Genomic DNA, 144,179 nt, shown 5'->3' on the forward strand with positions numbered 1-144,179 from the left:
ACTATAAGTGTGTCCTTTTTACAGTCTATTTAGTGCCAAGGTTTTTGCATTTTGTGCCTTTTTGTTGATGATTTTACTGTTTTAAATGGCCCCAGGCATTTTTAACAGTGTAAAAGTGCTATCTAGTGTCCCTAAGCACGAAAAGACCGTGATATACCTTACGGATAACATGTAGGTGTTGGGTGAGTTCACTCAGACATGGGTTACAGTGCTCTTGGCTATGAGTTCAATGTGAATGAGATCAACAATATGGATTAAATAAGTTGCCTTTAAACAGAGGCACACAAGGAACAAGGTTATGTATTGATCAGCTGACAATTATGGTGTAACCAGAGGCTTGCAGGAACCTAACCCTAGGAGCGATGGGTCAGTGTTGAGTAATTCAGGGACTGTGTGAAGACTTCACAGAACACAACTGAGGTGAATAACGAGAATCAACTGTGTCTGTCCCCTCTGGGCTAATAATACAGTTAATTAATGCATACTATGTCAGACATTATGCTAGGTGGGAGGAATTCAGGGATGAGAAAGACAGAAACAAACACGGTCTTTTCTCTCAAGTTTACCCTTCATGGGAAATGTGGGTTTGAATCTACTCTTTGCAAGAGCAATGGGCATGCAACGCTGCACACATGGGCAGAACCTAGTCTCCAGGTAAGTCCTCTGACTCTCCCACGCAGGGTGCACTTAATCTGCCCCAGGCTCCCTTTTCCCACTCCACACAACTGCCTCAGGGGGTGGGCAGGGCCGGGAGGCCGCTAGGCAGACATGGTGAGTTGTCTCACTGCTAAAGGAATCCCGATATTACCGAGAGTCCCTGTAAATACCACAGTAGACATGTTCAAAAACGTTGAGAGCCACTACCCAGGAAGACAGACACGGAGGACGAAGGCATGCCATGCTGCCAATCAGTGAGATGCGGTCAGTTTTTCAAGCGTTGCATAATTCACAATTTTCGAGGAGAAATCTGCTCCATGAAGGAAGGTAGTTCTATGCAAATCCAATCTGGTCCCTACAAGACAGAATTTCATAGAGAAACATCTTGCCCTCTGTCTTGTTCCCCTTACCTGGCCCTATTGCTTTCTTCCAGGGACCACATTTCCTCACCTGAGCTGCATCCACTTTTATGATTAAGTCCAGGGTGGATATTCGCTACTTGCCAACAGTAAGAAAATAGATCTCACTCTTTGTAGAGATCTACCATATTTTTCATTTTATAAGATGCACCTTTTCCCCCAAAAAAAGTAGAGAGGAAAATGCCCATGCATCTTATGGAGCGAAAATATGGTATTTTATTAAATATTTTAACATACCATTTGGTTCAGAATATTATTTTTCTTATTTTCCTCCTTAAAACCCTAGGTGCATCTTATGGTCAGGTGTGTCTTATGGAGCAAAAAATACGGTACTTTGCTTCCAGTAATGGGTAACAGTTCCACAGGGATCTGGGTGGCACAGACACAAGAAACAGAGAGACCCACAGGGAAATACGTGTTCATTGTTTTCATAAACACAACCACGCCGCCTGTCTGGCCCTGGGCTTACAGGAAGTGACACCTCCCACTGACAAGGTAAAGGCGCAAGAGGAGGAGGAAATGAGAAGGTCCCCTGGGGAACAGGCCTGCAGTGGGGGAAGGGAGGGCCACCTGTCGGGAGAGACCTCAGCGAACAGCTGGAGAAAGCAGCCCCGTTTCCAGACCAAGTGGGACCACTTCTGGGCCTTTCAAGATGGCAGAGACTCAGTTTACCTCTTTCAGCAGCATGAGGTCCCGCTCTGCGTTTTGTGTTTCAGAAATCTCTTGTCTACATTGTGGTCCTGAAGACCCTTGAGTAGCCATCCGTCCAGTGTCATTCCCCCTCACAGCACAGCTGTCCCTGCAGCGAGAGGGGGGGGGAGGGGGGAGTGGTCAACCATACATGTCTGCATGGGAAACAGACCCTTGGAAAAGGAAATTATTTTTCTAGGGCTCTTTGGCCAGTAAGTCTGGCCAGCTGTGTCCTAAAGCCCGTAACCAGCAGAGGCCACAGGGCAGCCAGGAAACACAGGCCAGAAAATGCCCTTCTCTGAACACTAACTTCCAAAGCCAGCATGTGCTAAGGGCTCAGTCAGTCACCTTTATTTAAAACCTAGATGATCACATCCAGAGGACGGGCACAGCAAACAAAAATAATGTCTGGATTCAAATGCAGAAGTGAACTATTTGATTTTAAAAAAACCCTTCTGGGCCCTGGCTGGTTGGCTCAGTGGTAGAGCATCAGCCCAGCTTGTGGAAGTCCTGGGTCGATTCCTGGCCAGGGCACACAGGAGAAGCACCCATCTGCTTCTCCACCTTTTCCCTTCTCCTTCCTCTCTAACTCTCTCTTCCCCTCCCACAGCCAAGGCTCCACTGGAGCAAAGTTGGCCCAGGTGCTGAAGACGGCTCCATGGCCTCTGCCTCAGGCACTAGAATGGCTCCAGCTGCAATGGAGCAACATCCAAGATGGGCAGAGCATCGCCTCCTGGTGGACATGCCGGGTGGATCCCGGTTGGGCACATGTGGGACTCTGTCTGACTGCCTCCCCACTTCTAACTTTGGAAAAATACAAAAAAACAAAAACAAAACAACAAAATAAACCCCTTATGCCTCAGACAAGGATTTTATATGAAAATATAGCTGAGCCTGAATTTCTGTTTTAAAATTGGACATTGGCAAATGGGGACACATTTGTGGAAGATCTGTCGCAAATGACCGTTGTTGTTCAAACGAGAAGAGGTGGTTTCAGTGTAGGGTATCCAGACAATGCAAGATGCCCAGATGCCCAGTTAAACTTGAATTTCAGATAAACAACACATGATTTTTCTTTTTTTTTTTTTAGGATGTGTCAAGTATTGCATGGGCCATATTTATACTAAAATGATTGTTATTGTTTATCTGACATTTGAGTTTAATTTAGGGTCCTGTGTTTTTATTTATTAAATCTGACAACCCTAATCCTGTGACTTCAAAATCAATAGCCAGTCCTGGATATCAAAAGTATTCACAGTGGCTTCTCAAAATATATGCTCAATACATCATCACTTAAGCCAAATCAAGCAGCACAGAGGTTTTTTTAATATATATATAGGAAATATGTCCCATTTTCGCAGAAACTCTACTATGTAGATATTTTTACTCTCTTTACCACATGAGGAAAAAAAGTTTGGAGGATTTCCCTAAGTTTTTAAGGGTGACCCAGTTTGTAGGTGGCACCAATGACATAATCACCAGTGGTCTTTCTGTCTAAAAAACTCACAAGGGACCCTGGCTGGTGGCTCAGTGGTAGAGCATCGGCCTGGTGTGTGGAAGTTCCGAGTTTGATTCCCGATCAGGGCACGCAGGAGAAGCATCCATCTGCTTCTCTACCCTTCCCCCTCTCCTTTCTCTCTATCTCTCTCTTCCCCTCCCGCAGCCAAGGCTCCATTGGAGCAAAGTTGGCCCGGGCACTGAGGATGGCTCCATGGCCTCTGCCTCAGGCGCTAGAATGGCTCTGGCCTCATTGGAGCAATGGCCCAGATGGGCAGAGCATCGCCCCCTGGTGGGCATGCCGAGTGGATCCCGGTTGGGCGCATGCGGAAGTCTGTCTGTCCGCCTTCCCGCTTCTCACTTTGGAAAACAAATAAACAAACTAACAAACAAACAAAAACTCATGAGGCCAGGGACGTCCGGGGTTAGATCCCTAGTCAGGGCACACATGAGAAGCGACCATCTGCTTCTCTTCCCCTTTCTCTCCCCCTTTTCTCTCTCTCTTCCCCTCTCGCAGCCTGTGGCTGAGTGTTGGCCCCAGACGGGGGTTGCCAGGTGGATTTCCCCAGTCAGGGCGCATGCAGGAGTCTGTCTCTCTATCTCCCCTCTTCTTACTTAAAAAATAAAGAAATAATTTAAAAACAAACTCACAGTCTTCCAATTTTGAGATATCTCATCCTCGTAAGGGGAAACAGTTTTCAGTTACCAAATCATCTTTGCAGGAGGGATTGAAAAGAAAGCCCTGGGCCAGCTGCAATGTCTCCCTGGAGACTCAGGCCACATTGCTCACTTGAGTAGCTGCACCATGGAAACCTGGAGGCAATGCTCAGAGGGACAGCGCTGCCCAAACTCGAGTTTGCAGACAATGGAAATTCAATGGAGGGAGCCCCTCCTTTCTCCAGATAAAAAAAATTCGAGTAAAATATGCCAAGGAAAAGGTCGCTACACTTTCTCAGCTCCAGAGGAGAAACCCACAGGCAGCAGAAATAGAGAGTCTCAGGGTCGAGGAGAGAGGGATAGTCTGAAACGAATATAATATTATTTGGCAACTGTACTGAAATTTAAAAACATGATTAAGAGAAGCAGACTTGGGTTTTGTTTTGTCGCTTTCTGCATCTGTCATTCTCTGCGACACATTCTTTGCTCAGACCACTTACACCAACCACTGGATTGCATCCTCCCATCACATACCTCTCCACTCCTTTACACACAGGTGTGCACTAGTGTAATTGTGGTGTGGGCTAGCAGAGGTATTCGGAGGCACCGCCAAGCACAGAGCAGAAGTTCATGTTCCAGCTAATCCACACTTTCTGTCAACACATGGAAAAATGTCAGGTCCCTGATCCATTTGCAACAATGTTCTTCCGCTGAAACCAATTTAACCGAACTTACAGAAAGCTCAATATTCTTCTGATTCTCTGTCAGTAATGGAAGACAGAGGCATTTACGACACATTTTATCCCACTGGGAAGCTTCAGACAAGGGACCCAGTGAGAGCAATTTCTTTGCTTGGGTAGCTACCACACAGATTGAATTATTGTCACAGCCAGGTGACACACAGGGGGGCAGACATTCTGTCCCAGGAAGGAAAAATAAATAGGTGTTAAAGAACACTGGGACCCAATTACCGCAGCCGGAGGTGGCTCACGGAGGGGGCACGTTTCTTTCCCCTCTTAAGAGCAATTTTATCCTTTCCTCCAAGATTTCCTCATCTTCTCGGGGCCTTGGGAAAACGTGTCTGCCCGGTAGCTTACAGAAGCTTTTCGGCCAATAACACACACACGCCATTCACAAAGTGTCTTACCGTTGACAAAGCCATTTTCCATACACTAGAGGGTCACAGGATTCCTGAGAGTGAGATGTGTGTCACTGCTACCCGGGCAGGATCCTGACTTTCAAAAAGGCCCATTGACATTCCTCAAAGTCAGACAGCCCTTTGAGTGTCAGGGCGCAGGTTCAGGCCAGGAGGTTGTGTGAGTCCAGACCCAGCGTCCTCTCAGTCAGATGCTGGGACTCAGTGAATGACAAATGGAATGTCCGAAGCCACCTGCCTGTAGGTGACAGCTTTTCTGGAAGCCCTCATCTCCACCTAGGACAGAGGGGACAGAAAACTGTCTTTGGGGGCCATTCCATGGATTTCGCCCTCTAGATTTCACTAGGTTCTAGTCGGGCCTCCTGAGTTCTGGTCTTGACTTCTCGACTGTGTTTGAAGTCTTGGGCAATTTATTGAATCTCTCTGACCTCAGTTTCTCTATTCATTAAATAAACTTAATAAGTAATTACTGGCATCAGAGCTGTTGTGAGAACACAGTAACTAATTAACAGAAAGAGGAAAGCGCAGTATGAAAGGGAGAAAAGTGTTTTCTTTTTTCTCTATGCTAATGTGATAAACAGCAGGTCGAGCTGGGGTTTCAGCTCTATCTGACACCAGGGAAGTCCCTGGAGCTGACAGGTAATCCACACACTTATTTTTCTGATGTGACAAAAAACACTGAGAGATCTCAACATCAAAATCACCCATACTTCTCACTCTGAACACTGATACGGAGTAAGAAATCCAAGGGTGCCTCCCTCCCGTCCACCTCACCTTCCCCGCCACCAGGCCCCCTCCCCAACTCAGGCTCCCACAGCGAATCCCTGCGGACAACCTGCTTCTCTCCCTTTGCTCCCTGCAGTTTCATGAAACACGCCACCCTGAGCAATGATGTCCCTGTGCAGATAATGGCCACACCTCAGAGTCACACCAGGCTTTACAGTTTATGGAACACGGTCAAGTCTCTCAGCAGCCCCTGAGGAGTGTTGGCTGCGGCTCTGTCTTGCGGTGGAGACCAGCTCTGAGCCCGATCGTGGGCAGGCCATGGGGACGAGAGCCACCGGCCCCGTGGAAACCATAGTCTCATGAGGGAAACAGAAACGCTTATCTCTCTACTTTCCATACTATAAACCTGCTCCAACGACAGAGAGACCACAGAAGAAAGAGTGGGCTAATTTTGTCCAGGCCTGGTGGAAAAGCTACAGGAACATTCTGTACTGGCGATTTCAATAAAGCACGACTGTGAAGGCTGTTACCAACCGGAGAGGCAGTGCTTCCCCAAGGTCAAACCACTAAAAGTGACGCACACTCTAATTCTGTGGCCCCAAGGCCAGGGTTCTTTCCCCCACCCTCCTCTGTGCAGTGTACGGCGTGCCCACTCCAAGGGGCAGGTGCTCGGTAATGTTTAACCAAAGTGAAAAGAGTTTCCTGGCCTCAGAGACATTTGGTCCCGTCGAAGGAGAAATGTGATTGCCTGAATGGATGCTAAAGTTCACGGGCCTACCGATTACTGTGAGAACAACCTTGACTTCTCACGGTGTGTGAGGGAAGTACGTAAAATATAGCTTTTGCGGTATTTCCCCCCAAGCCTTCCAAGGCGGCCTCTGGCCCCGCGGTAACCCACGCAGGGCTCCCTGGGAAGCAATGAAATTACCCACCAACCCAGACCAGCCAGTACCGTGTGACCACGCTCATGAGGCTACGGCGGAATCCGACAGATGTTACCACAGGATAGATGATCAATACTTAATCACTGCTTGGGGTGATTTAGCATAGTGAATGCGTAGCCCACTTTAGCACAGGAATGACAGAGAATCCGGTTCCTCAGCTCAAAGCAACGTCTTTCTCCAGGTGCAACTGGAAATGCTGCGTGGCCCGAGGGAGGAAACCCATTTAACCCGAGGACTTGCGATTAGCTGTGGGGGATGAGAAACCGTCCTCTCTGTGAACACGGGGTGTGGGATCTCCCGACAGCAGAAGTGACTCCAGCTGCGCTTAGCTTACCCGTGTGTTTTCTGTGGTGGGGGTACTGGTGAGAACAGAGGGGTGGTGACTGTTTTATTCTGAGACAAGGACAACACATGGGGTGTTCAGCCCGGAGGGGCCTGTTCCCCCTGGGCCTCGTGTCTTCCAGTCCCTGCGGCAGGCGGGAAGGAGCCTGCTGAGGCTGCGTGCTTTGGCAGGGCCACCTCCGTTTCCTGTTCTTGGGGTGGCCACAGTAGCAGGGGGCAGGTGGCAGGGGGTGAGGTGGGGGAGAAGCACAGGCTGCCAGAGGAAGTGTCACTTAACGAAGTCAGCAAGTATCTAGAAGTCAGGAGAAAAGAAGCCAGCCCTAAATATGTCCTACTTATTTCAGTGAACAAGCACTATTATCTGGACTACCAGAGCTCAAAGGCCCTTCCCAGGAGAGCCCCCAGTGACGCGGTGACTGTGGGGAGCACTGTGGTGGCTGGCAGTGTTCGCTGAGAGAGTTTGGCCTGTCTGTGCCTGTTGCCATGACACCCCTCTTATTTCCAAGTGACACCCCTTCATGTTTTCCTGGTGACATGCCAGGTTCGCCTGTGTGTTTACCCCTCTGCTGCAGCATTCAGCACAGTGCCCAACACAGAACAGAAAATCCGTCAACACAGTTGATGACCTTCGTGACCATCTACTGGAGGGGAAGTCCTCTTGAACCATTTCCTGCTCTACTTTCTAAAATCACTCAGACTGGGCCCTGGCTGGTTGACTCAGTGGACAGTGACAAGAAATGTGTCAAGGACATGAAATGGAAGAAGATGGGTAGAGAAAATGGATGGGGGGATGGTACAGGGGAAGAGACAGCAAGGCAGCAAGGGAGAGGGCTGGAACCAGAGGCCTGTAGCCAGTGGGGAGAGCAGGGGAGGCACTGGCCTCCCAGGACTGGCTATGGGGCTCCTTGTGCGGACCCGGGGCCTCCCGCCGCTCAGACCTGTCGACCCAGCTCCTGGCTGGTCCTCAGCCAGCTCTGCTCTGCCTTCCCGCCCCAGACCCCAGGCGTCTGGCTGACGTCTCATCTTCCCTGCCGCCCCTCTTTGTCCTTCTTCCTGGGGCTCTGAAGCCTTCAGGACTGGACAGGTTTAGGATGAAGCTTTCTCAGCCACTTTCCAGCCCCTCGCCTTTTAAAAAACTCATTCAATTTGAGGAAATGAGGGAGAATCATTCATTCGTTTGTTTATTTACTTGCAGGTACAGCCCGTCAAATTTAACATTGAAGAAGATCCTTCCCTGGGCACACAGGGCAGAACATAGGTCCTGACTCAGCCTCCACCTTCTCTCCCACCACGCAGCCTTCTGCTAACTCCGTGCTGGGGCTCTGGCTGCTTTGGGAACACAACAAGCATCCCCCTCCTGCATTTGGCCTTCACATTAGCTGTTCTTTAATCCCAGAATGCTCTTGGGGTGGATGTTTACCCAACTCTGTCCTTCAGTTCGTTCAGACCCAAATGTGACCTTCTTCTAAGAAGCCTTCCCTAGGAGCCATGGTGACAATAGCCTCCTTTATCAACCTTCCTGGCCATACTTTCATTTTTTGCTTCTGTATCTACTACCTAATTTCATTCATCCGTCTATTCATTCATTTATATATGTGTTTGTCACTAGAATATAAGATTCACGTGATGAGAGACATTTCTCCATGAGTCTCTCATGTTTCTGCACATCCAGACTGTTGTTTCCAGTATATTTATTTGTAGAGCAAACATTCTGGAAGATGGAGACAGTGTTTCCCTCTGGAGGAAAGATCAGAACAGCTTGCTGCCCATTACAAAAGATTTGGGTTCCGTAAGCTCAAGGTGTCCCTTCTGCAAGGCAGCCCACTGCACGTGGGACTGCAGCCTGGTCCCCCAAATCTGCAGTGACACAAAAGCAAGAAAGTACTGATACTCCTGTACCCATACAAATGTGGCAGGCCAAATTTTAGCTTGCAAATAGGGTCAAGGGCTTTCCTTAGGTAAGCTCTTTCAGAGAGCTGACACTGAGCTCTTTGCTTCTTTCTAAGTGCAGAGTCGACCCTGGCCCTCCCATGTACACCACTGGGGTCCTGTTTCTCTGTTAGGCACTTGTCAGGGTCTAGGGAACAATGGATGGGAACCTACCCTGGGCAGAGCATCCCGAGTCCTAACTGGGACTCACTCATCTGTCATGGCTTAGGGACATTCCCTCCCAGAGGGGCTCATCTCCCAGTTCCCAGTTCCCCGGTTCTGCACACGGAAAGTCAGTTCAGGTAATCCCCGGACTTTTGCCCAAGTTTTGTTCTATGTGTGAGGGTTATTTATGGAGTTTTCGCAGTGTACAGACAAGGCTGAGAATTTACAAGGTTGTTTGGCTGTCCCTCTGACCCTCAGCTGTCTTGAGGGTGTTTGATTCCTAGGGCTGTGCATGACTAAAGCTGGGGGATCATCAGTCTGAGAGCCTGGATTGCTATTCTGCCTGAATAAACTGAAGTCTGTTTTTAAAGAGATAAAATTATTCATCTGCATCTGTAATAAAGGCAAATGCACCAAGTACCATTCCTGAAGGCTTTTCAGAACTGAATTTTGATAGCTCAAATCGTATTTTCGCATTCAATTACATTATAATTTTAGAAATGAGAGTATTTTCATTGATCTACCATTGGTCTACCATTGGGAGTGATTTCTGCCTATTTTTTTTCTTTTTTTTATTGACTGATTTTTAGAGTCACAGAGAGAGGAACAGGAAGAGGGAGGGAAGGAGAGAGGGAGAGGCAGAGATAGATAGATAGATAGATAGATAGATAGATAGATAGATAGATAGAAGCATTCATTTGTTGCTCCCCTTATGTGCCCTGACCAGGGATCGAACCCGCAACCTTGTTGTTTCAGGATGATGCTCTAACCAACTGAACTAACCAGCCAGGGGCCTACTGCCTGCATTTTCATTCTCCAAATGTTTATTGAGCACCTCTCCTGTCCAAAGGATAGTGTAAGGCTTGCAATAAAATAGGCAAACAAGTGTATCCTAATGACTTTAGAACATAATACATGTGTTAAGTATAAACAAGGTTATGTGTTGGAATAAACAAAATGCAGTGAAGGTTTCAGAAAACAGCGTGGTCCTGGGTGTGTTCAGTTCCGACAGCCCCAAGTGCAGGGCCTGATTTAGAGACAGCCCTCTGTAAGTGTTTGCTAAACTGAATACAGAAAAAGAGAGTGTGTCTTGTTGCGAAATGTTATTTCATATAATCTCGGGAAGCAGGCTAATGTAAAATCTCTGGGCAAGAATCCAACACTTCAGCAAATGCAGATGAAGGTGGTGAGATGGACTCCTCTGCCGTTGATCCCTTTATAGTAATTTTTTGTGACTTGATTCTCTCCTTCTGTGCTTTATTACTACTGAAGAGTACCAGTCATTATATCCACAATGGTTACTCAGAGTAATAATTACTAAGTGAGGTTTCTTTATCAGAACATGTGACTCATTGTTGTTTTCTCCATTCCAAAGAAATCATTTTCAGGATAACTAAAGTCTTTTTTTTTCTCAACATTTTCAAAGAAAGTTGAACACCAAGGCCACTCTGGATAAAGCCATGAAGCAGGGTGAGGCTGTCAGTGGCCGGGTTTCCCTCAGCAACACTTACAACCTGGGACGCTACACATGCAACAGTGTAGATCGCTGGCTTGTGGGCCTCCACTCTTGAAGCATCCGCTGCCTGCTAATCCATAGCTAATGTCCTTGATAAACCAATGGCCAAAAAGTTACATTGTAATGAGTTGCTTTTTAATTTCTTTCTAGTGTTACGTGTTTGAAGACGGCAGCCCAGGGCCAGCCTGAAACTCATAGCCTTAGGTGATTCACACAGTGGGAATTTTGTCCCCCACGAAAAGCTGGCTGTTGCAATCTATTCTGCTCCATGCTACCCTTCCTTACTGTCTCCTTTATGGAGTCACAGAGTATTAACATTGAAAAGTACTTTGGAAGTCAGCTAGCCTGATGCTCTCACTTTCAAAGAAGGAGACTGAGGCTTGGAGAGGTGAAAACCAAACATTAAGCAAGGCAACTAAGCAAATACAATTTATCCAAGGTCATGAATCAAGTCAGAGGCATGCTCTCAGCACCAAGCCACATGGGACTAAATTCAGGTCTTCTGGATGTATAAGCCGGAGTTCTGAGCCATTTTAAAAAGCATCACTTATCTCGTGTTCTAAAATAGCTTACTCTCTAATTAAAAACTGGTGTCAAACTGATCGTTAATGGGTTTCCTTTTATGAAAAACAATCCGGAATATTAATTACAAGCCAATTATACAGTATAATTTTCTCTCAAGTGACATCAAAGAGAAAGTGATTTCCCTTCTCCAGAACAGAGTAACTAGGGTTACCGTGACTGATCTCAGGGTCACGCAAAGCACCCAAGGTTCAGCTGGGATTGAACTCAGATTACTGGCCTTCTCCTTGAAGTCATCATCTTGAGCCCCAGAACTTATTAATGGGCACGTACTTCGAACAATATTCTCCCGTGTGTAAGTCCGAAACTAGTGCATTAATCCATGCTCTAGTATTCATGGGTGTCCCCAGGGTAACTGTCATCTGAGATACAAAGAAGCAGGTGTCTATCACCGAGCAGTTTCTATCTGGCTGGGACGCCTCAGGGGGTTTGCCCAAGAACAAGGGGGCTCGATGACCACATGATCTGTAAGTTTCTGCAAGAGTTTATGAGCTGGGTCAGAACACCTTGGAGCAAATAATAATAACAGTAAAATAAACAAACCGCAGCTAAGCTTTGTGACCCAAGGCCCTAGATGCTCACCGGTTTCCTGCCTGCCATTTTACCCCTCGCAAACCACACAGCAAGGACGCTGACCTTTTTGGTAATCCGAGTCTCACAACGGCACAGCAGCAGCCGAGCTCGGAGGCTGGCAGCCCGCGGTGTGCCAGCCAAGGAAGTCATTACTGCTTTAAACCAAAGAACGGCGTGTGCCTCTGGAGCAGGCAAATTCCGTGCTAAACAGGAACACCTCCTCCCTGCCCACACCGCACCCCGCACCTTCCTGTGGGTTTTCTTCCTGGAGCTCAGCCAAACCAGCTGCCCGCTTGGGCCTCCGGGCATCACAGGCACATTGGTAGCCATTCCGTTCCGTCAGCGAGTCTTAGGCATGGGAGAGGCCTTCCCAATCCTCTCCTTGAACTTCCTGCCTTTAAATAGGAGGGACCTGGGGAAAGGGGCCCCCAGCCCACTTAAGACACTTCCAGTGACAGGGAGTTCAATCCTCGGATCAGTCAAGTGAGGATGTCACCCATCTACACGGGGGCAGGGCACCTGAGACAACTGTGGGTGAGTAGATCATAGGATCACAGCATCGTCCTCCCCTTGTCCTCTGCTCTTCCTTCTCTCTCCCTCATTCTCTTCAGAGTCTTTCTCTAAGTTCCAGTGTTTTCTGAGGGTCCACTGAGTACCCAGTGGACTGGCTCTCACTTAAACGAAGGATCATATAAAAATGTGTTTTGGCTACTGAGCCAGCAGGCCATACTTATGGATAAGAAGAAAAAGCACAAGTGGAAGTGTTTTTTTGGTTTTTTTTTTTTTTGTTTTGGCTTAGAAAGTACAAGCAAAATCAGTTTGCAGACGGCTAATTGAATTCTCTGTCTGGCATTTCTTACTGCCTTGTGGCATCTTATTTTTTCTTGAAGAATTACATTAGGCTGGAAAATTTTAGCCTTTGGTTGGTGACCAGATTCATTTCCTGTCCCTCATGCATTCTATCGGCAAGTTGGCATTTAAACAAGGTGGGGGGTGGGACCTCTCTTTCTCACACTACAAGCCAAGACTTTAAGCTGTTTTGCAAACATCACGGACTTGTCTAACAACACAATTCACTTCTTGAGCATCACCCTGGACCGCCCCAAAAAGGTGACACATCCCCAGAGCAAAGCCTCCTGAACTTCCTCATCCCTGGTCCATTTCTCCCGGGTCGCCACTAACCTGCATAGCAGCTTCATGCGACCTGGTGAAATACCCTAGCTTTGGGTTGATGCAGCTCACAGTCAGAGAGCGTGGCCAGCAGCAGGGGGCTCTGTGAGGAGCAAAGGGCACACCTTCTTCTGAACAGAAGCTGCCCCGTGCCAGGCCTGGCTCTGGCTTTGCTCAGGAAGCATGGATATGGCAGTGAGGCTGACACCTGCTGCTACAGCAACCAAGCTAAACTGTCCCTAGAAGTGTGCCTCTAGTTCACCTGACAGTCACCGGTCAGCCTCCAACAGGCAGGACGGAGAAGTCCACCTGCTTCTTCACCTCTCCAGCCGACAGACCAACGCACCTCCCTTTGGCTCATGCTTCCCTGACATGGACCAGTCACTTAGTGACACGTAGGTCACAGGGGAAGGAGTTGGGAAGTATGATTTATCTCTGAGTGGCCGCTTTTCAGACACAAAGAGATTTCTGTGCCTGATGACCTCATAACATACATTTTGAGCAAGTCAAGTCGCCTTTTAATTCCATTGTGGTCATCTTGGAGACCATCGAAATGTTGGTCCCAGTTCTTCACGTCCACTAGGCACCCACTTGCCACGTCTCAGCCCCACCACGTCATGGATGGTAATGCAAGAGTCTGTGAAAAGGTTTGGCATCCAGCCAGGCACTCTGCCACATGGTCAGTCATTTATTTATTGTCCTAGGCCCTAGGGCATGAAGATGAATGAAGCTCAGTCCATCTCTGCAAGGACTTTGTAGAGTAACGGGGAGACAGACACCTAACGTATGCCACAGGCATAACAGGAAGGGGCAGACAGTGGGGCTCACAGAGGAGGCAGTGGCTGCTGGGACCCACCCGGGAGAGAGTCAAGAAAGCCTTCATGAAATGAGGTCTTTAAGGGTGAATGAAGTTAGACAAGCAGAAGAGGGGGAAGGGCACAGGTTCATTCGCAGGGGTGACAGGGTAGTGCTGCCGATGCCAAAAGGACCCGTCCTGGGGCTGAGGCCACAAAAGCCACCAAGCACCCATCATGAAGGCCACATGAGCCAGGCCGAGTAGCTCGGTGGCATCTGGCTGATAGGGAGGAGCCACTGGAGGCTTTCAGCAGTAACAGTCACTCCAAAACCACTCCTGTCAGCATCTCAGCCATGGCTGACAGTGGAGGCCACCCCTCTGGCATCCAGGTGACGGAGTCCCCTCCTGTTGGGCATTTCCCATTCAGACAGCTTGTCCACTGGCCTGTGGGCTGCCCACATGACACGGACTATCAACTTCCTAAGCCTCGCCCTTTCAAAGCTGCTTCAGGGGGCTTCATGCTTATGCCTCATGCCTCCAGGAGCAACGACACCTAGCTCCTGGGCTCACGGCAGCACACTCGTAAATGCCATTGTTCCAGTTTCCCGACAAAACCGTCAGAACCACTGAACACATCAACGCTCCTCGTGGCCCTCATGTTTTTATCATTTATTTCTTCGATCTTTAACAGTGCACTGATGAACAAGCCTAATTGACTAACTTGTTCTAAGGAATTGATGATTAATCATGATTGGAAATGCCAACTCCCCACACACAATCTGTTTGCCTGTTTGCTGGTCTCTTCAATTTTCAACTCAAAGCAATCCTTCATGTGGGCAGATCAGCCACTTACAGGTCAGCGCATAAGGTACCCACAGCTGGACTTTCCATCACGTTCCTCCAATCTCTCCACGCTCCGCTTATGGTCAGAGTGAGAGGGTCTGAGTCACCTCTGTCAGGGTCCTTGACCACTTCTGCGGGGGCTCACGGCCGCCATCTGCCACAGAGGATACGGACTTTCTGCAGAGGGCTGCAATCAAGCCCATCTTGGCTCTACTGCACTGACCATGTTCGTGGACTTGTTCTCACAACTGTGGCTAAGCATGTCTGCCCCTGGGGTTCCTGAGACACAAGGTCACACTCACTCCTAGGCTCATCCTCTGATGTGAGCTTTCCCTGCCCAGAGTGACCGTGAAATGACTTCAGAAGAGGGGTGCTTGTCCTTGCTACAGGTGGCCCGGCCAGTCAGGGAGGATGATAGGATGTGTCTCAGTCCATTCCAGGGGCTATACCAAAATAACACAGACTAGGAGACCGGGAACCAACAGAATTGTACTCACAGTTCTGGGTGCTAGTGTGGTTTGGTGAGGGTCCGCTTTCTGGCGGCAAGCTCCGGGACCCTGAGACATGACATTTCTGTTGGTCAAGTCACCCTGTGTGTGGCACTTTGTGACAACTGCCCTAGAAAAGGACACAGCAGGTGAGTGTGGCCCCTGGACCCGGTGTGCCCGGCTAAGGACACACAGAGGCAGGGACCACCATCTCCTGGTCTCCAGGTCTCCAGGGAGCAGCCGGCTGAGCTCCGCGCTGTGGGACCTCCCACTGGGTCACTGAAGGCAAAGGCTTCTCGTCTGAGCTGTGGGCATCCCGTTCTGCACCTCATCTGAGGGTGCATTTGTCTGTTGCCATGCCAACAGGGGAGGTCATAACATTCAGGTGCTCTCCTTCTTCTGCCAAAGGGCCGCCAGCCAGGTAGGCTCTTTAACCATCACGTATTATGACTAAGCTAGCGTTCTTAGAATTACCATTCCAAAGTGCATAAGTCATAACTTCCTCCTTACCCCCGATTTCAAGGTTATGATCTATTTCTATTAGCAGGAACGCCTCTCTATGTATCGTGAAAAATCCATCATGACGTGTTAGGGCAAGCTCGCTAACCAAAGTGCTTTGTTTTTCTGTTGTGCACAGGGAGATGACACCTCAGGCTTGGCGTCAGTAATTGCATTTCTTTCCCTCCCTGATCTCTCTCTCTCTCTCTCTGTTTCCCTCTCTCTCTCTCACTCTCTCTAATTCTCTCCCGCCCATTCCACACACCCCCCCCCCCCCCATCACCAGCCACACCATCGCAGGTATGCCCATGGGAGCTCGGGTGTCAGACCTCACAATGCTCATTTCACCTCTGTGATGATGACAGGGCCATCGCTATGTCTAGCTGCTTGGACAAAGGGAACAGACAAAGCATACACTTTGTCCTTGTGTCCATAAAGCACAGAAACAGACATCACAGAGGTCATGACTGAGACCTTCCAACAGCCCCTTACCTACCAGATGCCTCGCTTCCAGGAGAGGAAGTCATATTTATGATCTGATGACACTCATGGACGCCGTGACTATGAACACAGGTCCTGTTGATAGAGCTCTCAAAGAAGGAAGCATTTAGAATATACCACATGACCCAGCAATCCCATTTCTGGGTACCTCTCTGAAGAAATCCAAAATACTAAGACATAGGCACCCCTATGTTCATGTTCATTACAGCATTATAGACAAGAGCCAAGACATGAGAGCAACCACCTAAGTGTCCACTGACAGGTGAATGGATAAAGGAGAGGTGGTGCCTCTGTACAGTGAAACAGACTCGGCCACGAGCAAGAGTGACGTCTTGCCATTTGTGACAACATGGGTGGACCTAGATAGAGGATCTTATACTAAACGAAATGTCAGACAGAGAAAGACAAATGCACATGACTCCACTTCTATGTAGAATCTAAAAATAAAGAAAACAAATAAACTCAAAGTAACAGAGAATATTTTGATGATTGCCAAATGGGCGGGAGTTAGGTGACTGAGTGACAGAAGGGGAAGAGATTAAGAAGTACAGAATGCCGGTTATAAAAACAGTTGTAGGGGTGTAAGGAACGGCATAGAGAACATAGTAATATTGTGATAACAATGTACGGTGCCAGGTGGGTACTAACTAGATTTATCAAGGCGGTCGCTTTGTAAGCTATGTAAATGTCTCAGCACTGTGTTGTCCACCTGAGACTAATATAATATCGTGTGTCAACTATAATTGAAAAATTAAAAAAAAAATTTTTTTTTAGAAATATTTATTGACTGAGAAAGGAATACTGTGAGGTACGCTGGCACCTGAGGTTTTTGTAAAAGGATCGCCATTTTGGCAGGGGGACCCAGACAATGTACAACGCACACAACCAGCAAGTCAGTTAACACGTGCACGCGTCAACAGTGCACTGTCTGAGAAGAACAGCAGGGCCAGTGAGGAGGCATCAAGGGGTCGGGCGGGCGCTGGGAGGAAAAGGGGGTCACACCAGGGTTCACTGAGCAGATAAACAGAAGTGAATTCCATTGAAACAGGATTTGGTTTGAATGCTTTTCAAAGGGAGACGACATCCTATTATCCCTGAGTATCTCTCCCACCCACAACAGCCCCTACCTACGGGTGAGAATGCCGCGTTGATGTGCTTCGGGCGGCTTTCGTCTGCCTTGTTTGGTCTTTTACTGTGCACCCTGTTGACTTTTCACGCGGAGGACCACCCGGATAGCCCTCATGCACTCACACACTCTCATGTCACTCCTGACTTTAAACTCGTAGCACATGGGGATAGATAGAGCCCTTTAAAACAGCGAGGGACAATGCATGCTCATACGCCCACTCAAGTCTCACTCCCTCTACCAGTTCCTGTCACTTAGGTTGGTGAAGAGCCTCAGATCAATTGTACCTCCCTCTATATTTTTACCACTAAAAAAAATTTAAGAGCTCACCCTTAGGAAAAGAGCGACAGATGCTAAAATCCCTTATAGAGAGAAGTGTATGTTAGCAAAGAGGATAAAGAACAATGAAAAAGAAGTGACTGAATCACTGGTTCTGGAATCCACGGTGCCCTTTCAGAGGCAAAGAAAGACCCTTTTCAAGAAATGCCCCGCATTAATTAACCCGAGCAACAACCCAGTGCTCTATGAACTTACCTGACTAGATGTCATCCCCATGAATAAATATGTTTTAGGCCCCCCCCCCAATAAATATATTTATTTGTAATACACTCACTTGTACTAATATATTAGGTATCATAAAGTATACAGAAGCTAAATGTGAGTTAATGTAAACAGCATCCTTACCACTACCACCCCCACTCCCTAACGGGTCATCTTTACCCCTGGACGCCGGGTGAAGATGAGAGACCGTGAACACAGCAGCAAGGGTTGGAGGAGCCTTCCAACGAGAGGCAGCCTCTCTGTCTCGGCCCCTGTTGTGTTTCAGCCCCAGATTGCTACTGTGCCCCTCCAAGTACAAAACCACTGCTGTCTGCTCCCGTCCCAGTGGCCTGAGAGTGACCACTGCAAGTGGTCTGTCTGAGACAGGAGACAGGGAGGCGTCACATCAGTTTGACAGATTGGAAGGGGATAAATGTCCCAGTCCCAGCAGCTCCTGCCAAGTTCAGAATACTCCAAGCCCTTTGTGGGCCTTTGAATGATGTGAATGAGTACCCATCCTGCCAACCCATTGCACAAATTGCCCCTTCTCAGAAGCAATGCTTTGATGTTTGCACAAGGCCCTCTCTCTCCCAGGCAGGCACTTCCCCTGGGCCTCCTGCCAGCCCCTGGCAACCCCGTGACTGGCTGTGTGCACGTTTGGGTCCACGGTGCTGCGTTTCTCGCCACGGGTTCCTCACGGAGCATTTGCTCTCTCTTCTCCTGGGGAGCAAGTGTGCGTGTTTCCACCCGTATGTGCCCACAGGCGTTCATGCTGTTCAGGGGAAACTGTCGCAACTCAGAGATGGGCACAATGATGTCTTTATTTTAAACCCGTGAACAGGCTAGAAAAGTGGAGACGGAATGAATCACTGAACTCCCCCTTTCTCAGATGCACACAGACACCAAGCTGCCATCAAGGCAGTGTGCCCCTGATCACAGGACAGGGTCCTGGTTGTCATTTGTTTTGCCCATTTTAATGGTCTGGGTGGGAGAGGACAGACCCGGCCAGCTGAGCTGAAAGCACCTGGTCGCAGGACCAAAGAGCACAGAAACGAACCGCTGTGGAGGGTTTGGTCCCATGTGAAGTAAGCAGAGCCCCTTAAAGAGGACCACTCCAGGCCACGAAGTGGGGTCTTGCTTGCACTTGACTCCAAAGGGCAATCACATGTTGGCTTAAGCGAGTCCTTGAACTATTACCAGGTTTCTGCAAAGCAAAATGTGTCCTCACTACCTGCGATGGAGTTTTTGATAAAAATCACACACACTCCTGAAACACTGTTGTTCTAAAGCCATGACTGCTTGTTTTCTATCCCAAAAGAGCATTTCAGGAAATTGCCATTATTCACAACATAAATATTAAAACTGTAGTTTAAAAATATTTAAATTATTTTTTCCTTGACAAAAGCTTTTAGGCAGTTTTTACTTTTTATTTTTTTTGTCAATTACAGATTCAATTAGAGCATCTTCCCAAGATAAGTACAGAAGGAATTTTTTTTTTAATTATTAAGTTAGAAAAATTAGACTTGACTCCCTATGTTGGCACAGAAGGGTGTTCTGGATGCTTAGTTGAGAATCCTGGCATATACAGACATGTATTATGTACTATTTAGTCTGAGTACCATACATGTGTTTAAATCTACAGGGTCCGTGTTGTAGATCTGTGAGGTTTGACTGTCACACATATTCACACTGCTGGCCCAACTCAAGAACACGGAGAGGTAAGAGAGATGAAGGTCCTCACATCTCCATCTCCAATTCCCTTGAAGACTATGGAGATGTTGAAGAGCATAGAAACGGCTTCACAGACCTTTCGCATTTAAACAGAACTTCAGCACCACCTACGCTGACCTGCTTCCTTTACGGCTGAGGAAGCGGAGGCTGTTCCACCACTCACAGCTGGGCAGCAGCTGAGCTGGGGCCAGGAGAGAAGGGCTGACTCCTTGCAGCTCTCTCTAGTCTTTATCCGGGAAAGAACTGAACCACAACTGCTTTCAAGTAAGCAACAAAGGAGGAAAGTTTCAAGTTTAATTAAAGTTATAGATATGTTGAGATTTCCTTGGTAGAGGTGATCACCACTAGTGGGTATGCAAGTGCACGAGAGAAAGCCAGACAGCGGTTCATTACACGGACAACGTGGTCGCTTATTGGGCTTATATTTGAAGAGTACAGATGTTCTTCCCGGTAGCACATTCCCAGTCGTGCGTCCCCTATAGCGAGCTACAGGAAGTACAAATCGGACCGCCTGTTCCCCTGATTTCAGTACTTCAGCGGACGTCCCTTGTCTACCCAGGTCAGAGCCTGTGCAGCCCTGCCCCCAGCTCAGTCTTGTCTCTGCGCCGTCTGCCTGTCCCTATCTCCAGCATCACCTAGCTGGCTACGGCTTCCGTGCATCTCAGGGGGCTCACATCGCCTGTGCAGTAGTTCTCCCCCGCCCCCGTCCTCCCCCCCCCCCCGGCGCCCCTTGAACTGTCCTCCTCAGCCACTCTCCACTCCACTGGCTCAGGCTCGAGACTCAGCACTTAGGTGACACCGCCCTCCTCAGGTGGCTCTCTCACCCGGACGTCACGCCCATCCCTTATCCCTTAGATTAGGAACCCTTCCTCCACAGCTCTGTACTTCTCTCTGCAGACTGAATCCCCGTGTTCAGACAGATCATTTTAACTCATCACCTTCTGTCTCTGTTTCACCCAATTTACTGTGACTTTCTGGAGGGAAGGACTCTTTGACAGCAGACATAGGATTGGACGCAGGGCGAGGGCTCGGTACACGCTCAGCGAACGCTATCGGGCTGATTACATGGTTAAGCATTCAGGGCACTGACACGTATGCAGTGCACAGAGCAGTGTTGGGCACACGGAACACGAATAATGCCCAGAAATGAATGACAGAATAAACCATATGGTCTGCCTCGATCCTGTGTTCTGCTGACTGCTGAACACCGTGCTTCACAGGAGTCAGACGGTAGGTGGATGGTCGTGGACATCTGCCAGAGGAACCCGGGAAAACTCTGATGTGGGTGACTCCTATGAGGGGCCTTCCAGGGTGGGTGTGTTCCACAGCAGCCCTGCAGAAAGCATTAAGCATGAACCGCAGAACAATCAGACGCTCCACTGAGTAGCTGCGTGAAAGGCTCTCAGCACACAGAGGAATGACGTCGGTGCTGCTATGAGGGGGCTCTCCTGTCCCACTCCTGGGTCCTTACAGCCGTCCTTCAGCTTAGGACTTAGATCGTATGCCCGCTTGATCCACTAGGGGTCAAACTTTTATACACAGAGTAGCTCACTGCAATAGTATTGGGGGCCTGGGGTGGGAGTGGGGGTTCACTTCCTTCTTAGCTGGTGTAAAAATTGCTGTTCTGTGTGTGTGGGTAGCAGAGTCAACCATCTTCCTATCATAATTTCAGGAATAGGAATAAATGAAGCTTTTTTTAAAATTGATTTTTGAAGAGAGAGGAGAGAGAGAGAAAGGGGAAAAAAAAGAAAGAAAAAGGGGGAGAGAGAGAAAGAGGGGAGAGAAGCAGGAAGCATCTACCCATAGTAGTTGCTTCCTATAGGTGCCTTGACCAGGCAAGCGCAGGGATTCGAATGGGCAACCTCAGCGTTCCAGGTCGACTCTTTATCCATTGTGCCCCTACAGGCCAGGTAGATGAAGCTTTTTAAAAAGAGTGGTTTTTCTTCTGTCCTATGTCCTGCTTCCACTGTCACCAGACGAGGGTGACCGGAGCACTAGCCACCTAAAGCCCATACCCTTTGTGGGATGGTTTCGGTAGACTGCCGCCGGGGCCAGCAGGGAGACTCACACCTCTCTATGGCTGACTTCATTACTTTTCTAGCTTATTTTTGCTCTACATTATTGTATGCTGTAAGTACTGGGTATTCGTGAAGCTTCATACCCCCTTAAGATTCACTGAATTATTTATGAAAATTAGAGTTAACATTTTCAGTCTTTTATAGCTGACAAAGTTAGGGGGAAAGAAAAAGATGTCAATTCTCTTCAAACTGGTGTATAGATTCCACGGGATGCTGGGAATCCCAGAGGTAATTCTACAGCAGGGGTCGGGAACCTATGGCTCGCGAGCCAGATGTGGCTCTTTTGATGGCTATATCTGGCTCACAGACAAATCTTTAATAAAAAATAATAATAATGTTAAAAATATGAAACATTCTCATGTTTATGATCCATTCATTCCCTACTGCTCATGTTCATGATTGTGGGTGGCTGGAGCCAATCACAGCTGTCCTCCGGGACAATACCAAATTTTTACTGGATAATGCGTAATGTACACGGGTCATTGTATGGCTCTCACAGAATTATATTTTAAAATATGTGGTCTTCATGGCTCTCTCAGCCAAAAAGGTTCCTGACCCCTGTTCTACAGGAATTGTCAGGCTGAGTTTAAAATATACACGAACATTTAAAGGACCTAGAATAGCCAATACAATTTTGGAAACAATGGACAACTTTGGAGAAGATGACTGATACTACTTGATATTAAGACATTATAAAGCCACAGTTGTCAAGACAAAGTCGTGCTGATGAAAAGACAAACAGATCAATATAACATAGTCCAGAAATAAATCCATATATATGTGATCAATTGATTCATGACAGAATTGTAAAAGAATTCAATGGAAAAAGGTAATCTCTTCTATAAACTGTGCAGAACAATAGGCTATCCAATGTTAATGAACTTCAATCCATATCTCATAGCACATACAAAAAATTGAGTCAAAGTACATTATAGAACTAAATGTAAAGTTAATCTATAAGTTAATTTCTATAAGAAAATAAGAGAAAAATCTTTGTAAACTTGCATTAGGCAAATATTTCATAGTGAAGACACCAAGTACACAGTTCATAGAAGAAAACAATGACTTGGACTTCATGAAAATGAAAAACTTACTTTCTTTTAATAGTGAAAGACACTATTAAAGAAAATAAAGAGGAGCCGCATTCTGAGAGAAAAACATTTGCAAATAAAATATTGGATAATGGTTTTGCATTCAGAACATATAAAGAAATCTCAAAACCCAGTAAAAACAAGGAAAATGAGAAGCACAAGGAAAATAAGAAGCATAAGAAAAGTCTTGAACAAAATTTCATCACAAAAGACATGTGGGTGGCAAATAAGCCCATGAAAGGTGTTCAGCATCATTAGCCATTTTGGAATTACGAATTATAACCAGAGGAACATCCTATGGCACATCTATTAGAATGGCTACAGTATTTAAAAATTACCTGTATTATGTACTCATGAGAAGTAGAAGAACAAAAATATGGCTGATGGAAATATAAAATGTTACAGCCACTTGGGGAAAAAAATGGCAGTTTCATAAAAAGTTAAACATATGCTTACTAACTAGATATATATGTTTTTTTACACCCAAAGACTTGGACAGGAATATATCCAGAGCAGCTTTATTTGTAATAACGTCAAGCCAAAAAAAATTAAGCCAAATGTCTTTCAACAGGGGAAGAGATAAATTGTGGTATATCCACACAATGGAATGATATTCAGCCACAAAAAGGAATGAATTATTGATATGTGCAAGGGATGAATCTGAAAATAATTATGCTAAGTTAATGAAGCCAGATTCCCCCAAAAGAGTGCTCATGGTATGACCCTATTTACATAAAAGTCTGCAAAATGCAAACTAATTTCCAGTGACAGAGAGCAGGTTGGCGTTGGCCTGAGTAGGGTGGGGTGCGGGAAGAGGCCGCAGGGGGAAATGACATAGAACTCGAGTGACTGATGGTTATGTCCACCAACACGGTCATCTTGCTTGTGGTGATGGTTTCAGGGATGTAGGTATAAGCCTAAATTGATCAGATTGTACATTTTAAGTGTCTACAACTCATTGTAAATCAAATATACCTCCACAAAGCTAATAAAGACAAAATGTTATAAGGGTAAGCGGTGACAAACAGAAAAAAAGACAACGATCACCCAAAACTTGCTGGAGGCAGATGTTGAAAGAGCCACAAAAAGGTGCCTGGGTCCCCCCAGGGCACCTGTTCTCTCCATGGTGACAGAAGTGCCTCCCCCCCAGTGTGCTCTGGGTCCCCCCCTCTGATCTCCATCAGAACATGGCCTCTTCGCTCCCCTCTCCCTCCTCTCACTGTCCTTTGGTTACTTCCACCAGAAGACAAGTGTGCTCTTGTTATCCTTTACTTTACAAACAAAACAAAAGCCTTTCAATTCTATTTATTATTATTATTTTTTTGTGACAGAGACAGTGAGAGACAGAAAGGAAGAGAGAAAGATGAAAAGCATCAATTCTTCGTTGCGGCACCTTAGTTGTTCATTGATTGATTTCTCACATGTGCCTTGATGGGGGGCTACAGCAGAGCAAGTGACCCCTTGCTCAAGCCAGTGACTTTGGGCTCAAGCTGGTGAGTCTTACGCAAACCAGATAAGCCTGTGCTCAAACTGGGTGACCATGGGGTTTTGAACCTGGTTCCTCCACATCCCAGTCTGATGCTCTATCCACTGTGCCACCACCTGGTCAGGCAAAATAAAAGCCTTTTTAAACTAAACATATCCCTGTAGACATACACGTGCGCGCACACATACACACAGTCTCACATACACACCCATGTACTTACACAGTTTCCCAAATCGAATCACAACACTCTTTATGATTTCCCCCAACGTTGTGAATTTGTACCAGCTATCTCTGCCACGCCACTCATTAAACTGATGCGGGGAGGTGGGAGTGAATACAAAATGGTCCCTCTGTTCGTACACAGCTGACTTGGATGGAGAAACCAAGGACCCCGTTTTGGACTCCGGCGCTGCTGCGGCCTAACAATACTGCGGCTCAGAGGAGGCTCTTGAACTTTCCTAAGAGAGTTCCGTCCCCGCAGTATGTGCTCCTGGTGCCTGTCTGACCTGCTCAGAGCTGATGGGAGGACCAAGTGACCTCGGGTTTCTGCCCGCGCCATCACCCTGCCAGGACACAGGACACTACATCCCCAACTGCTACACTTCCAGCAGCCTTGGCTTCAGAGATGCAACCTGCCTCCAGCCTCTCTCTTCTCCTTCCCCCTTCCCAAGGCAGTTAATCTGTTTCGAGGTGGGGTGAGTCAGTGAGAGCTCACTTCGTTTTCCTGCATCCCCCCCTCCCCCAGCACGGGCTGCCCCACATCCACCAGAAAGCATGCGCCGGGCACCCAGCATGGCGCTCTGCTCACTCAGGCCCTTCTGCGCTCTCATTCCCATGCTCTACTGAATGGTCATGTTCCCCCAGATATTGATTTCTTCAGAGCAACTTAATCTCTATGCATTAAAAACAAACAAGCAAACAGAAAAACCACCTTCCCTGCAGCCCATGGATGCATTAATAACACAAAGTATAAATTAAAATTAGAGCTCTGCTCCCTATAGTACTTCTGCACACCTCCCAGCCGGGCTACTCTGGAGGTGCTCTCTGGAGTACCTCATTGGTTTTGTTTGTATTCCCTCAAGCGACATAATCCTCTAGTGCACCAGATCAGCTTTCTCTTTTTTAATTATGTAAAGTATGTAACATAGTGCTCAAGTGATTTATATTCATTTACTCAATTTGAATCTTATCGACTGGAAGGTGATAATACCCAAGTACTTCCTCTTCCCCCCACCTCCACCATTTCTTTACTTTAGATTTCTTCTCTGTCTGGAAATCCTTTTGTTTCCACCCCTATTCCAGATGGGAGAGGCTCAGCTTGGATCTCACCTTCTCCATGAAACTTTCTTTTACTGCTTTGGGGTCCGTCACCCACTCCCTCCTGCCCTGAGCTGGGGTTTAAGAGTCCTGTACCCTGGCCAGTTGGCTCAGTGGTAGAGCATCAGCCCAGCATGTAGAAGTCCTGGGTTCAATTCCCAGTCAGGCACACAGGCGACCATCTGCTTCTCCCCCCCCCCCCATCTCTCTCTCTCTCTCCCCTTTCCATAGTCATGGCTTGAATGATTCAAGTAAAGTTGGCCCCAGGTGCTGAGGATGGCTACATGGCCTGGCCTCAGGTGCTAAAATAGCTCAGTTGTTGAGCAACAAGCAATGGCCCTGATGGGCAGAGCATCGCCCTCTGGTGGGCATGCTGGGTGGATCCTGGTCGAGCACATGCAGGATTCTGTCTCTGCCTCCCTGCCTCTCACTTAATAAAAAAAAAGAGAGGGAAAGACCCGTACACCAATTACCAGCTGTGGGAAAAAGGGCAAGAGATTTCCTCCCTCGGAACTTTGGTTACCTAGACCTCTAAAACGAGAATAATCACACCCATCTCCTAGAGCCCCTGAGGGAATCAAATGAGATCATGTATGTGGAATGCCTTCGTACACTGAACTTGGATAAGCCAACGAAAGGCATAATTATCTCTGTTCTGGCATCTTATCTTGGCCTGCTGTGTATATGCAGTTCCTGGTCAGAGGACCTGTCTCCGGAACTGTCACGAGAAATCCTGGGAGAGCAAAGACTGTTCAACTGGTATGTGTGACTCCCACTGGGCTGTGCACGCTTGGAATGTGTGAGCTTAAATGTACATCCAAACCCTCCTTTCCACCCAGAAGCACATGCTCATCACAGCATTTCCAATTCTATAGATAGCTCCCCACCAAAAAATCCCAAACACATTTGCATTTTTTTTTATGCACTGTAAGATGATTTTCCAAGGAGAAAGAGGGAGATATTTTTCCCCTGATGAGTGACACATGGTGAAAGCCTGCTGAACAAGTCACCAGTGCACCTCATCAAATGAGGGTACAGGGATTCGGGAAACAGCAAGTCCTAATTAAACCAGCCCAACTCTGACACAAGATGCACCCTGCTTCCAGGCTACGATCCTGTATTTCATTATCCCACAGGGTTCCGGAGTTAGGACCTGTAGCAGAGGGACCGGGCTGGGAGCAAAGATGGGGTGACCGTCCAGTTCTCACCAAGGAGGCTAAACTGGAGTTTATATTCAACGTCAGGGACATCTTTCAACCAAGGAGGGGAAGGTGCTCTTAACTGACCAAGTGATTTTCTGGATCCAAGATGGAGAAATAATGCTGAGAATTTTGTTACAAGCATTCCCCTTTGAGATCACTTCATTAGGAGGTCTTGTCTGACCCTCCGGGTAGAGCTAGGTCCTTCCTCTCTGTGTACCCATCACTCCACCTCACCTCTGCCTAGCACATAGCACATTGCTTGGGGACAAGGATGTTCAACTGGTCCAGGACACTCAGACTTTCAGTGAGGCTCTGAACATAATGCCTGAATCAGTCAGACGGTGTTAACTTGAAACCCCCAGAATCCTTCCAAGAGGAAATGTTGACAAGACTGCTGGGTGTGACTTTGGAGCCCTGAACAGAACTGTGGGCTAAAAAATACACAGTTGTGAGTCATCACCATGTAGATGGCTAGCCATGCGATGAAATCATTCAGGGTACGAGATTATGGGGAGGGGAGGAGAGAAGAGAGGTGGGAGAGGAGGGGAGATGAGGAGGGTTCAGGACTCAGATTTGCCACTTATTTATTCACTTGGCGCAGGACTTGGATCATCCTGAGTGACAATTTTACTTACTCTAAAAAATATATTCACTTGACCTGGCTGGTTGGCTGAGCGTCAGCCCAGCGTGTGGATATCCCAGGTTCAGTTCCCGGTCAGGGCACACAGAAGCACCCATCTGCTTCTCTACCCCTCTCCCTCACCCTTCTCTCTCTCTCCCCCCCACCCAACCATGGCTCAATTGGTTTGAGCACATCAGCCTCTGGTGCTGAGGATGGCTCTATGAAGCATCCGCCTCAGGTGCTTAAAATAGCTCAGTTACGAGCATGGCTCCAGATGGGCAGAGCATTGGCCCCAGATGGCAGTTGCCAGGTGAGTCCCGGTCAGGGTGCATGTGGGAGTCTGTCTATCTCCCTTCCTATCACTTGGAAAAGAAGAAAAAAAATAAAAAATAAGTTCATCCATTTACTCATTTATAGTTGACAAATAATTGTTAAAATGTTTATAATAAGCCAGGTACTGAGCAAGATGTTAGTGACACAATGATGATGCAGGCTTCATCTTAAAATGTGTGTCTAATCCAGTGTGAGACGGAGATAAATGAATGCTGAGACTGGAGATGGCCAGAACGGTTTTGGTGTCCTGGCCACCAGGAGGGACCCACTCTACTCCTGAGGGCTCAGGAGAGGTTTCTGGAAGAGTGACCTCTAAGAGGGCACTTGAGGAATAACTGAGTGGCTGTCCTGGGGAAGGGTAGGAGGTGGGGGACGTGGAGTGGACTGAGAGGATACCAAGTGCAAAGGCCCACCGACACACAGGCAGGGCGGGACTCGAGCCGCCGGCCTTCGGGGTGATCTGGAGAAAGGGTCTGCAACAAGGGCAGATGAGTCAGGTGGGGTCCAGATCCTGAAGCATCTCGTAGTCTGGTTGTAGGAAGCTGACTTTCATCTGAAAGAAAGGGAAAGGCTATGGAGGGGTTTGAACCACAGAGATTCTTTTAACAGAATTCTGCTTGAGCACCAGAATTTTTGCTTCGGTGTGCAAACAGGATCACAAACAGGGAGGTCGGTTGGGAGGTGGTTTAAATAGTCTAGAGAAGGGATGAGGATGCCCTCAATCAAGATGGTGGTTGTAGAGATGAAAAGAAGTTTGAATGCCAGAGGTGACGAGAAGGTAGGGCACAGTGGAGCTGGTGTTCCTGGAATGAGCAGAAGTCACTTGAGGGCCTGACCTGTGGTGGCGCAGTGGATAAAGTGTCGACCTGGAACACTGAGGTCGCCAGTTCAAAACCCTGGGCTTGCCTGGTCAAGGCATATATGGGAGTTGATGCTTTCTGCTCCTCCCCCCTTCTCTCTCTCTCTCTCTCTCTCTCTCTCTCTTTCTCTCTCTCTCTCAATAAATAAATAAATAAAAAGATACTGAACTTGAGTCATCAGATGGCATTTTGCTATTAGTTAAGAAATGAGGAGCTAACCCAACCACCAGATTGATCTCTGACTTCTGTAAAGTGTGTATTTGCCTTAAGAAACCATCAACCAGAAGGCCCTCCACTTTTAACCACGAAGACTGCGAACTTTCATCAGCCTCTCAGCTTGCTTCCTTCCCTTCAGCAGGAAGAGGAGCTGCCCTCCCTAACCCCGGCCCCTCTATCTACTTCCAACCCTTCCTCTTCCTCTTCTTTGGAACAGGGTCCCCTTCTGTCTCTTGCATATTCAAGACTTTCTCTTTAGGCAGAACAGTGTCACATGCCTATTCTTAAGTATCCCAGGATCGCTGAATTACCCCAATTGGATTACCCATCAGGTCCGTCTCCTGAAGCACACGCGTGCGTGCTTGACCTGAGGCTAACTGACCTGCTACCGAGGATTTTGGCAGGAAACACTCTGGGGAAGCACATGTCCCAGGAAGCCTTTCTCTTAAGCCCCACCTGCCCCTCACCTTCCCCTCGTGTCTCACAGGGCAGCAGGGGGTGACATGCCTGCTCTGAGATGCTACAACACCGGAAATAGACACCACAATCACTCCTGGATTAAAATGCATGCCTCTCTTCTTTCTGCTGGCCTGGGGACCAGGGTGAGTGTCTTATTGTCACTATACCTCAGTTTACTTCTCTGTCAAATAGAAGTCACGTCGTAGTGTGCATTGTAGCTGCCTGTGAAGGTCAAATGAAACGAGGTGGGAAGAAATGACACACTGTTACACTAGGGTCCCACGGAGGGAACTTCCTTTCTTGTTTGCCCACTCTTTCCTATGTCCTCTCACCCTCTAGCCTCCACCTATATTTCCAGAACGAAGAGAATCAGACAGCACGAGAGGTAGTATCAATATATTTTCCTGTGGTTGACTTTAAAATTATTTTTAATTTTTTGGACACGTTTACTAGACGAAATAAAGAAACGTTAGCCTCATCATTTTGCTCCGTATTTGAGCCTGTATAACCCTGGTCTGCCTGGTTCCGGAGCTCACAGATCTGATGCCCTACTTCTGGCTCCCGAGTCTGTCTTAACCGGGGTCAGAGAAAAGCTGCCAATCTATTGGTCAGTTCCCACGACCTATTTGAAGGTCATGAGACGCTCTCACTTCTGTAGCTTGGCTGGGTCTTTAGACCCATGTTCAGGTTGTAATTCCAGGTAGATATGTTCAGCAAGAGGACACGGGCTTTACTAACACATCATCAAAGCTAAAACCGAGGCAGTGAAGGCTTGATGGGAGCGTTGACTTCCAAACCAGGTTTGGAATGATGGGTCAGAGGCTTGTCAGTAGGAGGAAGGGAAGGGTGACATTCTGGGCAGAGGAAGCGACGTGGGTCAAACTTTGGAGGGAAAGGAGAACACTGCGCGTTTACCCGAAGACGAGGATGTCCACGCTGGCGAAGGTTGGCCAGAGCCGCGGCTGGAACAGCAGAGCGCAAATGTTAGAGGCCCTTTGGTGCGACAACATTTGCACTTTATTCTGCCAACTATGCAAAAACCCCCAGGGCTTTCATCCGGGAGAGGCATGAGCATACTTTAGTAGGATAATTTTCATGGGGGATCAAATTAGGATTTGGGGTGATTTCTTTCTATATTGGTGGACACATTCCCCTAATTTAGAATTCAGAAGAATTAAAATGGCCTTTTATTTTTTGTTAGAAATTTTCACTAGACTATGTCTTTTATTTTATTTTATTTTTTCTATCTTTCAATTTACCATCCAAAAAACATTTTAAGTAAATTCATTAGCCAAGGTTTTCCCTGGCAGTAGACAGGGTAGCTTACTCTTGGGGAGTTATGCTTGCTGAAGTCTCCAAAGTCCTTCTCATTTTTCAGACTCCCATCTTTCCTCATCATGGAAATGAGTCAGCTTTTCAGTCCCTTGTTGGAAAACTTAATGGGAGACAACCTTCCGCCATGGGAATTGCTGGTAACGGTTTTTGGGGAGCATCCATAGTTTCACAACGTCGCCCTTGAGTGCCTTACAAATTCTTGGGTAAATCTCATTGAGGATTAGCGATTTATTAACATGAGTTTTGACAACTTGATCAAGGAAATCTTGTTTATTCCCAGTCCTTTTATAACTAAGAACCAAATGGTACATAGATTATCTTTCCTTTCATGCTTGAGATTAATGAATACCATTTGGCCGGTGAAATAGAGAAGCCGGGATCTCATTAATCTGGGCTCAGTGCATCACGGAAGCAGGACACACAGTGTTTGAACCTTGACCGCCCTGCAATGAGTCCCTGGCTCAACTGCTGGCTGATACACCACAGGGACAAGGAGAGGAACGTCAGATCACCAACAGCGAGGTGACCCGATCAGGCTGATGGCTCACCTGTGTTTGGTCATTGACATGACTACACTGAACGTGACACGACACAGTCACTTCTCAGTTGAAAGCTTAAAGGATGCCTGAAGTTTGTTAACCTAAAGACTTGGATCAGACTTGATGTAGCACTCACTGTGTGTCAAATTTTAGATTAAGTTAATAAAGGGACATATGTGGGAGGTCACCTATGTATGCAAATTCCTTTCCTCCATTTATTTATTCACTCATCCACTTCTTTATTTTATTTACTCGGTCATACACTGCCACACAGCATGTCAAACATGAAGAATATAAACTCGCACATAACCCTGTCTCTGGAGAGAAACTTAAATATGTTACGTTAAGTGTCATGTTGAACTTGGTAAAGATGTGAGTACAGAGAAAGAATGTTGCTAAGGAGCAACATCTAAAGCACACTAAAGGGGCCTTGGTCAGTTGGCTTAGTGGTAGAGCGTCGGCCCGGCGTGTGGAAGTCCCAGGTTTGATTCTCGGTCAGGGCACACAGGAGAAGCACCCTTCCCCCTCTCCTTTCTCTCTATCTCTCTCTTCCCCTCCCACAGCCAAGGCTCCACTGGAGCAAAGTTGGTCCAGGCATTGAGGATGGCTCCATGGCCTCCACCTCAAGCACTAGAATGGCTTGGACCACAACAGAGCAACGGCCCAGATGGGCAGAGCATCGCCCCCTGGTGGACATGCCAGGTGGATCTCTGTCGGGCTCATGTGGGTGTCTGTCTGTCTGCCTCCCCACTTCTCACTTCAGAAAAATACAAAGAAAAGAAAAAAAAAAGCAGACTAAGGGGCTGGGAAATGTTTCCCAGAGAAAGTAATGATTATATTTATTTTTAAAGGACTTGTAGGAGATCGCTTGATTAAGACCGTGTTGAAACAGAGCAAGAGGAAATTGTGGCAGGGGAATATTTTGATGGCAGTCATATTTCCCAGGGACAGAAGTCAAGGAAGACAAAAAATCCAGAACGGTATAGAGTAATGCAATTTAGAGATGAATAAAGAAGAGGAAATTGACACCTTGGCTTTGATTTTCCTATGTGAAGTAAGATACAAGGTAATTTGCTAGAAGTGAGGCGTAGCGGGAGGTATTTAGGATTTGAGAGGAATACATGTTACAAGTGTTGTCGAAGAAACATCCGAGACTGCAGCGTGGATGGACCGGGGGACTTCTCCTGGGCTGCAGGAGGGCTGGCGGCATGGGTTCTGGGGTTTACTGGGGAGGAGGGAGCCCCGAGTATGGAAGGGAAGACATTGAAATGTCTTCAATAAATGTGTTCCACGTGCTCCAGGATGTGAAGACCCGGAAGACACGATGTTGAAATCAGCTTAGAATCTAGGGGAGGAAGACTGGGAGAGGAAACAGGAATCAGGGAAAGAAAATTGTAAACCAGACACTAAAGGAAGGACAGCATGGGCCCTGGCCGGATTGCTCAGTTGGTTAGAGTGTTGTCCCAACACACCAAGGTTGCAGGTTCAATCCCTGGTCAGGGCACATACAAGAATCAACCAATAAATGTATAAATAAGTAGAACAACAAATCAAAGTTTCTCTCTCTCTCTCTTTCTCTCTCTTCCTACTCCCCCCAAATTAAAAATAATAAATAAGTAAACAAAGGAAGATAGAGTGTCCTGGAGGCAGAGAGACATATCAAAGAGAAATGGAGCATTATTGGAAGTGCATTCTTCATTTTTCAAAAGATACAACAGGGTGGCAGAGTCAATCTTAACCCTGCTCCTGGTCCTGGGGAGGAAGGGTTTGAGAAAAGGGTGCGCTTGTGGGAAGAGAGAGGGAAGTTCCGTGTCACCGGGAAGTCTGGTGTTCTTGAGAGGAATGAGGCTGAAGAAAGTATACGAAGGTAATAGTGAGGACTGCTTCTGCGTCCACCCATGAGAGGGAAGCCAACGTGACCCACGGCCAGGAGCAAACTCAGCTGATAGAGAGAGAACCAGGCACGGTGGAGACGAAGATATGGGTGAATGAGGACATTGAAATGTCTTCAATAAATGTGTTCCATGTGCTCAAGGATGTGAAGAACATGCAAGCCCGGCAAGGAGACAAGTTGAAGATACCAAAAAAGAACCAAATGGAACTGGTAGAGATGAAAAACGCAGTCTCAAAATGGACACAGAACTGAGAGGGGTTATGAGTGGGCTAGACCCTGGGGCTCGACAGGGCAGAGATGGGATCCGAGGGGCAGACAAGGGACAAGAGCCCGTCCCTCCGGTGCACGGTGGCTGTGGCCCTTCATTTATGTATCTTCAGAATGTTTACCAAATCATGCTAACCTTTATTGAGTGCTTCCGAAACACAGAGCCACGAGACACAATGTATCATCTACACAGGGAGGCAGGCGCTAAGTGGACAGAAGGCTAAGTTCTAGGTGCAGGTGTGGACGGGTGAGGCGGCCGCTCCTTCTCAGGGTCGCGCAAGGGCAGAGTTGGCACGTTGCTGCCTCTTACACTCTGCACCCGAGAGGCCTCTCGTGGGTGACCTGGACAGGACACGTTAAGGACAGTGGGAAGAAGTACTGGGTTTCAGACTGAGCTGCCTCAGTGTCCACTGCTCTTCCCACGTCAGCCACTGCCCACACGGCAGGCTTGGCATCAGCGGGGAGCCTGAGTCTTTGGGGGCCGGTGGGCAGCTCACGTTGGCAGCCACAACGCTAGAGGCCTCCTTCCCTAACCCACACCACCACGGACAACAAGCACAAGCCAGTGAAACGGGAAATTTAGCTTCCGGCCTCCTCCTCCGCGTCCAGTGTGCTCTTTACCAACCTCCATCTCCTCGCCAGTGACGCTGTAGTGGTCGCCGTGGTCAACGGGAGGACCAGGGCTATCTTATTCATTCTCTCTCTCTCTCTCTCTCTCTCTCTCTCTCTCTCTCTTTTGTAAAGCATTTTTGTGTTTGCAGCAAACTTTTCCGTGTTTGTCACCTGCGCCCTGTTGGGCAACCATCACCGGTATCTACTTCTGAAATGTCTCACTCATTGTCTGCGGCTTTACCGCACCAGTGCGATTTTAATCACTATTTACTGAAGGAGTTGTTGAATTGAACCATGAACAGATCCAACAGAGCTTGACTGCCAATGCCGGGCAAGTAAGATCTCCTCTGCTGTTAGGCAAAAAAAAAAAAAGAGAATGTGCACAGAGGCGGTAACATTCAGACACTGTCGTAGGTAGTAGATGTGGCTACATCAAAGGAGATATCTTTAGAAAGGGACCCTGGCATGCTTCAGTTGAGGAAGCTACATGACAGAACTCAAGACTGCCCCAAGCAGGTGACAGATTCCCTTTTTCAAAGGAGGCGGGTCCGCTGACTTTTGGCAGTTTGGTTTGACCCCCGAAGGTGTTCAGGAAGTACTCAAAAGATGTTTTAATGCTTAATAACAGCTCTCCCTACTCCTGTCCTCTCTAGGTGGTCCTATTAGCGGCTCTAGACCTGAACAATAAACTGACAAGAATATCTCTTCTCTGTGCTTTACCAACACATGTGCTTCAGGGCACCAGGCACAGAATAATAGTTCACAGTGACATGGTGACAGGGTAGTTCTGTCTTTAGGTGGGGACAGGGAGGGGAGGGGTGGGGAGAATGGCAAACAGAAATCTTAGGTCATATAGAAACATCAACAAAGGCTCCTTTTATTCTCCTGAAACTTTTCCAAACAGTGCTGTCTGATCTGTGAGCACCTCCCGGCTTCACCCTGTGCTATGAGGAACTACAATACTTATCTGACTATGCTGTCTGTCAATCAGGAGTGCCTGGCGTGGCCTGGCCAGAGGCTGAAAGGAAACAATGACCCAGGATGTTCTTGCCGATGGGGCACAGTAGAAAGAAAGGGTCAGAGGCACAGTTGTGAGGCTCATCTCAGACTCTCACTGGCTCCAGGACCCTTTTTTATGTTTGTGTATTTATGGAACTGTTACGATCATGACTATAACACAGCGCCATATATTAGTGGATAACTTTTCTCCCGGTTGTCCACTCCCAACCTCCAAACAAATCTGGAAAGAGCCTATGCCACCTCCATGCACGGGCATGAAGGTGAGATCTGGTGTCGGAATGAGATTCACACTGAACGTCATCCCCTTCGAAGGCTCCTCCCACAGTGGCAAGGAAAAATACCCAAGTTTTCACCCACTATGTTCCCAATGACTAGGATCGCTGCCCCGTGGGAAACACGCTGCAGTTGCAGTGGCGGCCGTCAGGGGATGGTCATTGGGCGAAAAGAAGCAAGCTGTGTGCTCCGTCCAGCACCCCAGCGTGTTAAATAGGAGAAAGCAAAACCACCTATCCCCTCCAACCTGGGCCCAGGAGGTGTTTTTAGAGAAGCTTCACCCTTCCATGGATCGCTCCCCTCTGCTACTCCCTCGCTTTTCCTGCAGCTAACTCAGCACTGTAGTGCAGAGAATCTGGGCCAGCGAGCCAGACAGAGCACAGACACAAAGCACCAGCCGGAAGTTACCAAACAGACAACTTTATAAAGGAAACTGTTGTCAGGGCTGTTGTTACAAAGGGCTCTATCAATGTTGCTCATAAATGTAAAATTCAGTGTCTTACACACAAAGACAATGTATCATTTCTGTAGCCCTAAATGACTGTGGTCCCTAAAAGACCCCCAGAGGAAGACAGAGGGATACTTACCAGCAGAATCAGCCTAAGGCCAGGAGTGACTTGAAGTACGCAGAGAGAGAGGGGAAGGGGAGATTTTAGGGAGCTCCCTTTGAAAGCCTTATCCTTTCTTTGGCTCTTTTTAAAATACGAATATTTTATCTGAGAAAGTCAACTGATTGATTCATTATTACTAATCCTTAGCACAGATTCTTTGCCTCCATTGATTTGAGAGAGAGAGAGAAAGAAAGAGAGGCATCAACTCGTGTCATTTAGTTGTGCACTCATTGATTACTTCTCGTACTTGCCATGACCGGGGGTTGAACCCACGACCTCCAGCATGCCAGGACAATGCTCTACCCACTGAACAACCCAGCCAGGGCCACAGATTCTTTTTTTTTTCTTCTTCAGTAGAGTAAAAAGGGTGGGTGAAGGTCACACATCAGGCATCTTTTGGAGGCAGGCATCATGAGAAGGTTCTGGGCCAAGGTGGACAGGCCGGGGTAGCACCGGGAAGGGATGGCCAGTTTGAGAGCAGAGAGGCTAAAGAGAAATGAGGGGTCCCAAATCAACTCTGGCCCTGAACTGGCTCTCCTCTTCCCACCTCTCTGGCTGCCCAGAGCCCCTCCCTTGGGGCTCCCTTGCTCTAGCTCCTGTCTGAGCTGCGCCTGCTCAGTGTCAGGCCCTCAGTGACCACGGCTTGGGTCACCGTCCGGCCAGCGGACGTTCTTGCGGACCCTGTCTCTCTCTCTCTCTTCAGAAGAGTGTGAGTTGAAGAAAGCAAAGCAGGATATAAAATGTGACTCTATTTGGAACAAGCCATTTTACCTGCAGCTAGGAGGGAAAGAAACCGCATTCCCAGGGGTGAGGAGGGGAGCAGGGGAGGGTTTGTGTGGGGCAGTGGAGAAAACGGACCTCCCGTGAGTGTGGACGTTTGTCTCTCCATGAGGAGTGTGTGGAGTCCCGGCTGCGGCCTGTCCGTGTCTCCTGAGGCTCTTTCTCGCTCTGATGCCTTCAGGAAATCCGTAGACCAAGTGTTTCTTCATTAATTTGATGCCGTCACCAACCCACTGTGCATCCCTAGGGGAGACAGACAACTTCCTACAGAGCCACCTTGCAAACAGCTCCTAGGGAGGCCGACAGCACAGGTGGCCCGGGCTGTTTCTGAGGCTCTGCTCACTCACTTGTTTAATTGATTGATTTTAGAGAGGGGGGGGGGGGAGGAAGGGAGAAGGGAGAAGGAAAAGGGAAGGAGACAGAGGGAAGGATGGAGGGAGAGGGAGTGAGGGAAGCATCCATTTGTCATTCTGCTTAGTTGTGCATTCATTGGTTGTTTCCCATATGTGCCCTGACCGGGGATTGAACCCGTGTCACCTTGGCGTTTCAGGATGACACTCAAACCAACTGAGCCAACCGGCAAGGGCTGTTTAACCCCACAACTTAGGTTACAGCTCTGGTGGATGCATGGCTGATGAGTTTGCTCAGAACTCAAAGTCTATGCTCTAAAATTTCTCAACCCTGACAACAGTTTCATGGCCACATCCCAGACGCTTTGGGGCTGCCTCTGGTCAGTCAGCCCCACCTCTTTGCAGACTTCATCAAACTAATTAAGTGGGTTTGGATCCATTGTCTAAATGGAAATCCCATGAACAAGAATAAATTCTAATTCATATCCTGGGGCAATAATCTAGATAGAAACTCAACACTTTTCCTGTGAAAGGCCACAGAGTAGATATTTTAAGAGCTCGAGCCAACAGGTCTCTGTTGCAAGAACTCAACCTTGCCCTTGGAGTGAGAAAGCAGCTGTTGCCGGGGAGTAATGAACGTGGGCGGCGGCGCCCCAGGAAGCCTTCCCTCTCAGAAACCACGCAGGCAGGGTGTGTGCTGACCCCCCAATCCGCAAGGCTCTTTGAAACACCCCCTATCTTTTATTCTCATGTGTTTCCTGTTACCATTGCCCAAGAGTTACGGAAGCCCCTAAATGTAAATAAACTACACTCACGTACTTTTCAATATTCTTTGAATCCTAACATTACAGATAAAGACCACAATAAACTTCATCTGGCTAACCTCCAGTTCTTTCTCTGCAAACGTGAGCCTATTTTTTATGCAGTTGTCCCGAGTGTCTGGAGTGCATTTTTCTCTTTTGTGATGTACAGTCCACACTCTTTTCTAGCGCCATTGCTATAGCTCAGCATTTTCTGCTTACATATTTTTTAAAGACGATGCCATAAGTATTTTATTATACTTATAAAACTGGCTTGCTAAAAAAACTCTCCTATTGTTAAATATTTGGATTTTTCCCCATTTTTCCCCCATGAGCTAAAGAAGGCTGTTATTAAAATCTTCATGCAGCCCTGGCCGGTTGGCTCAGCAGTAGAGCGTCGGCCTAGCGTGCGGAGGACCCGGGTTCGATTCCCGGCCAGGGCACATAGGAGAAGCGCCCATTTGCTTCTCCACCCCTCCGCCGCGCTTTCCTCTCTGTCTCTCTCTTCCCCTCCCGCAGCCAAGGCTCCATTGGAGCAAAGATGGCCCGGGCGCTGGGGATGGCTCCTCGGCCTCTGCCCCAGGCGCTAGAGTGGCTCTGGTCGCAATATGGCGACGCCCAGGATGGGCAGAGCATCGCCCCCTGGTGGGCAGAGCGCCGCCCCATGGTGGGCGTGCCGGGTGGATCCCGGTAGGGCGCATGCGGGAGTCTGTCTGACTGTCTCTCCCTGTTTCCAGCTTCAGAAAAATGGAAAAAAAAAAAAAAAAAAATCTTCATGCAAGTGACATGCAAGAAAGTTAAAAACCAAATGTAAAATCCATGTGACTTCAGCTAGGTCTACTGATTATTAGGCTTGAAACATGGTAACGTTATGCACTCAAAAACACAGCCAGGTAATTATTATTATTATTTTTTGAAGTCACAAGAATGTCAATTCATTGACTTGCCTATCATGTTGAATGAGCTATCGGAGGACTATCCTCAACAACTTTTTCTAAGAAATGCGGTTGGATCTTAAAGGCTGTCTTCTGCAGCTGTCTACAGCCATCACACATTCCTTCACAGATGTGATGATGTATTTCACTACTGCCCGAGCTCACCTGTGCCCATGGCTTAACAATTTCAATCCCTGTTCATATACTATATTTTAGTACATGTATTTTAATAAGACAATCTCATTAACGTTGTCAACTGTGGAAAAGATTTTTTTTTTTTTTATACAAGATGCTATAAGCATAAACTAAGGTAGAAGATTGTTTGGTCTGACTACATCTACATTAAAGATGTCTCTTCAACAAGGCATAGTAGACAGTGGTAACAGATGTGTACCATCCTAAGAGCAGACTTTTGCAAAGTTTAAAATCAATGGGATTGCCTGACCAGGCGGTGGCGCAGTGGATAGAGCGTTGGACTGGGATGCCAAGGACCCAGGTTCGAGACCCCGAGGTCACCAGCTTGAGCGCAGGCTCATCTGGTTTGAGCAAAAGCTTACCAGCCTGGGTCCAAGGTCGCTGGCTCGAGCAAGGGTTTACTAGGTCTGCTGAAGGCCCATGGTTAAGGCACATATGAGAAAGCAATCAATGAACAACTAAGGTGTTGCAATGCGCAACAAAAAATAATGATTGATGCTTCTCATCTCTCCATTCCTGTCTGTCTGTCCCTGTCTATCCTTCTCTCTGACTCTCTCTGTAAAAAAATTAATTAATTAATTAAAATCAATGGGATTGATACTTAGATGATAAAAGGAATGCCTATAAGTCATGGAAAAATAGATAAATAAGGAAAAGATATGCAGAGTCAATGCACAAAATGAGAAACCTCAGTGGTGGAAGTTAGAGATATTCAACTTTACCCATCATGACAGACATAAAAATCAAGGTGACAGAATTAGGCCACAACCGTAATTCCCCACCAATTGGCAAGCATGTCACAATTAGAGGACTCCAAGTCACCACACTGTCAGTGGGATTGTCAACTAGTACAGCTACTACAGAGAACAGTAGAGAGGTTCCTCAAAAATTAAAAATAGAGCTGCCATATGACCCAGCAATTCCACATCTGAGTATTTATCCAAAGGAAAATACCCACTAATTTGGAAAAATATGTGCACCCCTTTGTTCACTGCAACATTACTAGTAACAGACAAGATCTGGAAGCAACCTAGAGGTTCATCAATAGATGAATGGATACAAATATGTACATGTGTATGAAATATATGGAATGGAATACGACTCAGTGGTAAAAAGGAATGGAACCTGGCCATTTGCAACAACATGGACGGACCTGGAGGGTTTTTGCAACGTGAAACAAGTCAGACATAGAAAGACAAACACCATATGATTTCACTCATATGTGGAATCTAAAACACACACACACACACACACACACACACACACACAAAACAAACAAGTACACAAAACAGAAACAGATGGTTGCCAAAGGGAGGATGAGGGGATGGGAATTTAAAAAAGAAAATGGGAGAGAAAACTCAAATATAACAAGAAAGGTACCTTGTAGGGGGTCAAACATAATTCTATGCCATAAATTGAAAAGAGGAATTTGATTAAACCAAAGCTCTGCATCTAAAATCCAAAAAGTTAAAAAAAAAAAAAAAAGCATACATGACATGGAACAGAAAGTTACTGCAAGCAACGAGGGGCCCAGTAGATGCTTTCCCTGAGCACATGGCAACTGGTGAGTTCCGCAGGACCGAAAATGTCAATGGAGACTGCTCCTAAATTCACAACCTCTTGAAGCTCTTTTCCCTTCTGCATGACTCGTGGTGATGAACCCACCGGGGAGGGAAGCCATGGTTCCTCCGCCCTGAGGAGCCTGTGACAAGGCTTCTTCCTGGCACAGTATCCTAGCAACGTGCTGTTGAGCAGTATTTTCCATGTTTCTCATCCATGCTGGCAGTAACGCATGTCTCTGCCATGGCTGCCGTCCAGAGAATCTGAAGCCAGAGCTTTGCTCCGGGAGATTTTCCAGGAGAGTCATTTAGATTCCACAGCCAAAAGGCCCCAGACTTTAAGGAGGACCCAGAGGCAACCCAGAGGTGTCCCTGACTGCCTTCTGAAGCCTTCATGAATTGCAGAGGGAAAGAGGCTGGAAGTCCCCAGTTGTTCCCAAGTCCGGGCGCTGGCCTTACATTTGTTCTCATTCTGGAATGCCCAGATGTTTGCAAGGATTGGAGAGCAAGAGGTGAAGCATTGCCCAGGATAGGTGTTTTAGCCTTTCTAGAGTGGGAGAAACACCATTCATGGGGGACACTATTCATGGGGGACAAAGCCAGCAGGCTCCCCCATCAGGTGGTCAGGAGGCCTTCCCGTCTCACACAATGGAAGTGCCATTATTCTTGTTAATGGTAAAAGCTGCCACATCCAATATCCATGGTGTTGTAAGCTGTTTATAAATAAGATCTTGTTTCATAAGTTTAATAAAACTAAGTAGCTGTTAGCGTTCCCAGTTTACAAGTGAAGAAGGGTGTCAGAGAGGTTCTTGCCTTGCCCAGGGGACAGCTAGACTTCGGCACATCCAGCCAGGTCCTCATGGGTCTGCGTATATAGCCTTCCACCAGCTCAGTGTTGGGATTATATGTTCCTGCTAAGAGACAGAGTGAACAGGCCTCAGTTCTCGGGGTTCATCCTGGTTATGCTCTTCACTTCTGAGGACTGTAGGATATGTTATCTATAAAACACATCTTCGTTCCACAGCTCATGAAGCTTTTCAGGCTCCATCACACCCTGGAACACAGGGAGAGTTCCACCCTAATAACCTGAGCCCCAGATCATGCTAAGGCTAGACAGAAACAGACAGTCAGAGAGAGAGATGGATAGGGACAGACAGACAGGAAGGGAGAGAGATGAGAAGCATCAGTTCTTCATTGAGGCATCTTAGTTGTTCATTGATTGCTTCTTCATTGATTGCTTTCTCATATGTGCCTTGACCGGGGGTTACAGCAGAGCGAGTGATCCCTTGCTCAAGCCAGTGACCTTGGGCTTCAAGCCAGCGACCTTTGGGCTCAAGCCAGCAACCATGGGGTCATGTTTATGATCCCACGCTCAAGCTAGTGACCTCATGCTCAAGCTGGTGAGCCTTCACCCAAGCCGGCAACCTTGGGGTTTCAAACCTGAGTCCTCCGCATCCCAGTCTGACACTCTATCCACTGCGCCACCACCTGATCAGACTACCTTGCTGGTTTTATTGTCTCTTATTCCTTGCTCATACTCTTGGCATTTCTTTTACATATTTTTAAACAAATTGAATATACTCATTTCATATACGGCACTGTATAAATCTAATATCTGAAATCCCTGTAGGTCTGATTCCAACATGTGCTGGTTTCTGCTGGCTCTCACTCACCGTACTGTCTCCCCATACTTCTACACTGAATTCCTGTTCGGTTTAATTTATGGGGAATAGGGTCCTAGCAAAAGTGTATTCTTCCATAAAGCATTTGTGTTCGCTTTAGCCAGATGTCAGGGAGCACTATTGTACTGTCATCTAAAAATAAAATTTCAACTTGCAGGTTTTTGGGTTTTTTAATATATATTAAGTAGGTAATATGAATTTGGTATGCAACCCCCAAGAGGGCCAATATTCAGTTAAAAATTCTCAGGGAATAATATTTTTTCTCTCTGCACCAACGGCCAAGTTTTAAGGCAGGCAATTTTCCTCATGGACCCTCTTTGTGGAGTTTTCTTTTGTCTCGTCCTTTTAATCTCGTCCAATCTTTGTGGAGAACAGACGATGCTTTAGCGATCTAGCTTTCCTTACCTCCCTCTCTTGTTTGCGTGGGTCTCTACCATATGGGTGGTCACCAAAGTCACCAGGAATTAGCTGATTTATCCAGGGTAGCTGGGCGTTTAAAGGCTGACTCTCCTTGTGGGTTCCTGTGTGGACTCATTTTCACCAAGTTGAAACCGCTTATAAAACAGAAAGGAGCAGACGGCCGTGGTGGTGCCCGTCCGCCTCTTCCTAGGTTTGAACCCCGTCTGTTGTCTTTGTCACTGTGCAATCCTGAGTTATCCATTAGCTTTTCTGAATGTTTTGTCGTTTGTGAAACATAACCGTGCAATAATACTTACCTACATATTTGACTCATAAAGACGCAAGATGAGGAAGGTGAAGAGCCTAGAACCAAGAGACCTCACCTGGCGCTTAACCAGTGGCAGCTATTACAAGTTTTGTTGGTAGGTTTTCTTGAGATAAGTGTCCTGAAATCTTTAAAAACTAAAAACTGGCCATTTTCAGGAAGGCCCAGGGCGACTGTCACAGAGAAGATACCTGGTCTGGAGTCCATGGGACTATTACAGCACAGGGAAGGTGCCCGAAAAGGGAATTTCTCCACCTGTGGGTCACTCTGTGTCTCCACCAGAAGCGACAGTGGCGCGAATGACACTTTCTCTGATATATGAATGATTGCCCTCTGGAAAGGAAACAGTAAATACGGTAGGGAGGGTCTCACCACGAGACCCAGCGCTGTCGTGATAGAGAATCCTGGAGAAATGTGGGCTGTGAGACAAGCATTCTCTACCTGCCGAGGGGATGTTTCGGATGATGACAGCCACAACAGCCACAGGGTAACTTCATTACATAGTCCTGATCTGCCTACACTAACGTCATTCGTACCTGGCCTGACAGGTACCGCGCTCTGCTCAGACAGCCCTCTCTCCCTGTGGTTAATCTGGACAGATGGAAATGAATGAGAATGCAGTGTCCACTTGAAAGCTCCTAGGTCTGTTGTATTTTACATGTGATGAAGCATCGCTACCTTTAAAGGATTTTTCAAGTTTCTTGACCGATGGTTGTGTGACTGTGGTCATGCTGGACATCATTTTGCTTGCTGTCCTCGGCAGCTGGCCCTGTGGAAGGCCCTGGAGTGGAAGAAAGCTCTTCAGAGTTGTCCCAAATTAAGGCAAGGGGCCTATTCTTTGTTCCACTATCACAACCCAGTCACTGGGCTGCAAATATAAAGGGGACAAGACTGTGGGCAAGGAGCTTCCTCCTACCATGGGCAAAGGCACTTCGCGGTGACCCAACAGCACTAAACTTTCTCAGGAGCTGGGGGGGGAGTGCATGCCTCCTCCAGGCAGGACCTGGGCAATGCACCACAGCCCCTCCTGTCCTGGGGCTACATCCATGAGCAAAATCAAATACAGTCCCATTGTTCATGGAGCTTAGAGTGAGGTAGATAGCCACTGCGCTTCACCGCTTCCCTGGTCTTGACCCTACATCACCACCATACCCTCATCCTGTCTCTGTGGCCCAGTCCCTGCTTTGCCTTCATCTGCCTGTTCCTTTCCCTCAAAGCCTGTGAAGACAATTAGAATCACAGTGATGAACATTCAGGTCAGCCCCGGGCACCTTCCTGTTTAAGAGTTCTGTGAGCTCCATGGTGTGTTTCCAGGCGTTTATTATTCCTCAGGAGCCTTGAGCGCTTCTGCAATTTGCGATTAATGTCATCAGCGACCTTGATGGAGTGTTTCAGCCGCACAACTCAGGGCTCGGGAGGCCCAACTCTGAGACGCACAGCAAGAACCAGGCACCAGCTCCACCGCCTCGCTCACAGATGACTCAGAGCTCCCTGGGCTCCCGTGGCCCATTTGCGCCTTGGGAGTGATGCTCGTACAGCCCCAATGCCAATGAACAAACACTCTCTCTCTCATACCTGGCTCTTGTTAGATGCTCAGTACATCTAACCAGCAGAATAAGGACACAATCAGCGTGGTCGCCATGAAAAGCAGGGGAAATGGACTAGAGAGAGGCACACAGATGCCACGAGTGGGAAGCAGGGGGTGCAGAATGGTGGAGAACGAGCCCACAGGCATGTACTCCAGACAGATGGCCACGCTGCCACGGAGGAGCGTCCGTCCGTCAGTCAGTCAGCTCTCCGGGGGCCTCCGCCTTAGAACCACATTTCCACGGGAAGAATTTTTTAACTTTGCGCTCATATGGCTCAGGGGTGTGGGTGATAATTTCATTCATGCCACAGATATTTTTACTGCCTGCCATGTGCAAAGTTTTCAAAATAAAGGAACTGCCACATTGTGCCCGGGGTGGCACACAGAAAGTCTTGCTTGCCCACCGAGGGGAATTATGCGGGACCGGGTGGGGCGGGGGGCAGGGAGGGGGGGTAAATCTGACAAGAAGGCAGGTTGTCCTGAAAGTTCTCTATGGTTCTTTCCACATTCTCCCTGCTCCCTCTCCTCCCAGGGGCTCCTGGGGTCCGGACATCAATCAGAACTCCTCTGCCCTGGCTCTTCCTGTCTGTGGTTTCCTCAACGCCCCAGGGAGTCATGAGCGATGAAACAGGGAGACCACAGTTCACATTACATGATGAGTATCATCCCATGAAAGCCTTCCCCATTCCAGAAATAATTCAGTATAAAGAGGGACCACTTAGAGACTGAACCCCTTGGCCCTACGACCTGAATCTAATAAGATTTCAGATGTGTCAACAGGAGAATGAAATATATACCGATATTTTTGCTTCCACATTTTTTTGCCAAAATATGGAAGGAAGGATGGATAAAATTTACAGAAGGGGGGGGCTAGATGTTGACTTAGGCTTTGGAAATATGTAAATGAATAAGACAATCTGAACAAGCACTCAAGTAGGAAAAAGGACGGTGATTTGGAAGGTGCAAAACCCAATTCTTTTTCCTCCAAGTGGAGATTTTAGCCATGCTATGATGGTGACATTTCCTCAACATCTCTCCTCTCTGTTGAATGCTGTCCCCTCTCACCACCCACCTGACTTGTCTCCTGTTTGACCTGTCGCCTCCATCCTTGAAATACTTCAGTTCACTCAACCTATTTGTGACAACTCTGTTAAGTGATCAATCCTTAAGTTCGTTTTCCGGACACTCCAAACCAGTGGGCACTGGAGGACGGATGGTTCCTTAAACACCTCGGGCCAATGAGCGCTCACAGGTGACCATTAGCTCTTATCCACATGTGATTATCTGTTTATATTCAGTCTTAGGTCAAGATAGTTTTTTTTTCCTGGGGAAATCCCTTTGAAATCGTAATGCAAATAGTGAGTTTGGGTCATTTGGAAAATTTAATTATATTTACAAATATACGAAAAGGAACTTAAAGTTTATACTTTGACATGGTTGGATTAAATTTTTATAATGCTATACTGGGCTAAAAATCAAGACATACCATAGTTTTTTTTAAAACCTGATACTCTCTGTACTATTGAATTTAAAGTAGTGTCTTTGAAGGCAGAAAGTTGACTCCCTGTTGATATGACTTCATAGTGGAAAGGGTCCTTCAGAACAGGGACCCATGGTCTGTGGATGGATTCCAGGTGTTCAAAAAGTCCCTAAAAGTGTATGTTAGAAGTCTAATGTTTGCACTTTGTTCTGGACAGATCTATGGATTTTTTAGATTCTCAAAGTTGTCTATGATCTTTGGAATTATCATGGATCACTTGGAGAGAAGCTGTACCAATTGCCTAGCTGGGCAACTGCCCAGCCCTCTCAAACTTGAGCATGTTACTAGCTGGGCAAACTGCCCACCCCTCTCAAACTTGAACAGTTAGGCAACATGCCTGACATTCCCCCTGAGTACAAGGCAGATCCCAGGCATGGACAAACTGTGGGCTTCCAGGAATACAAGAACTAGGACCAGCCCCATCAACACCAATATGTACTGGACCCTTTGGGCCAACAACAGATACTACATGAAGTCTTTAAAAGTATCGTTCTTCACCATGACATGTAAACAGCTCATTAGCATCACTGGGGAGCTGGGACTGCGACAGTAAGACACTGCAGAACTTAGGTCTACCATCACCCTGTTCGACGCCAACCTAGGACTGGGGCTACGCACAGGCTCCGGTAAACACCCCTCCCTCCCTCTCTCTTGCACTGTCTGCTGCTCGCAAGTCCGGTGCCCATGTAGGTATTTGGCTTCCTTTGACGAAGCCCTGGAGTTGGGGAGTCACTGTCTGCTTTTGTTTCATGGAAGAGGCCCCTGCTCTCTAGCCCTGATGTCTGAAACCTCATAGCACTGTACTCATCCAACACATCTTTCAGGTGCAAGGCCTTCGTTATCCTGGACAATCCAGAGAAAATCAAGTTTCACAGGTAAGGAGGAAGTGGTGTGAGAGGAAACTTGCCCAGATTCAATGTCCCTTCCAGTCTCACCTCATTTACCTCATCCCCATCCCTCTCCAAGTCTGGCCATGGGACGCTTGTCTGCATGGGTGCTACAAACTGTAGAGAGTTCAAACTGTTGAGTCCGTAAGTAATAGTTGTGAGCGATCCACCAACCAACACTTAACTCTACACACACAATGTGCAAATAGCTTCGTCTCTGGCTGAGTGGGAGGAAATAAAGTTGGATTTGTTGAAGGCTGACACTGTCAGCGGTCCAGAGACCTTGACTCCAATTTCTAGCAAACCCGGGGGGAAATGACCCAATTCATTTCACCTCTGTCCTCTCCAACTTAGTTAATATCATTCACTATAGGAGCTAAGTCCCTTCATTCAACGTAGAAAGGTTTCCCTCCATGATTTTCTTTTTGTAAAGCAGAAATTTTACTCGCAAGACCATATCACGTCTCGCTCTCAACCACCACCCTGGCCACCCCTGTCAGGGTGGCTGCTTTAGTTGTTGTTAGGGGGACCGAGCACCTCTCTTCCTCGCTGTCATGTTTGGAAGACACAAGTATATGACTTGTGAAGAATACATACTGTCAAAATGAATACTTTTTCCAAGTCCAGGTGTAACATTCATACAACTCCAATTTAAGTGGCAAAAGGATTACTGATAAACAATCTCACAAAATCATTCTAGTCATCAGTGACACAGATGTTTGAATCATTCGTGGTAGTTGTCTATTCCAGCATTTTTCAACCCTTTTTCATTTCATGGCACACATAAACTAATTACTAAAATTCTGTGGCACACCAAAAAAAATCTATATCTTTTGATGATCTGGCAAAAAAAAAAAAAGTATAATTTTCACTCATTCACATGAGTGAAATGATGACTTATTGTCTTTTTCTTTTCCTTTTTTTTTTTTTAATTTTTGACCATCTGAGGGAAAAGAGGTCAGTGCCCCAGACTAAATAGATACAGCATGTTTTTAAAATTCTTATAGCATACCAGTTGGAAATTGCTGCTGTATTTCTTCTCCACTCTAGACAGAAAGGTAGATCGGAAGAGATAGGAACCTTTTCCCTAAAACACGAGGCATTCCATATGTTATATTCCATTTAAAGTGAATATGAGTGCATTTTTGGAACACATCTCCCAGAGGAAGTGTGCCTGCCCTTTGGAGTGTCTGTCCATCTGGCTGCGAGCTGATTTGAAGGTAAGCCTCATGAGGTCATCTTCCACAAAAGAAGGGCAGCAAAACAGGGCAATTGTACCTGACTCAGCCTTCTGTTCCGGCCCTTGAAAGTCCTTACTGTGTTGTGCGCCCCTCTGCCTTCCAGCTGCAGTAAGAATTCATGCTTACATAGCGTTCGTGCCAGGAGCTGCAAGGGACTCACTAACATCGCGGTGCAGGGTCCTTTCTGATCAGCCCTGGGAAAATGTCAGTTCTGTCTGCTCAGAAAAATCACCACCCTTCTTCCCAGTACCCCACAGCCCAAGTCACCGTGCCCAGGCCAGGAGAGGGCTTCCTGCACCAGGAGGGCACACTGAGGCTGGGAGGTGGCCGTGTCTACAGAGGGCTCCAGCTACCCCACCCCCGTGCGTGGTGCTGGGGAAGTCCTGCTGTGGGAAGGGCCTCACCGGCCACACTGCTGTTCCTGGCTTGCTGCACCGGACTGCCATGTTGTCATCTGTCACCATGGCTTCCTGTGAGCCGACCTGGGATGAGTCATGAGTTCTATGTCAGAAGAGCTGTATGTATGCGCATAAATGTGTGTATGAATGTGTCTGTGTGTGTTTGTGTGTAATGGGACAAGTCAGTGGACAAGGGCCGCAGAGTATGGGACACCCCCCTATCAGAACCATGCAGCCTCCCATGTAATGAGAGGAAGTGGATTGCTTCCATGGGGAAATCCACACTGTGTACTCCACCTTTCTGTACCCCATTTCATGGACGTCAGCCTATTTCAACTCACTCGTGCAAGAAAATGTTGATTCCGCACCTACAATCAATGTACCCGTCCCTGTGTTGGGCTCTGGGGACACACAGGCGCACTGACTGCTTTTGGATGGTGAATCGTCCCGGTCACCAGATAGCAGCTGCTTGGAGATCCCGGGGTCATGGGTCAAGCAGCGGTAAGTCAGAAAGCCCACGCCTTCTGAGCCTCTTCTCTATCTAAGTTTGATGGCCTGGGAGGCAGCAGTCAGCAGACTCCACCCCTTGCTCAACAGAAGGGGAATTAGAAGGACCTGGGGCTCACCACCTTCCAGCTCTAAGAACGTGAGCCCACAGAGTCCCAGACCAGTCTCCCCATCTGTGAGAGACAAGCTCATGACAAGCTCACCGACATCTATTACGAGGCTGCGAGAAAGAGAATAATAGGGTGACCTGGTGGGACGTGCATTGTGAATGGTGAATGCGTTCCACTTAACATCCTTAATGTCTGCTCTGGGGAGCCGTTCCTTGTGGAGGCCTCTGGCAACTTGCGGTAAGGCCTCAGCAGTCTCTGGAACCCCTGAGACGTGCCAGGGGTTAGCATGCTTTCAGCTCTAAGTCCCAGAACCCTACACCCAAATGGGCTAAAACCAGCAAGACGCCTATTCCTGCACATTGCAGGGTGTCCAGCCATGGGAGCACGGAGCCGTAAGATAAGATGCCGGCAGAGAACGGGAACTGCTGGGAAGTGAATGCACAGCGCAGACGGTGCCTATGCTCGTTGGCATTGTCTCTTGGAGCTCTTTAAGGTTTGAAATTGCTCATAAGGGCCTACCCGGGATGCAGACTACAACCCGTGAGCATCCGGATGATCCCTTTTAAAACCTCTGGAGGACTGGTTCTCGGCCTGGGCTGCCCACGGGAACCCCACAGGAAGGTTTCAAGGGCACTCCGTCTGAGCCCTGTGCCACAGCCTCTCATCTCCGCATCTGACAGGTCTGGGGTGAGGCTCAGACAAAGGTGTTTCCCAAGGCTCCCAGATAATTCTGGAGTACCAGCAGGGTTAACAATGATGGTGGCAACATGTTCTAAATAAAAATGGTCCATTGCCTTGAGCTTGGAGGATTCTGGCCGGCCACCAGCGCTGGGGAGTTACTTAGAGACAGACGTTATAGGAGAAAACAAAATGGATCCTCATTGATCCGTTCAGCCTAGAGTTAGCTCTTCCTCTCCCTTTGGTAACCATGATCAGCATGCCCAACACACACACACACACACACACACACACACACACACACACACACACTCTCTCTCTCTCTCTCTCTCTCTCTCTCTCTCTCTCATGTGACTCTTTCTCCTTCAAGCTTACCTTTATGTTTAATCTAGCCTGAATGCCATCCAGTGAATGTGTTGTAGGTTGGGCAAAGGATGGGAATTCATAGGGTGATTCCCCCCCCTCCCCATGGCTCCATATTCCCTTTGAAAATTGGCTCTTAAATTCTAGGGTGAGCAAGAATCAGAAGCAAAACCTTTTTATTTATTTTTTTATTATAGATACCCGGGCAATCCCTCCAAGGTTATGACTTAGTACATCTGGAGTGAAGCCCAGGAGTCAGCATTTTAACCAGCTTCCCAGGAGCTGAAGAGATCATTGATCGACAACCACATTATTAATAGATTTCCTCAAGAACAATCCTGGAGGAAAATGGGAACAACTTTGTACTTAGGAGACGCCCAAAGAACCCAAAAGGTTTGAACAGCCAAGCCACCAAAAAAGACATCGAGATGACAAAAAAAACCCCAAAAAACCACACATAAAATGATGCTCAAAATTATTAGTCAGTATGGAAATGCAAATCAAAACCTCATTGAAATATCCCTAGAAGCCAATTAACCTATTGCCATGGCTAAAAGTTAAAAAGAGATGGCAATTACAGTAGAGAAACACAATGGTTCAGCCACTGTAGATTTCAGACAGTTCCTTAGAAAGTTAAACGTACACTTACTTACGACCCAGCTATTCTGCTCCCAGGTATTTGCCCACATGAAATAAGAATCTATTCACACAATAGCCAGTCCATGTCCCTCTAATTACCCCTCTCCCCCACCCTCTGCTTCTGGCAACCACGAGTCGGCCCTCTTTTTCAGATTCTGGCAGTCAAAGGGTTGCAAACTTCCAGGTAAAACAGACAATAAGGAAGTCCTAGGGATATGACGCCCAGTGTGGTGACTACAGCTGACACTGCTGTGTGACACCCAGGAAAGCTGGGAAGAGAGTTGATCCTAAGCATTCTCATCAGAGGCAGGGATGTTTTCCCCCTTTCCCTCTTTCTTTCCTTTTTATTGTACCTAAGTGAGACGATGGATGTTAGCCAAACCTGCTGTGGTAACCATTTCACAAAACGTAAAAAGTCAAACCATCATGCCATACACCAGGGGTCCCCAAACTTTTTACATAGGGGGCCAGTTCTCTGTCTCTCAGACCGTTGGAGGGCCGGAGTATTAAAAAAACTATGAACAAATCCCTATGCACACTGCACATATCTTATTTTTAAGTAAAAAAACAAAACAGGAACAAATACAATATTTAAAATAAAGAACAAGTAAATTTAAATCAACAAACTGACCAGTATTTCAATGGGAACTATGCTCCTCTCACTGACCACCAATGAAACAGGTGCCCCTTCCAGAAGTGCGGTGGGGGCCGGATAAATGGCCTCAGGGGGCCGCATGTGGCCCGCGGGCTGTAGTTTGGGGACCCCTGCCATACACCTTCAACTCACATAGTAGTAATAGGTGTCCATGATGTCTCAATAACACTGAAAAAGTATATGAAGTATGAAAGAAACCTGTCCACGGGTCTTTCTAGAAGTCTTATCTAAAATATCCTGAAACTGGAAAAAACAGACATGTCCTTCGAGCGGCAAATGCACAAACACCTGTGATGCAACCACGCCATACAACACACTCAATGCGGGGAAGGGACGAAGAGCTGACCGCAACCACGCGGGCGAATCTCAAAGGCGTGATTCTGGTGCGAGAGGAACCAGACACAGAAGACTACATCATGTCCAATTCCGTTCACTTGGCATTCCGGAAAAGGCAAGACTGTCACTACAGGAAGTAGATGAGGAGTTATAGGGGCTGGGCACGGGGGATGATTTGACCACCAAGGGGCATAACGGGGCTTGGGTGGGGGCGTCAATGGAACTGTTCTCTGCCTTCACTATGGTGCTGGTTAAATGACTGTATGCTAACTATTTTGAAAGATGAATTTCATTCTATGTAAATCATACCTCAATAAAAAAAAAAAAAGCTCAATGTGAAGGGAAAAAACAGAAAAGGATAAAAAGGGTCTTCATTCAGGTTAAACTCATGTCAGGACGTATAGGAGAGCAGAGCACAGTTCCTAGGGTAGCCGGGTCCAGTTTCAGGAGCATGGAAGGATGCTCATGTTGAGAGAGAATGCTCACTCGGCCTCCCGTGGGCCCACAGTCCCTCTGAATAGGACCGAAGATGGCGGGGAGCAGCTCTGCGCACCAGGACACCACGCCCACGCCCAGGTTGACGATGTCGGGCTGAGAACTTGGAAGAGACCAGGCCTCCAGCCTCACCCAAGTCGGCATGGCTCTGTCCTTCCCTCCTATTATCCTGGTGTTTGGAATTACTGTGGATATCTGTACGGTCCTGGAAGGCTTGTTCAAAGAACAAATACAGGGATTTGCCCGTGGGGTGGGAGAAAGAGAGCTGAGGTTCCAGGAGAAGGGGGACAGAGGTGCGGCTTTGCAGGTGTTCCTAAGGAGTGTGAAGGCTCTTGCTTTTACGATCCAGCTGCAAAGCTGTTCTTCCTCCAGGGAGTTCCTTCCATGTGCTTGTTCCTGACATTTTCCTAGAATTCCACCTTAAAACGAGCTGGATGTACTCACGGCCAGTGTCTCCGCGCAGAGACGTTGCGCTTACACCATGACACACTGCAGAGCTGGAGCCTGCTCCCCGACATCTGGAGGCCACATGTCAGGAGCAGCTGTATAAAACGGCCCGCCCAGCCGACCGAGAGTGACACTGCTTACCAGACGCCCGGGCAGCATGAACCTCAGTCTTCTGTGGGTGTTTCTGCCGCTGGTCACCGTGGCCTGGGGCCAGTACGGCGACTACGGGTACCCGTACCAACAGTACCATGACTACAGTGACGACGGGTGGGTGAACCTGAACCGGCAGGGCTTCAGCTACCAGTGTCCCCACGGGCAGGTGGTGGTGGCCGTGAGGAGCATCTTCAGCAAGAAGGAAGGCTCAGACCGGCAGTGGAACTATGCCTGCATGCCCACGCCCCAGAGCCTGGGAGAGCCCACGGAGTGCTGGTGGGAGGAGATCAACAGGGCCGGCATGCAATGGTAGGTGCCTGCAGGGGGCGCCGATGCACTTGGGGGAGGGACACCTGATGCACTTGGGGGAGGGACACCTGATGCACTTGGGGGAGGGTCACCTGATGCACTTGGGGGAGGGACACCTGATGCACTTGGCTTGGGATGTCACAGCATCTCCCTCTCCTGTCACAGCAGCTCTCTCTCTCTGGGGACTGCTTGAGCCTCAGGGAACAGCACCCACTAAAGCTGGGAAAATCCTGCCAGGAACCTTGCCACTGTGGCTCTGCACGGGGCAGGGCTGGGGCTGAGCTCAGGACAGTTGCAGGACAAAACCCCAGGATGGGGAGTGTCCGAGGCAGAGGGCTCCTCTGTGGTTCTGTGCCTGCCGGAAGCAGCTCGACCCTCAACTCGGTCCAGGCACAAGTGTGGGTCTGAGAAATGTTAACCAGCCCACAAAAGACAAGTACAGAGAGTGAAAGTATTTAAAAAAATAAAAGAACACAAAAAAATTATTGCCTTTTAACATTGTTGTGACATCCAAATGGCATTTTCATTTTGGAGTGATTTATTATTGCTGTTTTACGAAAGGATTGGCTCATCACAGTTGTTGGGAAATAGATGGCCAGACCCTCACCACAGACAGCGGGAGAAACACTGCATTAGAGCAAGGAGGGGGAGAGAGAGGACCAGAAACATAAGCACAGAGAACTGAAATGAAATAAGCTCCCTGCTGCCCCAAGGAAATGAGCTCTCTGTTTCTAGCGCGAGGGCCTTCTCTCTGTCCATCGCCGGACAACAGTTCATCAGAGGCTTTCAGGGAGAAGAGGGGCTCTCACTTCACTGGGCTCTGCTGTCGTCAGCAGCATGGACACGGTCCCAGCCTGGACCTTGCTGTGGGGTGAGACTGTCCCAACCCCACAGCTGGTGAGGAGCCCATCCCAGTGGTGACAGACTGTGAGGCTGGGTATTCGCGGCAGCCTGGATGGAGGGAGGCCCATCTGGGTGCGGGGCAGACCCTGTCCAGGGAGAAGGGGTAGTGGGTTTGGAGGTGGTCAAGCACTAAACCCCGGGGGTCACACTCCCAGCAGACAGAGCAATGATGGGTCATGGGCGGGGAGAGACAGTGACGGGTGGAGGAACCCAGCCAGAGGGGGCCTCCGAGCCCTGACAACAGCTGCCGTGTTACACATGCTTCCCCTGCACACGCACCATGCTGAGGGCTTCACATGGACCACCTCCACACTCGGAACAGACCTCTAAGTCACACTACAGGCAGACAAAGCACGCAAAGTCTGGAAAGTGGTAGAGCCAGGATTGGGTCCGGCGAGTCTTAAATCTGAAGCATTGGTTCTTAACCACGGGCGGTGGGCTCCCAAGAGCCTGCTACCTCTACCCAGCGTGGGCTCTGTCATCAGAGCCAGAGCCACAGGGAAGGGTCAGGGCCACAGAACGGGACTCAGGGCAGTCTTTGTTCTAGGGAGGACCGGGATCTGCAAGGTCACACCTAAGCCCAGTTCTGGAGGGTTGGGGACCAGCTTGGTTATCATGACTCAGGAGGGGCTCAGGGTAGAGAGAGGGTCACATAGGCAGCGGGAGGTGGGGGAGGGTCCCTTTCCTGGGCCTTCCTCGTCGTCCACCTCCACTGCTGTCGCGCGTGTGGACTTAATTATCCAAAACCCCTTTGGACAGCTGCCTGGCTCAGAGACTAGCCTTGCCTCTGTGACGGACAGTCATCAGTGACTCCCCGAAGCGGGGCCCATCGCCTGGCGTGGGGCTTGGGGATGACCTAAACCAGGGGTGGTCAACCTTTCTATACCCACCGCCCACTTTTGTATCTCCATTAGTAGTAAAATCTTCTAACTGCCCACCAGTTCCACAGTAATAGTGATTTATAAAGTAGGAAAGTAACTTTACTTTATAAAATTTATAAAGCAGAGTTACAGCAAGTTAAAGCATATAATAATAATTACTTACCAAGTACTTTATGTCGGATTTTCACTAAGTTTGGCAGAATAAATCTTTATAAAACAACTTACTATAGTTAAATCTATCTTTTTATTTATACTTTGGTTGCTCCGCTACCACCCACCATGAAAGCTGGAACGCCCACTAGTGGGCGGAAGGGACCAGGTTGACTACCACTGACCTAAACTGTCCCTCTAGTCCTCCCCCTCCCCCAATCTGGGGGATCTTTTATGGGTGGGGCCCTTTATAGAGCCCCAGGAAAGCAGCGCTCAGAGATGGTGCCTCCGCCCCCAAAGGGAGAGCCCTGGGTGCTGAGTCAGGAGGCCTGGGTTTGGAAACTCGTTCTGAAGACAACCTGCCATGTGGCCTTGGACCTGGGGCTCAGCTCCCGGAGCTCCCAGCCTGCTTGGAAAACGAACAGCCAGATGGTGTGGTCTCAGAGGGCAAGCCTCCGTGCTCCATGCTCTGCTTGGCCCTGAAAATGAACTCAGATTTCTCTTGCACTCGGTTGTTCTTTCTGTTTAACCTTCTGTTTAGAGAAAGCAAATGATGTTTACTTTTAAACTTGACAACTTGTGATCGGTTTGTTCATGAACTCCCAGATGACTTAAAGACAAGCAACAGAGAAAGGGAGTGGGAATGATATCACTTTGTTTGGCCGAGTGAGATGCTGACAAGTGAGATGTCTCTTCCGCCCCCTCTTTCCCCACAGTGTGAATTTGCAGAGTTAAAGGACACCCCCCCCCCCATTCTTTCCTATGTAACATCCTTTTCCCCCTCCACTAATCACAGTACACAACACACAAACATGACAAACAGCTTCTTCACCACAGGACTCAGCCGCCCCAGGACTGACACCAATGACCGCAGAAGCATTTATATATGTAGTTATTGCTTTGAGTTTAGACTCCAGTCTCAGTGAAAAGTCTGGAAGGGAAGAAATTGATCATCAGCTGACAAGCAATGGCATTGTCCCATCCAGGCTCATAATTTGTTCTGGGGGAAGAGTCGGTGGTTTTGTGCAATTCAGTCACTTTGTGTAACTAAATGAGCCTGCAGATTTTTTTTTTTTTTTTTGTATTTTTCTGAAGCTGGAAACAGGGAGAGACAGTCAGACAGACTCCCGCATGCGCCCGACCGGGATCCACCTGGCACGCCCACCAGGGGCGACGCTCTGCCCACCAGGGGGCGATGCTCTGCCCCTCCGGGGCGTCGCTCTGCCTCGACCAGAGCCACTCTAGCGCCTGGGGCAGAGGCCAAGAAGCCATCCCCAGCGCCCGGGCCATCTTTGCTCCAATGGAGCCTTGGCTGCGGGAGGGGAAGAGAGAGACAGAGAGGAAGGGTGGGGGTGGAGAAGCAAATGGGCGCTTCTCCTATGTGCCCTGGCCGGGAATCGAACCCGAGTCCCCCGCACGCCAGGCCGACGCTCTACCGCTGAGCCAACCGGCCAGGGCGCCTGCAGATTTGATGTTAAGAGCAGGGAGGAGTCTTGAACTCCTGCTAGAAAAGTCCAAGCGCATTTCCAGGGCCAAGCAGAGCATAGAGCAGGGGAGGCATCGAGCCTTCTGGAGTCACACAATCTGGTTCCTCCTTTTCCAAGACTTGACAACAGTATTAGTGTTGGCTGAAGACACTCGCCAATGGGAACCCAGTCTCTTAAAGGTGCTTGCATCACAGCTCAGTGTAATTTCCGCCTTAGCGGTCCCCCAAATATTTCTCCTACTTTCACTGGTCCTCCAGTGTGTGAAAAGGTTGAAACCCGCTGATCTAGCACCATGTCCTTACTCCACAGATTTAGGAATTAGGGCCAAGAGAGCAAAGCAATTGAAAAATCAGTGGCATATTTCGTGAAATCAGGTCCTATCACCCTAGCCCTAATCCATGCGCTGCATCAGAGTTTATAAACGTTCCTCCTTCCCATGTTCCTTTGCCCATTCGTTCACTACCAAATGCTCATGGTCACAAACCTCCAGCCTCCAGCAACGTGCAGATGGATGATACGCATGCATGCGTGCATGTGTGTGTGTGCTTCTTTGAGGTACCCTGAAATAGAGAGATGATAAATTTTGGAGTCGAACAGAACAATTCCCAGAAGGCAACCCACTACCACTTTTCGGCAAGTCATGTCCACTGTCTAAGCATCAGTTTCTACCACCACAAAGACATATCCCCCAGGACTGCAGAAATGAAATGCAGTCATAGAGGACGCATTCCCGGCTCCTTCAGGGAATTACTTAACCTCACCAAACCTGCGCTTCCTTATATCGCAAAGGGTGATGGTGGTTGAGAATGAGTTATCAGAGCCTGTTTTGCAGGCTTGTTTTGTTGATTAAAATAATTGGCGTATGGAGAGTGCTTTAGCACAGTGCCTGGCACATGGTCAGGCCTGGATAACAGTGGCTGATCCTCACGAGTGTGACTGCTCTGTGACATCCAAAGAGATAACCAGCCCAACAATGGGTGGGTTATATAAAGCTGGAGTCTGAAATACAACCTGCTCAATTGTCCAGGCCCCCAGTACGCAGTGTTATGTTTGGGAAAATATAATTCAGTGACGATCTAGAAATATAAAGTGTACGTCATATCATCAGTGTCCCGTCTGTCGTCCAATATTTTCAGATAGACCCTGAGGGGGCGTTAGATCTCCTGGTTAACAAATATCAGAATAATTGCTGCTCATGAGCGCCTGAGGTCCAGCTTGTGATCCTGCACGGCCTGGCACTGCTGTCAGGCCATAACCGATGCCGGGGCATAAACCCATCTCCTGCGATAATCTGCCCAATGGGTGGGCCGCAAGCAGGACAGCCTCAGAGTGACCCCATGCGCTTCCTGACAGCGCATGGCCCCGGACAAATCTGAGTTTGGATCCTGGCTCTTCCGGTCTTGGCCAAGGGCCATGCAGCCATGACTTCATTTAATTCTCGGAGTGTCTCACATGAGACCCCACACAGCACGTTAAGGTCATGGCTAGGACAGAGTCGTGTCTGCTGACTCCTCAACAGGGAGCTGAGCCCCAGGTCCAAGGCCCTTTTTAAAACTTGGATTTGAATCGCTCTGGCAATGCAATCCCTGTCCAGCTACAGGCTGCCTTCAGCTCTCTCTCACCTGTGTTTGCAATTCTGCAGCTCGTGGCCAAATATTTAGGTGAGTCTTGTTAAATAAGATGTGCCTTTTTAAAAATAAAATAAAATAAAAAAGGGAGGGGAGCAGAGGAGAGGGCTGGCTAAAGCGACATGCATTTTGCAGCCTCGTCCCTGAGCAGGTTTCGTTCCTGAGGGAGAAGGTGGAGGTGGAAGATGGACTGCTTGCCGATCCCCTGGAAACTACCTGCAGCAAGTTGCAGGGCCCCTCGTGGAGCTGAGTGATGGGCTCGTACAAGTCCACTCCGCCTCTGACAATGGCCGATGCCCGATCCTCCGTTTGTTCGTTCACTCTTCCATTAGATGTGTGCTGGGCCCCAGCACCAGGCACTGCGGGGAACACAAACTGAAGATGAAATGGTCTTCCCCTCCCGGGTTTCACCATCTCCTGGGGGCCTTAAGTCATGCTGGAATAGCTATGTGACAAAGAAGGTGTGCGTCAGCCACTGAGGCAGACGGCCGACTCTGACAGCTTGGTTTTAGGGGCCATCTCTCAGGAAATGCACGTTAGCCCACGGCTTCCCACTGACTGGGGGCTGGGGGCCGAGGGCCAAGGGTAGCTTTCGCAGCATCTACTCACAATTGTGTGTGGACCCAATGGAAGTATGGTGGCGATAATAAACAACTTGTTAAGCCTTAAAAGACACTGTCTCCAGAGCTGTACACGCATCGCTTTATACGGTCTTCACAATGACTTTAATGCATCTGTGCTATTACTACGCCCATTTTACAGATGTGAAACCGAGGCCATTAGAGGGCATGATGCCTGCCTGAGGTGACCCAGCCAGGAGTGGTTTCAGCGCCAGTGCAGCAGCCTAGTCCACGCTCTTAACCACTGTGCTACACTGCTCCCCACATGAGTGTGGAAACAGACACCCCCCTCCCCCCCCGTCCCCAAAGGTCCACTTTTGGAAGGAAAAGTTCCATTGTGTTGGCCACGTGCACGACCAAATTCCAGAGCGGGCTCATCTACCACCGTTCGAGGACAGTGGGCCACAGGCCGGGGTGGGGCGTCCTGCTTGGTTACCTAGGTTTCCCCACCCGTCCCTAGGCCTTGAGCCTGTAGCGTCCAAACAACCCTCACAGGGCAGCGCTATCTGAGGTGCTGTGTGAGCGAGTAACACACATGCCTTCCACACAGGACAGGACTGTGGGGTCAGACGCCTGGTTGACAGCTGGCAAGGAATTCATGGAACTTCAATGGCCTTCAGCCTGGGTACCCCTGCATGAAGCAGGTCAGCTTATCTCGCTCCATTTATTTTTACTTAGGGAACTTCCCACCCCGGGAAGGCTGTTCCCTGTAGTGCTCCAAGGACACAGGTCAAACCCAAACAACAGACCTGGGGAAACCACACATGCCCATTCTGAACGGGCTGCTCTCAATGACCAGGACCGCAGCCTTGCAGGGACGGTCAGGAGGAAGGCCACAGAGAGCCCCTCGTGAGCTGCACCCTCTCTCCTGACACACGTGAGCTAGCATGATGGGTCTTGGGGCTTCCTATTGGCACCGGCTCTCACTTGCTGCGAGAAATGGGAGAGGACAGACCGTCAGCGTCCTGCTGTCCCAGGCCCTGGTGGTCACCCAGACTTCCTGATACGTGCTGGGTGGTGATGGTCTTGATGGGGTGTGAGCAATGGCCGCACCAAGAAGATTAGACCACTGAAGGGCAGAGGTCTCAGTTCTCTCCCATCGCTGAGCTCCCCAACGTCCATTAGGACTTCCTACAAGTCCTGGGAACAGGGAGTTCAGGCTCCTCTGTACGGCCAACCGAGGACCAAGCCTGTCCCTCAACTCTCCTCTCAACACGGAAGCACAGCGACTGGTCCAGAGGAGCAGCTAAGGACAAGTCTGTTGAAGAATGAATACAGAAAGCACTATATGCCTACTCACATGTGCACAAGTGAATAAGAGAATGGGAAGTACATAGCGTACCGGCCAGAGATGTGAACTCCACCTAATGTCTCATTTGGTCAGAGCCATAGCCGTTTTCCAGTAACTGAAAATGAAAGCCGGTCACCGACGGTTTTACAGTTTGTCACGTCAGCAAGGCCCCTCTCACCTGTCAGCACAGGGCCTTTCTCCTCACTTTATCTACGATACTTTCTGGAAACTTATCTTTACTTGGGAAACAGGGCTGCATTCCAGCGGGTGTCAGGCCAGGGCACGTTGACAGCTGCCTGCTCTGCTCGCGTGTAAGAGGGACCGTGGTCCGTGGCCGGTGGTGGTGGTGGTGGTGGGGGCTAAGGGCCGGAGAGTGCTGAAGACCTGTTCTGGAGGGGCTGTGAGAGACCCCACTCTGTGTCGGGTGGGAGCCCACTGTGGCCACGTGGAGAGCAGCACCCTCCTTGGCACAGGAAAGGTAGCAAGCCTCGAGGTACCAGTGGGAAGTGGGGCAGGAGAGAGAGACAGCAGTCAGTCCTGGAGACAGACCAAAGGAAGAACTTATACTATGCAAAGCCAATGCTTCATCAGGAAGGTGCTGGGAAGATAAACAGGGCCGATTCCTAGACCAGCTGTCGCACCGATTGAGGAAAAAAAAAAGTGAACATCCACGGGGCCATGGGAAGGGTCTGTGGACCAGAGAGGAGGGGGTTACCCTCCCTGAAGAAGCAGGCATGAGTAGCTAGCACAGGAAAGTGACCTCTAGAGGGTGACCGAGGAGTCTGTTGGCCTGCGACAGCTCTGCAGGAGTGCCTCCACCCGCCAGGACCCGCGGTGGGCACTGGGGACAGAATTCAGGCCAAAACTCTTCCTGACCACGGAGAGCCTACAGTCTGGCAGGTGGCAGGAAGACTCCTGGGTCAGGAGTGAAGACCTGGGGAGTGTTCCCAGCTTCCCTACTGGGTCAACCCGGACAAAGCACTGTGTCCCCCCTGGGGCTCTGCCTGCTGGACAGGGTCCAAGGAACAAGCATCCTTAGGGCTCTGCTCGTAAGCAGAAGAGAGGTTCATTTGAAGTTTATCTCTATTCAATGCATTTCTCTCTGTCTTCTTTTTATTTTAAATTCAAGTAAAAGGAAGTATATATTATCTTTTAAATAGCATCAACAATATAGTCTCATGTTTGTAAGATGCTAGATGTCTCTATATCCCATCCATTTATGCACGCCTCCATTAACAGTATATTTACTGAGATCTGTCAGGAGCAGCGGCATTCCTAAAATTTCCTCCCGGTGGAAGATTCAGAATCATCTGGATTTTAATGGTGAGCATGTGTCGTGTCTACAAATACAACCAAGTCTGTTCTTATTTGCATAAAAATGGCATAAATGGTTAGACACCTAGGTCAGGGAGAGAGTGGCCTCTGACCTACATGGTGGGAGCTGGGATCCCTGGAAGGGACCGGTGGGTGTGTCACTGTCACCAGTTCACTTAGGGCTGCTCTCTTCTCTGCAGGTACCAGACGTGCTCCAACAACGGGCTGGTGGCCGGGTTCCAGAGCCGCTACTTCGAGTCGGTGCTGGATCGCGAGTGGCAGTTTTACTGCTGTCGCTACAGCAAGAGGTGCCCCTACTCCTGCTGGTGAGCCTGGGGCCAGCAACAGCCCCCCACCCCAAGCCCTCGGGCTGGAGGGGAGCTTGGGGGGATGGGAGTGGTGCTCTGGTCTATGATTTTGCCTTCAGAGAAGCCTGGGCCATCACAAACAAGCTTAAAATGCAACAGTTAAGCAATAGAATGGATGAATGAGCAAGTGGATGAATGAATGAATGAATGAACGAACGAATGAATGAATGAACCAACCAACCAACCAATGAAAAGGCCAGAAAAATAGGGCAGAATCTCTCAGGTCAACCAACCAATGAGAAGGCTAGAATAATATTCAGGGAGGGATTTCTCAGGTCAACCACCCAATGCTCTTACACTCCTCTTTTGGCAGAAAGAGAAACAAACAGAACAGCACAGGGACATGACCTGCACAGGCACCCAGCTAGTTCATGGGGGGTGGGGGGGTGGCCCATAGAGCCTGGGCCCATGAACCCCTGTTCCAAGGCTCTTTCTCCTCCATCACACTAACTTCTTGTCACATCTGAGGCTGCCGGACCCAACTGAGAACCTATTTTTTCCTGCAGACATTCTTCAGAAGAAGCCAACCCCATCACAAGTCAGAGTGGCAAACACAACATATAATTATAGACATGCACAAGCGTTGTTTCTTCCTGGTTCCCTGGGCTGATGCCAGCTGTCCTGAGCTGGCCGTCACACTGACTCGGAGGAGAAGGTGTATGCATTTATTTTCCCTGATAACTGACTCTGGGTGTTGACAACACAACCTGTCCCAAGGCCTTCAGTCTGCAGACACGCCAGGCCTTTCTGCCTCGGACAGGAGGATCAGACAGTGTCAACATTTGAAGGCTGGCTCCCACGAGTGATTTATCTCTAGGCTGTGATGCCTGGAAGGGCAGGCTTGTGGGGTATGCTTATCCTCTGCAACCAGACAGCCCTACTCCAGTAAGCTCAAGGGGGGCATGGTGTCTCTGGGGACGGGCAGCTCTAAAAGCTTAGCACTTTCCTGGTAAATTCAGAACTCAAAGGCAGCTGATGTCAGTGGTGGGAAGATGGAGCAGGGACCTCCTCCAAACTGGTCCCACAAAGTAGTCTTACCCACGGGGGCCACAGAACAGGGTGCAGATCCTGAGTCAAAGACAAGGAGGGATTTCCCATATCGGGAATAAACTTCTTCCCCCTTCCCTTCCTTCCTCTTCTTCTCACTAGACCTGGGTCATCTCTAGAAAGTCACTATACTCTCTAAGGCAGGGAGGGGTCTCCAAACTACGGCCCGCAGGCCGCATGCGGCCCCGAGGCCAATTATCTGGCCCCGCCGCACTTCCGCACTTCCGGAAGGGGCACCTCTTTCATTGGTGGTCAGTGAGAGGAGCACAGGATGCATTCACATCCTGTGCATCTGCATCCCGTGCTCCTGGAGTACTGTATGTGGCAGCACCGCAAAGCGTGGCATCGCTCACGTACAGTACTACTTCCGGTGACACAGGACGCAGTGTCACAGCTCCAGAAGTGCGTCATATCACTTGTTAAGGCTAGTAGTAACAAATACGGAACTGGACATTGACCATCTCATTAGCCAAAAGCAGGCCCATAGTTCCCATTGAAACACTGGTCAGTTTGTTGGTTTAAATTTACTTGTTCTTTGTTTTATTTTAAATATTGTATTTGTTCCTGTTTTGTTTTCTTACTTTAAAATAAGATAGGTGCAGTGTGCATAGGGATTTGTTCATAGTTTTTTTTTTATAGTCCGGCCCTCCAACGGTCTGAGGGACAGTGAACTGGTCTCCTGTGTAAAAAGTTTGGGGACCCCTGCTCTAAGGAGTCTCGAGCCCATCACTTAAAATGACAACCACCTTTTCTGGTTATAAGAATCTGATGCCAGCCACAGACCTCATCTTCAGGAAGAAGGACATGCACTTAAGCACCTTCACACACAAGTGTGCAGAGACTTTCGGGACACGCAGGTCACAAGTTGAAACCCCAGGACCAGAAGACCTTTGGGGTTTTTAAAATTTTTTTAATATTTATTTATTTTTATTTAATTAATTGTGTTTACATAGATTCTAGGGTCACCCTGAATGCATCCCCCCTCCCCCATATTCTCCTCAACATCTCCCTGAAAAATGTCTTGACTCCAAAGGTGCTTTTGGAAAGGTCAGTCCAGATGCCCGGCACCATTGTTTTAAAGATTGGGCCCCAGTAAGAGGGGACAGCAGGTAGGAGGAGCCTGTGACCTGAGAAGCTTGGCCTCCCCCCACCACGCCCCCACCCCACCCCCCATAACAGGTTGGTCTCCCACAGTGACATCCACTTCCTTTTGTTTTTTTGGGTTTTTTGTTTTGTTTTGTTTTTTACAGAGACAGAAAGACAGTCAGAGAGAGGGATAGATAGGGACAGACAGACAGAAACGGGGAGAGATGAGAAGCATCAATCATTAGTTTTTCATTGCGACACCTTAGTTGTTCATTGATTGCTTTCTCATATGTGCCTTGACCAGGGGCCTTCAGCAGATGGAGTAACCCCTTGCTCGAGCCAGTGACCCTGGGTCCAAGCTGGTGAGCTTTGCTCAAACCAGATGAGCCAGCGCTCAAGCTGGTGACCTCGGTGGTCTCGAACCTGGGTCCTTCTGCATCCCAGTCCGATGATCTATCCACTGCGCCACCGCCTGGTCAGGCCATCCACTTCCCTTTGCCACTAGGCATTCAATGCCAGTTAGAATTTAAATAAATTATCCAGAAGAGTAAGAAACAAAATCAGTTAGTCCATCCATTACCATGTTAGGAAGATTTCCCCTTAGGCTAGAAAGAAATACACCAGAATTGGGGGCCCCTGGATGGCCCAGGGAGCAGTTCAGGAAGGACAGGGGTAAAAGAGAAGTTAGATCCCAGCAAGGGGAGGAAGGTCCTCGGGGCAGCAGGAGGACTAGGGGAGGGGCCTGTTCTCCTGCCGCTGGAGCAGGCCTCTGTCACAGCACCTAATGCACACACTAGAACTGTGTGCATGCGATTCCCAGTCTCCACCTAGCCCGGGAACACCTGGAGGACACCGAGTGCTTCCTGACCTTTGTGTTCCCAGGGTCTAATATATAGTGCTTAAAATATGGTGTCTGCTTGTCTGCTTAGTAGTTACTGAATGGGTGTTTGACTCAATGATTCCGGAGGGCTGGCGGAATAAGGTGAAGAGACCCTGAAATATGTAAGTAATGTACTTTGTCACTTTAGGAGTTTGGGTTTTTTTTGTGTGTGGTTTTTTTGTTTGTTTTTATTTTATTTTTCTGAAGTGAGAAGCGGGGAGACAGTCAGACAGACTCCTGTGAGCGCCTGACCGGGATCTACCCAGCATGCCCCCGCCCATCTGGGCTGTTACTCCATTGTAGCTGGAGCCATTCTAGCGCCTGAGGCAGAGGCCATGGAGCCATCCTCAGCACCCGAGCCAACTTTGCTCCAATGGAGCCTTGGCTGCAGGAGGGGAAGAGAGACATAGAGAAAGGAGCGGGGGAAAGGTGGAGAAGCAGATGGGGGCTTCTCCTGTGTGCCCTGGCCAGTAATTGAACCTGGGATTTCCATATGCCGGGCTGATGCTCTACCACTGAGCCAACCAGCCACAGCCAAGAGTTTGGTTTTTTAAGCCTGCCTCTACCCTCCTAGAATGTAAGCTCTGCACAAGCAGAGATCTTCGCATGGATGTACCCTGAGCCCCCTAAATAGTGCAGGCACACAGTAGGCACACGATAACAGCTGTCGAGTGAATGAATAATGTCAGCCTACTTCTGGGTTTTGCTGTGAGGGTTCAATGGGATCACAGAGGCCTGCTGTTGGCCCTGGCTAAGACCTGTCTCAGGGCCTGGTCCCCTCACCCTCCCAGCTGCGGCGGGGACCCAGCCCCCTCCCCAACAAACAGGCCATTCCAGGGCAGTCTTTGCCCAAGGTCATCGCAGTCAAGGGTCAGGTGACGTTGTGGGAAGCAGACCTCATGGGAAGTGGTCCACAGTGTGCCGGGGGCATTCTGACAGCCCTCCCCAGGCAGAGCAGGAGGAGCCGGGGCAGCTGCGTGGCTCAGCCCTGCGAAGCTTTGGTCTCTGCCCAGGCCAATGGGAGAGCCGGCCCTGGCGGGGTAGTCACCCTGTCACTGGCTGGCCGCTTTGCTCCTAGCCAAAGAGAATAACACAGGGAGGGGGTTCGGTGCCCAAGGCTTTGGTGATGAGGCAGGCAAGAAACTGAGGCTCCTTGGTTTTAGAAAAGCTGTCCAGGGCAGAGGTAGGGGTGGATGGAGACAAGGGTAGGATCAGGGGGGAATGTCAACATCTTCCCAGCGACCCCACAACCCCACGCTCTGTGGATCCTGTGATCTGTGTCACTATCCTAAGCATTGCTGCTTGGGGCTTTTCCTGTTTATTTGGATGCTGGAACCTGAAAAACTCCCAGGTCTTTATGTCTCAAATTTCCACTGATTTTCTAAATGATGCTCCAGATTTCTAGGGTCCCCAGAGGGCTGGCTCCAGGCGACACTTTAGAAATGACTTTTCAAGTTCCCTTACATGACGCCCCAGTCAGGTGCTAATGACTTAATGAACATGGAGTTCTGTAGGTAGAAACAGAGTCCCAGGGTCAAAGACTGGCGAACAGAGATAAGCAACTTTTCTTAAGTTGCCTGAGACATTTGGGTCACCCATGGCAAAAGTGACCCCTAGCTTTGTTCTGCAATGGTCCGCAGGCCCTGGCCTTTCGTCACCCTACCTGGCCACCAAAGACATGTCACGGTCAAGAGTCAAAGGATGGAGGTGGGGGTGGGGGCAGGGTAATTACTCAGAAAGGCACAGTAAGCCAAGCTGGAGGCACGGCCCACTGAGAAAGACTGCACTTGGCCGCCTCTATTCCTGGTTTCGTGGTGCTAGAGCTGAAAGCTACCATGGTTACCAAAGAGAATGGTCCTTTTTCAAAGGCGAACTTGGAGAAGCAGCAGAATGGTGACCCTGGGACACAGCGCATGACTCACCAACCCACTGGTGTGTCTAGACATTTCCGTGGCATCTCTAAATTGCCTGAGTCATGACATTGTATGTCTTTCTAATTTGACCGAAGCCTCTGGGGTGTAAATGAGGTCTCATTTCTTCAGCATCTTGGCATCTGGCCTGGCACAAAGTAGCCCCTTAATAAACTCCTGGAATGAGCAAGAGGCTGTCGCAGGCCCCTAGAAACCGTAACCATGGTGAAAGCTGACACTGACATATGATGAAGCAGAATCCTGGGAAAAGGCTTCTTTCACGTGCATTGTTTTCTTCGCTCCTCCTAACGGCCCTTCTGAGTGAGAACTGCATCCCCACACTTTCCACAGGGAAAACCGCTGATGACCCTCCCGTGTGAAAGCCCCCGTTACATACCTCACTAGCTTGGATGACCTCCCAGGGTGCTGGACGTATTTGGGTGGGGATGTTTTTCTCTTCCCACTTTGCAAGCCATCCTGCAGCCCGGAGCCTGATGCTGTTGGGAACCATCTAAGTGAGTGTCAACTGTCTCCGCTCAGGAGCCTCCGGGGAGTCAGAGATCCAATGGCTCCCTGCAGGAAGAAAGCCCTCAGCCACCCAGCTCCCAGCGAGTGTGGACTGATTGCTCTAGTGGGAACCGCGGTGCTGCTCTCCCTCTGCTCTGTGCCGTCTCCCCAGATGTCACCACATCACTGAACTCTGGCAACAAAGTGAATTCCTGATAGATGCGGACACATAGTCACTAACAGCTCCCACCACACTGGACACATCTGTCAATCTGCATGTATTATTTATGGATGAGAATCTGAATTCTTTATCCAGGCAGTTGTCAGCAAACTACAAACACGTGTTGCTGAGGAAGCCACAACCCTGTGGAGATTGTTCGCAATCATTCCCCAGTCTGCAAACAGCTCTGGCTGCGGCATTCACACACCGGACGGACCCCACCGGCATGCCGCGGCTGCCCAGCCAGGGAGTTTGGGCGCCAGGAACTGGTGGTATCACACTGAGCATCAATTTTCTTTTTTAAATGGTTCCTCTCAGATCTGTGGCCTTTCATTAGATAACAAGTTTGGACCCAAAATGTGATGCCCTCCCTCAGATTTGACACAGGTGACCTTCCATTTTACTGTCCACCTTGAAGGTCCCTGACTCTTGAAGGGCAGCATTGTCCACCACCTTCCTCCTTTCCCCGTCAGGCGCAAGTCCGAAGCCAGGGAATGGATCTTCGTAATTCCCTGCCCCAGGTAACAAACACAACAACCAACACAGTTCACCAGCACACGCTCGCTCTCGGTCCACCCCAAAGCCCTGGTCGGAGCTGGTCTTTAGCCCACTCCACTGTGCAGGTTTTAACACAAGACAGGTGTGTGTGCATGCCCCCCCCCCCCAGGAACCCTGACAGGGACGGGAGTGACCCAATAGGCACCCAGTGGTAGCGTGGATGCCGACTGCTCCCCGCCCCGGCTCAGATGCCCACTATAGCGTGCTCCCAGAGCCCTGCTGAGAAGGGCAGCTGCTCCCCCCACCCCCAGGGCCACTGAACAAGTCGGAGGCTGTTATTATGGAAATGAGACACCCACGCTTTGAGAAAACAGGACTGGATATTAACATTGGAAAGCAGCTCTCACTGTGTTTAAATGCTGAGTGCCCTCCCAACAACCAGAGATTGCATCACATGGCACAAGGAGCCCCCGTCTGCATGCACAACAGCCTGCTGCGGGCAATCCGTTGGACCTTTCATCGGTCAGAGTGGCTGTCACATGAATTGCGGCACATTCGTGGTTCACAAACGTGTTGGCTATCTGCCTGTCGGTGAAGCCTAGCCTCCCTCCCCATGCTCAGCTGCAGAGCAGAAATTGCAGCAACGTCAGAGATGTGGCTGGTTGTCTAGTGAGTACTATCTCACCCAAGGCGACTTAGAACAAAGCACACCTTGCAGCTACGGACCAGATGAGTTGCTTTTTTCTCTCTTTCCCCTTCGCTCTATTGTATCCCCTTGACTGGATTCTAGAAGTGATCATTCCTTCTACTCCACTCATTCATTCATTCATTCCCTGCATTGGCTAGTGACAGATTTAAAATAAGGTAGATTTCATAGGCTTGGAGTCAGTTCCTAATAAAGATGATGATGATGATGTTTATTTATTGAGCATCTATTCCATGCTCATGTTAGCTCATTTACTCCTCAACACGCAAAAATGATGATAGTAGAACATGGTAATGTGGGTTATCACACATGACACCCACAGAGGCTCCTGGGCCAGAAGCTGTGATCCACTCACAGTTCCAAATTCAATAAACTTCAAACAGACCCAGAGCTCTCTCCGTCTTGATGAGGAAACAAAACCCGCACAGATGCAGCATCGCGCGGGAAAGACAGAGTCAAGTGGTTATAGGAGCCGGAGCAGAGATGGTGGAGGGGCAGCTGTCCCCGCCAAGGTGCAGGACCAGAGTGGCCAAGGTGCAGAACCTGAGTGGCCAAGGTGCAGGACCAGAGCGGCCAAGGTGCAGGACCAGAGCGGCCAAGGTGCAGGACCAGAGCAGCCAGCCAAGGTGCAGGACCAGAGCAGCCAAGGTGCAGGACCAGAGCGGCCAAGATACAGGACCAGAGCGGCCAAGGTGCAGGACCAGAGCAGCCAGCCAAGGTGCAGGACCAGAGCAGCCAAGGTGCAGGACCAGAGCGGCCAAGGTGCAGGACCAGAGCGGCCAAGATGGGATGTGACTGGCGAAAGCCAAGCTGGGTCGGAACAACTGTGCTTGCTGACTGGCCCAGGCTTGGATGGCGAGCTGACAGCCCCGTTCCAAGACAGCAATTTGGAAAATACTTGAGGACTTTCCTCTTCTAATTTAAGCCACAGCTGTCTTTGGAACTCTGTTCCCTGTGCTATGACACACAGTTGAGCGTTTTGAAATATAAATCTCCAAAATGCCACAAGAGGAAGACACAAACATAGATATTCTTTCTCTCACCCCCAGGGCGCAAGGTCTGTCCGTGGAGAAGGGCATTTTGGTGACTGCAGGGGCTCCGGCCACCCAGTCCCACCTGGCACATTTCCCCAGCTCTTTGACGGAAAAGCCAAGGGGGCTGTTCCTCTGAGGGTGCCTTCCTCCGGGTACAACTACATTTGGGTTTTATTTGTCTCCTCTTTGAAGAAATAATCCAAACAAGTTCTGCCGCAGCACCTGTGGGGGATGCCAGCCACAGGGAAAGTGAGTCTAACCTGAAGCATTGCATTCCCTGTGGCTAACCTGGAAAAGCAGTACGTAAGGGGGCTGATCACAAACTGACTGTTTCGTTAAGAAACTCCTCAATGATCTGCTGATCCGAAAAGGCCATCCTCTCTTTGGCTGGAGGAAGATTGGGAGCCAATCTCCACACCTCAGTTCTACAGGTGCTGAATTCCCCCTCTGTGCCCAGCGCTGACCTAGATCATAAAGACGTACCTGCCTTGCACCTCTCAGAGCTCCCGCCAGGAGCACGTCGTGCTGGTCACCATCACGAGACCAGGTGCGACACAGGATTCGGGTTTTTCTAACCAAACATGGACTATGTAGTGCTGGCAAGTCACAGGACATTAGAATAGGATATTTAAAATACGGAACTAGCCTGACCAGGAGGTGGCGCAGTGGATAGAGCATCGGACTGGGACGCAGAGGATTCAGGTTTAAGACCTCGAGGTCGCCAGCTTGAGCGTGGGCTCATCTGGTTTGAGCAAAGCTCACCAGCTTGAGCCCAAGGTCACTGGGTAGAGCAGGGGGTCACTCGGTCTGCTGTAGTCCCCCCCCCCCCGTCAAGGCACACATGAGAAGCAATCAATGAGAAATTAAGGTTCCGCAACAAAGAATTGATGCTTCTCATCTCTCTCCTTCCAATCTGTCTCTCTCTATCTGTCCCTCTCTCTGTCTCTGTCACAAAAAATAAATAAATAAAATAAAATACGGAACTACTGGGAAGTGAAGGAAGTAGGGGCTCAGCAGAATCACATGCCGGATTCCACAGAAAAGGCTTCTCTACAGCGTAGAGCAGGGCTGAGCTCCAATGCACAGGTCGGAAAACACCCTCAGTTCGCTTTCGTTTTGGTCAGGGCTGGAACATGGTCTCCCGGTACCCCATTCTGGTGTGTTAGCCTGTAAATAGCAGGCGTCCGTGGTGTGTGCGTCTCAGGTTCCCACCGCCTCAGTGGAGGGTGTGGCAGTGGCTGGAACGGCCCCCAGGGATGAGCCCCATTGCTGGTCCGCTCACCTCGGGCTCTGTGGCCTGAGAGCTGGGCCTCCAGGGTGGCTCCCAATAAGCCCGTCGACCTAACTGCCAGCGGGTCAGAGCCTGACGTTAGGTTCCACGGCTCAGTTATCAATAGAAGAGGTGGATTTTGATAAAATCTTACACGGGGGTCCTCGGGTTACAAGTCTCAACATACGATGTTTCGAGTTTACAACTCTCACTCCCATAAAAACTAAAAAATATTAAGACGTGACTGTTTTGGCTTAGGCCATTAACATCGTCCTTACAGACTACATGGGCGAACTACATAGTTTGGTTGCGCACGGTGGAAGAACGCACAGTAACGTGGGTACGAGTAAGGGAGTTAATGTCCCCCAGAACACTTACCTACACCATTTTTTGTTTATTTGTTTGTATGTTCTGGATTATGATTTTACAACTGTGTTAGCATGGATAAGTGACTTAGGCTAGGTTGTTTTCAACTCACAGCAAAATTCGGGTTATGTCACTGTCATAGGAACAGAACTGTGTCGTCCTAACCCAAGGACCCCCTGTACTGACTCACTTTCTGTTGAGGAACAGGTTCAACATCTTTTCCTTCATTAAGACTCTAGTTAGTTCTCAACCAGACCTGGGACAATAAGTAAAACGGGCCTGTGCATCTAACTAAATTGCCCCCCGTCCAACATAGTGTAATAACACACCTGGGCTGAGCTCTGGGGTAGGTCCTGTCCTCAGCTCTCAGCACCATCTGTAGGACCCACTGGTCAGCCATTGGTCACTGACTCTGGTGGGGTCTGTTGGTAAGTTCAGTGCTTTAACAATCTTAGATGAGGGCCCTGGACGGCTGGCTCAGCAGTAGAGCATTGGTCCAGTGTGTGGATGTCCCGGGTTCAACTCCCAGTTAGAGCTCACGGGAGAAGCGACTATCTGCTTCTCCACCCTTCCCCCTTCTCTCTTTTTCTCTCTCTCTCTCACGCGCTCTTCCCCTCGCCCCTCCCCCAGCCATGGCTCAATTAGTTGGAGCGAGTTGGCCCCAGGAGCTGAGGATGACTCCATGGCCTCCACCTCCAGTGCTAAAAAATGGCTCCAGTTGCAAAGAAGCAAAGGCCCCAGATGGGCAGAGCATCGCCCCCTAGTGGGCTCGCCGGGTGGATCCTGGTCCGGCACATGGGGGAGTCTGTCTATCTGCCTCCACTCCTCTCACTAAAATAAAAAAATAAGTAAATAAAAAAAAAGAATATTAGATGAAAACATTCTCTATCAATCTTAAAAAGCTATTCAGCATGAATGGGCTTTCTTCAGCTCATCACTAAGGTATTAATTTTAATTTCTTTCCATCTCCTTCAACCTCAGAAACATAGAAAGTTGTACAAGCGGTTCTCTGTTGTCTAGTTCTCAGTGTTCACACACAGCTATGCACACACACGTACACACACACACGGAGAGGTGCACAGGTGCCTGCACACACACGTACGCTGTAAAGGGGTACGTATACAAGGCTCCCGAGAAGAAAGCTTCAGTGAGACCATGTCAGACTCAACAAGGGAGCTGGCCAAACCTGGAGTTCTGCCCCGCGCGCCCCCAGTGCCATGGCTTTAGGGGGACTGGCCTTCCGCTTCCCCGCCCCCGCTTTCATTTCCTGACCGGTCCCTGCGCCCGTCTCAGGGTCTAGTTCTGAAAAGCGACATGCTTGCTTTCTCTCCAAGGAGCTGTGAGCGGGGCTCTCATTTACGAGGACATTTCGTGTGTGCATCATGCTATCCATGGCTAAATGCAGACACATCAACCCCGTTCTAGAATTCTAGAATCCCGGGCCACATTGAAAGAGGGCTTCCCCAGTAGGCGGTGTTTGGGGGGTCCATTCCCCACTCCTGGCTGAGGCCGTGCCCCCTTCTGTATTTTTATGTTAACAAGTCCTCACTTAGCTCTGGATCAACACCCGGCCCATACCGCCTGCCAATGGCAGAAAACGTACTGTGAGCTGCACCCCAAAAGTCACTCATCCAAAAGTGGTAACGTATTTTTGGATCCATAAAGTAGGGGTCATTTCTATCAATATCCCAACTTCTCCTCCAGCCCCCTTAATCCATGGTTCTGGAAGATAGTCTCAACTTGATCTCACAGTTTTATCATAAAAAACAAAACAAAAAAACAGCAACCAAAAATCCATCATAAAATAAAAACCTGGCTGGGGCCTCCATGGAGCTCTTCCAAAGAGCACGTACCACACACATTCTCCAGGCATCCCAGAAACTCACTGGAGAGCACTCCCCACCAGCAGGCCTGCCAGACCAACTGTCCAGTGGGGCAGGGCCTGCCTCTGGTCACTAGCAGAAATGAAGTAATGCAGATGCCTGTTAGAGAAAGCATTAGATAACATTTTTTTCCCTTTGAAGCTTAAAACTTTATATTAGTTTTAGAAAAGGCAAGCCTCTTTTTCCCCACTTTATTCCAAATGTATTTAACCCTCCAAGTGATTTGACAGAAGATCCATAAAAAGAAAAGAAAAGAAACATCTAGCCTGATTTATTTCCAAATAGTTTTGGCATTGGGATTTACCTCAGGCAGTACTGCCCTCAGTAGATTCCGCCTGAGCACATACAAGAACGCTTGGCAATTAGCTTTATACATTGTATCCAAAGAATACCTCAAAAGTTCTGGGAAATATTTTGTGGTCCCGAGAAGTGAGGAAAACACCTCCTACCCCATCTCTTTTAATTCTAGTGTGCATTATTCACATTCCCCCCAAATTTTTCATTTCTTTGGGTAAATATTAGTCTAGCACTTGTTAGAATCTCTAGGAATCACAAACCAGTGGAATTCAAGCAAGGCCCTATTAGGTCCACTTATGAGTCATTGGGCATTTTCATTAGAAAGAGGAAGGCCTTGTCCTGGGTCTCATTAGAGGATTTCTGAATTGTCAGAGTCCTATTTCCCTATAGGAACACATTAAACAGAAGCACAGGTCACCCACTCTGAGCTGGGCCTGGCATCCTGGTAGAGCGTGATTATGTCTTGAGAAGACAAAAACCAGAGAACGAGGACAACGGGACAACATGGGGACAGGAAGGATTATGAACCAGGGGCTCTAGCTCCAGCTTCTCTTGAGCCAACCATGAGTCTTGCTGCACCAATGCCCCGAGATCCTCCTAGGAGACCTTTCAGCTTATCGATCAGTCTTTTCAAGATTTCATGAGAGTCCTTGCAATACGAAGACTACATACAGGAAGAACTTTCTATCATCAACATATAATGACCTGGGGAACCCAGATCAGAGGAAATACTGACACTCACTGACCAGTTTCTCCCCAAGCAGCCTTGAAAATGTAGATCGGTCGTCAGGGAACCCCCTTCATATGAGAAGAATGATTTGGGTCCTGAAGCTCCCCCGTGGTAAAACCCTTATGAGATTGAGACCTTAGATTTTATTCCAGGGTGGACCCCAACAAACCTTACTCACTGAGAATCCCAGGAGTGACGTACTCTTGGAGGAGAAAGGAGAAGGAGGAACAAAGTAGCCCATTTTCAACTCCCACCACGTACTAGTGTGTCACACATATTTGCACTCATCCCAATGACAAAGCTATAAGGGAACTTTCAATCTTATAGATCAGGAAGCTGTGATTAAGTGGCCCTTCCAAAGCCATTTATTTAAGTGGACACATACTGTGAACCAAAAACAACAGGGGCCAAGGCAACAACACCACCCTTGTGGAGTTTACATTTACTTTAATATTTTCCAAGCATGTTTTTGATCATGACTCACAGGAAAACAGATTAAACTATCATACAATATCTATATCTATATCTATATCATATAGAAACACACACACACACACACACATATTTGAAACGAAATTTATATACACATATCCCCGAACTTATCCTCCCTGTGTGCACTGTGTTCTCTGATGTTTTCTATTCTGGTTCTTCTCTTTCAAAGCTCATTTGGCGATAACCAACTGAACTGATTTCATGATCCACTAATGAGTCCCTATGTGGTTTGGAAACATGGTTCTGGCTGACTTAAATGGAATGAGCTCATATTGATATTATCATATTAGTCAATATGTCTTCAAGGCCTGGGGAGTCATCAGCATCTCTCTCCGAGTATAGTTTAATGGCAAGAAGAAGGAAAATGAGACATGGGACGAAGTTGTTCCTCCTTTTTCACAGCCTGGGATGCTTTGTTAGATGCGATCTAACTCCAGACTGGACCTCCTCCAGTGTTCAAAATCTGTCCCTTCTTCACAGCATGTCTATATCGATCCCTCTGCCCCCGCAATAAGAATGAGTTTGATCTTTTTCCTCTAACCTTCTGTTCTTCCCACACAGGATGACCACAGAATATCCAGGCCACTACGGCGAGGATATGGACATGGTGTCCTACAGTTATGATTACTATATGCGAGGAGCAACAACCACGTTCTCTGCAGTGGACAGGTGAGCCTTCCCCCCACCCTCACCCTCTGGGCTAGGGGTTTGAGGGGCCGGGATGGGCTCCGTGCAAGGACCATGCCAGTAGGAATTTCGATTTGGGATTTCTGCTATTTTAGTTTCCCACTTGGTCTGGGATAACTGAGAGACTGACTGGATGATGGGAGGCAATGAGGATTGAAACTACTCTCATAAATGCATTGTGTGAAATAGCTCACCCTTGGAGCTGAGGATGAGTCCAGCCCGCCCCAGAGCGGGCAGTCCTCTATGTGGTAGCCCGTGATGCTCTAAGCTCTCCCCTTCACTCAATTTCAAACAGCATTTTTTTTTTGGCCAAACATCAGGAGGAGAGAGCAAAGATGGTTGAAGGAGTCCCCACTGCCAACCGCTCCTTCTCAGTGCTGCTTCTCTGTATGACCCACCCCTCTCTGGGTTGTGAGGAGGGAGACAGACAGAAAGGGGGCTGGAGAGAAGAAACACACCAACTTATCAGCCATATTTATAAATGAAAGAGGAGAATTTTAATAACCCAAAAGAAGGCACTAACTTTCTCCATCTCCTTTCTCTCATAATCAGCTCCCCAATTCTACCTTAAATGCCTCAAAACAATACAATAAGAAAACAAGAATTCTTCCCCCTACTGCTATAGAGAGAGGTGTGGGTAAATGCAGATGCTAAAAGGTTGACTTGACCCTCTTCCAGTCAGGTGAGAATCACTTTACCCAGCAAGTGAAATTCTGACACGTTACCAATACATGATTTGCAAACAGCACAAAACAACATTAACTCATTAAATTGTGGACATGATGAATATGAGTGAGACTTACCCTTTGTGTCTATTTATGTTTTTAAAGGAAATGGCATCTCACCCAACTAAAGATAACTTACTAAATGAGACCTACAATTTGTAGAAACAAAGTAACAAAAAACATGCATTAATTAGCTCTAAAAGGGCTTCCTGAATAAGCACCTGTATGTTGACTCGGGAGAGTGCCTCAGTTCCCACTCAGTAGTCTTTTTTATTCTAGTTACATTTTAACTAGTTTAGTTAACCTATTTTCTAGAAGTAGCAAATCAAAAAATGAACAGGGAAGATAGTACTTAGAGTGAAACTTGCCTCACCAGAAAGAAGAAATAGCTAAATGATCTCTCTCTCTCTCTCTCTCTCTCTCTCTCTCTCTCACACACACACACACACACACACACACACACCTAGAAAGACCTCAGAATCAAAGACCAGGGAAGCGTGGGGACAGCACACAGGCTGTGCAGCCCCTGCTTGGGAACCACTGTCCTGGCGGACATGTCAGAATGAGTCCCTTGGTGCTCTTAGGACCAAGTCTCAATTTTGTGGGAAAGCCGGGCTGGAGGTCCCTCTCAGCTGCGTCTGCAGGCAGATGACTGGGACTTGCCCACAGTAATGAAATCCACTCGATGAGCATGCTGGCCAGCACATGGCTCATCTCCATCCAAAGTCAGCCACATCCTCTGATGAGAACTGCAAAAATAAAGACTAATAAACAGTTGGTGGCCCAGGACCCAGCTGGGGGCCCCAGTTCCCAATCGTTGTCAACAAACAACTTGGAGTGATAAAGCCTGTCTCGGGCTGCTGAGAAGAGCTGTGTCCCAGGAGCTGAGTGTGGTCAGCCTTCCCTTCCCGATCAAGCTGGTATTGGCAGAAAGAGGCCTTGGGGGCTGGGAATGGAGAAGAAGAATCCCAGAGTTGAATTGTCCCATGGGCTTCCAGGCTCCTAAAGGACCCGTGTGATCCTCTAAGGAATAACTCTTTCTTTTCCGCCCATTATGAGAAAGTTGCGAAGGATGTGTCGGCCGTGTGCCCTGAGGGGTGATGGGTATCCACTTATGGAGGCCTTACAGTAGAAGGTAGAGTGTGAGGTCTGAGCTCCCCTGATGTGGATTCTGAAGTCATCCCATCATCACCTTAAAGAAAGATGCTCATTTCTCTGAGTCTGGCTCTGCACCTCAACAATAGGTCATGGTGAGGGTTCAATAAGTAAACATGCACATATCTAGTGCCACGCCAGAGACCCTGGTGGGGCTCAGCAAGTAGTGGTTACGATTATCATTACCGTCGGTGAACGATGTTAGACCCAGAGAGCGCCGGGCAGAGTGGGCGCTCAGTGACTCCTTGTTAAGTGGGTGAACAGATACAGGCTTGCGCTTAGCAAAGAACCTTCCTTGAGAAGTGTCCGCGCCACACTGCGCAAGGCTGAGCGGCTGTCCGTGCACTCACACCCATGCCCGCCCTCTAAACAAACACGCAGTTCCATCTGTGGTCAGCAGGAGTGGCGGGTGTTTCGTTTTTCCCTCTCTGGGGTTTTAGCGTGGTTTCCCCTCATTCACTTCCCTGTCCTCGTGGGCCCCGAAGGAGCGTGCGGCAGCTTAAGAACACACGATGAGAAAGAACAAAGCAGCAAATGGATCGTCTAGTTACGGGAAGACTCTATACCCTGTAATGGGGACAGTGTTCCATAAAGGCTTGCATTCCAAGCTGTTAGGAACAGAGAAGTGGGGAGCTGACCACAGGACCCCTCCTGCCAGTAACCTAGTCAGTCACCTTCAAGGGGCCCCCTGAACTGGGTGTGGCAATGTCCAGGCTTCCTGACCTCACAGGGGTCTAGAAACGTCACAGACATGTCCTCTGAGAGCAAAGGGGGATTAGATGTCCCCTCAGTGCCTAACTTCTCCAAGGGTGGGTCACTGCTTCTCTGTTGGCCGTGACTCTTCCTGTGGACGGTGTCTTTTCTCACTGACCTTTTCTCTCTCACTTTCTCCCCCAGGGACCGCCTGTGGAAGTTTATAATGTGCCGGATGACCGACTATGACTGTGAATTTGCCAATGTTTAGATTTGCCGCAAACCAGATCTGGGGGAGGGGGACCCGAGCGTGTCCACCTCTGGTAATTGATGTTGGAGCATAAGAGGTTCCTTCTGCCCTCTCTCTTCTCCCTGAGCTGGTGGGTAATTGCGGTGCCCGCCTGCTAAGCCTTTTCTGACTAGTATCGCACGTATCGGCAAATCCACAATGAAACCACGTTTCTCAGCTTCAACACGGTCCATAGCAACCGCTTTACAGGACTGGCGAGGGCTTCCCTGCTGCCTGTACAGTGCGCACGCGCCACCCTGAACACGAGCCTGCTTCCCGGACACCTGGCGCGAGCAGTCCCTGGGGACAGGCGCGCTGGAGCGGGGGATGGGGCAGGGAGAGCTTCTCTGCAGAGTAGAAGCTGGGGTCCTCGTGGAGGGCACACCTCCCCCTTGAGCTGAGTGAGCACGCTCAGTTCTGTGTTCCGGGGTGAGGAGACTGGGAGGTGAGTTTAGAAACGGGAGAGTTTGGGGGCGGAGCTGGAAGACAGGATTGGAAGGGTTTCCTGAGTCAGGAGAAGGTTGTCCGCATGCCCAAAGCCTGGGACTGCAAGGAAAGCAGTGACCTGGTGAGAACCAGTCTCCAGGAAGACAAGACCAGGAGGAAGAGGAAGGTCAGAGAATTGGTCTCAGGTCAGAATCCTGGGGGAGAGGGAGTGGGGAGCGTGTGCACAGGTTGCTTTGGGAAACAGGAATGGGGTATTTGGAGTCACTGACACCCGGAGGCAGGGCCAGGACTCCTGGGAAGGCTACCCGCAAGCTCACCTGGTCTGGTCCTGACTCCTGGACGGGGAAGGCTGCCCTGGGCACCCACCCCCCTTCTGGGTGTAGTTTGGGGGTACCTTTGGCCAAGGTGGCACCATCCTTCCCTCTCCTGTAATGTGTCTGTCCCCAGCCCTTTCTATACTCTTCACTATAAAATAAAGATCTTAGCATTCACTGTACTGCAAATGTCAAGGGTCCGTTTCGGCTCTCTCCCTGCCCCTTCCCAACCACTCATCCATCCTCTCAGATAAGGGAGCGTGGCACCATGGCATGCGCCAGGCGCTGAGCAAGGCATCGGGAACACACTGCTGACAACGGCTGAGGACGGCCAGGGAGTCCCTAATGAAAACAGACGTGCGCGGTGCTCCCATCAATGGTCGGACCAAGGGCGGGACTCCCTCTCTCTGCCTTGGCATCTAGCCTGGCTCGTCCTCAGCAGCCTCAGCCCACCTCCCATCAATCCGTCCCATGCCCTTGAGCCACAGGGAGCCCCTATTTCCTTTCTACACGAACTGCCTTTTGTTTTCAGGCCTGCGCTGCCCTGCCCTGCCATCTCCCCATACGTGGACCCAGGAGAGCAGGCAGCCAGCAAAACCACAGCAGCTGTCCTCCGCTTTATGCACCCCACCTAGGCGGCCACCATGGTGGGTCTCCGCCAGTAGGGCTGCTTCCCAGGGAGACCCGGGCCGGAGGGGAGGGCGGGGCGAAGGGAAGTCCTCCGCTGCCTTCCTGGGCGGCCCTTCCTCACGGTGTGTCCTGCCTCCGTTCCCTTGTTCCCTCCCCTCTCACAATTCTACTGCACAACGTGCTTCTCTCTGTTGTCTTTCACAAAGGGAGCCATGAATTTTCTGGCAATTGCTGCCCCGGTTCAGGATGGCCGCCGGAAAATGGCTTCCCAGCAAGCGCAGCTGGAGGGGGGACAAGCCATGCAGCTGGCTGTCCTGGCAGCCACCGTGAGACTGAGGCTGAGGGGAGGGGCGCCAGGGGGAAGGGTGCTGTGGGGAGGAGCAGTCCGGGAGACCCAGGAATGACAGTTCAAGGGAAACGCAGTAGAATGATCCGACAAGTGCCTGTGCCAAGTAGACCACATGGAGAGGTTTCACTAAGAGAAAAACTACTCTGGTCTGACCTGTGGTGGCGCAGTGGATAATGCGTCAATCTGCAACACTGAGGTCGTGGGTTCGAAACCCTGGACTTGCCTGATCAAGGTGCACATGGGAGCTGATGCTTCTTGCTCCTCCTCCCATCTCTCTCTCTCTCTTCTCTAAAATGAACAAATAAAATCTTACAAAAAAACACACACACACACAAAACTATTCTTCACAGATAGACCAAGGACAAGGACAGGGATGACATGATCGATGTGGTTCAAACCTGCATAATTTGGACTTTCTATTGTATGTCAATCAGTAAGAACTGAGTGTCGGACGAGGGCCGAATCCCAGATGGTCCCACCGCAAACTCCGTGTGTGTGTGTGTGTGTGTGTGTGTGTGTGTGTGTGTGTATTCTCATTACTCCCAGTCCTTCCACTAAGTTGCTCCATGACCTCGGAAAAGCCACCTTCTCATTCTATAAGGCTATGTATCTTGGTAATTGTTGGGTGCTTGCAATTCTAGAATTCTGTGAACTCAACATCTGCCCCAAATTATTTCCAAAGGGCTTTGTTAAGGTATTTTCTTCCAGGGAAGAAGGCTGGGGTGAGATCTGAAAGTCCAGGTCCCACCTCTGACCCTGTGATATCAGACAGATCCTGGAGCCACTGTGTCCCCACCTGCCTGGTAGGGACAGGAGTTGCTTCCTAACAACTTCCAAGGTGGTGGCCACACCAGACAGGAAAAAGAGATGTGACTCCCGCCTCACAGGATTCACAGTTTTATAGGGAGACATAACAAGACAGGCAATGAAGACGTCCTGAAGAAGTTGTCAACGCTTGGACCTGAAGAACACAGTAGGACTTACACCACCCCTTCCTCAATACCAGGGCGTGGGGTTTCTCTCTCCAGCCTGAATCTTCAACCACACATACTGTCTTCATGATCAATGGCTTTGACCCTGACATGAAAGTCTACTTTTTTTTGGTTCCTTTAGAAGAATGTATTCTCACAAAAGCATTAGTGAATTTACTAACTCAAAAACAAAACAAAACAAAACAAAAAACTTCAGTCTAGACATTTTCTTCTTCCACAGTTTTTCTTGCTCACTACACAGTTAGGGGGTTGCCCTGTCTCTTGCTGGGTCCTCTACCTGGCTCTGCGTCCACTCAGCTCTGTTCTCACCCTCCCAGGGTCTTGTTCCCTATTTATGTGGGACAAGGCAGCCCATGCCCAAACAGGTGTGCCCATCAAGGTGGCCAACACAACCAAGACCAGAGTCAATGGCCTCCACTCTCCTTATAACGTCTCCATCAATTTTAACTTAGCTACTCTGTTTAGTTTCTGTTACATTAAGCTACTCTGTTAGAAAGTGATACCCTTCTGGGATCTGGAGTCAGTGAGGTAAGGAGAGCCCTTTGTAAAATAGTTTCAGGACCTACCATTAAACTGTCATTTATCCCTTTGTAAAGCAAAGATAAGAAAACACGCCTGCCTTAAAAGTCCTTTACAAAAATAACAATAATACATTCTCACGCAGCTCAGATTTTCACGGGACTAGTAACTTTTCACAGAATGGAACACCCATTGTCTCCTAAACACTGAAAGCCAGCCAACAGTTCCCATTAATTTTCAAACCTATGTATTCTATTCCGCCGTGCTTACTCAGCAGCAAAAATCTATGATCATGTCCCTTTCTTCAGCTCTGGGCATGTGGGAAGGGCCCCAGCTCCCAATGTGAATGAGTGTCTGTATCAGTGAAAAATGCTGAACAGAATTATTCCGAAACGCTAACTACGATGTTCTCTAGAATTGTAGCATTCCTGTTCATTATTTGTCCTCCTGTAGACTTTTCTTCCTTTCCCACCTTTTCAAAACAATCACTTTGCATTGTGAGTACAATCTGAACAGAGAAGTGACTTTAATCTCACGCAGCAAAGTCACCAGCTGCCGAGCGAGCGGTTCAGCCCGAGGACCGCATTCTGGCTGGAAGGTGAGCATATGGTGGCATCACGGAAGGAGGGAGATGCTCTCAGCAGACGCTTTCATCTCACCGGCCGCCTGGTGGGCTCTCATTTCCCAGATAGCATTACGTGCCCTTTCCCCATCTCTCTGCATCCCCGGAGACAGTGGGACAGATGTTCAGTCTGTCACACAGCCAATGAGAAGCTCACATTTAAAGCCTCCTGCTCTGCTCACCCAAGCCCTACTTGTCCTTCAGGCCAAGCAGGGAGCCCCTGCGTCCTCGGGAAACTGTCTGCATCCTTAAGCCTGGTCCAGGCTCCATCCCATACCCCCTTGGGACTCTGTGTCTGCGTTGTCGCTCTCTTGAGGGTCACGGTCCCTTTTCTCTTAGTCACTGGTAGATTTCTGGCGCCTCCCAAGGTCTGAGTGGGCACCCAAGACATCGGTTTAATAATGAATCTGGATTTCTCATCGGTTTTCGCTTTCTATGGGGAAGATTGATCAAAAGGCTGAGCAATTAATAATTAAAGAAATCTGTAAAAGCACTTTGAAAAGCACGCAGCTCTGTCATGAGGCACGGCATTTTGATCAGCGGGTGGGTAGTTATTCACGACATCCTATGAAAAGCTCCTTGTTAATGATAGGTGAGTTGGAAAACATGCCCATCAACTCACAATTGCCACTTACATGCTCAGAAAGTGTCAGCCATCGTACTAGGGACTTGAATGCCAATTTTGATGTTTCTGTGGCCTCCAGGCTGTACTGAAATCAACAGCTGAGCAGCCAGCCCAGGAGGAGGCACTTGGTGGGCACGGGATGGAGCCTGTCAGCTAAGCGCTGAAGAGACTAGGGGACCAAGGGGCCAAGGGGCGCAGGTTGGTAACATACGTGTAACCCTGGATGCATCTGGACACTGTTTTTAAGTCTTTTAATTGCATACACATCCCAGGGTGTGGGCCGTGAGGGGGGCGGTGATTTTCATTTGCTATATCCCCCGCACAACAAATATTTCACGGATAAATAGAAATAAGAGTGCCAAGACAAATCCTAGCACAGACTATGACTTCATGAGTATAGACTCTATGACCCTTGTTTTCCCTCGTTACTCCCACTAAGAGTTTCCTCGTGGGATTATCTGGGGACCAGCTGGAGTGGAGCCGTGAAGCCAGATGTTCAGAGTGAGGCGGCTTCCTGACATACGGTCTCCTGGCAGCCACTCACGGGCCACGCCGGAGTCCGGCACCTTCCCTGTCTGTGACAGTGGGCTTGGCTGACCTTGACCTGGCTCTCTCCCTGGGTCTATTTTGTTGGCAGACGCAAAAAGTGAGCTCATTAGCCATTACTCCTCAGGAAAAATAAATAAATGTTGTTGGAAATCGGACATGCTTCGAGTCCCACCTGCCTGTCCCTTACAGGGGACAGTACAATGTCATGGGGATTGGTTTTGCCCACAGGCTTCCAGGAGAAAGGAAGTAAAGGCTCTCCACATAAAAGAACACAGCTCGCGCTGGAGGACTTCCCTCCACGGACAGGCCAAGGGAAGGCAGGCTCTCGGCTCTCCCTGTGCGCAGGGGAGCCCTGAGAAAAGTCACAGGCCTCTGCAGAGGGAACAACGGAAAGAGGTGGGCGAGTATATTCTTAGGGCCAAGGGATGGGGGGCAGAGAGACTCAGACCTTCCCAGAATGTACCCCTGCTTGTCCTGAATCCAAATCTTAATGTTGACTGTGACTCCGTGGTGTCATGAGTCCCCTACTTTGTTCTTGGCACAAACTGAAGGAGGCCAAGAAGCATAAAACACACACTTTTCCTCAGGGAGACTTTTGTCCCAGATACAGAGAGACAAGCACGAAAATCTGGAAAGCGTAATACATAGAGGAGGGCTGCTTGTGACCAGGGCAGCGAGGGCCGGGCAGGGCCTCAAAGGCCGAGGAGGGCGGGTCCCGGCCCACAAAGTGGAAGGTTTTAGGGCGGGTAACGGAAGGTTAATGCAGGGTGGAGACTACCTGAGGAAGCCTACAGAAGGGAAGGCGCTCCCCGGGGAGCTGAGGGAAACCGTGGAGAGCCCAACCGTCACAGCCCGCCACCAGAGGCTGGAGGTGACGGCCCTGCTGCAGGACACCCTGAGTCAGTGGCAGAGTCAGGTCCAGATGTCTGGATCTGGGATCTTAGCTTGGAGAAGTTTCTCTCCCAGGTCTCTGCCCAGTGGTTCAGTGAGATGAGGGGAGAGGGAGATTCAGGCCCCTATGCTCCACGTTCTACGGGTCTCTCCCGTTAAATAAGTCTTGGCTTCTCTGGACATATTTTACAGGCAGGTTCAGGGGTTTCAGAAATGGGAGCAATCTTGCCGCCCACGGTCACCACTCAGCTGGCAGAGGTGGACTTTGAGCCCAAGTCTGACTGTTCTCAAATCCCCTTTTCTCCCTGTGATTTCAGCCTAGACTCAAGGTTTCCACCGACAGCAAGGAGAGAGGGTTCTCACACTCCGCTTCTTATAGCTCCATAGCGGATGGCTGCATAATGTGAAGACGTGGCTCACAGCTTTACGCCAATGTCTGATGTGTGGCCCTCGGAGGGAGGGTCAGCATCGTAGGGAGGCTGCAGGATGTGGCTGGAGGTCCAAAAGCCAGACGGGGGGTCTAAAAGTCAGTGTCGCTGCTCGACTTTTCCTCGCGTTCCCGTGGACCTTACCCATCACCACAGAATCAGAACAGGCTCAATGTCTCCTGCAGTTACAGTAACTCCTGCTGTCTGCCTTCCAAAACGACTCCTGCATAACAAACCCTCAGTTCTGCGAACTGGATCTAACCAGTCGCTCTGACAGCAGAGGCAATAACTGCCTCTGTGTGGCCCTAGCCCCCACAGCGGTCTTGGCTCTCTGCAGAGACCCCCAGCCCGTCCCTCTGCGCCGCGTGTGCTCTGGGCCGCTTTCTGCCTGGGGGACCAGCTCGCTCAGCAAGCACCACTGTCCTCAGCCGATCAGACCCCACAGACCCGGTCTGTCAGCAGAAGGGAGTTAGGCTGACAGCAAAGCTCTAGCCCACCGTATCTCACAAGGCCCTTTTCCCACATAAATCAGATCGACTGCTCGAGATTGGTCGCTAACAACCAGTTCCGCAGACACAGAAATGAAGCTTTATCAGCTTTAATTCCCGGTGAAGGGATCTGGACGCCTAATCGAAGGAAGTGAAACAATGTGGTCCAGGCTATGAGCTGCTGTCATGGTCTCACCAGCTAAGGGCACTTTGGAGTGGGGGTGAGGGTGGGAGTGGGGGGCCGTTGCTACCAGGGGGGCCAAAGGTGAAGAATGAGAGGCAGACAGAAGCCGAATCATGACGTGCACATAAGGATATTGAATTTTATGCCAAGGATGTAGGGAAAACACCTAAAGGGTTCTGGGGAAAATCAGATTCGCGCCCAGAGGAGAGCAAGACTCAGTGCGAGGAGCCGTAGGACAGCCTCGGGTATTCCACAGTCTCAGCGGAGGGGAAGACCCTTCTTCTCAAGGGACTTGGGCTCTGAAGAGAGGGTGGGACTCTCATTGAGGACCATGTGCGATTTGCTCATTTGCAGATATTCATTTGGAACCCACCTTGTTCCTGGTGCTATCCTAGGTGCTCAGAAGGCAGAGGAAAACAACAGACAAAAATGCTTATAGAAGAGTCTTCCATATGTTCTACAGGAGACGTAAGGGCAAAAGACACACAGACGGAGAGGGATGGGAGAAGATACTTCATTGAAATGGAAACAACAAACAAAAGCTTGGGGTTGCCATACTTATACCAGACAAAATAGACTCTAAAACAAAGGCTATATAGCAAGAGACAAAGATGGACCCAGCAATTCCACTTCCGGGTGTTGTGGACCGTTAATGGCAAAAAGCCATTATAGATTCGAGGCTTGGCAGGGGGCTAAGTTCTACCCCCCCATCTCCATATTTGTCTTTGATGCTGAGTGTTTGCACCCACTCCACTTGCTTCCTTGGGTTGCAGGAAGCAATATACATGCCCTTCCTCTGCCTCCTTGTTTGTTTCAGATGTTTGTAAATTTCACTAATGTATCCTGTTTTTGCCTTGGGAGAGTTCCTGTCTTAGCCTTTGATGTGCAACTTTGTATCAGGTCCTTGATTTGCATAGGTCTATATAATAAAGCGAACTGGGGCTGTGAGGCACTCAGATACTGCCAGGCAGTTTGAAGAGTCCTCCCGGTCCCATCGGTTTTGTTCTGACAAAGTGTGTTTCCTCAATTCCGCACCATTATTAGGAGCTGCGCTGGTCCGCGGCAAGTGGCGCCTGAACAGGGACTTGAGTATGAGTATGAGGAAACTAAAACTGAAGGAAGGTGACAGAACTCCCCAAAGTGAAGTGCGCACAGTTTTGGGGAAAGTGTAGTTGGGAGTAAAAGATTATGGGACAGATAGGGTCAAAAGTAAGGGACCTTTTTGTAGAAATGTTTCCGTATGAAGACAAATCATTGTCTGAAGAGTATCAGGGTGAGCTGGAAACAGAGTGATGTGAATACAAGGATAACTTGGAGTCTGAGGATGACAGGGGGGATGAAAAATCCGTGGCTATGGCTGCCTTAGCCGCGGGGCCTACGCTGCCCTCAGCTCTTTCCTACATTCAACCCTCTGCTCCTCTGTTCCCTTATCAGGCTGATTACCAGGCTTAAAATGTAGGGGAAACAATAAATAATGGCTTTACCCATTTTCCTGTTGTAGAAATACAGGATGATATGGGGAGACTAGTGCGAGAACATAAACCTGTACCTTTTAAAACTCTGAAAGAGCTTAAACTTGTTTGTGTTCAGTATGGGCCTACTGCCCCTTTTTCACTTGGTTTATTAGATACTATTAGGGCAAAGGCTCTTCCCCCAAATGACTGAAAGGTGATTGCTTGTGCTTGTCTCTCCGGGGGTGATTATTTGCTTTGGAAGTTGGACTTTCATGAAGGGGCTGTTGAGGTAGGAGAAAAATCTCAGCATAGTCAACCTGAGCCGCTGGTTACAGCAACTATAGAATTTGAGAATGGATAGGAGATTCAGGTATTAGGGAAGTTACAGCTTTTCCTGTCCTGATCTGATTTTCTTTAATGTTTTGGCTATGATCTTCTGAACTATCATTTTGTTTCTTGTTCTTTGCCTGGAGGTTGAGGCAGGGGACCCATGTTGGATCTGACTATGGAAAATATCCCAGCAGCTGCCAAGAGCAAATTTTCTCGGGGAGATTTTGTTTAGTCACATCCTTCAGTCCCTCTGTCAGAAAATGCCCTGACTAATATCAGGCAGGCATCTTTCTAATCTGGATGTGCTCTGAAATCCCGGGTTTCTCTCTGGTTTGTCTGGTTCGTCTAATTCTTGTCTCTGTTTAGTCTTTGTTTAATGTTGTCAAAATGTGTCTGTTTTTAAGGCCTGAATTAAGTTTGTTTTTGCATGCAAAGGTTGGAAATGCTGCTGGCTCTAATATTTAGAAAAAATAAAATGTTTTTAGAACTTGTAAGGAGCACTCATTTAAATTTAAATAGAATAGAATGTAGATCCTTAAGACTTACTGATTTGGATAGGGCATTGTGAGGTGTGTTCAGAGTTAGGAGCCAAATAGCAACTTAAGATAATACTTCTTTGTCATGCTCTTTTTACTTTAAGTTTTTTGAATACTGATGTACAGGGTCATTTAGCAGCAGAGAGACTCTGGAATCCTGTGAGGAAAGCCTTCCCTGAAGTGCGATGGAGGGACCCACTCACAGGAATCTGGCAAGGGCCAGCCCCTGTTCTCTTATGAGGCCGAGGATATGTGTGTGTTTTTCCTAGGTCTGCTGAAGCTCCTCGGTGGATCCCTGAATGACTGGTGAGACACCATGATTCTAGATGAGAGACTCACTTCACAAGAGCAATTGTATGAGGCTTATTTTACTATGCTCTTTTCCCTTTCTCAATTATTATTATCTAATTTTTTTAATGTTTTAGATCATTTTATTTTCCTGCTCCATTGCTTGAAAAGAGGGCGAAAGGGGGGCCTGATTTGGGTATTGCTGAACAGAAATCTTATACGGCCGTCTTGAGTTTTTTGAGAGAGATCTCTGTTTAGTATATATCCTTATTATGTTCCTATTAAGGTAGCCCTACTTAAGATCAAGCAGGCCATAGTTTAATCTCTAAAACCCCGGGTTTCACTCTTGATTTGTGTGATTGTATGTGAAGTCTTTGTTTAATGTCTAAGTGTTTTTGTTTATAAGGCCTGAATTAAGTCCTTACATGAAAAGTAATGATGATAATAGTTTTGGAAGTGCCAGCTGTAGTATTGAAAACAAAATGGGGATAATTTCATTTCCCTACATGGATATGATTTTGTTTGGAATAAGTAAAGCGTGCTCATTTTGGATCCAAAAAACTTGCTGGTTTGGCCAGGCTGCTCCAGGCTGCAAGTGAAAGACTTGAAGCAGCATAGATTTACATAATAAAAGTGTAAAGATTTTTTTTTACTATAGGAGAATAATGAAGATCACACTGGGATTTTTCAGTTTTGATATGTACTATTTAAGGTGCTTATTAATTAATATTAAGAGGGTGTTTTGATAAGTGTGGGAATGTTGCTTGGAGGTGCATTTACTCTATTTTTGTTAAAAGTTAACAAAGTCAAGAATTTCTTGCAATATTTGAAGTCAAAATATTGTAAAGTGTGCTTAACATTTGCTTGAAGATTCAATTGTAAATAATAAGAAAGGGGGAGGGGGAGTCATGTCCTGGAGCTCCTGAAGGTCTACCCTGTCATGCTTTTTACTTTAAACAATTTCTTCTGAATGCTGATGTACAAGAGATGCCAAATTTTTTGTCCTGCAAACTACTACCCCTTTTTTATTTTTATTTGATTCCAGCTAATAACACTGTTTTGTTCTTTTCTGAATAGCTCCAGATATATAGGCAGATAGGGACTCTCAAGCCCCTCAGCAAGATCTTCTGAGCATGGCTTTTAAGGTACCAAGAGGCAGAAAAAGCCCAAAGGAGATCAGGTAAAATACTAGCTCTTGGCATACGCCCTCAGAGGCTCCAATGCTCCAACTGGAACTTCATCAGGGCCCTGCTTCAATAGTGGAAAGGATGGTCATTTGAGCCAAAGCCTGCCAGGCTTACATGCCTTTGCTGTGAGGAAGAAGGGACACACTGGAAGGTAGGCTTCCCCCTCGCTCCTCTAAGGGAGGGTTCAGTCTCTTCCAGCCCTGCTCCAGCCACCTGTGACCTAACCTTGCCCAGAATACTGGGATTTGCCACTGAAGGCTAAAAGGTGCCCAGGGCCGTCGGCCCCATCTACGACACTGTGGATGAGCCTGGGGTATTTCTTCCAAGTAGCCGGTAGACTGGTCTCATTTACACAAGGGCCATTTAACTATGTCTTGCCTGAATATTCAGATTTTTTATTCTTCCCTTGAAGATCTCTGTTGTGGGTATTGATAGTCCTGTTTTCTGCTGCTTTGATTAATATATAGTCTTTCCTTTATTCCTCCTGCCTCAATGCCCCACTCATATTTTAGGTTAGGACCTACTCCTAATTCAGAGTTCCTTTTTTCCTTTTTTGCCAATTTACAAATATACCTCTGCCACCCAGCTTAGTGTATCCCAAGGTTCTCCTCACCACCCAATGGCTGTAAAGCTCCAGTATAGGACCCTGGGTTCATCTTTCCAGTTTAAAGAAAACGGAAGCTCCGTCTTCATGCATGCTGCAGATGGCTTTTTCCAGTCTACCTGGGTCATTGCCAGCTGGGAGCAGCGGTCATTGGGACTTTGATGCTAACAGCAGAGTGTGGAAGTGTGACGGCAAGTCCAGTGCCATGTGGACTTCTCCTGAAAGTGGATTTTTCCTGGACTCCTGCTCCTGTGACAATTTTTGATGGACTGAACTGGGGTTGGGTTGCATTTGCAGAGATTTGGAATGGTGTTGGTGCCAACTTGGACTTGGTGAACACTTTAAGGATATTACTCTTTTATAGATTCTTGTTGTATTATTAGCTTAAAGAGTTTGCTTAAAGGCTTTAATCACTGTGATGTATTAGTATACTTGTTTTGGGTATCTGTTAGCATTGGCTATACTAATTTTGTGTTTGTTCTGTATTTTCTCTGTCTGCCTCCAAATTAGAAAATCAGATGAGTGCAAATCTCAGCACACAAATTAAAAAGAAAAGGGGGATATGTTGTGGACCGTTAATGGCAAAAAGCCATTATAGATTCGAGGCTTGGCAGGGGGCTAAGTTCTACCCCCTCCATCTCCATATTTGTCTTTGATGCTGAGTGTTTGCACCCACTCCACTTGCTTCCTTGGGTTGCAGGAAGCAATATACATGCCCTTCCTCTGCCTCCTTGTTTGTTTCAGATGTTTGTAAATTTCACTAATGTATCCTGTTTTTGCCTTGGGAGAGTTCCTGTCTTAGCCTTTGATGTGCAACTTTGTATCAGGTCCTTGATTTGCATAGGTCTATATAATAAAGCAAACTGGGGCTGTGAGGCACTCAGATACTGCCAGGCAGTTTGAGGAGTCCTCCCGGTCCCATCGGTTTTGTTCTGACAAAGTGTGTTTCCTCAATTCCGCACCGTTATTAGGAGCTGCGCTGGTCCGCGGCATCTGGGTATTTACTGGAAGAAACCCAAAACACTAAATTGGGAAGACATATATAGAATATCCATATGGTCAATGCAGCATTATATACAATAGCCAGGATAGAGAAGCAACCTAAGGCCCATCGACTGACGAATGGATGAAGAAGAGGTGGTGCATAAACAATGTGTCTGTAAAGTCATGGTGCACTTTTGACTAGTCACAGAAAGCAACAAAAGATGATAGAAATGTGAAATCTGCACCAAATAAAAGGAAAACCCTCTCAGTCTCTGTAGGATGATGTGGCAGCATGTGTGCATGTGCAGATGATGACGTAACACCAGGTATACAGCAGAGCAGCCCACAGCCATGCCAGTCGAGATGTGGACAGTACAGAGGAAAGTTCAGTGTGTTCTGTGGCTCGCTAAATTCGAATCCGTGACCAAAGTGCAACGTGAATATCGGCACGTTTATAATGAAGCACCACCACATAGGAATAACATTACTCAATGGGATAAGCAGTTGAAGGAACCAGCAGTTTGGTGGAGAAACCCCGTTCTGGTAGGCCATCAGTCAGTGACGAGTCTGTAGAGGCTATACGGGATAGCTACCTAAGGAGCCCTAAAAAATCTGTGTGTGAGCCCACATCGAACTGCACTGAATAGGTATGACACTGGGAGAGTTTTCCTTTTATTTGGTGCAGATTTCACATTTCTATCATCTTTTGTTGCTTTCCTGTGACCGGTCAAAAGTGCACCATGACTTTACGGACACACTGTATACAATGGAAGATGACTCAGCCATATAAAAAGAATGGAACCTTGCCATCAGTAACAACATGGACGGACCTAGAGGGTACCACGCTAAGTGAAATAAGTCAGACAGTGGAAGACAAATGCCATATGATTTCACTTATATGTGGAATCCAAGAAAATAAACAGAACAGAAACAAGCAGAACAGAAATAGGCTCATAGAGAACATTCTGACTACTACCAGGTGGGAAGGGGTGTTGCGGGTTTGGATGAAAAAGGTGAAGGAATTGAGAAGCACACATTGGCAGCTACAAAACAGTCATGGGGATATAAAGTACAGCACAGGGAATGTAGTCGATAATAGTGTGAGAACTGTGTGTGCTGCCAGGTGGGGACTAGATTTATCAGGGGATCACTTCCTGAGCTATGTAAATGTCTAATCACTGGCTTTGTACACCTGAAACAAACATTATATTGTATGACAACTGTAATTAAATTTTTTTTTAATTATTTTTTTAAAAGATGCCTGTAGCCATGGAGCTTACAGTTGAGATTTGAGAGCCAGACAGTAAGTACTGCACAGATAGTGACCCCTCACCCCAGCCCTATGATGGGGGCTGTCAGATTAGTTCACCTCCAAACAGGGACAGGGACAGGGTGGTCAAGAAAGGCCCAAGGTTTGTGTGTAGGTCTGTCCGGCTTCAGAGCGGGTGCCTCCCTGCAGGAAAGAGACCTGTGGGAGGCAGGGGGACTCTGGGGAGGAGACCTGAAGTGTAACCTGGGGGACTGCAGTGTGGGAGCTGGGACCCCGCAGTGTGGGAGCCCGGGACCCCGCAGTGTGGGAGCCCGGGACCCCGCAGTGTGGGAGCCTGGGACCCCGCAAGCACGGGCTCCACAAGCTTCTGTCTCTGCCTCGCAAAGGCTTCATCAAGTGTTCTATGCCCTTGTGTTTTGTTTTACAACAAAACCGCCATTACCCTTTAATTACAGCCTTCTTCTTGGGTAAATTCCTTTCTCTGGCTGGCACAGAGACATGCTCTCTCCCTGGAGCCGGCAGAGATCGATAGCCTGGCTCCACGAGGGTGACTTCGGTCCAAGGGGCGACACATGCGGCAGCCCCTCTACCCTGCTCTTCCTCCTCCTCCCTGTGCCTTCCAGGGAGGACACCTGGCTTCCAAATCAGGAACCAGAGGTCCTGTCCCCACACAGTTGCGCCTCCTCAGCTCCTGTTCTCGGGGCAGCTCAGACACTCATCATCAGGAAGCCGTCCGGGTACCGCTTTCTGAAAGGTGCTTCGGGAGACCGTCCTCGAACTCCTGGTAGAGATGCCGGCGATGAATACTGCAGTCAGATGTTCAGCCAATTAGCAGGCACAACCTGGCCAAGGACAGTGTCCCTCTTCAATTCTTCCTGTCCCCTCCTCCATCCCATCGGCTGCCCAGCTAGTGTCAACCGGTGTCGTTTCCTTGACCTGTGACCACATCCTGGTCTGTAGCTGGGGGAGGAGGTGGGGAAAGAACAGGACAGGTCCTTTGCCCATGCTAGTCAAATCAGGCAAGAGTTAAGGAGCGCCTGATTTATTCCCAAACTATGCAATCATGTCCTCAAAGATGCCCGTGGTTCCTTCCCACCGGAATATATCAGCATGTAGAGTTCCCTGTGTCCCCCACCAGGTCCCATCCAAGCTTCTTTGACCAGTCAGCTCTTATCTACCCACCAGCTCTCAGCCCAAGATTCTGGACCTCCAGCTGGGCTCTGACGCCTCTGCCTCCGCTCCAACCTGCACTCTCCGCACAGTCCAGCTCCTGTCTCCCTGTCTGTCGCGGCCTCTCTGTACAGGTGCATCCCTGTACTGCCGGGAAGCGGGCACGTGCAGGGGGCATCCTGGCATCCTTCCCAGGCAGGCTGTCCCACATGCTATTTTCCTCCAATTCTATTTTCCCAAATCTGAGAGTCAGCCCGTGAAGCGGAAACCAGCTGAGGAGTGAAATATCAATAACCTCCCTTTGTACCAAAACCACAAATCTCTACAACTCTTGGACAACCTTCTGCTCTACCTTGGCTTCAGGGAAGAAAGCCCCTCCCACCAGAGGGAGGGACAGAACCTCTGTTCAAGCATCAGGCACCCCAAGGTGACCCCTCTCCACTCTCAGTTGCCTGACCCTCTTATATTATTACCGGGGGCAGGGGGGCGGGTTGGTAAGCGATCTGGGACCTGAACTGGTGCCCAGGAAAGAATCTAGCAGATCCTTGAATTTAGAATGTTGGGCACTTAGAGCCTTTGGCCTTTGTCTCTGGATGTTGGCCCCACCTCAGGACTCCAGCAATGCTCATTCAATGTCTGGTCACATATACCAGAGAGGAAGAAGACAAGGCACGTGACCTTGAGCAGACCAGGTGGTTGGCGCTTACGTCCTTTCCCATGTTCTCTGTTCCTGTGTCTATCCTGCCTTCATTCCCACATGAACCAAAGACTTTCCAAGGCTAATCCCCCCTTCCAACCTGACTTGAGTCGAGAAGTGAATCTTCTCTCTCAGGATGCTTCACTTCACCCTACAGACATGCCTAAATATGGCCTGTGTCAGCCACCGTCACCCAAACCTTCCTGCTCAACTAGTCAAGGGGCCTCCCTGGGTCCCTCCTTCCTTTGACCACAAATTCTCAAACTCATCACAAAGTCCCTTCACTTCTTGATCTACTCAGCGCTCAGTCCTTTGCAAGCTCATTTCAGATTCCGCCATGGTTGCAAAGCTCTTCTTTTCAAGGTCCAATAGCCAAGTTCATTCCTTCCCCTCAGTCGGCAGGAAAATACCGAGAAAAATGGATATAAATAGAAAAGCTAGAAGGTGTGGAGGTTGCGGCTATATAGACGAGGCGTCTTAGCTAGGTAGAGATGAGAACAGGAGGAGAACCAGGTCAGGAGGAGACAAGAACGGGTCCTGGGAGGGGCCTGTCTGAGCAGCTGGGGATGGACCCACACTTATGGTCAGCAGGTATGGGAAATCGGCTTACAGAACATGGAGAAAAAGTCACCCCCAAAGCCTTCAAATTCTATGGTTCCTATAACTCTGTTTCTGGAGAATATTGTAGAAGCCACAACAGGATGAGAGCCCACTGCTCCAGCGACCGGTCACCAGTCCACATACTATACATCTACAAAGAGACTATGGGCCCATGGATTTTCTCTCTACAGCAAGTGGACGCAAGAACTCCTTGACCAGTGTTCCCTCAAGTGTGTTCCATGATGTATCCCTGGCTACCAATCACCATGGGGGCTCCTGTCACCCCAGGGCCTAGAACAATACCTGGTTCAAAGCACCCCAAAAATATGTCACGTGAATGAACAAGTGAATGATGATTACATGCACCTGCCACTGTTTCTGTGGTCAAGTTCAGAAAAAGGTTGGGTTAAAATGTCTTTGTCGCAGAACTGTTCAGAGCCTTTGACATGGATAGTGATACAATCCAGGGTACTTCTCAAATGTGCTTGGACACGAGATCATTGTCCACTCCACCCTCCATCACTTCTCACTGTGTACATTTGGGGGAACATCCCCAGATAACTGCTGGTTAGCACAGTGCCAGGGCCAACACTGGTCCGTCCCCAGGTCCCCACGCCTCTCCCTCCACACTGTGCTCACTCAGCCTGCCCGCCCCTGGGGATGCCCTGCTCTTCAGAAGCAAATGTTGCACAGTAACCACACAACAGCTGGAGCAGGTGCATCTGCACGAGGCAGGAAGGCCCTGTGAGAACAAGAGGGTCAACTGCCCGGCTCATCGAACGAGACCTCCTCATTTCCCGCCAAACAGCTGTATAAAAGTGCAGCCTCAGACAACAGCATACTCACCGTTATAAAGAAAAAAAAGAAGAAAAGGTATAGTGTTCATGTAAGTAGGTGTTTTGGGGGGCATTGGAAATTTTATAAGGCTGTTGTGAGAACTGAATTAGGTCACAGTCAACCCTTGAACAACACAGGTTTAGACTGCATGGGTCCAACCATACTTGTATTTTTTCCCAGGAATACCTGTACTGTTTTTGCTCGGTGGTTGGGAGTCCTAGATGTATTGATCTATGCCACTTATTCAGGGACGTGAGCATCCCACCCAGATTCGACAGCCATGGATGGAGCCCTGGAACCAATCCCCCGTGGAGACTGAGGGACACCTGAAGTTTTGAATCAAAGTTACGTGTGGATTTTCAGCTGCACAGGGGTCGGTACCCTTAACCCCTGCATTGTTCAAAGGTCAACTGTATATATGCATATATATATAATGTGTATACATATATATAATTATATGTTTTTACATATATTTAAATTATATAATTTACATATAATTATATAATTATATATGTGTGTGTGTATATATATATATTCTAGTACATAGTAGGTTTTCAAAACTAGGTGTTAAGACTAAGTGTTAAAACTAAGTAGATTCACAGAGTATATGTGGATATCATGAACAGCGTGAAAGAAAAAAAAAGGAGGTTCTGAAAATATAGTACGCCAACTCATGGAAATTACATATCACTGTTTAACAAGAGTAGATTCAGTTCTGACAAACCAAGCCTAAGTGAAGGTCAAAGGAATATCACAAAATGTTACTTGCTCAGATGTCAAGGTGATGGAGCATTTAATTTGTCTGTGTCAAGAGTTAGAGACGGAGTACTTGACTTATTTCAAATGCCGGTCAGAAATCAAAATAAAGATAGCTGTTAATGACCACTCTCTGTTCAAAAGTCTTTCTCTCCAAAAAATATATGTGCCTTGACATTTTTTTCCAGTCACATTACATTAGTCAGAGAATCGAGGCATCTGAGGCAAATGTGACCTCCTTCAAAACTCAGTAAAGTTGGCTCAGCTACCCAACCAGTATTTAATTTATTCAACAATTACTTATTTTGAGCATGTGCTATAGGTAAGACACTATGCTGGATGTTCTGGGGATACAAAAATGACTCAGACATGGATTACTGACTCCCGCAGGGGTCTGACAAACTCGAAAAACAGAAAAGGCATGCACGGCGGCAAATCTGTGCTAGAGCCAATGTGCTCTAAAAAGTTATGGAACTCTGAGCAGTAAAGGTGTCATTGTATTGTAAGTTTCCATGCACATTTCTGACTGAAAGAAGGGTGGGTTTTATCATTCTGTATATTTACAAGGACAAGCATGTAATGGACATTCAACAAATCTTTACTGAAGAGATGGATGGATGGATGGATGGATGGATGAATGGATGGTGGATGGTGGATGGATTGTGGATGAATAGATGATAGATGGATGATGGGTGGATGGATGGATGGATGGTGGATGGATGGATGGATGGTGGATGGATGGATGGGTAGATGGATGGATGATGGATGGTGGATGGATGGTACATGGTAGATGGTGGACGGTGGATGCATGGTGGATGCTTGGTGGATGGTGGATGGTAGATGCATAGTGGATGGTGGATGGATGAATGGATGGATGGTGGATGGATGATGGATGGTGGATGGATGATGGATGGTGAATGGATGGTAGATGATGGATGGTGGATGGTGGGTGGATGATGGATGGATGGATGGATGGATGGATGGATGGATAATAGATGGATGATGGATAGATGGATGATGGATGTATGTATGGATGATGGATGTATGTATGATGGATGGATGAATGAAACTAAAAATTCTGGCATGTTTACTTTTCAAAGTAAGGCATAAAATCATTCTTCATTTGTATATTTCATATTAAATAAATGAGTATTTCCTTCAGGAGAAGGACCATGCCACGTCTCATGTTATATTCTTCACAGAACCTGGCTGGTACAGTTAATGCACAACAAATATTTTCTGAATAAAATGAATGAATTAATTTGGAAGAATGCTTTCAAAATGTATAGGAAACAAACACTCTAATGCATTTGTCAAAACTCACACAACTGTAAGCAATAAAAGGGTGTATCTTAATGTATGTAAATTCACCTCAGTAAAATCTTTTTAAAACCTCTTAAGAGATTTAAACAATAAAAAAGTTCATTTCACCATAAAGCAAAAAGTCTAGAAGTAAGGTGACTACAAGATCGGTTGATTTAACGATTCAAGTTTTTTCTCAGTTCAAGTTCTTTCTCTCTGTTCTGCCATTTGGGATGGTTTGTTTGTCCTCAGGGTAGTTCTCCTTATGGTCACCAGATTCTACAGTAGTTCTACTGGTGACATCATCCAGACATGAAAGCGTCCAGAGGAAGAAGAAACTGTTTCTTTTTCGAATGTTTTAAAACAAGTACATTTTTTCTAGCGGACCCCAGGCAACTTTTCCTCACGTTTCAAGCGGCCAGGCTGTCACTTGTGCATGTCTGACCCAGAGACTCCAAGGAGGTCAGGGCCACCACTGTTTGGCTCAGAACCTCAGTAACAATTCCCTCACCCTCCACCGCCTGGGCTGGCCCTCCACAGCCTTCCCTAGACCCATGACCCTCTGGAGGAGGTTGCATATCCTCACAAAACCAAGTCCATTCAGAAGCAAGGGTGGGAGGAGAGAAAGGATGTGAATCAGGCGACCAACAAGAATGCTCCATGATTTCATTTATGATAGAACTAGAATCTCAGGTACCAAGAAAAAGTCTCAAGAGAATTTGAACCTAAGTAAAGTAACTTTTTGGCATCCCCTTACCACCTCCCTCCAGATGTTCTGCCTTTAAGCCAACTCCCAGTTGCCCAGACACCCCCCGCCCCGCCCAAGGTACCTCATTCAGACCACCCGCCACTCCCAGATCCAGGCCTCCCCTACACCTACAGCCACTACTGTTATCAAAAGTTACCTAGATGCCCGCCTGTTATTTTAGGGTCGTTGTCTTCAGCCATCTAATAGCTTATTTGGTCTTTCTCACTTCCTTTTAAATTGTTTACAAGAATCCTGGTTCTTCTATATAACTAGAGACATGCATTTTTGCAAGTGCCTATGGAGTAAAAATGGCCATATATTCAAAAATACTCCTCATCACTGAGGATGGTGTGTTTGACCCCCAGGAAGGCTGGAAAGGAGAAATTTCCCAGTCCCTCTGGGGCGTGTTCACCTCACCTCCTCCATCATTGTCTCTCTCTGTCCTGGGCTCTGGGTTATCTGTTCTTCTCATAGCAAGAGTGTGTGAAGTTGGTTTTTTATGGCATTTATGACAGCTGGAAAGCTGTGGTGGAGGTGAAGAAAGAGGGATTGTGGGAAGCAAAGTGTCATACTGCCTTGAATGCTGCAGCTAAAGCCACTGAGTGGCTTGGATCCCCCTACAGGACATCATGTGACACAGCAGCATGTGCCAAATATCAACAGTACAACGATTGAAATTTCTTTTGAGGGCCAAATATTTTAAACTTAAACTATATAGGTAGGTATATTCCTTATCGAGGTAGCGCCTGCACATGGTATTTTGTGGAAGAGCCACACTTAAGGGGCCAAAGAGCCACATGTGGCTTGTGAGCCGCAGTTTGCCGACCAGGGCCCTAGCTCCTTGGCTAGGCACTCTGTCCTGCACAATCATGTAAGAACTCCCAGTCATGGGCACCATCTCCAGCCCTCTAAGACCAGAAACGTTTCCCTGACTTTTTTTTTTAACCTTTGCCAATAGACTGAAAAGTTTGAGGATAAAACATTTTCAAAAGGAACAGAATGGGCCTAACCAGTTGGCTCAGCGATAGAGTGTCAGCCCAGCATGTGGAAGTCCCAGGTTTGATTCCCGGTCAGAAGCACCCATCTGCTTCTCTACCCTTCGCCATCTCCTTTCTCTCTCTCTCTTACCCTCCTGCAGCCAAAGTTGCTCCACTGGAGCAAAGTTGGCCCGGGCGCTGAGGCTGGTTCCATGGCCTCTGCCTCAGGCGCTAGAATGGCTCTGGCCTCAATGGAGCAACAGCCCAGATGGGCAGAGCATTGCCCCCTGGTGGGCATGCCAGGTGGATCCCAGTTGGGTGCATGTGGGAGTCTGTCTCTCTGCCTCTTTGCTTCTAACTTTGGGAAAATACCAAAAAAAAAAGGAATGAACTGTACACATCCCTCCATGGTGAGGTGCCATGAAAAACTTCCAACGTCTCCTTCCAACTCTGAGATTCCATTGTCCTTCCTGCCAGATGTCAAGCTGTCCAGTAGGCTCTGGCCTCAGCTCACATCTGACCTGTAAAAACTTTAGCACCTCTGTCATTAGATGGGAAAACAACTGCTGAATCTGGGACATAGGGTAGTAGGCGTGTGTGTCACTCAGGAAATCTCGGGCAGCCCAGGTCAGTGAGTCCCATTTGTTCATTCTAAGAAAGGGTTCACACACAGCCTTCTACCCGTGGGTGTGTCAGAAAGAAAGTGAGAGTGAGAAAAAGAGAAGAGAATGCTCTCTGGGGTGTGTTGTATTAGATTGAAGATAACAAGCAACACAGAGCTGAATTTCACATTCCAGAAACCTCTTCCCTCCCAGACTGTCAGTAATTGGGCAGCAGCTGACAGAATTACACTACAGCGCCACCTAGCTGTCACTACCAGAGCCTGGCGTCCCAGTTCCAGCTTGGGTGAGGAGAGTGGGGTTTGTCACACCCAATAGAACGCCCCCATTGCCATTCTGCGATGCTGAAAGCAAGCAAAGCCCCCCAAAGGAGGTTTACGTTGAATAATAACTTACACTTAGATTATGTTGTCTACATTCCAAACCGCTTCTCCACTAAAAATATCTAGACTTAGATCTTCCCCGGTGAACACAGGTTAAATGTTGCCCTGGGGTAGTTTTACTAACCACATATTGATTACTTCCGTCTTCTTTGGAAAGCGGTCCTCAGGCAGTGTGGCAGATGAGACATCTGAAGTCAACAGATCACTGGTATTGCCGATCCCAGGACATATATAACAATCGCTAAGGAGGACAAGTGTTAAACTTTCATTTCAAGTCACTCACATTGGATCGCAGAGCTGCTCACATACTATTTGTGAGAAGAAGACGTACATGGTGTCCTGTGAAATAAAATAATGAATGGATGTCACGCCTGCAGAAAATCTTGCTGGAGGCAATGATTCAGAAGAAAGTCTAAGAACAGATTTTTTTTTTATATTTTGTATTTTTCCAAAGTGAGAACTGGGGAGGCAGTCAAACAGACTCCCGCATGCGCCCAACTGGATCCACCCGGCATGCCCACCAGGGGGTGATACTCTGTCCATCTGGGGTGTTGCTCTGTTGCAACTGCAGTCATTCTAGTGCCTGAGGTAGAGACCATAGAGCCATCCTCAGCGCCCGGGCCAACTTTGTTCCAATGGAGCCTTGGCTGCGGGAGGGGCAGAGAGAGACAGAGAGAAAGGAGAGGGGAAAGGGTGGAGAAGCAGATGGGTGCTTCTGTGTGCCCTGGCCAGGAATCGAACCCGGGACTTGCACATGCCAGGTCAATGCTCTACTGCTGAGCCAACTGGCCAGGGTTAAGGACTGAATCTTAGGATGCTTCTAGGTAATAGGTTTTTCCCAAGGTGAGCCTTGTGGGGAACCACCTCTGTTTCCCATCACTGGTGCTGGCTGGTGGGCTGTGAGGGGGATACTGGATGTCAAAGGGGCAAGAATCCCAGAACTGGATTATCTCTCTAAAAAAGGCTTTGGCTTTATAGACCTGGGTAAAAATATTTCAACAGGTACCTTCTAGATGTTTGGGGGAAATGTACCTCCCTGAGCCTTTTCATGTTGTAGCAAAAAGTAGTGGAAAGGATGTCTGTACAAGATCTAAAACTAGTTTTGGGGTAAATAGTCTTATTCCTTTATGTCAATGCTATTAAAACATCAAAGAGGATTAGAACCAGGTGCTGGCATCTTGGTCGGTGTCCCTGGACATTACATATTTGGATCTCCGGTCATCTCGTCATGATGTGAGTCAGTGATTTATTAGGGGCCAAAGGTTCCCTCTCATGTTACCTCTCCTCTGCGTCACCTGTTTCCGAAAATAGGGACGGTGCATTTGAGCAGACGTCGATGTCTGAAATAGCTGTTGCACTGTTTGAGGTTCCTGAGCCTGAGCTAGAGCTGTCGAGTCCAGGAGGGTGACAGAGTGCAGATGGTGCTCGTGTGCAGAGCCCCCACGGGTGTCCGGGGGGCCGTCGGACAGGGAGAGAAGCACAGGGCGCCTGCACCAAGACCCCCAATTTCCCCACGCAGCCTCTCCGCTCATTAGCCGTGTGGACAGAAACAAATCTACCCTCCCAGAGGCTTAATCACCTTACATGTGAGACAGGAATTATATTTTTACCACCTCAAAAGGAAATATATTTTCGTTGTAAAAATGAAAGAGAAGGTGTGTCTGGAAGTCTTTCTCAAGTCATAACATGACAGGCCAATGTTCCCTATCTCAGCGGTCCTTCCGCATCCGTGCAGTGATTGCTGCAGCCAGAATCCAGCAGCCTCTGAGTCCTGTCTCTCTGCCCAGCACCTAGCACCTCCGATCCATCAGCAAGTCCATCCTTGGCTCCATAAACATGCCAGCATGCCCAACTTCTCTCCATCTTTGCTGGCACCACCCTCCATGCCAAGCACCCACATCACCTACCGCAGCTCCCACAGCTTCCTGACCTACGCCCCCTTCACACATCAACCTCACTAAAAAGCATTCCACAAACAACACTCAGCATGATTTCATAAAACATAAGTCAAGAGACAACCAAACACCATGAACCTGTTTGTGGAAGTATGCAACAACTTGATGAAACTTTCATGACAGATAAATGAAGCCCGAACACCATCAGCCCTGCCTATTTCTCTATGGGTACCTAGTTCCTCACTACCCTTCACCCCCTGGGCTCCAGCCTCCTTGGCCAACTCATGGTCACTATGACTTTATACTAGATTTTCTTCTAGATTAAGCTCTTACATTGAGGTCTATGACGACCTCTATCAAGTTTATCTTTATATCCGGCAGGAGGTAAGATTTGAAGATTTGTGTGTGTGTATGGATAAGAACTCTGTTGTCACACCATTTGTTATAAAGATTATCCTTTTCTCGCACTGAAAGGATACACTGCTTTGCTACCTTTGTCAAAAATCAACTGCCCTCATATACAGGAGCCTGTTCCTGGGTTCGAGTGTATTTTCATTGACCTACGTCTTTTTTTAATGTATAGTAAGTGGTGGTAAAACCACACTGTCTTGATTACTAAAACTTTAGAGTAGGTCTTGAAATCTAGAACTGTTAAGTCCGCTTAACAGTTAAACTTTGTTTTCAAATATGGCTTTGGTTATAGGTCCTTTGTACCTCTATTTAAATTACCTTGTCAATTTCTACAAAAAAAAACACAAAAACTTACTGTGACCTCATTATATCCTATCCCATTGACTGAGTTTAGTTCTCTGTACAGCACTTAACAGTTTTTATTGTTTATCCTCTATCTCTTCCCATTAGAATATAATATGAGGAAAGGGAAGTTACCTATTGTTTCTTTTTCTTTCTCTCTACTATTATATCTACAACTCCTTGAATAAAGCCTTTCACATAATCAGTTTTCAATAAGTATTTGTTGAATATATTAATTTGTTAGTCTGAGGAGCTATCTTCCTCAGGACAACCCCTATTGTTACGGAAGCTCCCCCGTGCCTGTGGTGAATTCGGGAGTTGACCCTTCCACAGCATCTTCTTGAATTAGAATTTTCAAAGCTACCACCATCTCCTCTGTACCTAGAAATATTGAGAAGAGCCAGAACGTAATGGAAGAAGCAACGTCCTAAAATTTAGAAGATCAAAATGTCTAATTCTACTCTGAACTAGAAGCACAACCTTGAGAAAGTCACTTAACCTCTCCAGATCTCTCTCTCTCTCTCTCTTTTAAATATATAACTTGGGGTGAATAATTACATCTACCCCATATGTACATTATAAGAGTATAATGAGATAATAACATAAAGCACTTGATACAGAGCCTAGCCTATAACAAGTGATCAATGAATATTATTGTTGTCCTTATTTAGATGATTAAACTTTTGAAAGCTTCTTTGGGTTTGCTTCTGCATAGATCAAAAGCTAGGAATAAACAAAGAAGAAAAAACAAAACAAAAATAAACAAGAAAAACTTTTCTAGAGGTAGGAAGTGGACACTGAGTAGTGACTGAACCTGGCTGCCCGGGGTGTGACTTGGTACCACGTCCTGGTCCAAAATGAAACGTCTTCGCTGGCCTGCCCCCTTGTCACAGCTCCATTCCTCACCCACAAACCTCCTTTCCATAAGGGAGGAGTTGTATCTTCACCCCCAAATGTCTTCTTCATTTTACCTAACTGCCCTTCATGCCACCAGCCCAGGACTGGCTCCCTGACTGCTGCAGAGACACGTCAACCATCAGTTTGTTCAGGCAGGGGAGTTCTCTAAACTCAGCCTCTCTGACGCTGGTGGCCTTCCTCATTAATGTTATTATTTGCTAAACAAGGGATGATTGGGCAAAGGGGAAATAAAGGCTGGAAGGAGCTGAGTGAGGGCACAGCATGCATGTGTGTGCGTGCGTGTGCATGTGTGCGTGTGTGTGTGCGTGTGTGTGTGTGTGTATGTGTGTGTGTGTAAGGGACAGCACTGGGGTCAGCAGTGGCTATAAGTGGAAAGGACACCTGGACCACTCCTTGACGGTCACATCAGGGACCCGGGGTTCCTCTGTCCACTCAAAATAGGGTTGGGACCCAAAGCAGTGACCACAGGGAAGCACAGCTCTCCATGGCAGCCAGGATGGGGTGGGTACTACGACATGTGTCCACACTTTGGCTGAAGCCTTCCACCTCAGTCAGGTGTACAGGCAGCGCTGGGCAGCCTGGTCAACGGAGAGGCGTTCCAGTGACCGCCTGTCTCTCCCAAGGTTCAGTGACCTGCATTAACCTCCCCTATCTGAAGGGCCCAAATGGCAGCTGGGACTCCTCCCCCCTTGCCAGGGCTGTGGAGACGAGAGAGGAGGCAGAGCCCCATTACAGGGAGCAACAGCCTGCCCAGGCCAGGCAGGTGAGCGGACAAACCTGAACCCCAGGGCACTGCGACATGTACAAAGAGGTGGCTCCTGGTCCTTGGCATGCAAGTAACTGCCACAAGTGGGGGTGGTCGGCCTGAGCTCACCCCCGTTGAGCTCCCAGAAGATGCTAAACATCCTTAAGAGGTGAACCTCAGTTTCCTCCATAAAGGCTCACACAGGGAAATCCAGACAGACCGGAACAGCAGCTTTCAGACAGGACAATGGACAGGGACACGTCCCTCCCCCCCAGGCTCCCACTGGCTTTCAGTGGCAGAGCCATATGCTGGGCACGCAGGACAGGGGCACCCAAGTGAGGGCAGGCAGGAGGCACTCACACAGACTATCCCCACAGGCAGGACGAGGCAGCAGGACCCTCAGAGGAAAGGCACTAGGAGAGCACACACCGTACAGAAAGGACACTTTTCAAGGTCGAAGACCACCAGCCTGGAAGAGCGTCCTCCTGCGGAACACGCTAAGAGGTTGTCAAGCAGCCGGAACCAGGGGAGTGACATTCACATCAGCAGCCCCACCTGCCTCCACCTCCCCAGCTCCCACAAGGGAGAAGCCCATCGGGCTACAGGCAACAATCTCGACAGAATGATTTCTCATCTGGTGCCAACATCTGTCCCCTGCAGCTGCCACAGTCCTGCCTTCAGAGAAATGCAAAATGGCCCCACTCTCGCCCTCCTGCGCCACAGTCCCTGCAATGATTGGAGGTGGCTGACAGCCTGTCTGAAGGCGTCTTCAGCTGGCCTCCTCCAATCCTCCTTCTGGGCCAGCTCCACCCTGGGCATCAGCCTGCCCTGGGAAGGGGCCCCGGTCTTCCTCTTCCAACAGGGAGGACCAAACGCCCTTCTGAGAGCTGGGGACAAAGGGAAACACCCCCGGAGAGCTACGCCATTCCTGAGCCTGGCATGAACTGGGTCTGTTTTCTGAGAAAGCAGAGACATTGGCTTTCCCTTTCCTGTGGCGTTGGCACAGAGGTATCCCGGGCAGAACCTGACTTAGGTTATTGTGGACAGATGATCAGCATGATATTCAACACATTTTAAGTTCAGGAGCAGAATTTTGCTGTCCCTCCTGTTTCTGGCTATGGGCGGGGGTGGAGTACGTCACCCACCCGCCCTGCACGCACACACCCACTACACTAATATTTGAAGAAGAGTCCATTTACACTCTGAGTATTGGAAGGCACCCAGGAACTGGCTCAGGAAACTCTCGGAGAAAGGTGCTTGTTTCTCTCTAGAAGATACCTGACACCAGAGGGAACACTGATCTGACAGGTTCTCACCACAGAAGGGTTTCCTGAGAGAGAACAGGTTTCCACCGTGGCTGAGTCCAGCAAAGGAGACGGTGCAGCTAACTGAGCAAAGAAGCAATGCAAAGTACACTGACCTTCCTGGGGGTGGTGTGGTGTGGGAAGCCCTCAGGACCCATGAAACAGTCAGTTCTGCACAACCACAGACACGCTGATGGCTCTTCCTGTGTCCATGGGCGTCATTTTGTCATGTGCCTCTCTAGCACCTTGGCCACCTCTGTTACTTCCCTCCGAGTGGGTAGAGAAAACGTGGAGGAGGGTCAGTGTTTGGCAAATGCTCACTTCTCCTCGGCTGTCCTCCAACGCCTCCCTCCCTCCTCGCGGGGTCTGCTCAGGTGTCTCTGGTGCGTCTGGGCATCAAGACGTGGTGGCTTCCCCTGGAGTGTCTTCCATGTTTGACCCGTGACTTGTGACTTTATGTGGATTGGGGGTAAAGGTCTTGGTTCAAAGAAATGCTAATGTAGTTGAACCAAAATAAAATACAAAGACAAACTAGAAAAAAATTTGTAGAGCAAAGGTTTCCTAGTCGTTGGCTTAGTATCCCAAGGATGCTTTCTCATGGAAACCACAGGACACACAGCATGTGGTATCACGGAAACACCATAATTGTGGCCATACTTTGAGTAGAAGAACCAAAGCCTGGGAGCCAGTCTGGGTACCCGATCATCATTTATAGTACTATCTCATGGGATGGTACCCTTCCATTCTTTCTCACCACAATCCTTTCCTGCAATGGCAGGCATGATCGGGTTCCACTTGCTTTGTGGGACAAGAGAATGAATGAATAAATGCCTCTGTCCATTCCTCAACTGTTCATTAACACCCACCGACCATTAAGGAGCCCACAGCTGAGAGAGACAGCTACACAGAGTATCCGAGTATCACATGCTAGCTGCAGAACGGTGGTTAAAGACGCAGACATGGAGAGTGAGAAGATGGAGCTAAATACAGAAGGAAAGACCCTGCAGAAGCTATGAGAGGGGTGGATATGGGGGAAGAGGACCATGCCTGAGGACCTGGGAAGGTGTGGAAGAGGTCAGGAGACAGAGTGGCGTCGCAGAACCCAGACAAGAAGAGCGCTTCAAGGAGTGAGCGATGGTCGTGCCCCATCTGTTCAGTTGTCCACCCCATCTCTTTGGAATGTACGCTGCCAGCCCAGACCTCCCCCCTGACCTTGGAGCACCCACCTGGCCATTCCCCATCTTCACGCGGGTAGCTAATAGGCATCTTGTCAAAACTGCCAACAATGAAGAATGTCCAGACAAGTGTAAGGGAATGGATTTTTACTCCCTTCTTCGTAAGAGCTAGCACAGAAACCTGAGGCAGGGAGTATGTCAGATGGGCTTTTTGGGGAAGGTGACCTGTAAGATTTGTCTTAGGGTGGCTGTAACAGATGAAAAGAGAGAGAACAGGCATCAATCTTGCTAAGAAGTGTGGATCCTTGAACAGGTCTGTACATTACTAAAACTTGAGCCATCAGATGACACAAAGGATATAGGGCAAGACTCTAAGTGGACAGATATTTACTGAGTCTTCTCGAGCACTAACCACCCCATCTAAGGGGGAAATCTTCCCTTCCATCAGATAAAGTCACGCTCAGTTGATAGAGCATTTCACCACGCATGAATAAGTTAGCAATCAGGACCAGTGCCTGAGGACACTAGGAACCACTGATTCCTCTTCTAACCACTTATTTGTAAGGATAAAGTCTAAAGAAGCCTAAGACTCACCACCTCCCATGCATTGTCTCAGAGGATAATCTGGAAATCAAGAAAAACATCACTGAACCAGATGGTTCCTCCTACAGTGAGTCGGAGCCCAAATTTTTTAATTGAGAAAACTGAGGTACAGCAGGTGCTGGTGACATTTCAAGCAGGAAGCATCCTGCTTCTCTACAATGCACTTGATAGTTAGGAAATCAAAAGGGAAGTGGAAATCAAAAGGGAAGTGGATCCCAACAGAACTTCCTCTTGACAGATGTTCAGCTAAATCGCCTCCACCGTGAGGGGCTCCTATGTTCATTTTTTCATTTGGTTTAGCAGCTTCTCAGGGGCTCATATTTAAACATGTCACGGAATGCCAAAGGATGGAACAGTATCACAGATAAAATTTTATTTTGGACCAATGGTTTTTTGACTGAGTGTGTCTTCTTCCGGAAGCAAAGGTCTATGCAATCTAGCCCCCTGTGTCCCTGCCCTGGGGCTCTGTCATGTCAGACAGCCTGAGAAATCTGGCTAAAATTACTTGATGTCCCCTCTGGAACACCTGTGAAGACAGTGCCTGGAGTATTCTATCTCTTTTTCCTAGGAATAATTCACGAGGCCATGACCCCTGGCCTGTGTGTCAAAACGTTGGCTTTCCCCATGCTTTTAGAGAGGTCTGGGCCCCCGATTGACAGTAGACAGACATGTCTACCAGAGGTCAGATTCGCCACCTGTCACCGTCTGTGTCATCTCCACAGGGGTCAGAGGCATCTCAGTATGCTTTTCTGCCAGTCGTCTTCCCTGCACAGGGCACACCGCGGACTTAGCTAATGTTCTTATTACCAGGATGTGACAATGTGCAACCTCTCACCCACATCAGGCACACAGGACACTGAGGCCTGGCGTAAAGTATAATGAAGGGGAAGTCATGAGATAGGATGTTTGCCAGATGAGAGTTCTGGCTAAGAACACTGACAAATGAAGTTGAGACTAGTGGGGGTTATCCACATCAATGGGGGCCCACCCATGGTAAGGGACGGCAGAAGATACAAAAAATTAAGACTTCAGTTGGTTCTGGAGAAAGGACACTAAAAAGTTCACATAACAATACAACAACGCTGGCAGAATTTGATGTTCTGGAAACTAACTTCACTGCCTTGCCTCATGTCCAGGCCAGTGTGTCCTGGGCACAGAGACCTCTAGACCCGGGTAGACACATGCATCAAGAGTAGCCACTGTAGGCCCTGGCCGGTTGGCTCAGCGGTGGAGCGTCGGCCTGGCGTGCGGGGGACCCGGGTTCGATTCCCGGCCAGGGCACATAGGAGAGGTGTCCATTTGCTTCTCCACCCCCCCTCCTTCCTCTCTGTCTCTCTCTTCCCCTCCCGCAGCCAAGGCTCCATTGGAGCAAAGATGGCCCGGGTGCTGGGGATGGCTCCTTGGCCTCTGCCCCGGGCGCTAGAGTGGCTCTGGTCACGACAGAGCGACACCCCGGAGGGGCAGAGCATCGCCCCCTGGTGGGCAGAGCGTCGCCCCTGGTGGGCGTGCCGGGTGGATCCCGGTCGGGCGCATGCGGGAGTCTGTCTGACTGTCTCTCCCCGTTTCCAGCTTCAGAAAAATACAACAACAAAAAAAAAAAAAAAAAAAAGGGTAGCCACTGTAGCATGACCATGAAATGAAATGATCTATCGGAGGCGATGGTGATTAGGGACCTCCTAGTGACTCTCTTGGGCAGTTTGGGGCACATGGAAAGAGGTCAACACTTAAAAACGGGAGAAAACAAACAAACGAGGACAGAGGAAACACCAAGGCAAAAGGCTGAGCAGGTAGAATCAGTCAAGGGGAAAGAAGGTAGTGACCGGGAGAATAGCAAAGAGCCACCAGCACTGGCAAACACCGGAGCAGAAACCTGCAGATGTCTGCTGCTGAGCGGGAACAAGAAAACCAGAGTGTCCCAGCTCCAGCAAACCCTACAAGACCCGGTCCCTCACCCTCAGTGTCTGTGGGGCCCGACATCCTGTGCTGCTGTCCTTCAAGAGGCTCATGCAACGCAACTTGTACTTTCTTAATTCCCTGCATATACTCGAAACAACACTGCCACCCGACAGACCCTATACTGTGTCATTCGAGGTCATGATCCTCTTTTGTTTGGACCATGTACTAATTGTCTTTTTTTTTTTCTTAATTCAGTAACACTTTCTAAAGTTAAAAAAAAAAAATCCAGTATATTGATTAATCAATATGACCACAGCTAGACTTGAAGAAGTGACATTTATGCAGTTGAAAAGACACGTAAAAAATAATAATCATAACCCTGGCTGGTTGGCTCAGTGGTAGAGCGTCGGCCCAGCATGTGGAAGTCCCAGGTTCAATTCCCAGCCAGTTGGGCACAGGAGAAGTGCCCAACTGCTTCTCCACCCCTCCCCCTCTCCTTCCTCTCTGTCTCTCTCTTCCCCTCCCACAGCCAAGACTCCATTGAAGCAAAGTTGGCCCGGGCGCTGAGGATGGCTCCATGGTCTCCGCCTCAGGCGCTAGAATGGCTCTGGTTGTAACAGAGCAACGCCCCAGATGGGCAGAGCATTGCCCCCTGGTGGACATGCTGTGTGGATCCTGATAGGGAGCATGCAGGAGGCTGTTTCTCTGCCTCCCCACTTCTAACTTCAGAAAAAAAGATACAATATATTCATAAACTCTGTTTGGTTTTCAGACCTGCCGAAGGGAACGCTAGACCTATCATTGTCTCAAAGTAATACCTAATGTAGCATCTCCTCAGACGGGAACCCACGGACCAGCTTTAGGCAATCTCTGAATTCTGCGAAACCTTTGAAATGTATATGCTTCTCATTGTTGTTGTTCATAAACTTCATCAGATTCTCAAAAGCCACTAACTTAAATGTTCCTAAACACCTCCTCCCAGGGACCTCTGTGCCGTCTGGCAATATTTTACACGTTTTATCTTCTTTTATTGGTCACCCCTATTAGCTGAGCTTTAGTCCTAAATAACGACACACACTCCTTTTCCTGCCCCTCTCCAAGCCATTGTCTCTGTTCCAAGTCCCTCCTTCTCACCGACCTCTTCCCACTTCCCTCTGTACCACCCTCTCTGCTGTCCCCTCTCCCGCTCTCCACTGAAGCCCCTGGTGACTTCCACGTTTCTCATGTCTCAGAGCTAAAGAGGGTGCTACTCCCCCATTTAAACGATGCCACCCGAGTCCCAGGCTTCTCCTCCTCCTTCTGTATGTTTGTACCTCTATGCTGACCCCAATCCCCAGCATGTGCCTGGAGAGTCACTCAGGCGTGTCACTGTGATATTAATAACATCCTCTGTGTGGGAAGAGGACTTCACTAACCCACTGTCAGTGGAACATGTGCCCCTGAGCTGTCAGTACCTTTTAACTGAAACTGATTTTGCTTATGGTTAGCTTTGATTATTCTTTTCTAATGTGGAAAGAATCAGGTGTCAGGTATTAGAGTCCTCAACAATCAAGGCACCAGCTAGTGAGCACAGGGAGGTTACACTATCCTGAGTCCTCCCAACCACCCTCAAGAAACGGGAATTGCTGAGATGAAGTAACTTGAGCCACAGAGCCAGTGAGTGACAAAACCAGGACCTGACTCTTTCTTCTCCATTATGCACAGTACCATGTGCTATATCATTAGCCTCTGTCTCCTTGGATGTTAGTAACATGAGCCCCAATAGGCAGAGAAGAGACCGGCGGTAGCTTAAGTGCCTGAGAGTCCCCTCTCTGGCTGACCTTCGCTTTTACAGTCACCTTCTTGCACCAAATCTGAGACTCGCTCCGGAACTGCAGATCTGATGACTGATGCCTGTCCCGAGTTTTACGTGTACATTTTTCTAACATGCTTCTTTATCCCTGGCATAGAATTGGGGTCCAATTTCTTTTTGCCAGGCACTTACCTGCTTTAATCCATTCTATAAACATTTGATAGGTTGCCTACTACATTCTCGTCTTTCTGCTAAATTGTTAAGAGATGTATAAAAAGATCCTAAATCTAGCTCAAGAGAAATACATGCAAGAATAAAAAGGCTTCTAAGATGAGCTGGGGGGAAAGACAGGAACGATGCCATAGAAACATCAACAAAGTGCCAGAGGAGACCAGACGAGCCAGAAGGAGACCTGGCCGGAGAGCCTGTGAGGACTCCGCACAGGCTGCCGGCGAGTGGGGCCTGAAAAGGCAGAGCAGGTTTCTGTACACGGAGAAGAAGAGCTGGGTTTTCCCATCGGGGGCTGCGCCAGCACTTCTAATAATCACAGCTGTCGTTGCGGGGTCCGTACCACCACCCAACACTACTCACGTCACATTGCATACATTGGTTTATTTAATGCCTATAATCTCCATGGTGGGTATTACCTTCTCTACTTCACACATCAGGAAAGTCAGGTTCTTGGAAGTTCAGCAGCGTGGCTCAGGGCACAGGGTGGCCAAGGGGACTCTGACTCAAGAGCCCATGCCTTCCTACCCCACTACCTGATGTCACCCTCAGGTCACCTATGGGATGTGTTTCTTAGACATGGACATCATTCCTGTATAAGAACCATATTCATCAATCTATTAACTTTGGCTGTTTATTTCAGTAGAAGTTTCTTCACAGTCTAGATAAAGACACCAAAACAAGAAGCAGGTAAGCCCCGGCTGAGACATAATGATCAAGAAACAATAAGACATAATGATCAAGAAACAATAACGTATCGGTATTACTTTGTTTCCTAATATCTATGGAGCTCTCCTACCTGCCAGACACTGTTCTGAGTGCTTTGCACATATTAATGCTGAACTACTTTTGCAGCAGTCACTATTATTTGTCCCAGCTCACAGAGATGAAGGCATACACATCTGCTTATCCAGCTTGTTCGCCAAGTTCCTATCTTATTTGTTTTCTGATCATTTTTGTTTTGTTTTGTTTTTGGAGGGGTGGGGAGAATATTTTACCTGAAGCCTACTTCATTTAAACCAGTGGTCCCCAACCCCCAGGCCGCAGACCGGTACCGGTCCGTGGGCCATTTGGTACCAGTCCGCAGAGAAAGAATAAATAACTTACATTATTTCCATTTTATTTATATTTAAGTCTGAATGATGTTTTATTTTTAAAAAATGACCAGATTCCCTCTGTTACATCCATCTAAGACTCACTCTTGACACTTGTCTCAGTCACATGATACATTTGTCTGTCCCACCCTAAAGGCCAGTCAGTGGAAATATTTTCTGACATTAAACCGGTCCGTGGCCCAAAAAAGGTTGGGGGCCACTGATTTAAACCACACCCCTCCCTTCCTCAGCTGCCTCCTTCCTGACAGTCCTCTTTCCTTTAACAAAAAAGCTCCAGATCTGTCCACCTCTGAATCCAGGCTATCGACGTCCCTGGGCAAATTAACCCCCCTGCGATTCAGACCAGGCTCGGCTGACTAAGGATTCCAAGGGTCCCGAGTCCCCTCTGGTGTAAAGGGCACCAGCGTGGACTGCACAGAAAGGCTGCCAGGCTGGCTTGGGATACATTCGAATGCTTAAAATACCAGCGCAGTCAAAGGCTGGCCGGCCGGATGAGTGCTGACTGGCACAGAGAACGGACATGCCGGAGAGGGCACGGTCCCTCCAGTCCCCAGCTCCCATCCGGGATGCGCCCGGGAATGTTGGAGCACACAGCCAAGAGCTTTGAGAGCTTTGTGTGCAGCAGGAGAAAACGAGAACGGGGAGCGAGCCGATGGGGCACCCTGTCCTCCCAGACCTCTGACCCAGCCTGAGAAAACAGACGGCCATGCCAACTGGTGCCACTCTCGATGGCTTGCCACCAACCCCCCCCCCCCAAGGCCCTTGGTGGCGCCTGCCAACTCGTCCCTAGTTCATTCAATCTTCCTCTCCCCAAAACCGGAATGACACACCGTCTCCTCCATCTTACACCTCCAACTCCTCTTGTTCTCAGCAGACACTGCTTCTTCTTGCCCGAAGAAATTAGAAACCGTCAGAAGAAGGCTTGCCCAGGTTCCTGCCCACCTCTCTGCTGGCAGCCCTACAGACAGGACTTGTCTGATCACCTGTTCCGATGGGTGAGCTGTCCATAGTCCTGGCTGCTGTCAGCCCCTGAACCCGCACCCTGGGTCCTGTCCCCTTGCACCACCCCAAGGACTGGGCTCCCACCAACATTTTATCTCTTTCTTACATAACAAAGTTTCCTATCTGCATACAAACATGGTGGGTATCCACCTCGTTTAAACCCCTCTCTCAGTCCCACTTCTGCCATGGGCTGCTGTCTCTCTCTCTCTCTCTGGTCCCCTCTGGAACAGCCGTCACCAGTTCCCTACACATGATGTCTCCACTCCAACCAGACGCTCCTTCCCGGTATGTCTCACCTTAAAAATTGCTCCTGTTGGGATTTTTAACCCCCTTCTTCCTCCTCTTCCCCCTACTCACAGCCAAATCCTGGGGTTCAGTACCCCACTTGGTCCTACTTGACCTAACAGCAGCATTTGACCTGAAAAATCATGGTTTCCCTCCCCTGCCCAATTTTTTCTTCCAGAACATCATTCTTGGTTCTTGATCTTCTTCATTGAGGGCTTTTTCAATGACCTGTGTTGGTTCCTACTTCTTATGTCCCTGCCGTCTAAATGTACACGGGACAAGGCTCAGCCTTCAGCAACTTCAGACCTGCACCTGCTCCCGTCGGTCTCCTCCCGCGCCACAGATTTAAATGTCACGGCTATGCTGACGGTTCCCCGTTTTATGTCCCTGTCCCAGTCTCTCCCCCGAACATCAGCCTCACAAACTCAACGGTCAGTGAACGCTTCCACTTGGATTTTTAATAGGCATTTCAAATAGGTCACGCCAGAAAAAATTGACTCTGTTTCCCATCCTGTCCCCAAGCCCGTGTGTGCTGTAGTCTTCCCGACCTCAGCCAACAGTCATGCTTGTCTTCCGGCAGCTCAGCCTAGAACCTCAGAGTGACCTGGACCCCCCGCCCCTCTTCTCCCTCCTACGTCTCGTCGGTTCCTCTCTCGGTGTAGAGCCAGAATGGGGCCACGTCTCATCGGTTCCTCTCTCGGTGTAGAGCCAGAATGGGGCCGTGTCTCATCGGTTCCTCTCTCAGTGTAGAGCCAGATGGGGCTACATCTCGTCGGTTCCTCTCTCGGTGTAGAGCCAGAATGGGGCCACGTCTCATCAGTTCCTCTCTCGGTGTAGAGCCAGATGGGGCTACATCTCGTCGGTTCCTCTCTCGGTGTAGAGCCAGAATGGGGCCACGTCTCATTGGTTCCTCTCTCGGTGTAGAGCCAGAATGGGGCCATGTCTTGCTGCATTACTACCCGGGACCTCAGCCACCAGATGCAGAACTGCTCCACCCATCTGCTGTCTTCCCTCCTGCTCACTGAGGGTCTGTGTCCCGCTCAGGAGAGTGACCTTCTAAACTCCGAATCAGGTGGGATCACTCCTCTGCTCCAAGACCTCCATTCTTCCCACGCCACTCAGAGTCAAAGCCATCCTTCTTCCCAGCTGCAGCACGACAGTGGGATTGTCTGAGTGTTCCTGCGTCGTGGCCCAACATGGAAGCCTAGTATTGACCAGGACTCTCCCATGTAACTCACAGATACGCCAGGCCCCCTTCCTTTTTTATTTTTATTTATTTATTTTTACATGTTCCTCATTCACAAACATTCTCCCCATTACAATAGCTTGGATGAAATCATCTTAATTGCCTGGTGTCTTTTGTCTTTCGCAACTTGCATTGTTAGCCCACTGGTATCCCAGGCCTCCCCATGGGGGAACAGGAGCTGCCTGGGGCCTGAACCAAAAGCCACGGGCAAGCCTCCATCCTGTCCTGTGTTCTAGGCTCTTTCTCTCGCTCGGTACATGGCCGTCAGCCTGCAGGCGTGACTGCGTGTAAACGAACAGGGGCCACTGTCCTCCCTTCCCAACACCCCTACTTTAATGCCTGTGCCCATGAACTTCAGGCTTAGCCCAAGGCGATGTCTGGATTCTCTCCGTCGGGTTGCCTGGTGCCACCCCTGCTGCCAGCCCCCGCTGCCCTGCCCTGCCTGGCCCCCGCCCCGGGCTGCTGCCCTGCCCGTCTTGCCCTGGAGCTTGCTGGAAATGCAGACTCTGAGGCCCCAGAGGCACAGAATGTCAGCCCGCATGTCAGCAGAACCCCAGGTCCTGTCTGCCCTTCCTGGTTTGGAGGGGCCGCAGCTGCAGAGGGTGGCGGAGCAGATACCGGGTGCGGGGAAGGGGCTCCTAACCCGCTCCGGGGGGTAGAGGGGGGTCCAAGGCAAGTTCCTCTCAAGAAGCAACATCTAAGCTGAGACTCCCGACCCACACCCAGGTACCTGCAGTTTTCCGGGAGGACTGAGCCTTTCTGCCTTGCCAGTCCCCTCCCCTGCCCCCACCCTCCGCCTGTGCAGCTGCTGGCCTCCCCGGCTCCCTGCCTGGCGCTCTGGGGCACTCCTCACACCGCCCTGGAGGAGAGAAACCCCTTTGGCCCAGCAAAGTCCCCATTCTTAGAACAGCTGCCACCCCCGGTGGAGTGCAAGTGAGCCTTTTGGAAGGATTGTTCCTTGTCCCTCGGACGGAGGGGTGACTGACGGCTTCATGGACTGCACTCTGAGCCCTGGCAGCTGGGCGCTAAATATAGACTGTGCACGGGCTGAGAGAGCTCAATTTAGCAGCAGGGTTGGGGGCGGGGGTCCTCCCCAGACAGGACGGAAACAGCCCAGAGTGAGGTCCCAGCCAGCCACGGGGCGGGCAGGCGCAGCACACGGCTCATTTATTGTTCCTGTCAGGGAGGGAGGGGAGCTAGGAATTCCATCCAGGTTGATTTGTCTGGTACAGGGTTTGGGGGAGAGCCATTTATCTATTTTTAAAAAATGCAGATGGGGAAGGCAACTGCCTGCCTCCACCTGATTAGTTCCCCTTCATTGGGGGTTGAGGGCAGGGGGCCCTTGGGGCTGCGTCCCGGCCTCCTGGTGGGCTATTTCTAATTTGGGCCGCGTTGCCCCAGATCCGCTTTGCCTTGTTAGATGAGAAGGCTCTAATTATTTAGGCTGAAGGTCAGTATGAGAGTCATCTCTAATATCTGCCAAATGGCAGTGGCCCGAAGTGGCCTTTCTGGTTAAAAATCCTCCTGGCCTGGTGTGCTTAGGGGACAGCCACTTAGCTGCTCCTGTTCGTTGGGGCTGGGGCGAAGGGAGGGGTGACGGCTCCCTGGCCCCCACCTGTGGGCCAGCAGAGGGAGGAGAGTGCTGTAGAGCAGCACTCACCCGCTCCTGGCAGAGAACAGGCAGTGGACACAGGGTGGAGTCAGTCCAGGAGACAAAGTGTATCCCCTATTGTCTCCACCCTCATCACCCCCACCTGTGGACAGAGACGCCACAAGAAACACCTATGGGCCATTTTCCCTTCCTTATCAGGAGTCCTCGTCCCTCTGTAAGAGAAAGAGAGCACATCTACTTTTGAATTGCTGTCTTTGGGTAATGACCACTGGTGCCCCCTGCAATCGCATTCCACTGAGTAGACCTAATTACATGGTCCACATAAGGAAACCATCTCCTTGCCCGCCTGCGGAATAAATGCTGTTTGATGGCTTCCACTGTTTCCTTTCACTTTCCCCCCAACTCCCCCAAATCAGGAGGAGTCAGAGAAGCTCTGTGGTGGGCACCCCTCATCACCAACTGAAGACCACTCCATCGCCATTTCTCTCTTCCCTGCCTTCCTCCCCTCCCTCCCATCGGTGCCTCAGACAAACTGGCTGGTCTCAATGCCAAAAGAAAAAAAAAGAAGACAAGGAAGTGTGGCTCCCTGGTTGTTTAAACATCCTCGTGCTCAGCACTTGGGGGGTGACGCCCACAGTGGCTGTAACCCAGGAGGCTCCCAGACCATGCTTTGAGAAACACAACCGACTCCCCGTTAGGAACCAAGGGCAAGCTCAGCACGGAGTTCCTGGGAAAACTTCCCAAGGGGTCCCAACCATGCTGGTTCTCAGTGTTTGTGCTGGCCCAGGGTTGTATCCAAAGTAGTGGGGGAAACATCTCCTGTTGCACGGAGACCAAATACGTTCATACAAGTATGGTTCATGGGCTTAGCTGCCCAGAGGGAGTCCGAGGACAGAGCTGTCCTATTTTGCAGCCCCGTGGCTTAGCATCGACCAAACCACCAGGGGCCAGCTTTGGCCCTCTGTTCTCCCCTTTCCATCCCATCACCATGGAGGCCTGTGGACACAGTTTCTCCCCCAAGGCGGCAGGGCCTCTCGGAGAGGCATTATTAGGCCACCACGAAAAGGCTCTGAGTGGCCCCTGGCGGCAGCGCTCGCCTCTGACCCGCAGAAGGTGGTGCCTGACAAGGTAACGTCCTCACTCATACAGACCCCCCTCATGTTATACAATCAACTGACCAGTATAAGTTCCTTTCATAAGTCTCCCTGCTTTCCTACTTACTAGGCAGGTTCTCTCTTGATTTATCTTTAATTATTGGGGCCAGGGCTGGGAGCTGTTTTGGGGAAGGCCTGGCATGGCCAGCAGGCTTGCTGGGAGTCAGGGACGCTACGGGATGTGCATCCTGGGCGCTGCCAACCCCAGGCGACCCCACAGCTCCCTGGGGACAGAGTGGAGTTTCAGAAATCTGATAGGAAAGCACATGATTCTGTCCCCACAAACACAAATAATTGTGTCTGGTAGAGATTTAATTGATTTCCATCCTGTAAAAAAAAGCTTAACTCCAAATATTATCCTTGATGCCACTATAGACTATTAATCAAGTTTTTTTTGTTGTTGTTTTTTGGGTTTTTGGGTGTTTTTTTTATTTTTTCAAAGTGAGAAGTGGGAGAGAGGCAGACAGACAGACTCCCACATGCGCCTGACCGGGATCCACCTGACATGCTCACCAAGGGGCAATACTCAGCCCCTCTGGGGCATTGCTCAATCATGGCTAAAACCATTCTAGTGCCTGAGGTGGAGGCCATGGAGCCATCCTCAGCGCCCAGGCCAACTTTGCTCCAATGGAGCCTTGGCTGCAGGAGAGGAAGAGAGAGAGAGAGAGGAAGGAGAGAGGAAAGGGTAGAGAAGCAGATGGGCGCTTCTCCTGTGTGTCCTGGCCGGAAATAGAACCTAAGATTTCCACATGCTGGGCCAACGCTCTACCACTGAGCCAACCAGGCAGGGCCTAATCAAGTTTTCTATTAGCAAATTTATTTTAGCATTCCTGATTGTGTGTGTGTGTGTGTGTGTGTGTGCGTGTGCTCTTCAAATTTTCCTTTGAACAGATTTTAGCATCTTACTCATCGCTTAATTACTTCACAGGTTACATGAAATTTTTGAAATGCATTCACTCTATATTTTTGAGTGTGAGTCATGAGTTGTACCTTTTTTAAAAGTACATGTTAGCATAACTTCTGTATTGAATGTTAAGAGCTATTATATCATATCAGTAACCATTCTCCAGGCCCTCGCTGGTTGGCTCAGTGGTGGAGCATTGGCCTGGTGTGCGGGAGTCCCAGGTTCAATTCCCAGCCAGGGCACACAGGAGAGGCGCCCATCTGCTTCTCCACCCTTCCCCCTCTCCTTCCTCTCTGTCTCTCTCTTCCCTTCCCGCAGCCAAGGCTCCATTGGAGCAGAGTTGGCCTGGGCGCTGAGGATGGCTCTGTGGCCTCTGCCTCAGGTGCTAGAATGGCTCTGGTTGCAACAGAGCGATGCCCCAGATTGGCAGGGTGTCGCCCCCTGGGTAGGCGTGCCGGGTGGATCCCGGTCAGGCGCATGCGGGAGTCTGTCCGACTGCCTCCCTGTTTCCAACTTCAGAAAAATTTAAAAAAATTTAAAAAAAAAACCATTCTTCATATCAACTGCAGTCTCCATTTTCCTAAAAGGCAAAGGGCTAAAGAAGAGACAGTTCTTACCATGCAAGCCTGTGCTAGGTGGCAGAGGGCTGGCCCCCCGGGCCGTCCTGACACTCCCTGACTCACTTTTCGTGATGGCAGGGGACAGTCATATGTGTTCATATTATAGTCCAGGGACTTCTGCATGCGTGATCCAATTTCTACCTCACAGCAAGCATGATGGAATTATTATTTGGTGATCGTCCTATATAAAATGTTTATTCCATGCCAGCCGCCGCTTTAAGCTCTGTGCAATGACATGGGGTCACGAAAGCAACCCTGTGTGGTAAGTACTATTATTATCCCCATTTTCCAGGGGGAGAACCGTAGGCGCCGGAAGGCTCTCTCCCCTGAGGTCACATGGTGAATCCTGGTGGGCTCTGTACTCAAACCCCGGCCACCTGACCTTGGAGCCTGTGCTCCTGACCCCTTTTTATCCAGGCCCCATTTCACTGATGACAGAACTTGACGGTGAGCGGAGTTACTTGCCTGGTAACAAACACAAAGCCAGGTAACGGCAGTACCCAGGTCTGCTGGTATTGAAGGCCACCAGCTTTCTCTCCCAGAGCAGAGAAAGTGGACCCAGTGAGGTTGTGTGAACGCCAGGACGGGCCAGTAGCTTCTGCCTTATTGAAAACACAATCGGATTGGCAGAGACCAAGCAACATCGTCCACACCTGGTTCCTCCACTGCAGAATAGTGGCAGGCAGGCAGGAAGAAAGGAAGGAAGGAAAGGAAGGAAAAGAAGAAAAGGGAGGGAGTGAGGGAGGGAGGGGAGGAAGGAAGGAAAAAAGGAAGGGAGGGAGGGAAGGAAGGAGGGGGGAGGAGGAAGGAAGGAAGGAAGAAAGGAAGGAAGGAAAGGAGGGAGGGAGGGAGGGAGGGAGAGAGGAAGGGAGGGAGGGAGGAAGGAAGAGAGGGAGGGAGGGAGGAAGTGTCCGGTGTTCGAACCTGCAGAAGAAACCACACAGCCCTCTGCCTCTCCCTCCAGGTGCTCAGGGACCAGGCTCAGTGGAGGGTTTTGTGTATCTGGGCCCTCGTCCTATTTCTTACCATTATCTCGAAGGACCCAGACGGTGGCACCATGCCTGGGCAGGGCTAGCCTACTTCCTTGTGCAGAACAAGCGCATATTAAGTGCTGTGGGGTTGCAACCAGTGGATGGGTACCACATGGAGGTAGGTGCCCGCTCAGCTGGGATACTTGTGGAGCACCCCCAAACACAAGGACTCCAGTACAGGCGTCTGCTGTTTACCAGGGTGGTAAACAGCGGGGTGGCAGGGGGGTGCAGCCCTGGGCCGAGACTCAGAGAGACAAAGATGGGGAAGCAATTATAAGGAAGAGAGCAGTTGGGGGAGAGGCCCCAGGAGGAATCGTGCCTCTGCTCAGCCACGGGGCCTGCTGCTTAATCTCTCCCCTACGGAGCAGCTCCCAGGCCCCTGGCCTTTCCTCTCCCCTGGGTCTCCTCAGCTTCCTCCCACGCTGCATGCCCCCACCCACTGTCACTGGCAAGTCCTAGTGAGGCAGCCTTCCCCACCTGGCCCCAGCCCAGAGCACTGCCAAATTAAGGCTTCGCGTCCCAGCACACCTGGAAGGCAGAAGCTCCATTCTCCGTCCTGCCGCCCCCGCCCCCCCCCCCCCGTGCTGGTGGCTCTGCCCCCCATGCGGCCCCCATGCTGGGATCTGCACTGCAGTACTCTTCCTGCCCCCACATTCTGTCTCCCATCCCTCCCTGAATGCCATCGGAGGTGCTTACATAAGCCCGCACACATGCAGGGAAGTCATCCTCTTCATTATCCAAGCTCCCCAGGGAGACAGTAAAACCCCAAATGCTACTAGATTGCCCCCCCCCACCCCACTGGAGCCCTGGAACAAACCCAGCAGCAGCCAGGCCCGTGACAGCGTCAGAAAGGCGCCCTCCCTAAGCATGGACAGAGCACTCTCCTTCCTCAGGAAATAGGGATTCCTCCCGGGAAGGAGGCACTGGAGCAGCGACCCCCTCCCTGCCAGCACAGCGCAGGGCAACCTGCCAGGGGAAGCCCCCCATCCCTGCCCCAGCGATGCCAGCCAAAGTCATCAGAACTGCTTTGCCAGGACAAACTGGTCTATGCTGAACCTCACTCCTAGATTGACTGATTCGCTGCCTGGCATCACTAAAATGTTCTACCCTGGAAAAGGGAAGCGCTTTCCCTGGGGCAACGGGGCAGTTCTCATTTCCTGCTGGCAAGAGTGAGTGGCACCAGCCTGTCCTCCTCCCCCCCCCCCCCGCCCCCACCAGGCACCACGGGCCACTCTCTTCCATTCCTGAGCGTCTCACACAGGAAGCCCAGGCCCAGTCTGCCCTTCACCTTCACCGGGACTCCTTGTCCCGCAGAGCAAAACGCCCTCAGCCCAGTGCTCCAATCCAGCTGCCTTTGTCAGAGACAGAGAAGCCCCAGCATGTCTTCCTAGTGAGAACCACGTGTCGTGCAGGGACGATAAACCATTCCCCTCCTCCCACCAGAGTCAGGAAGAGGGGACTCCTCTGGACACCACTGTACCTGAGGGCCCCCCCATACCCTCCCGTCTCCTCGGCTATCTCATGGGACTGCTCCTTTCTATTAACATGCACCCTGTAGTTGCACGGCCGCTTGGCAAAAGTTGGTCTTCAATAGAGGATTGAAGGTGGCATGGGTTCAGGGAGGGGAACCCCCTACAGAAAGTCAGGGCCAGGGTCAACCACCAACCACCCCCGTGTGTTCTGGATTGGGGAAGGGGGCACAGGACCTTCCGCAGCTGGCCTAGTCCCAGGCAGACTGGGACCGTTTGGTCACCCAAGGCAGGGGTAAAGGGGAGGTCAAAGCAATTTTTTGTTGGCGACGCGAGCTCTGGACTGAATTCTTTTTCCTTCCCGGAGTCTAGGATGAGGGTATTTGCTCCCTGACAAGTGGCATGGTCAAGAAGTTATCTCTGGGCCCTGGCTGGTTGGCTCAGCGGTAGAGCGTCAGCCTGGCGTGCGGGGGACCGGGTTCGATTCCCGGCCAGGGCACACAGGAGAAGCGCCCATTTGCTTCTCCACCCCCACCCCCTCCTTCTTCTCTGTCTCTCTCTTCCCCTCCCGCAGCCGAGGCTCCATTGGAGCAAAGATGGCCTGGGCGCTGGGGATGGCTCCTTGGCCTCTGCCCCAGGCGCTAGAGTGGCTCTGGTCGCGGCAGAGCGATGCCCCGGAGGGGCAGAGCATCGCCCCCTGGTGGGCAGAGCATCGCCCTTGGTGGGCGTGCCGGGTGGATCCCGGTCGGGCGCATGCGGGAGTCTGTCTGACTGTCTCTCCCCGTTTCCAGCTTCAGAAAACGAAAAAAAAAAAAAAAAAGAAGTTATCTCTGGACGAACATTTTAGACATTGGGTGAGTGACATGTAAGAGACTGGGGAATCTTGATTATTGGGGATTGAAACAGGACAGAACTGTAGGCAGGTGTCAAGAAATTGAATGGGCTAATCCTGTTCTGAACATTTAATCTCCAGCTACGCCCTTTTTGTGCCAGTCGGAATGGCACAAGCCATAAAAAATGACTCTGTATCCAGGATGGCAGGGTGGCATCCCCACACCCACCTGACCGAAACCTAGAATAGTAACAGCCGTCTTCCGCGTGGCATTTTCTGGGCATTGGATGTGGGTCTCTTGGAAGCAGGCATCATGGTGGAAAGAGCCCTAGCCTGCAAGTCCAGACACCTGAGCTCCATTTCCATCTTAGTCCCCTTCGGCTCTGTGACCTTGGGCAAGCACTTAACCTTCCCTCCGCTGTAAAACGGAGACCGCGCTTCCGACCCTCTCCCTCCCTCTGCAGCGGTGAGGACTGAATGAGCTGGCACAGGCTCCAAACGCTAAAGGACTTAGACCCTGATTGGCAAGCCCTAGGATGTATGTCTTCAAGTCCTGGCTTCCAGGCAAACCCACTTTTTGCCCCAGCTTTGGGGATCATCAGATCTAATGCACTTGACTTTATTTTTTATATGTTTTCTTGTGCATTTGTATAATCTTAGATAGAGCTCTTTAAACTCGAAGCCAAATCTCTCTTGGGGCATGCTTTGACTGCATCTATACACCTTTAACAATTTCAGACACCCACAGTTAGGGGTGGGGTAGAGACCAGTCATGACCACAGAGGCTAAAAGCCTGTGGCAACACGCAGGTTGGGGGCCCCTGAAGATCAGCTGACCTTGGAAGAATTTCCAGAATTTGAATCCCCTAAAAGAGCAGCATCTGAACCTTGAGCAGGAAGTGTGAGGGCTTTGAGTATGAGCGCTTTCTCTGCAATTTATTACATCCATGCTCTGAACTTCAAGTCCACCATCACTGTAGCCAGCATACACAAACCACTTCCAGAGAGTCTTTCTGGAGTACATGTGTACAGGGGAGGGGGGATAAGAAGGCTGAGAGAAGGTGTGAAGATGGACACAAATTAAACAGAGACGTCTGGGCCAACCTACTAGGCAGCAGAAAGGCTATCTGCCAAGCGGTTATGGGTAGATAAGCAAAGACTCAGGCTTCTGGGATTCGTTGCTTAAGCTAACGCCTGTTCTTTGGTGAAGGTAACTAACCTGTAAAACTTGGAACATGGGCTTTCCTTATTTGGCCAGTAATTTATCAAATCATCTTATCATCATTTCTGGCTGTTGTACCGCTGGTGAGCTGTGCAGAAGGAACCCAACCCCAGGCTGAGGCTCGGCCTCTGGGGGCTGCTCTGGGGCTGCCAATGGGGAGCTCTCCGTGAGGGCGCCGTGGCCTGTCCAAATGAGGTGTTTCTGTTGTTTTGTTTCATTTTCAATTTGGACGTTGGAGGCTATACGCACTGTGACATAAGATGCCAACCACTGAAGCTTGCTGTCTTTCTTCCCTCTTACTTTCTTCCCTTTGCTTCCTGAGGTTTCCACCCATTCTCATTTTTCTTTTGTCAAGGAAAGGATGTGGAGCAAACTTCCAGGCTCCCAAACATGCCTGCAGCCTTTGACTGTTTATTCTCAGATCAGCTTAATAGCCAGACAGACGGGCTGGGCTAAGAAAGGAAGCCACGCCGGAGAAGCGCCAGCCACCCAAAGTCCAGAACGAACCCGAACTATCTCTGAAGACTCTAATCTATGTCAGAGAAAAGCAGACTATAATTAAAAGAAGGTGGGGGAGCAATAGGCTATTCTCCAAATATTATGTTTTTTCATGTCAAGGAGGAAGACAGGCATTCCAAGAAATAAGTTGCAGAAGCATTGTATCTTATACGTCTCTGTGACAGGGACTTCTGCTGGTTCCTCGGTATCTGGCCCTTACTTAACCCCTCTGAGTGTCAGCTGGAAATGACCGCGGGGAATGGAGACTGACTGCAGTGCCCGCCCTCCCTGGCACCTAAGTTTGACTCTATGACCACCGTCTGGGCAACCAGCAGTCAGAGAAAGTGACCTGGGCGACTCTGTCAAGTATCTTCTAGAGCGAAGCCTGGCTTCTCGTCCCCTCTCTCCCTCCTGCTGGATGGAACATGGATGTGGACTGGGGTTGGACAATGAATGGGAAAAACCTGGGTCAGTGGACCCCCTACTTGCCTGGGCCCACTTAATATCTGATTTGGTTGATATAAGAAAGAGAATTTTTAAAACAATCTATCTAGTTTAAACCCCTGGAATTTTACTTTAACCTACTCCTAGGTGACACACCCCTACAACCTCTGGGAGAAGAGCCTGCAGTCACTCAACAGCTACACTATCACAATGACCATCAACTCAGCCAATACGTCATTGGGGTGTTCCTTTCCTCATGTTTTTTGGAAGGTTTGGTGTTCGGGAATCTCAAGAGCATAGACATAGAGAGAACTGGGTCATGACTCATTTTAATATAGTGAGCAAAACAGCCTGAGGGAAAGATGGAGGATGGATAGTGGATGGATGGGAGGATGGATGGATGAATGGATGGGTTGGTGGGTGGATGGGTGGATGGGTGAATGGATGGGTTGGTGGGTGGATGGATGGATGGGTGGATGGGTGAATGGATGGGTTGGTGGGTGGATAGGTGGATGGGTGGATGGGTGGATGGGTGGATGGGTGGATGGGTGGATGGATGGATGGTGGATGATGGATGGTGGATGGTGAATGGGTAGGTGGATGGATGGGTGGATGAGTGGGTGGATGGGTGGATGGGTGGATGGATGGATGGTGGATGATGGATGGTGGATGGTGAATGGGTAGGTGGATGGATGGGTGGATGAGTGGGTGGATGGGTGGATGGGTGGATGGGTGGATGGATGGATGGTGGATGATGGATGGTGGATGGTGAATGGGTAGGTGGATGGATGGGTGGATGAGTGGGTGGATAGGTGGATGGATGGATGGGTGGATGGATGGATGGATGGTGGGTAGATGGATGGTGGATGGTGGATGGATGGGTGGATGGGTGGGTAGATGGGTGGGTGGGTGGATGGGTGGATGGATATATGGTGGATGGATGGATGGTGGATGGTGGATGGATGGGTGGGTGGATGGGTGGGTGGGTGGATGGGTGGATGGTGGATGGTGGATGGATGGGTGGGTGGATGGGTTGGTGGGTGGATGGGTTGGTAGGTGGATGGGTGGATGGGTGGATGGGTGAATGGATGGGTTGGTGGGTGGATGGATGGATGGTGGATGGTGGATGGTGAATGGGTAGGTGGATGGATGGGTGGATGGGTGGGTGGATGGATGGGTGGATGGGTGGCTGGGTGGCTGGGTGGGTGGGTGGGTGAATGGATGGGTGGATGGATGGATGGTGGTTGGATGGATGGTGGATGGTGGGTGGATGGGTGGATGGGTGGGTGGATGGGTGGGTGGGTGGGTGGATGGTGGATGGATGGATGGTGGATGGTGGATGGTGGATGGTGGATGGATGGGTGGGTGGATGGGTGAATGGGTGGATGGGTGGGTAGGTGGATAGATGGATGGTGGATGGATGGATGGTGGATGGTGGGTGGATGGGTGGATGGGTGGGTGGGTAGGTGGATGGGTGGAAGGGTGGGTGGATGGATGGGTGGGTGGGTGGTTGGGTGGGTGGATGGATGGATGGGTGGGTGGATGGTGGATGGTGGATGGTGGATGGTGGATAGTGGATGGATGGATGGATGGATGGGTGGGTGGATAGATGGATGGATGGATGGATAGATGGATGATGGATAGATGGATGGTGGATGGATGGATGATGGATGGTGGATGGATGGTAGATGGATAGTGGATAGATGGATGGTGGATAAATAGTGGATGGATGGATGAATGGACGCACACACACACACACACACACATATACACACAGAGACAGATAGATACACATAAAATACCATCTAGCAGAAGGTACACTGAGCCAGGGTTCCAGTAGAGGCAGTGTTATTGCCTGGTCAAATTATAAATTCGTTCTTTTTGGAGGCAGCTTGCCAGTATGCATCACAAAGTTTATTCCCTGTGATACAGTAATTCCATTTTCTTTTCCTAGATTGTACTCTAAGGAAAGAATGTGGACAAGGAATGATGTCCAGAATTTTCACTGCAGCGCTGGGGTGAAGACAGTTTCTGAAGCTAAGGCTACAGACAGTAATACACGTACCATAAAATGTCAGCAGTTAACCGGTGTCTGTGTGCATGAATTGATTCTCACTGAGGAAAGGTCTGAGTCTGTGAGGGAAGTTGGGCTGCAACACCGAGGGGCAGAGATGGGGGGCGGTGGAGCAGGCAGTGAGGTGTCTGCCTCCAAGCTGCACCCCTGGCTCAGTCCACAGAGGCTGAAGAAGAAGCAGTCTCCTTCAGTGAGAGTGGCCAGAAATCTCTGTTCTCAGGACAGAAGTGGAGGATTTAGCCTAGAGCTTTCTGCCCTCAGGGAAGACCTTGGCTGGGTTCAACACAGATGGCCTGGAGATGTGCCCTGTCACCCTGTGGGTCTGCGGCTTTGAGGGCACGAGAAGCCCTAGGAGGAGAGAGAAGCCCTGGCAGCCCAGAGGCCACCCACTGCAGTGGCAGCGGGGACGTGCTGCCCCCCAGTGGCTGTGTAGCACAGCAAGGGGCCAGGAGCTGTGAGGACCTCTGTGAGGTCACGTGGGCTCCCAGGGGATGAAATGCGTGGTTAAAACATGCACAGGTGGGGACAGAAGCCATCCAGTCAGAGTTACCACTGTCTCAATTGCGGCCACAGGCCAAGGAATTAACCTAAACGGTCAATAGCGGAAGAAACTGCATCAAGTATGTTTGTCTCTGTACCCTCAGACTTCATATTATTTGCACCTCAGCTCCTTCCCTGCCCTTCTAAGCCTTCCCCATGGGTGCTGAAAGCATGGATACTACCTCAGATTTCAATGGCAGCAGGTGTCTGTTTGGATATCCTCGGGGGCTGGCCCTCGGCGAGGTCGGCCAGGCAGCAGCAAGAGATGGCAGAAACCCTGAGTGTGTGAACAGGCATCAGCCGCGGCTGCCCTGGGTTCTGCCAGCAGCTCCTGGTGCTGTGGGCAGCTGAGCTCAGCTACAGAGGCACGTCTGCACTACTTGTGTGTCTCACACTAGGACCCTCCTGACCACTGCGCCCTTCCAATGGGAGGTGTGTGCAAAGCTGTGTTAGTCACACGTTCCCTGTAGAAAACTCCGTCATACAGGGATGGGGGGCAGGGAAACTGAAGAGTAGCTCCGGTTTGCATAGCCCAGTCCTGGCTAACACAGCACCCGAGGTCTAGGACCACTCAGATGCAGTTCAACCTTGACGTCTGCACTTCATTCTGGTGAAACCTCAAGGAAGCTCCCCAGCTTACCTGTCTGCAAAATGAGTGAATAAAATCACCTACCCTGTCAGCCTGCCACACGGGTAAAATGATATGACATACGTTAGCCTCCATAAACATAGTATGTCATTGTCATTGAACATGGCACAACCGTTAAAGTGGCGTCACAGTAGGTGGGAAGGGGAAGAGAAATGACATGCACAGTATGACCTTGACCCTTTGAAATACGCAAAGAGAAAGACACAGAGATGTTTTCTTTCTAGTGGTGGGTTTACAGGTGATTGAATTTTCTTTTGTGTATTTTTCTTATATTTTTAAAACTATCTACCATAAGTCTGTTTGTACTGATTCACAAAAGTAAAAACACATATTAGAATAGCCTATAGGGAAGACACTTAAATATATATTCAATCCTCCACATCACTCACAAGTTCAATGTCCCACAGAAAGAAAAACACTGAATAATACTGTCCTTTTGTTGTTGTTGTTCCTCACCAGCCCAAAGACAAGTCAACATTTCAATAACTCCAGATCTGGGCATAGCCAAGCTTCCGTTCAGGAAATTTGCAAACGATGAACTCTGGATGTGGCAGGGAACTCTGTGGAGTGAATCTGGGGAGACTGTCTCACTCTGACTGCAAACGGGAAGAGAATCCTCTTCCGGCTCAGCTGTGGTTGGATATTCCATTCCAAAGAGTATTCAGGGGTCTGAGATGTCTCTGTTTATGTTTCAGTTTGTCTTTAGATTCCTTTCCTTCGCACTGACAGTTCTGTGAGACCCGGGGAACCACACTTCCAGATTTCTGCCTCCTGTGGTCACAGCGTAATTCTTAATAATGCCCCGCCCCTTTCACTTTCAAAAGTGTCCCGGTTTAGAAAATAACATGTGTGTGCACCCTTCGCAGGACCTATCCAAATGGCAACGATGCTTGGGTTTCATCTATAGCCATTTGCTAGAACTTGCTCCTTAGATAAGTACTCAAGAAGAGCATCCATTCTGGGTTTTTTTGTTTTTTGTTTTTGATGAGCTTTCTGGCTTGAGAGGTGACCGCTCACTTCCAAGCCACCTGAAACCACCATTCCTGATATCCTTCCTGTCTCCAACTAGGAGTAAGCTGGGCTCCTAGGCAAACCCCTGAAAAATGAGTATTTTATTTACAAAAATGATAGTTCCTTGCATATATGTGCACATCTATAACTTATAGAACATGCCCACATGCTAAGACATCCCAAGTAGTCATACCAAACACAACCCCATAATCCTTGTCTTATTCTTCTTCATATCGCCAGGGGCTGGTGCAGCAGCGATGTGTAGAAATGAGACAAACCCAGACCGAGCTGAACCACCGAACCTGCTGTTAGTTACACACCCAGAGATGACATTGGGGCTTATCTAGTCATCACGTCTATGACATTCCCCAAGCAGCATCTGGAGAAGAAATATTGTTGGGATAGAAATTTTTATTTCCTTTTTCATTTCCTTTTTATGTCTCCATTGTACTCAGGACAGTGTCAGCCCAGAGCAGGGGCATCCACCAGCCGAGCCCCTGGGTAGCCCACTGGGTAGAGATAAAATGGCTCGTGCAGAGACATCGCCTTGGAGTCACAGGGTACACCGTGCGCGTGCGCAAGGCAACACGCCCACGCTGCATGCCTCTTATTGGCGGGTACTCCAGCCGCAGGGCTCTGCCTCTCCCCTCTTCTTCCCGGTGCCTCCCTTCTCTGCTTCTCTACCTGAGCATGTGGGCTTCGCTGCAAGATACGGGACGCGTTTATCTGAGGAAGACATACTAATGAGGATCTGAAGGCTAAGGCAGACGGAAGCCATTCCTACAAGGTCCTGCAAACAACTCAGGAAAAGCCAAACAAGACAGCCCCTGCCTGACCCATGCTGGATGCGTGTTAGGGGACCTCAAAGGGAACAGAGGCGTCAGGCTGAGTGGTCAGGAGGAGAGGTCTCCTGCAGGAAAGGGGGGGGGCGTACACGGGGTCTTGAGTATGGAGAAGAGTAAGGGGCTTGGCTCTGCTGGGCGGGACCACACTCTGCACATGGAGCTTTAGGCCCAACGTGGAAATTCTGGGGACCCCCAGAGGGGCACAAAGGCAGCAGTGGGATCCTGCAGCTCAGAAGGCAAGGAGGGAGTCACACGGGCATGATTAAGGGATGTCCCAGGTCACTGAGGGACAGCAGATGCCTGTGAAAAACAAGGACCAGGTGGGCCCTGGCCTCGGTTGTACCAGCTTGACTCACGTCTCCTAAAACAAGGGAGAGGAGACTCCAGGTGCAGCACACACTGCCCAATCCCTAGCGAAACGGGGCTGGAAATGAACACGGAGTCGAGATTTAGACAGCCAAGCTATGCACTTAGGCTTGTGGAGTGAGATGCATGCCGGCTCTTTGGGCCTCTGTGACGATCTCAAAAATGGCAGACTGACAGACCGTGCTTGCTGCGAAGGGAGCAGGGGAGGCACTTGTCTCCAAGGCTTGTTTGTCATCAGTCCCGCAGTGCATGTGACTCAGCAGAGGGGGGACTTGCAAGGTGGAGGGAGGACTGCAGTCACAGTGACCCAGGTCCAGACGTTTTCTGATCACCAAAGTAAACATGGTACAAACCCTGTGCAACCCAGGTCGGGCTGAAACATTGTGCCGTCAGCATCGGAAGAGCAGCCGGCAGTGGGTCTGGTGGCTGACTCAGCATCTCCCGCAGCTCCTCACGCACCAGGAGAGCCATTACCCCCCGGGCGGCTGGATTTGACACCTCTGTGCCCAGTATAAGCTTAAAGCAGGAGGTACCACCGCAGACAAAATGAAAAAGGGTGGTCAGACCACGTGCGTTCCAGAAATCACCAGGTATGTTGCCCTTCTTTATACAGCCTATTAGCATTGGGCATCTATTCATACACAGACCGTTCCCCGGGTTACGAACAGGATAGTTTCTGTAGGCTTGAAAATGTTCACGTACAGTATTTGTATGCGCAGAAAGGTAAAAATAAGCACTATGGTACAACAAAACACCTGTCTAAGCTGCATTTAATATGTAAATAGACCTGTTCCAACTTATTGATATATACAAATTCAACTTAAGAACAGACCTACAGACCCTACATTGTTCGTAACCCGGGGACCACCTATATTTGCAAAAAAAAAAAAATGTATTTTCTTTACTGTAGTGGGTTTGTGGGCCTGTCTTCCTTGCCAAACCCAAGCTGGTTGGCTAATTCCCCATATGAAGTGACTGCCCCGTGGGAGGCAGGGCCTGCAGGAGGGTGAAACAGCAGACCCGAGCGCTCTCAAACCCACCGTGTGAACGCGGCCCCAGGAAGTAGGCAGACCGCGTCACCATCATAAATCCTCTCTCTCAATCCTCTTGAACTTGGAGTCGGCCCACCCAGTTCCAGTCACCCATAAATCATCCTGTGGGGACATCTCCTGGGGGGAGACAATTCTGGCTAAAACTCGAATTATTGAGTGGCATTGGTGACTTGTCCTTTCTCTCAGGATCTCGAGGTCATAATGGAACCCACCAGTCATGGAGACTGGCCACTGACGTGCTGGACGGGAAGGCCAAGGGCTCCCGGGACATGGAGGCAGGACAGAAATAGAAAATGTCAGACGCGTCCTCTGTTGTATTTTCTTTCTTGGGGCTGGAGACGGGGCCGTAGAGTACGCCAGTCTCTGAAATGAGCTCCTGAAGTTGCTTCCAAGAAAAACGCGGGGTTAGCAGATGCTCTGTGTGAGCTGTCGGATCATCCCCCTTATCTCGTTTATTTCTTCAGTCAAACTGAACCATAACAAGGTCCTGAAGAGATCCCTGGTCATAACATCTCCTATTTTTAGACTGAGGCCCACCATGACATCCAGCCCCAATTAAAAAAAAAAATCAGAGAGTAGGAATAATAATGACTCTATGATATCTACGGAGGGAAAGTACTGGATTTTCGTGTTTCCTCTTTCTTACTTTTATGTTCTCTAGGTTTATTATCCCAAATTTTACATTTTATGGTTTTTATGGGGGAAGAAAAAGGAATTTGGAAGTACCCCTGAGAATAAAAAAAAAAAAATTTAATCCATATATTCTGATAACTGGGCTGAGTGGGCTTGTTCAGGACGGACTGGAGGTGTGAAGAGCAGGGTCCCGGGTCTGGTTGGCATCAGACTGAACCCACAAGCTGGGTGTCGCCTGGTTGAACCGAGGGGGATGGAAAACGGAACGTTCTGAGGTCCCGCCCCATCTCCGCAAAGGTAGTAAAATGTTTTATCAGCTCCTGGGTTTGTGCTGAGATCAGCTTCTCTCACTCAGCTGACAGGACCGAGGCCCAGCAGGATGTCCAGCAGGTGGACCCTTTGTGGAGGTGACCGGACCCCTCCCTTAGCTATGCGGCTCCTTGAATCCAGCGATGCACGACAATGCCCGTGAGCCTGGGAAAGGGTGAAGTCAGGGAGATGGGGAGAACTTTGAGAGGACCCCCTCATTCTGGCATGGGGCTGCAGACAGCTGTTGCTGAAGGGCTCCTATGCCTCAGGGCCTGTGGGGACAAGGCTGTCACTGGAGTCGGGCTGCAGCAAGCCTGCAGGACCTGGGACAGAGTCCGGAATTGGACAAAGGGACTCCATGGTGATGCCTAGGCTTTCAAAGGAGGAAGGGAGACCCAGTTTCCACATTTTTGTGAGAACTGGTGCTTGGAACTTGTCTGGACTCAGCCACCGTGATGAACAGGCACGAGTCCTGGGACAGAAGGGGTTACACAGACAGGTCTATGCAAGTCTGCCCTCTCTTTAACCCTTCAGGGACCAACCAGTCCTCCTGTGGGACCTCCCTACTCCCACCTGTGCACAACTAAAGAGTGTACGCTCCCATGCTTACAGCCAAAGACACCATGGGCCCAGGTAAGTCACCTGCACCACACGGTGATGGGCAGGCCGGGAGACAGGACTCAGTCAGAGCACACCGGGCCGCAGCGGCCCCAGTGGCCAGAGCCGGGACCTCTGTGGGGGGGTCTCAGAAGTCCTTCCAGGGAAGGGCTTCAGGTGCTGCACTGACAGGTACGGTCGTGGCCAGCACCCGTGCTCCTGGGACGACATCAGAACTGAAGAGCCTGGATGCCTGCGTGCTAGTGAACATGACATCCGACAAGGGGACCCCTCCGTGGGCTTCCATCCCTCCGACATCCTATAATTCCACACAGGAAAAGCACAAGCTCACAGTCACAGAACGGGGACTAACACAAACCAGCCTCTAAAACATTTAGTCACCCAGAGAAAATGTTATTTGTTTTTCAGTTGCTTTGTGAGTAGTCATGAAGATCTGTGTGTGCATCTACGAATGCGTCCGTGTTCAAATCCCACTGTCCAAAGTTTTCTTCATTTTTGTTCCTCTGCAGGCAGAGTTCATGGTCATGCCAACCACTCTGGTCCCTTGAGCTCCTGCACGTTGGCCGGTCCTGGGTGGCATGGAAAGGAGGTGCAGATGCAGAATCCTGGCTTCCTACGCCTGCTCTCACTTTAAGGAGTTCCACCCCTTATTCTAGAAGCTGGACTATACACAGTCCAGAAAAAAAAAACAAACAAAAAAAAAACTAAAAATGCCCTGCATCAACATGTATCCAATTTAACATCGAGATTAGAAGGGCAGGGATACGTCAGATAGATGATATCCATTCATCACAACCTCCTTCTTCCTCCAGAGCATAATAGATCACATCTTCCTAGCAATCCGGGTGATTTATGAGTGTACCCCGAGGAGAGCGGTCCCTTTTTAAATTGTGTTTCTGCTCAAACGTGGTACCCTCGATGCAACCAAGGAAAGAATAAAGTATGTATTTGCATCTAAGCTCATCTCAATGTCAAGAGCCTGCTTTTCCAATGTCCTCTCTTCTGTCTCTTCCTTTAGATCTTAGAAACAGTCCCAATACACAGATGTGGTTCTGAACGCAGGGATGAAACCAGGTGGCTCTGAGTGTATTCATTAGCGTCAGGAGACAAGAAAGGACCCCAAAGGAAAGGTGACACCTTGAATAGTTAAGAGCATGGCCCACCTCTCCTCCAAACACGCGGTTAGGACACTAAAGCCAAGTCCCTATGGTGTGTCTCTGCCTTTGGACATCCTGGATGGAGGGATGGTGTCCGTCCGAAGAAGATGGTGCTTCCCAAGAATCACACTTGTTCCTCAGAAAAACGAGCAGCCAGATCCTCCCTGGTTTTCTCTCCCGAGTTCCGGACGGTGGGGGAGAGCGGTGGTAGCCATGAAGCCCAGGCTGGGGGCCATCATCATGGTCACCACTGGAGGTGAGAGTAAGTGTCCTGCAGCCAAATGATCTCAACTCCAGGTGGGGACTCAGCACAAACCTAATGGGTATTCTGACACCATCATGGCCCCAGCGCAAGAAAGCTGAGCCCACACCCCAGGTTTCCTGCTGTCCATCAACACAGGGTAGCAGCAAGGAGATGAGCCCTTCTGTGCCTACTCTGCAGCCATCTTGACAAAACAGTGTTAAGTCCCAGGCAGTACCTCCCCACGGCATCTCCGAGGCTCCTACGCCAAGACCCATGGCGAATCCCATTGGCCACTGTCAACAGGGGGGTCTGAGCACAAACCCTGAAATCACTCACGCATCTGTGTCAACAAGAGGATCAGAAGGACTCTGCGTATTTGTGCATAAAACAACACATCACGTGTATCTGGCCACAGCTGGAGTTAGAAAGCACTGTATCTTCCCATGATCCTTGTGGATGGCCCCCGTCTCCTGACAAGGCCTTGGTTTAGCTGTGCTAATGGAAGATGATTGACTCTCCATCATTACACTCAGACTTCTGCGCCATATTCAAGTCACAAGAGCCTCCAAACACACGTGTCCAAACATACGTGTTTACCGGCGTGTGGACAGAGAACGCCTTACAGGGAATGAACGCTCAGTACAAGGTTGTGGGTGCATTTTGTTGAAAACCCCTTACTTACATCTATTCTTATTATACAAATAACCAACGTTCAAGGCAGAACACCGGAAGAACACAGAAGTCCAGAGTCAAGGACTCTGCTGCGTTCTTGAGTTTCCAGCAGCCCCGGGAAGCTGCCTCCCTCTCTGTCCTCACTGGTGAACACTACTGCAGTTCCCGCCTTCCTGCCTCCACGCACCTGCCTTTTGCTCTGGAGCTCCAGTGAATCCACGCAAACGCCAATGTTCTAAAAAGGACGTTTGTAAACAGAGGCATTTGGCTTTGTTTCTTCTTTCCAAGACATCATGACAACGTGCCAAGGGCGTCCATCAAGGGTGGGTGGACCAGGATTTTTTCCTCTTTATGCAGTTTGCCTCTGCTTGCGGATATTACTTTTGACAAGACAGGTGGAAAAACACTCCGCTGGTGAGTAGGAAAAAAAGATTTCTGAGCCTTTCATCTTTCATCGTTAGCCTTGATGCTGCTATTCATTACTGGAATCACACAGGTGATTGTGATGAATATTATTACATCAGCCCCATGAAATGAATTTCTCAAGGTGACTGTGATGGGAAGTAAGTCATCTTCTTTCACTTCTAGCCACCCTAAATCATCCACCTTCTAAACAATCTGCTCCCTCTAAATGTAACTCTCCTGTGTCCTAATAAAATCCAGCCTTACACATAATAAAAAAGAAGTGAACAAAGCAATGATTTTTTCAAATTATCTAGTATGTGTGAAATACAACACAGACATCAAAAGATGGAGATGACAACAAAGGAAATTTTTGTGAACTGAACACTCCAGGATGACCATTCTCCGGATCAAGAAGCCATTTCAGCGGCACAAGAAACTCACTTTGGAATTCAACGTTCATCCCAATGCATTCTTTAGGTCTTATGACTCTATTATATAGAATGTAAGCTTTTTGGTATAGTCACATTCAATTATGTAAAAATAAGTTTTAATTCAAACATACAAAGAATAGTTTCTCTGACAAATAATCGAAGGATGACTGGTCTCAGGGAGGTGTAGCCCATCTAACCATGAGGTCCCCTCTGTGCTTGTCAATCAAAATATTTAAATCCTTCTGATCCTCGAGACCCAAGACAACTTCTTCCAAACGTGCCACACCATTTGAAAATGGTAATAAAGTAGTTAGGGAATTCCAACCAAGGAAGAAAGAAAGCATCGCCAATATGATTAAAACCATCATGACCCCGCACTGACAATCACTTTGCCTTTTCCGTTTACAACGGGAAGGAAACATGAGGACCCCTACCTAGCCCAGGTGGGAAGTTACTGCTCTGGGTGCACACATACCCACCGTTTCTCTCGCCCCATGTTGATGCAGATGTGCCTCAAAGCCCCGGGGTACAGCTCCTTCAGGAGTCTTCCCCAGGAATGAAATGAATCTCCTCCCCACACTGAGCACCACGAGGGCAGAGGACTCCTGCTGCCAGTTTCTCTGCTCATGGCTGTGTGTCCCGGGCCCGCAGCCCACTCACAGAGGCTCTGCTTGTCTGGGGCAGGAGACAGAGGTCAATCCACGGGACTCCTGAGGCACCCAGAGGTTTGACCTCAGCTGCACAGCTCCAGAGATCTGTCTGGATGGATGTCACGATTTGTTGAGACTCACATTTCCTACAGAGCTGGGTACAGGTACGGAATGCTGTGATGAGGCCGTCAAGAGGAAATGGTTCTAAAGGAAGTGTGTGAATTCTAAAGGAAGTGATATATCACTAACATGGCACTGACATCTCAATGGAATTCATGGTGTCTCCCAGATAATTTCAACTCTTTAGAATGACCAACCTCCAGAACCCTTCCTAAGTCACATTTCAGGGGTCCTTCCCTGCCCCTCCTTTCTTTGTCCCTACCTCATGGTCACCTTAACTCTCCCGGCCACACTCCCTACTCATTTAATGTCTATCTGCTTGTCACATTGTTCCAGGCACTCTGCCAGAGACTGGATACAGATATGAGTTGAGCAAAATTAGCCCTTGAGTTATAGTCTAATGGGAGAGGCAGAGTCATTTAAAAATCCACAAAAATATCTTGGTCTGTTAACACGGCCACACCTTTCTTCTAACGTCATTTCACCCCATTGGCTTTTCAATCCTCCCTGGCCTGGCGGAAATCCCCTTTCCCGTGGCACAAGCTCTCTTTGACCAACCTCAGGTACCCACAGTGCCCTGCATCTGCTCCCATCAGTGACTGCACCAGCATCTAACTGCGGGGCACCAGAGAGCCTAACGCCAGGCATATATCCATAATGGACTACACACAGCATGTGCTCCGCTGAGCCGCGAGGCAGCCTTTCAAGATCTCATGCAGCGCAGAAAGTCAGGCGGCCCCCACTGCTTGGCCGGAGCTGGTTCCCCACGGGAAACTCGCTGTCAGCCTCCCTGCGCCCCATGAACTAGGCGATCACAGTCACCTCCACCTTCACCGGCTTGTCATTCAATCCTCGAGTATGGGCATCCTCTCCACAGCTATGATCTCCGTGACTTACGTGACAGGGACTGTGCCTGACGTCACCCAGTGAAGGTCAGCTCCCAGGAAATCCTGTAGACACGCCACGTATCACCCCTTGTCCATCTACCCTCCGTGTTACCGCATCTTCTCCATCCTGCCCACTGGGGATGACAAAGGCTAACACTTGCTGAGCCCTCACTATGTGCCAGGCTCGGTTTTAAGCCGACCCCTCACCTCACCATAGTCCTGTGAGGTCAGCACCATCATCCCAAGTTTATAAATGAGGCAACCTCAGACACAGAGAAATTGAGGAGTGTTTCCAGATTCACCTATAGGGTTAGCGGGGAAGCCAGTGTACAAATCCAGGCAGAGCAAAGCGTCCTAACCACCACACCGGTATCCAAGAGTGAGAGCGAGAGCGAGAGCAAGAGAGAACAAGAGAGAGAACAAGAGAGAGAGGGGAAGGGAGGGGAGGGAGGGAGAGAGAGGGAGAGATCACATGACCACCCCTCCCTCCTGCCTCTCACCCACTCCTTATGATGGGTATTTTGCCAACACGCCCCTCACTCATCCACCTCTCCACCCCCACCCCCAAATCCAGTCTTCCCTACAACGTCCATTGGTTCTGATTAAGATCATCTCAGCCTGGCCATGTGGCCTTTTTTTTCCTCTCCTGGAACAGGACCCTGTTTACATGTATCTCATTCGGCAATTCCACCTAGACCAGGGAAACCAAAAGTGTTGGGAAGAAGCCTCGGCGGTCACCGCAGCACAGCACGTGTGATAGGAAATCAACATGCATCCCTTGTCTCTGATGGACATTTTTTCTGGAAGCGGGGGGCAACTTCCTCTCAGCTGAGAGTCCTCTAAGTTTCCTTCCTTTTATCCTAGCCTCCAGAATAGCAACTCCAGGTCACTCTTTGGGCCCCCGTCCCAGTTTTCACTAGCTCCTCCCGAGGACAGAACAAAGCGCCAGTGGCCACCTCCCCCCCGCAAGGTGTCACGCTTGGACACTCTGAATTCCCACTCACAACCTTTCCCTTCCCCTCACTCCTTTTTTCCTGTCATTATGAGTTCATCTCCCTGCTCCTCTTCGCCTCCCACAGCCACCACCAGCAGAGTGACAAATCCCTCTTAAAATAACACGGATGACTCACCCAGTGGATACTGTATCCATTTGTATGTTCCTCCCCACCCCCCCAACTGGCATAAAGAGTTTCTCAGCTATTCAGGCTTATTTTTACCTCCTCTTTGTAAAAAAATATGTCTGTCAAAAGGGAACAAAAATGCAGTGGGGGCTTTTGTCTGAACTACTTGGTCATCAGTTTTCGTTTTCTTTTGTTTTCCAGGCCTCTTTCTACCCCTTGCTGCTACTTCCTTAGGGGTCTTTGCAGAACCACACCAGATATCAGACCTCCCCTCGTGCTGTTTGTTACCCGGGTCACCCAAGCTGGTGACCCTCAGGACGGTCTCAGTGCCTCCAACGGGTTCATCCCCCACGTCCAGCCGGTAAACCGGGCATTCCCATCCTGTCTTGGGCACCCTGCTCCTATTCCCACGGCCGCCTAATTCAGGCCACTGTCACCTCCAGCTTGGAGTGATGCCATGGCTCCTCAGTTAGGAATCTAACCCCCTCCCCAAGGGGCTGTCTGTTGATCTGACCTCTGTCGGGGCCCCCAAGGGCCGGGTCAGTCTAGCCTCTGCGACTTCTCCTTGGTCACCCTAGAAATTAGCAGTTTCCCTAAACATGCCTTGAGTTCTCTTGCCTCTGAGCTTTCGTTCATGCAGTTTCCTCTGCCCCGGCCTCCCTTCCAGGCAAGTTCTCCTCAGGTTTAAAGGTACGGATTCTACATCACTTCCTCTGCGTAGAGTTACCTCACGTGGACAGGGCAGGCTTAGGGAGTCTCTATCTCCATTCCTGTAGCTTTTTTTATGATGATGGTTAGAGTGGGGATACGTACAATGTAGGACATACGCCACAAAATTTATTAGAAGCCTGTGATGTCCCACGTGCGAGGCCAAGTCCTAGGTACACAGAGATCAAAGCTGCAGTCCCTACCTCAACTACTAAGGAGGAGAAAATATAGAAAAAACACGTGGTATTTCAGGGTGGCAGGAGCAGTCAGACAGGTAAACCCGGGGCTGTGTGAGCACGTGAGGGGCTGGCATCACCCCGGCTGGGGATATCAGAAAGGTCTCTGAGAAGAGGCGCCCAGAGCGGAGCCGTTTGGAATGTCCAGGTGAGAATGGCTGTGGTGACCGCATCTTCTCCCCGTGGTCACAGGCTTCATGACAGCAGATAGGATCCCATGGCCCCGTCCTCTGCAGGTGCTCCGCAAATATGCAGGAACCTGAGCGAGTCAGCAAAGGCTGCTCTGTGAACCTCTGACACCCCCCTACACCCCGATACCAAGTCTACCGCTTCTCAGCGTGGCCTCCTCCCTCTTGGTGGCCGGCTCCACTCTCGATCCCACAGACCCGGCCTTGGCTTCGCCCGTCCACGATGCAAATAACACGCACTCTCTGGAGACGCGATGCTCTCCCCCACCACCCCGACCTCCCCCAGCCAGGGGACTGGTGAACAGCTGCGCTGCACCCAGAGCCACACAGTCACGTACCGCGATCACGTGTCCTGGCTGCGCAGAAAAGGCCCAGGAGGAAAGGGAAAATCTATCACACCTCATCAGGCCAAATTCAAAAGTCCCCAGGTCCAGAGCCACCTCAGAACTGGTTCCCCAGCCCCCGCCTCGGCCTCTGAGCCCCACTGCCCACCCGTGCCCGGGCTCGCTGCCCACGGCCTTCACTATGAAGTGCCCACACCTCGACCTGGCGAACAGCGCTCAGTGGTGTCGCCTCCTTCCCTGCCCTCGCCTCTGTCTCCACTCCCTTTGTTGTCCAGTCGTTTGTCCCTTGGCCGTATTAAACTGCAGCAGACCCCCAAAAAATGCAAGTTTGAACCACGTGGGTCCACTTCCATGCAGGGTTTTCTCCCATACATACAGCGAACATATTGTCTCTTCTTCATGATATTCTTAACCTTTTCTTTTCTTTTCTTTAGCGAACTTCCTTGTATGAATACAGTGTATACTACATATGACATACAAAATACATGTGAATCAACTGCTTGTCTTATTGGAAAGGCTTCCCGTCAAGAGTAGGCTGTTAGTAGTTAAGTTTGGGGGAAGTCACAAGTTACATGCGGATTTTCAACCACATAGGGGTCAGTGCCCCGAACCCCTCTCAGGTTCAAGGGTCAACTCTACTCGCATTTCCTTATGCACCCAAATTTCCTCACCTGCAGGCTTTCCCATATGCTATCCTCCGAGACCCCCTGAGTAACTCCAACTCCTCCTACAGGTCTCTACGCAACAACTGCGTCCCAGGGGACGCCTGTCCTGATCCTTGGCATGCAGTATGGCCAGTGTGTCCACACCTCAGACTCTCTTCACGTCACCATCATTGCACAAGTTACACCTGGCTGAAAACGTGTACTCACGTGTGTCAGCTCCCTGCAGGGAAGAACTGTGTCTGGTTCCCCGCTGTGCTTCAGGGCCCAGCCAGGCGTCTGGACCGGGTGCCTCCGGCTCCCAATCAGGAAAGAACCCTGGGGAAACAGAGAGGGCACATTTCACCAGGACGGCAGCTCTGGGGCAGCACAGACTGCGTTCCGTTCGCTGCTGCGTCCCCGGCTTCCGGCGCACGTTTGGTCTGTAATTGAGGCCCATTACGTGAGGAAATGTCTCCACATCTGCAAAGCAACAAAACAGTGTTGGTTACATAGCGATAAGTAGTATTTGCTATAGGAAACGAAACGGTCTCACGAAATGGAACGCTGAGAAATACTGTTTCTAATCGACAGAATAAGAGAGAAATGATGAGTTCACTCCAGAAAGCAATAAGCATAACCAACTGAAAAGATCACATAATTACTGGACAAAGAGGAAGATGGCTGGGGCTACGTGAGCTGAATCCTCATGGGTCACAGTGGCGGCCATGGATCATGTCCAAAGTTGACAACCCAGGAAATACAGGTTTACAGATACGGGTGATGTGAAGGTGACTATCAGCTAGAGAGTTCGGGCAGTTGTCTGGGAGGAGGACTATCACAAAGAAAAAGAATAGGGCAGGGAGTTCTAGGTTTTCATTTGTAAACCCTTTTGTACTAGTCACACTTTTGATTATGTTCACGTATCACTTTCATAACAACTTTAAAAAATAATTGCATAGAAAAAAATCAAATGGGAAGTACAGGTACTTTTAATTTATCTTAAAATAAACTCGGAGGCTCAGGACATGATGTGGCCGCGCTCGGAGAACTTCCACACTCATCCACCCGAGGGGGACTCCTACACTGTCACTTGGCTTTGTGAGGCTGGGACGTCGCAGGAAGGAAGGCCATGTCTGAGATCAGGCTGGGTTTCTGAGTAAACGTGTGGTCTTAGCCCAAACTGTCAATCTCCCTCCGGCTCAGTTTTCTTGCCACTTAAATTAGAGCAATAGGGCTAGTCTCACTGTGGTGTTATAGCCAATACCTAGAAAAGAATAAAACATTATGCAAATATAATCACAGTGGAGGAATTTCCTAGTCCAGAGAAAGAAGTATGTGTCAATATCCCTTCTTCAAAGCAACCAAGGGTGCATCCTCCAGGCATTTATTAATAATCATTCATAATTGCACAGAAACTCAGAAGTCTTCGGAGAGAGCATTCCCAAGATAGTCCATTATTCCATTTCCCATGTTATTTGTTGAACATATTCATAGTCTCTCCTGGTTCAAATCCTGGGCAGTTAGCTTGTTAACATCAGCATCTCGTCCACCAGACTGAGTTCTTGGAGGGGAAAGATGGCATTCTGCTTATCTGGGTACATCCTATGCTTAACACAGTACCTGTCCTATAGAAAGAACCAGAAAATGTTTGCTGAATTGACCTGCTTTTAATAAAAAGTCTATTTTGTGTTTGAAATAACTTTAGAAATTTTTTAAAAAAGAAGAGTAAAAGAAGTCATGTAAAATATTCTCCCTCCTATTTACTCAACAAATATTCATTGGCCCCCCAAACTTGATGCTAGGCACTGGACACCTGACATAAATAATATATACAAGCCCTCCAAATTTGAAAGCACATGTTCATAAAGATATATGCACCCCTATATTCACTGCAGCATTATTTACAATAGCTGAGACATAGAGACACCCAAATGCCCTTCCACAGAAGACTGGATCCAGAAGAGGCGGTACAACCAGAAGACGGAATATGACTCAGCCATACAAAGATGAAATCCTGCCATTTGCAGCAACACGGGTGGATCTTGAGAGCATCACGCTAAGTGAAATAAGTCAGACGCAAAGGACAGAAACCACACGATTTCCCTCAGGGAGGATATAAAATAACAAGCAACAAACTCACAAAGCAGACAGGAAAGAAGCTCATGGACACAGACAACAGAATGGAGGTCACCAGAGGAGAAGAGGAGGTGGAGAGGACAAAGAGGGTACAAGGGTCAGATGTATGGTGACCGGAGAGACGTGACTCTGGGCGGTGACACACAAGGGGGCACACAGAGGTCATATCTTGAAGGTATACGCCTGGAATTTGTGTAACGTTATTATTAATAAAGGTTACCCCAACAGATTTAACAAAAAATTGTATGATAAAGAAAAAAAATAAAGTAATGCACATAAGCAGCTTCTGATATGCCTATAGGGGGCAGTGGGGAGCACAGGCAGGCAAAGCTGCCATTTCAACACAAATTGTTCAGTTTCAGCTTCAAGGTAAGAACTACCCTGTTTCCCCGAAAATAAGACATCCCCCAAAAATAAGACCTAGTGCAATTTTTTTTCAAGCTTAGAAATATAAGGTCTCCCCTGAAAATAAGACATAGCACATCTTTCAGAGCAAAAATTGATATAAGACACTGTCTTATTTTTGGGGAAACAGGGTAGATTGTTGTACATGGAAATAGAGTCACAAGAAATTCTTGATGGAATTCAGAGTCTGGCTGGTTATGCTGATGCTTGTGATGACATGATTACAGTATATTAATACTTGTTGATTTTTTGTTCAATAAATGTGAATTCTTGTTCATGGAAAAGTAAGACATCCCCTGAAAATAATACCTAGCGCATCTTTAGGAGCAAAAATTAACATAAGATGCCGTCTTATTTTCGGGGAAACATGGTAGATGCCATACATACACTACAGAGGGGTCAGAGCCACTTAAAAACATATTTATATACATATATATGTATGTATGTGTTCTAGATACACCTACAGCTATCTATATCCATCAATATATAGATATATTTATATCTATATATCTATGTATAGATATATCTATATATAGATATGTACACACACATACGTATATCTGTTTTTATATCTTTGAACTGAATTGAAACCCAATAAACCACAGGGGTATAGGTAGTAAACTCAGATCCTACCTAACTGAATCCAAACCCCCAGTCAATTAGTTCCAAGTGACGTACACTATTTGGCTGAAACCCCTTAGTGTCACACATACCACTTCAGATAATGTGATAAGTTCACGACGTGCGCACCCACACTCTTCCACATATCCTAGCGTTTCTAGCTCCTGAGAACCTCTAAGGTCTGGGAGACCTGTGAGAAAACACAAACACCTGTTTCAGTCGGGAACCCATTCCTCTGGTTCCCTGTGACCTTGCTGTGTCTCGCCCCTCCTACAGCGAGTGTGTCACTCCGAGTGTTTGTTCTCTTTAAGGCCAGTTTTGGAAACTGTGGTGGGAAGACG

The 144,179-nt window shown here is 49.0% G+C and overlaps 1 protein-coding gene across 1 annotated transcript; it reads left to right on the top strand.

Annotated features, from left to right (window-relative positions):
• Nucleotides 1-52,786: 52,786 nt before the first annotated feature.
• Nucleotides 52,787-79,187, top strand: DPT (dermatopontin). Its single transcript, XM_066371443.1, has 4 exons — nt 52,787-53,132; nt 61,607-61,732; nt 75,262-75,369; nt 78,165-79,187. The coding sequence occupies exons 1-4, from the start codon at nt 52,828-52,830 to the stop codon at nt 78,229-78,231; spliced, it is 606 nt and encodes a 201-aa protein (XP_066227540.1). The 5' UTR covers nt 52,787-52,827; the 3' UTR covers nt 78,232-79,187.
• Nucleotides 79,188-144,179: the final 64,992 nt, after the last annotated feature.

Source organism: Saccopteryx leptura, chromosome 2 (genome assembly GCF_036850995.1).
Source record: "Saccopteryx leptura isolate mSacLep1 chromosome 2, mSacLep1_pri_phased_curated, whole genome shotgun sequence".
NCBI classification, from domain to species: domain Eukaryota; kingdom Metazoa; phylum Chordata; class Mammalia; order Chiroptera; family Emballonuridae; genus Saccopteryx; species Saccopteryx leptura.

Excerpts from the sequence above, each read along its gene's own strand:
- DPT (XM_066371443.1), top strand. The coding sequence starts at position 52,828 with ATGAACCTCAGTCTTCTGTGGGTGTTTCTGCCGCTGGTCACCGTGGCC. Across the intron at positions 53,133-61,606 it reads AACAGGGCCGGCATGCAATG|GTACCAGACGTGCTCCAACA; the intron begins GTAGGTGCCTGC and ends TCTTCTCTGCAG. Across the intron at positions 61,733-75,261 it reads AGGTGCCCCTACTCCTGCTG|GATGACCACAGAATATCCAG; the intron begins GTGAGCCTGGGG and ends CTTCCCACACAG.